This window comes from Antennarius striatus, chromosome 3 (genome assembly GCF_040054535.1).
Source record: "Antennarius striatus isolate MH-2024 chromosome 3, ASM4005453v1, whole genome shotgun sequence".
NCBI lineage: Eukaryota > Metazoa > Chordata > Actinopteri > Lophiiformes > Antennariidae > Antennarius > Antennarius striatus.
The window spans coordinates 15,327,822-15,459,447 of NC_090778.1; the positions used below are offsets into that span (position 1 = coordinate 15,327,822).

The 131,626-nt window shown below is 40.2% G+C and overlaps 2 protein-coding genes across 4 annotated transcripts; one reads left to right on the plus strand and one right to left on the minus strand.

Annotated features, from left to right (window-relative positions):
• Positions 1–3,613: 3,613 nt before the first annotated feature.
• snx18a (sorting nexin 18a) lies at positions 3,614–19,446 on the minus strand. Its single transcript, XM_068310069.1, has 2 exons — positions 17,444–19,446; positions 3,614–10,656 (listed from the first exon to the last, which is right to left on the minus strand). The coding sequence occupies exons 1-2, from the start codon at positions 18,942–18,944 to the stop codon at positions 10,403–10,405; spliced, it is 1,755 nt and encodes a 584-aa protein (XP_068166170.1). The 5' UTR covers positions 18,945–19,446; the 3' UTR covers positions 3,614–10,402.
• A 4,615-nt stretch (positions 19,447–24,061) lies between these two features.
• LOC137592145 (ADP-ribosylation factor-like protein 15) lies at positions 24,062–119,521 on the plus strand. Of its 3 annotated transcripts, none has more exons than XM_068310071.1 (5): positions 24,062–24,389; positions 59,427–59,571; positions 60,634–60,693; positions 71,425–71,633; positions 117,764–119,521. In XM_068310071.1, exons 1-5 carry the CDS (start codon positions 24,378–24,380, stop codon positions 117,914–117,916), a joined length of 579 nt encoding a protein of 192 aa, XP_068166172.1. In that variant the 5' UTR covers positions 24,062–24,377; the 3' UTR covers positions 117,917–119,521. The 3 variants fall into 3 exon arrangements, with proteins under 3 accessions (XP_068166172.1, XP_068166171.1, XP_068166173.1); XM_068310070.1 differs by lacking the exon at positions 24,062–24,389 and adding an exon at positions 30,114–30,197; XM_068310072.1 differs by lacking the exon at positions 24,062–24,389 and adding an exon at positions 30,395–30,507.
• Positions 119,522–131,626: the final 12,105 nt, after the last annotated feature.

Consider the following 131,626-nt stretch of genomic DNA (forward strand, 5'->3'; position numbering starts at 1 on the left):
TTGTTTTTCCCAGATCTCTTGAATTTCATTGAGATATTTATTAGTTTGCAGCTATAACAATACCTTTCTCAGTATGTACCTAGACAGGGGGGTATTATGAAGTAGCACTCCCTGTTTGGTGATCATCATTTTCAGTTATATTAATAAGCCTGACTTCACAAAAGCAAAAGCAGAGCTGTGGCCGATGAGCATCAGACTCATGGAATGCATTGAGTCAGTCTATGGGAACCAGAAATATCTGCATGACATTGAATGCCAATGCATCTCATAAATACTTATCATTTTATTATGTCAGTAGTAATAAATAATGGGTAAATTACTTTAAAGTTACTGTAAAGAAATCTTTGTGTTTCACTTTTAAAAATTGGAGGACACTAAATTGTGTTCATTAAAAGCAGCACATAACTGACTTAGAAGCATGAGTATTTATAACTTCCCATAAATAAAATAGAATTATAGTCACTAAAACGCTGACGTCATGGTCCTTAATGTTACAACATGTGGACGACTAGCAGGAAATGGTCACATGTGGGACACTCAGCATAGTTGGACATGAAACTATCAATAGAATGGCTGTCTGGAGCATTACACAATGTTAGTTCATCATATGAATTGTGACACAGAGACTTTTGACTGAGGTCATAGAGGTTACACTTCAACTCATACTGAATTTTCACAATGTGTTTGAGAAACACAGACTCAGAGAGAGATAATTAGACGAAATTAGCTCTTGCCCTCAGATATTAGATATCAGAGTGATCATCGTAATTAGGCTGGTAATTGTGGAGCAGAGAGAACGGTACTACACTGCGAGTCAAGTCTGTGAGAGACAAAGCATCCTTGGCTTATTGGGTTTGAGAATGTTCGATGCAGACAAACCCCGATGGTTAGTACGACTGCTGTGACTGCTGACCAGGTTTTACAAAGGTTTCATTACTAAAAGACTCCCTTTCTTTTTCCCTCACCTTGTAGATTCTGAAAGGAGAAGTCATTTCTATGCATCTGAAGTACCGCTATTGTATCCACAAGGTGTCATTTAGTTTATTCATAAAAGCTAATCAAGGTGCGTAAAATTCGGCAAAGGGTTTCAGAATGTAGCGCACTGGTGGTGAAAGTCATGGCGGTTACTCTTTATGAGAAAGCAGTGTGGCACAAATGATGAAGAAACAAAGAGCTCCTCTGTGGTCTTGCTTAGTTTTCTTCTATCTTTCCATGCAGCATCAGTATCAGGTTCTTTGTCGGGTACTAAACCAGATCCTCAGGGGGGTTTCTCCTCTGCTGGGGTAGAGGATTAGCTGCTTCACTCACTCACAGACTCCTCTCTGCTTTCATGTTACTGGTGAAATCTGAAATGTACCAGAAAAACCAAGAAAACATTCTGAAGTTGAATCCATTTTTAGTGTCTGTTGGGATTACTCTGGACCGATCCAACACTTCTTTGTAATTTATGGAATCAGTTTATTAATGGCATAAATGGGCAATTAGACTTTCATAGCTTTGACTGCATTCTTTCCTTAATACATTGCAAACCCATTTTTCTGGCCTCCTATTAAATTAAGATAAACAATTGACATGTTATTTACTGTATATTGCTTTGTCATATTTTTCTACATCCACTTGTGCGTTTTCCACCCCGAAATGAAGGCAGCATTTAAACCATGGAATGGATTGCCTGAATTGGAAGCATGTGACTGTTTTTACATAGAAATAATTCAATGAAATAAAGGCTCCTAACTCAGTATAATCTAAAAGTAATAATAAAAATGCACAGGCTCAACGTTCATGTTCCCATTGATTTGGGCTGGGGTTAGGGTTGTGGTTAGGGTTAGGGTTAGGGTTAGGGTTAAGGTTAGGTTTAGGGTTGAGGTTAAGGTTAGGGTTAAGGTTAGATGAACCTAACCCTAACCCCTGACCCCAACCCTAACCCTAAACCCAACCCCAACCCTAACGATAACCCTAACTCTAACCCATAACCCTAACCCTAACCCTAAACACAACCCCAACCCTAACGATAACCCTAACTCTAACCCCTAACCCTAACCCCTAATCCTAACCCCTAACCCCAACTGTAACCCTAACCCCTAATCCTAACCCCAACCCAAACCCTAATCCTAAACCCTAACCCCAACCCTAACGCCTAACACTAACTCCTTACACCTAACCCAGGGTTAGGGTTAAGGTTAGATAAACCTAACCCTAACCCCTAACCCTAAAGACTAACCTTTAAGCCTAACCCCTGCCCTAACCATAACCCTAACCCTAACCCTAACCCCTAACCCTAACCCTAACCCTAACTCTAACCCCTAACCCTAACCCTAACCCTAACCCTAACCCTAACCCTAACCCCTAACCCTAACTCTAACCCCTAACCCTAACCCTAACCCTAACCCTAAACCCTAACCCCAACCCTAACCTTAACACTAACCCTTACCTAACACTAACCCTTAACCCTAACCCTTGAATTTAACTTCAAGAGACTTCTTCAGTTGAAGAAGTCTCTCAGATGAGAGACGAAACGTCTTCACGAACTTTCTTAACGTCCCTAACCCCTAACCCCAACCCCAACCTTCACCATAACCCTAACCCTAAGTCTAACCCCAACCCTAGCACTAACCCCTAACCTTAACCCCAGGGTTAGGATTAGGAAGGTCAAGCTGTGTGTGTGTGTGTGTGTGTGTGTGTGTGTGTGTGTGTGTGTGTGTGTGTGTGTGTGTGTGTGTGTGTGTGTGTGTGTGTGTGTGTGTGTGTGTGTGTGTGTGTGTTTGTGTGTGTGTGTGTGTGTGTGTGTGTGTGTGTGTGTGTTTGTGTGCGTGTGTGTGAGTGTGTGGCAGTGAACAAAGATGTTAGCTGGTTAGCACTAAGGTTAATGGTTAGATTAAACTAACCCTAACCACTAATCCTAACCCCTATCCCCAACTCTAACCCTAACTCCTAACCCTAACACTAACCCCTTACCCTAACCCCTAACCCCTAACACTAACCCTAACCCAAGGTTAGGGTTAAGGTTAGATGAACGTAACCCTAGCCCCTAACCCTAACTCAACCCCTAACTCTAAAGCCTAACCCTAAAGCCTAACCCTAACCCCAACCCTAAACCTAACCCTAATGCTAACCCCAAACCTAACCCCTAAACGTAACCCCTAACCTTAAATCCTAACCCCTAACCCCAACCCTAACCCCAGCCCTAACCCTAACCCCTAACCCCAAACCTAATCCTAACCCTAACCCCAGCCCTAACCCTAATCCCTAACCCCAACCCTTACCCTAAACCTTAAAGTAACTTCTAATCCTAACCCAAACCCCAATCCTAACCCCTAAGCAATGAAATTGTGTGTGTGTGTGTGTGTGTGTGTGTGTGTGTGTGTGTGTGTGTGTGTGTGTGTGTGTGTGTGTGTGTGTGTGTGTGTGTGTGTGTGTGTGTGTGTGAGTGTGTGTGTGTGTGTGTGTGTGTGTGTGTGTGTGTGTGTGTGTGTGTGTGGCAGTGAACAAAGAGGGTTAGCTGGTCAGCACTGTTTATTTGTGTGTTCAAATGATTTTTATCTTTGCCAGAGGTCTTGTTTTCACCTGTGAGCTTCTGTTGGTGGTTTATCAGCAGCATCACACACACAAAACCTGGAAGTATGGGTCTTAGGGCAGAAAAGGACCTGTTATGTTTTCATGTAGACGAGGATTAAAGGGCAGTTTTCACTTTCTTTATAATAGACACGGGGCCTTTCTTCAATATTTCAATTTTATTAGCGCACACACACTTCAGATTGTCAGTATGGATTACAATAAGACGTGCAAACTCTGACACAGACTTTCTGTCCTATGTCCAAAGGTGTAATGACATCAACACATGAAAAACATTGTGACATTTTGTTGACTTTAGGACAGTTAGCTTGCAGGGAACAAATTATGTAGTTAAAGTAGATGGAGGTTGTGGCCAATATTTGCTAACGTAGTTTCGGAACATTACTAGTAATATTTTTAGGTCTTGTGTGACCGTGTGCACGTCTCTCCAGTCAACCCAATTAATCATTCTGGTTTCAGGTCATCATTAAATACCTCATTAAAAATATAACTGTATGTTATTCACTTTGGATTTATTTTGATGCTTTCAGGACTGATGGACTTGAAATAACTTTTTGTGAAAAAATTAGGTATCATCACAAAATTTCTGTTGAAAACAAGAAAACGTTGTATTTCAGTACACTCAAATGGATCTAGCGAAAAGGAGAATTGACCTCTTCTCCTGCTGGTCTTGCATGTTTATTGGAATTAGGGCTATAAATGAGACTGCTCAGGAACGGGGAGGGTAGAATGCACAGTGGCAAAAAACTGTGTGTGTGTGTGTGTGTGTGTGTGTGTGTGTGTGTGTGTGTGTGTGTGTGTGTGTGTGTGTGTGTGTGTGTGTGTGTGTGTGTGTGTGTGTGTTTATCTTGGAGCACAGCCAAGATTGAGGTGGGGTTGGTGGGGCAGTCAGCATTTTTTGGACGACATGAAGGAGGCCCCACATCAGTGAGCTTCCTGTGTGAGGGCTATAAAAACACAACCAGGCCTAAAGAATGCCAAGTGCTCACACATTCCTGAACAGCCTGTAGGTACAGGACAGCAATCATGTGCCCCTCTTTAACACGAATTAAAAGACAATACGGTCACCAGTCCTTCCTTCCAGTCCCTTCCCAAGTTGTTTGAATGAAGTCTTCAGAATCTGTCAAAGGGACCTGCTGTTAACCCTTCACCCCTGAGAGACCAAGAAAATTACAATCATGTAGCCCAGCAGATTTCTAACCATAAGCAAATTATTCTCCCTAGACGGTGACCTGGGACTGACACTCGATAGAAAGTTAATCCTCTGGGAGACGCGGACATTAATATGTTCACTTAATGTGACACAACATTTACATTTATTCTTTTCCTGATTTTGGCAATAGATGAAAACGACCAAAAGCAAGAATTATGTGGGCTCTGAATATCAGTTAATTCATCTTCTTGAACATGTAGTCATTTCCGTCTTGTCTTCAGCCGCTCAATCCAAAGCTAAGGCTCATGGGTCATGCTGAAGCCTATCCCAGCCAACTATGACTAAGAAGCGGGGTACACCCTGGACATGTCGCCAGCATATCACAGAGCCCAGTTAATGAATTAATAAACATAGTCATTAGGAACTTGTCTTATCTGTTCAGAAAATTAAATATTAACATGAGCAGCAATCAACTCAGTTTGTGTGAAAGCATCATGACAAAAACCCTTTACTGCTCCACTCCATTCATTAATCTGAGATTATAATTCCAGTGATTGTGGACCATATACTGTATAAAACAGTTGATAAAAAGCCGACAGACACCCATGCCTATTGACAAATCTGTGAGATGGCAGAAAAGAGTCAGAACATTTTGACACAAGCAGTGATTCTTTGTTGTGTCTGCACACATTTGTTACGTCTTCCTAGAAACACTCAATTTCTTTCATATCAGTAAGAAAACATATACAAAAATGGATGAAGCATTTGCTGCTGCTAGGTAATAAATGCTACTAGCTTTGTTTCTCCACTGTGATGTGGATAAAGTTAAAAGGTCACATACAGATTTCGCTGAGGCACTTTTTCTTTTTCCACTGCAAATAAAATAATGGAAAAAGTAATTCAAACAAGTTGGATTATTCTGGAGTCTTAAATGAAAACTCATTTGGTGGGTGATAGTTTTGGCGGGATGCTGACGTCGCCATGCCAGCGACGTTTAAAATCTATTCCAACCATCGCCACCTGCACTAACTGCCTGGTGCTCTGCTAATCCTGAAGATCAGTGCATTTATTTTAGACAGCGTGAATGTAATTTTAGCATAAAAACATTTTTAAACGTCTGAGCCTTTTTTAGTTCCGGGCTCGTGTCCGTGGGAGTGGTGCTGTGCTGAGGTCAATGGATGATCTCGTAGGAAACGCTGACCTGGCTCACATGTTGTGTTAATCACACTTCCTGCAAAAACCCAACAGGTCTTGAAATGTTGACCATTCAGCATTTAATGTGGGCAAGTTTTCTGTTCCTACACAGAGAAAAAGAAAACAAATGTACTAATAAAATAATGCAGCGTTGCAGGAATCAAAAACAACAAATGATCCTGACTAAACCCAGACTGATTTCCACCGAGTGGAGACTGTTGAGCAGTAAACTGGGGATTGATGTGTAGATTTAATTAAACCAGCTGCACAAAGCTGTTCCGGTGGTTCTTTAAAATAACACATGACAGAGTTGAATCATTTTAGGTATGCTGCTTGTGAAGCAAACAACAGAAGGAGAAAGAAAACTGGTGTAATTGTTGTTTTTAAAAACAAAAATATTTTTGACATCATATTTCCAAGCAGACGGTTACACAACCGCAAGACAATCGTGACAGGAAAATGTGACCATACAGTTTTTCACAGCGATGACGATGACAGTATGTAAATCAAAATGTCACATGATTGCTCTCTCTCTCTTTCTTTCTCTCTCACGCACACACACCAACACACACACACTAGTTTTCAGGAAGGAATAGTACCACTGGGAGTGTAATGTGAGGTCAGCGTTACAAGGAGCCAAATTTCCCCTGAGAATCAAGGAGTGGGAGGTAACTGCAGAAAATCCCAGAATGCTTTGCAAACAGGCCCAGTGCAATTGAAAGACGGCTACTGTTCTGTTAAACTAAGTGCAGAAATGTTACACATCTTCCCAACTAGCAACGCAAAAATGTTGAAGATTTGTAGGAATATCTGTTTATTGTCAAATGCAAGTATTTTACCCGCCCTCATCTCAGGTAATTTAAGACACTGAATGTATTTCATGTATCTTTGGCATGCAGATTGTGTAACTTTCACCCATTCTTTAGTTCTATCCTGTAACCAAGGTCAGAGTTGTCACAAGCTGATGACGCCAGCAGAGACAGACTTGCCTCAGCAAAGCAGACATCTAATCTGATTTTCAGCAGAATGCAGCCAAACTGCTCTGGGACTGAGTGACCTGACTGCTGCATACATTTGCCAATGTGTAAATGTCTCTGATAATTATGTTAAATATAACTTATCTACTGATGACATGACCCATTTCCTAGAGAAAAGATTTCAACTGCTACCGCTTGTTACTCTTTTGAGGGGCAAATACAAAAGTGAGAGGCGCTCCAAAACCAGGGATAAGATTGGGCCTTGCTTCTGTAGGAGGAAATTTAGTGGTGGAAAGTCCCCCAAACAATTGATCTCATTTTGTGTCAACCTGGTTATGGTCTGTATTAATGGCTATGCTAATTGGCTTCTGACCCGTGCTTCAAAATTAACCTCCAAATGGGAGCGACTGTCTGGTGTTAGTGTTGTCAGAAAGGAAATAAGAACATTTTTCAAAATGTTGCACCGTTACTTCAAACTGTCTTGTTCATATGGAAGCAACATGGGGGATGGAGGGCACAGCTGTTTCAACACATCATGCAAGAATAATATGTTGGGGTTTTTTTCACAATTACACCGTGACTGGAGAGTTCTGCAACACAACCATTTCCTTTTTACTGAAATCAGGTTTTGCACTTTGTATTTCAATGTAGTAATATCATGAAACGAAATATGACAGTTTAAATGTCAAAGCTGAAGCCATGGGAGGAAGTCTGGGTCAATGTCAAAATGGCATCTTTTGAAATTATGTTATGACATTGGTAGTGTACTAAAGTGAATGGTGAGGAGTTGAGGTTACATAAATTAAAGACAACTTGGTCGTACTTGATAAACATTCATTTTCACAAACAGAAAAGGGGCCTGAATTTCCAGTTTGGGAGGTTTTTGACTCCTGAATAGAGCCAGAGTCTCACGACGATTCATTATAAACGTGGTGCGGTCGAACTAGCGTGTCAGTGCCAGATTATTGAGTCATTACCTTTTGTTTGTCAGTAACTATAGAAACTGGTGGAAGACAAATTTCTATGATGCAGAAGTAAGAATAACTCACAGATAACTGATATTCATTGTCTGTGGTAATAGGTTTCATGCACCAGAAGTTTGAGAATGTGGAATGTGGTCCGCTGCTGACAGATAATATCTAAAACTCAATCAGAGGTTGACAAACTAAATTAAGACTGTAGTGAAAGAGAATCCATTTTCTTGTAACTGTGCTGCAGTGAACATGCTGTCAAAGCATTTGCCTGTTTTTGCACGAGATCACATGAGTACACAGTGTTGCTGAATTAAGAGCAGTTATGTGAAAACCTCCCCTAACAATCCCTGGAGTTTTATGAGCCTAGCATTTATCAGGCTAACTCTTTCAGCACGGTTTCTTATGGCTGATGAGAAGTGGAATGAAAAACAAGAGCACCCATTTCCACAGGCGCTGGCAGTTCTGACAGCCCAAGGCTGAGGCACAGCAATACAAGAGACTGCGTGCATTATGTAGAAAATGAAAAATAGAGATCACAGGAGAAAAACAGATGACAGGAAAGAGAAGGGAGTGGACTGATCTTACTCATAACTGAATGTTATCCATGCTAGAACAGTAGCAGGATGAAATTAGGACTGAGAGGTGTATGGAGACTTCATTACAGCATTTCATTTACATTTAACTGCATCAGAACGGTGACATTGAGGTGTTATTAATATAAAATAAATTAAAACAAAAAAGTCATATGTTAATCTCTTTGGAAATGGATTAATTAAAACACAATAAATAAATTATCTTGTCAGATGCTCCACTGCCTCATCAGAGTACACTAAGGGTCAGCACTGAATAAAAACAAACGACACTATGTAAGACAAAAACATTTTGAATAAAAATCCAATGAATAATATTAATAAGCACTGTCAGCTATTTGTATTTAGACTATAAGATGAGGTGATGGTGAATAATAGGAAGCCCTCCTGGCAGGTTCGGGACTGTTTCCTGTTCACTAACGCTCTGTGTTGTGTTGTGTTCAGTCCAGCACTCCTAACAGTGTGCAGATGTCCCAGATGGGCTGAGCTCTGCGCCGTCAGCAGATCTGTGAGCTACGTGTGAACCGAGCCTCAAACATCGACACGACGCATCAGTCCTCTAGAGCCACAGCCTGAAACCTGCAGAGCTGCAGTGTTTTCTTTTACATGGCTGATAGGACGTCAATGCTGTGACTATCTGAGGCGCTTTGAAGGATCGACTGACAAACAGCACATACGGAACGTTATTAGGTCCCCCTCAGATTTACTCAGGCTCATGCTGTGGATAGATATCAGATGTACCATCATACAAACAATTCCCTACTTAGATACTGGACAAGAACACAGGGTTGAGCTTCCTGCAAAGGAAGAGTTTATTTTGCTTCTCCGTTACAATGCAAGTCCCCTCATGATGCAAAGAACATCAAAAAGATGACAAACACAACTGTCTATAAGTGTGTTATTAAAACGAATGCATTATTAAAACAATGAAGAACCCTTTCCCCCTACAACAGCCTATCTATGAACACCGCCCTCGAATTGAAGCAAGAAAACCAAAGCTCTGTTGACATAAATTCAGATATCCAGCGTAGCGACAGTCCACCGTCCTCCCTTACTTCCTGCCAGCTTAAAACAGCACCATGTGGTCTGTGCACTGCTTAAGGCATGGGTTCCTGTTATCAAAGTAGGTAATCTCTCCTTGATCCTCATTCTGTCACTCAGCAACAGAGGAAAATCCTTTCACCATAAAGGAAAAAAATGCCACAAACTAAAATTATTATCTCCCAGACAAAAATAGTGCACACATTTAAATGCACAGTGATCTCTCAAAGACTGCAACATGTTTAGCAATGTAAAAACACGTAGAATATATTTGTACATATACAGTGTATAAAGCACTTTTGTAACTACTACCAAAAATGACCAGAGTGATGTACTCAGAAGGCACAGAGAAAGACAGTGGTGACACTGGCTGCTTAGTGATAAGAGGGTAAACACGAATCCTGTTGGCCAAAGAGGGAGATGTGGAGTGTTTCCGGTGGGAAGGCTGTTCTCCAGCTGCTCCTGGAGAGGCAGTCAATTAAAAACAGTCAATTAAAAATGATGTTGCAATGCTACAGCGTGATGTTTGACATCTTGCTCCAGGCATGTAGGTGTCAGAGGATGCAATGTCCTCTCTCTGCAGGTTATTACGTTGATTAGATTAAAGTCACACGCACAGCGGTCGGGTTGTGCATCATCATTTTCTCTGATTCATCAAATCTAAAAGCCAAAAGACTGGCTTGACTTTATCTTTAACAAGGACATCCAGTCCCTAATAAACATGGCAAACACGCACAGAGAACTTGATCTTGTCGTTATTACTGCAGCATAATCTCCATGAATGTCCCACCGTGCTGAACGAACAGCGTTCAGCAGTGTCTGGCTGTCGGCTGCGCTCCACCAGCTCGGCAAAGGGAGTTCCATGGTCATGGATTACCAAAGTCTAAACCAAAGGGCTTCTTAAGCGTTGTCGTATTTCTGCAGCGCCTCTTCTAATTTGCCCGTGATTTTTTGGTAGAAGGCGATCTGCTGCTGTAGGTAGTGCTGCATCTGCGTCTTGAAGTCGCGCACTCGGATCTGGTGGAAGTGCTGAATCTCAGCCAGCGTAGCGAAGGAGATGATGTTGCAGCGCTCGTTGATGCCCTCCGACTGAGCCCGGTCCATTTTGCCCTCCTCCACGTGCTTCTGGCTCTCTTTCACCTTCGTCAGGGCTCCTGTGTGGAGAAATAAAGTTCAAATTATAATCAAGATGGACTTTTTTTTTTGTTCCATTTTTATTGCGACGTGTGAGAGTAACTACTGCAAAGAAAGAAAAAAAAACCCACACCAGCAACACTCAATAAGAAGACAAAACAATCCAGAAAGTATCCCACAAGGAGGCTACATTTAACTTGAATACCTCAAACAGACATTTGATGTTCAGATCTGTTCAACGGGGTCAATAATCTCAATAACTTTTAATTTAACTTCAAAAGGTAGGCTAAAAATAGAAACTTCCAGAACAACATCAGTCTCTAGTTTGGGAATGTGAGTGGGTTTAAGTAGATTCAGTCGCTTCAACGCTCAATGCTAAAAACAACCATTTAAGGGGATTTTGCTGCAGCATGATACCATCGACCAGCACCCACCAAATATGAACATGTCTGTTTTGTGGGATATTTTGTGCTGCTGATGTCACGGGTGAGTAATTTACTGCCCGCTAAAGTTTGATGAACACAGGGTCTGAACAACAGGAAAGTAAATGACGTACTGACATGAACATGAGCTACACATGTTCCCACATCCTTCAAGCTAAACCCCCAGACTCATCAGTCACAGTGACGCGACGTTCACTGACACGTCGGACAGAACTCACGCTGAATGCTATGACTCCTCCAATGAGACGTCATGGGAATACATTTAATAAAGTATTGATTCTGAAGGACTTAAGGTTCTAACCACACGGTGTTTGAATGAAATACATCTGATCTTAATTTTTCAAATTTACACTGTCACGCAAGATCAATGTGATCTCTACCTTCCATTCCGAGACTTGTATTCGTTGTGGTTAGCTAAACACTTCAAGTCGAAAGAAGCCCATATCCAGCTGACATTAGCTTCGCTTTATCTGACAAGCCATTGCTGTGAGAGGTATGAAATCATTTTAGCGTTGTGAAGTCAATCATAGTGGTTTAGCCACAGACGCTGAAGAATGAACAGTTATTACTGATGAGCTTCAAGAGATCTGAATGGGAAACCCCTACAGATGACTGAAAATAATACACAGCAGCCTCTGAGACAGACTGCAGTGTGTGACGGTCTTGAGGTTTCACTCTGTCAGGAAGAGGTACTTGTGGCTTTTATGGGTATATATTGTTAAAAGATTGAGACATGATGATTACAAACCTCAAATTCTGACACTCAGTGAATGGTCACTGCTGTTGCTTCCTTTAGTCTCTGCAAATAAACTGCTGTATAGATTTATTTTACAGAATAAGTCTTCACCAAGACTGGGTTCAAAGCAAGAAATTCAGCCGTCAACTTTCCCGAAAAATGGTTCACCAGGGGCAAAAATGGCAACAAGAAAAGGAGCTCATGAAAGCAGGAAGCAATGTTATGAGAAATAAGTGCCAAGAATCAAACGAATGAGACACTGACAGGAAATTAGCTTCTGTCTGATCCAACCATTGAAAATGTTCATACGTTGCAGAAGGAGTCAAAGGATGCGCAAGGGTTGTGATCAGAATGTTATCTTGTGTGTGTGTGTGCAGAAAGCATTTGTGTTTTTCGTGCCATTCCCTGATTTCTATCTTGATTGGTGGATTTTCCTGTTTTAGTAACATTACGGTCTTCCTTCTGGACTAATGTAAAGACATCACATGGTTCTAAAAAGCAATTACCATCAAAAATGCTGCAGATTAACTGATCATGAAAGATTTTAATCTGAGACGTTTTAAACGTATTTTGCACTACATCCATTGGATCTCTTCTCGATCCTTGTCTGATGTTGTAGAAACATTCGTCAGCTCAGTATTTTGAAACTCTCCAACAGTTGTGTAGGTCTGACCTGACAGACGTGTAATTGCTAGAAACGCCTCAGATGGCATGTAGTAAGATGGCCTTCCTGCACGACTTATCAGCTGGTGATTGAGTATTACAGAATGGAGTTAGGGCTGAGTGCATAGATCAGATTTGGGCCCTTGAGGAACGCAGCAAATCTTCACACATCGACCCTGCACAACATTTGCAAGTGCATTATGTGAGAAGCATCACCTGAACTCGTTTCCTGAAACAGAAGACTTAACTTCCCTTTTATTGCACTCTTCACTTCTGTCGAACCTTGAGGTACCCTTTCTCTTTACAACTCAAAATTCTCACCATGTTAGGGTATATTACAGAACCCAGGCTAATAAATAGAATGAAATCCCTCCTGTGAGACATCTCTTACAGAGATGCCAGCCTGCCTCCTGGCTGGAGACCTCTTGGCTGCAGTTTAACCCAGATCTTTGAAATTCCTTCAGTGCAAAACAGACTGAATGTATCAGATAGAGGCGAACATTACGGAACAGAAACCAGGTGAAACAGAGAGTCTTCAGTCTCGGACAGCTGTCTGAAGACTTAAATACAAATCCCCAAAGTGTTTACTGTATCTGTGAGGTCTCTAGCTTCCTGTTCTTTCAAAGCCAAGTTGTGGACTAAGGAGGAATAATTGTTACCATAGAGGATTTCTGAGAAAGCAAGATAGTCAGCAAGATAGAAAATACAGAGCCGCAGCAATTTTACAGCTGCTGCCGGGAAGCTTTGTCGGCCTACTGCCAGCACACAACCACCTACAAGAGTTCTACAATAGAGCTTCAAATGAAGATTATTTTCACTGTCAATAAATTAATCATTTCTGGATCAAAGAGATGTGCAGTCAAAGACATCTTATAAAAGAATTTTAAAATGTCCATTGCAATATCCCAGAGAACGATAGGAAATCTTTATATCGCTTGTTTTGCTGGTGGAGCAGCAAACCAGATGATGTGTGTGACAGATGCTGTGAGTTCCTATAGAGGGGATGATCCACAGTGACTTCCTGGAGTGCAACAGCTTTAGTGTGACCTCCATATACGATATGTAATGTTACACAGAATTAATTGTGCAAATAAGGAAAAAAAACAAAACACTTTTCTGAAACAACGGCAGTTTGAAAAAAACCAACCATTTGAAATGTTGCTTCTTCTGTCAAACAGATTAAAAATCATCTCAATAACCTTTTTGTCTTTTAAGCACATTGTCCTGACTTTTCCAGTCTAGCTCTTTTGAAATGCATATTTCATCATAATAACTGCTCTTTCAGATGATTTTATCATCTGATAATAACAGGTGATGATAACAGTTTGTATTTGATAATGACAGAAATTGAGGTGAGTGATATAAATATATTAAAACTATGGCAATTGACGATGCGCCGCCTCGAACTACTGGCCGACCCCAGCTTCACCTGGAGCGATTAATGAGGCTTGCAGCATCCTGCACGGTTTTGCACTGAGAAGCTATCCTGAGGAAGGTCCCTGAAGGAATCCTCCCGGGGTGTGTGAAGGTGGCACCGAGCCATGCTGAACTAACTGCAGGCTGCAGCTCCAGCTCTTACGTAATCCCTGGTTACACAACCCTGAGCTCCTGCCAGCCTGTGACCTGAACAACCAGCGGCAATCCCCATCTCATCACTCCACCAGCCGCCACCCATTGGTGCTTTAGCAGGCATTTATCCAACAACACATCAGACATGCACACAGGGAGTGTCGACTGAAAGGGCGACACAACTAGAAAACTTCATGTCTCTTAAAATTTGCCCTTATTATGTGACCTACTATGTGGATAAAGTGTCGTTCTTCATGATGTGTTGATATTTAGAATAAAAGACGTACAGAGATCATCTGTACAGTCCAGATGGACACTATGAAAACCAAGTGAAGCAAGCAAGTCACCGATTTAGTAACTGATGAACTGACCTTATTTCACCAGAGGTACGACTGATCTTACCTTCCTGTGTCTGAACGTGTTCTGAATGCAGCCTATGCTTTCAAGCAGATTAAACCAGAGAAACAGACAAGTGCAGATTAGAGTGTGTAAATGTGATTGAGGGCGTACATCTATGTGTGTTCTTTACTGAAAGTAGTCTCTTATATTCACCTGATAAACGACTCTGGGCTATATTTGCTAACATGCTCTGAGAGCAGGTGGTGCTGTTGGTTTAGCCACAGTGATAACACACCTAGGACTAAAGTTAACAAGTATTTCTTCTTAAAACTGCTGCCAGTGAGATCAAACGGATTACGTGTTGGTTGTATTTGACCAGACAAATAGTCTGTGAGCTGAGAATATAATGACGTGTTTTTGTGTATTTTTGCCATGACATAAGCTGCTTTTTCAAGTTTTAACTTATTAGCTTAAATAAAGATGAATAAGATCATTTAAATGTTCTTCAGGACATCTCAGAATCAACAGTAGAACCTGTATTTGGATTGTAACCAGCAGGCATTTACAGTGAGTGCAGCAGCTTGAAATAATAGGAACATTAATGCCATCAGAGGCCATACGAGCAGAACAGGACAAAAATACATGATAAACAGTTCAATATGTTTGTGAAAGAAGAGCCAGTTATAATTATCCCCGTCCAGCTCCCGGCTACTGATGTCCCTGAGGAGGTGGGGATCGATGGTGTTTACAGTCCCTCTGTGGTAAGGTTTTGACTCCTCTCTCCTTAGCGATGATATAAAATAAACACCTAATGTCTGACGTCCCATTAGCTCAGATGCAGGAGCTAAAAATGTAATTCAGCCATTGACAAGAATGACAAGCAATACTTTGACAGAGTTCTCCTAAAGAGAGCAAAAGTGACAACGACTAGAGGACTTCACAAAACAATCTCCTGCATGTGGCTGATGACCGAATGTAGTCACCTTGATCTGAACGTGTTTTGTTCCTGACTTTTAACCCTGATCACAGCTCCAGCCATGGATCGATAAAGCCCTTCTGCGTCCCTGCTGGCCTACCCGGCCCAGTTTGTTTCTACGCGACCACCTCTGCTGTGGAGATGTGCACTCTGGTTAGTGATAACAAAGAACGTGGTCTTTCAGGAGAGGAAAGCAATAAGCCTCAATATGCAACTCAGGAAAACTAGTTGTCATTTCCGACATAATTTTATCAGGAAAGGCATTTTAAAACTTGAGCAGCAGATGGGAAAGGGAGAAAAAGGAGTGTTTAATTAAATATTTGAGACTGAGAAAAAGCAAGGGCAGACAAAAGCCCAGGCAACAGGCCAAACACACACATTCACAGGGCGGGTGAATGTTTAAACCACAGCTGAAAACCATCATCTACACACAGCAGTGAGATTTACCATCATTTAAAAACCATCCAACTTGTCACAAACCTCTCTCCCTATCAGTCATTCCACCGCAATTATCAGTGCTGCTTAGGGGCAGTTCAGTCCACTGGGTATTGGGCTGGGTACTAGAGGATGGCCGATTCAAGGCCCATTAGGACCAAAAAGTTTGCCAGTTTGCCTCCTGAACACTGCTGAGGTGCCCTTGAGCAAGGCACCGACCCCTTACAAGTTGCTCATGGGGGCGCACCAAAACAAAAAAACACTTGGACATAAAGGTAATTTTTAATTCAACGCACTAAACACGGCTTTCCTGTCATCTGCTGTATCACCTGGCTTCACCATCAACTCTGCTTCTACCCTGCTTCACTTCACCTTTTCTCAACATTGTGTCTGCAGCAAGGTCCTCCATGTGTGCTATTAAATCACGAGTTTATCTCATACCAGGCAACAGGCCAAGGCTTATCACACCAAACTGTGAGCCTACGTGGCAAACCTGATTGGAGCCCAAAGTCTGTGCTGTTCCTACAGTGTTGTCCATTGTTGACAGAATGGACGCAGAAAAGGAGGTTAAAACAAGCCAACAGGAAAAAGCCTGTCACTTTGAAAAGCTATGGTATGACAGTCAGTATTAGGATTGATACAAGCGACAGATTTAACAGTTAAGTACTGGACACCACTGGAGAATCCGACTGATCCTGAGAATCATGTTGTTTTATATTTCAGTGGGAAAGAACATTATATATGAGATGAAAATAATTACTTCATATCCTATTTTATTGTTAGCAAACCTACACAAACCTATGTCCCACATTCTACGTTTCAGCAAAAAGCAGATCTTTTACCACAAAAGTTAAACAATACTGTGCCTCTTGTGTAACGGGAACATTTTGTTGCACAGTGTGAACAATAATTGGGCTGGGGTCATGCAGAGGAGCAGCCTAGATTGCTCTAACACCCACTTTATGTGCAAAGACCACAAACCCCCATGGACAATCATCTACATATCTTGTTCTACATGACTGTGGTGATGGACGAGTCAGCCCAGACTGACTCCAGGGCTCTGATGTGTTAGACTTCATCAGTAATGGAAAGTCAAACAGAGCCGAACAGGCACTGACCATCGCAGCAGGTGCCACAAGCGGCAGCATGCACACCAATATCCAAATGCAAATAGGAGATATTTGTTTTACAAAGTGACCTCAGCTTTAAGGTGTTTTAGACAAGTCGAACTGAAAGGAAGTGAAAACACCAGCGTTTCTGTGTTTCTCTCTGAAACATGGTGATTGTACCTCAGCCTACCTTCATAAAGGAAATAATGTTTGGATACAGGATTTATGATCCTATTAATAGTAAACACTATTGTAACTGAAACACTGAGTTTATGATAAATTCCAGGAGAGATATATTTAGCTAAATTTCATGACTTGTGTTGTTCCGACTTGAATAATGTCCATCTTCCACATTACCTTTGTTTTTGTTTGTTGGCCATGTATGTTAATGAGCAAGTTATGTTGTCTTTGGAGTTATTTGTCCAAAAATAATCAAAGTCGATACTGGTCACAGAGAATCTCCTTTGAAGGGAATATTAATCAAATGAATCCATGGGTGAAAATGGATTAAAACGGAATGAGTTGTGAGTTATTTACCTTTTTGGACATGGATGATGTCTGGGTAGTTTTCCAGGTGTCCTTGGTAAAGACCTAACAAATCCATAATGACGTCCAAATCCTTGCTAGGCTGCTCAGCAAAGTATTCTCCAATTGCTTCGTAGGCGTCCCCGGTGTAGGATATTGCCTGGTTGAGTCCAGTGGAGTATGTCTGCTGGTCCATCTCAAAGGCTTGGCTGAGGACCTTGAACGACAGGCCCATCTTCTGATACTCCTTCTTAAAGCCGCTGATCTGCTTGCGGGCAAACTCACTGACAGTTGCATTGAGCTGCAAGGTGCTGTCATCCATCCTTTTGGTGAAGGTCTTGAATCCATCGATTTTGCTCTCGACCTCCTGGAAGTCGAGCGGAGCTGACGGGGTGCTGATGGTAAGGAAAAAGTTGGCTCCGACCATCTCGTCCTTCTCCGCCTTCCTTTTCCCCTGTTTCCAGGCCTTTTCATCATTGCAGCTGAGGAAGTGCTGGAAAACATCACATCTGGCCAGGACAGGGTGGCTGGTCATGTGGTTCATCCACCATATGAGACCTTTCCTCCGCTTGGAGATGAAGTCCTCCTCAAAGCGTCCTGTGGCCTGCTTCTCTGGGATGTGTGGCACCGAGATGACAGGAAACTTCTCCACCAGGCGAGCGTACAGCCAGTCAAAGTGTTTATACCTCCTGTTGACCTGGGTCTGCGTGTGGGTGGGCGTCAGCTTATAAGAGATGTAGCTTTTCATGCCCTTGAATTTGGTCTGTTTAGTCGGATCATCAATCGTGCACGAAAATGGATAAGGGTTCTCCTGCCACTCAGGACCATACTGACCCATTATAACACAGATCTTATCCCCATCCTTCACAAAGCCTGAAGCCTCCCCAAGAACAAACGCCTCTCCTCCTGACTTCACAAAAGTGGAGAACCTGTTGAGGTTCCTGCTGACCGTGGCGGTGCTCTTCGAGTGCTGCGCGTTGCCTCTCGACATGGAGGACGTTGACAGACTGTAAGTGGATGGGCCATTGCCTTCAAAGTCGCGGTACCTCCCTGCTGCAGTCCCTGGCTCATCCGCCACCGTGGAATTATCATCCCAGTCATCATCCCAGTCGTCATCGCTGCCCTGGTTTGGCAGCTGGTAGGTGTGCTGCTGCTGTGGTGGAGGATGCTGTTGGGTGTGCGCCGTGAAACCAGACGATGGAGATCTAGAAAAGTTATCAACTACATTCTGAGAGCCGTCAAAGCCTCCCGATGGGATGTTGGTGTATCGGGAGTCCGTGAAGGTGTCCCCAGATGTGCTGGAGCTGCTGTTGGCGCTGAAGGCGGCTGCGTCTCTCAGGATCTCCACGTAGGACGCGGGGAACAAGCCCCGCTCGCCTTTGCTGTTCGCCCCCTCGAACCAGCCGTCAATGTCCTGCTCGCTGTACAGAGTCAGGATCTCGTTCTCCCTCACCGACACCTCTCCTGGGTTTTCAGAGTTGAAGTCGTACAGCGCTTTGGCTCGGAGCGCCATGATTCACCACAGCTGGGGGAAGAGCAGGACAGCGGGGGAAGTTCAAGCTGTCCGATCCGGGCAGGAGGAGGAGCGGCCAGGCTAGCTCATCCGAAGCTACCCTCCAAAGTCGGCGTATAAACTTCTTCTGTTAGCAAAAAGTCCCGTTTGTGTCCCTCTTCGGAGCAGTACTCGTCTCGATCAGCCCCCCGTGGAGTCGGTAGAGGTTTTCATCCAGTGGTTGCAGTGTGTGTGTGGACTGGACGGGTATTTCCACTGTTGCACCACCAAGCAGAGCTCTGCAGTCCCCCCCCCCAAGGTCTGAAGCTTCTGCCCGACGAGCTCATGCTGGAGCCACAGGGAAGTCAGGCTGGCTAATCGAGGGCAGAGCTTCAAAGCGCTGCGATCTCGACAGGCAATACAAATCAACTATCTACAATAAAAGTGTCCAAGAAAAGTGCCGGCCTTAGGGGCTACATTCTAGCCCATAGCCCATCGTTACAGAAAGATTAACCAAAAATAAACCTGCAAGAAAGTTGTCCAATATAACGTTTCAACGTTTCAGCATCGATTCCGTAATGCCCACGTAGGAACGAACGAACGAATGAATGAACGAATGAATGAATGAACAAACGAACGAATACTTTAATAATCCCAAGGGAAATTATTGACTCTGCTTACACACATACAGTCATAAACATAAATTACACAAAAGAAATGCACATGAAAGTTATAACAGTTAAGAAGTTAAAAACACAGCAATTCGCCGCCCTGGTTTTCGTTTTATCTTTTAAGATAATTCAAAAGAAAAGTTTTTTTTCTCAATTTGTCTTTACAGACGTGACCCTGATTTAATTTTTTAATTTCAAAATGTTAAATTCACAACCTAAAATTTTATGTTCACAGTACAACTGACATCCTTGAGGAGAGAAAATGCTGCGTGCATTTTATGTGTCCAATTTCACATAAAATCTCAGAACATCTGAAACAAGTACAGTGTGAATGTACATATGCATGAATCTCAAAGAAAAAAGAAACCAATGGAGTCAGAGACTGCAACACCCCTGAATTCAAAATGTTACCATGACCTCCTTGCATAGGTCAAAGATCAAAGCTAGTGCTCTGACCTAATTTCATAGATCAAAGCACTAGCTTTGATCTATGGTCTTGCTCACACCGGCCTTCTCCCTCGTCTTTTATATTAAATGTCCCTTACCTATGAAAGTAGGTCAGTGTAAAATTTTTATTTTACGGATGTTGCGGAATGGTGTCTGTGAAGGTTCTTATTCTCCCAGGTCATGGTTAGCCAAACATGTTTGAATCAATCCACTGGACTTAAAAGAAAGTTTCTTCAAGACATCTTTAAAGAACTTTTGACAATCCACTGGATTGATTCAAACAAATTGGGATTATCTAATTGCGTAAGTAGAATAATATGAAACCATAAGTGGACACATTAACTAGAAGACGAAGTATACTATATTAATCCCCGCAGGGAAATTTCATAGTCACTCAGGTGTACATGTTTTTGTGTTAGTTTTAGTGTATACACAGGCCCCCTGAAACAAAGCACACAAGGGCGCCTGCAACCATGCAGTTAGTACACATTTCTAACACACATCTACACAACTAAGACAACAATACCCTAACTGAGTGTTCCTACAGTCTCTGTTTAACAGATGAAGAAGGGAATTGATGCGTGGAAATAACACTAAAGTTTGGAGGTAACCTTCATGTTTACAAATTAGATTTGTTAGTCAAGGCCATGAAACCAAACACAAAACCTGTACCGAATATTTTCCATCAACAAAGTTTTGAAAAAACAAAAGTTACAGGTACATTTGATCCTGTCGAATAACTAAAATAAACCACTTATAAATCATTTATTTATTAATGATATGTCTCTTTAGCCTCTATCAAACTGCGGTCTCTACTGTCCTCTTGTGGTTATTTTGGGATTGGGAGATGTGTGAATTTTCATCGCAGTAATAAAGGTCTATTCGTGACTTCAGTACTGATGTGACCAATAACGTTAATCTAATCCTCAAAAACACAAAGAAACAACTTTTCAAGTATGAAATACTAGTTGAAGCACTCAAAGATTAGAAGTACGACATTGTAATTTTTCCAATGGTACCTAAGGCTTTTGTTGGTTGACAAAAAGTGACAAATTTGCCATAATTGAGACCAAGATAAAATATAAGCATTTCGAAGTATTTTGACTTGAATATATTAAAACTCAATTACAATTGCTGGGTTTTTCTGTAATTGGTTTCTGGTCAGCCGTGTATGCTCAACAATTGGTCTGAATAATATTTAAAAAAACAATAACAGTATTTTGTCATTTACCCAGTGGTGCAGCTCACTTGAGAAGGAGAATGAGGATAAGCAGCAGGTTTCCTAGATGGATACAGGTGATGAAACTCGAGGATTAATTTCTGCAAGCTTACCAGGAGTGAGATGAGCTCGCAGAGGTGCAGAGGATGGAGGACGCAGCCTAGGTAATGAAACCTATAACGGTGGAGTATTGTCCACAGTATAGGTTATAGTGTCAATATATTCATTACCCTTCTCATTGTAAAAATAAAGACATACATCAACACTGTCAGTTTATTATGTTCACCTTCCACTTCAAGTTAAAGTATTTAATTAGCAATGTAAATGTGTTGATGTAATTTTTTTAAAACCTTTTTTTAATATGACGAGGTTTTGATAAAGAGTGATGATCTCGTCTCTTTTGTAACACCCATCAATGAGTTTTCATTCACTTTCTGCAGCTTTCCATCGCTAAGTGTAGCTGTTTCATAACCTTACTCTAGATAAGAGGAAAGTAGGTAAAGAGACATGATGTCAGGCTCCCTCCGTGCTATCTTGTCCTCTGCCTCTGACAGACAGCTCCTTCTTGAGGTTATTTTCTTTCAGCAGCTGCTGTCTGTCATCTCACCAGTACTCCTTCTTGGTGGGGACACACTGTCTCCTCACATCATCACTCGCCCTGTTAAACACTTGTCCAGAACAGACAAGGAAATTCATATTTTAATAACAGGAAAGTCTGTTAGCCTATTTTGCCTTATGGGAGAACAGCAAGCAATATGTAATGTATGAAAATATGCTACATTAAAAACAAGTAGTAGGTAGAAGCTGTCTCATTAATTGCTGATAAATAAGCTTAGTTAAAAAAAAAGTGGTTGAATGATGAATCAGAGCAAATAACGTGTAAGTGATAATAAACAAAACGGTGAACTGTTCCTTTTAAAATATGATTCACACTTGAACTTCTTTTTCTAAGGATATGCAGATTTAGAGCAATTTGGAAATATGTTTTGTGCTGGATTATATTTGTTAAATTTATGACAAGAATGAGACGTAAAGACAGAATTTTAAAAACCTTTTATAATAGAATTAGGCAGACATTTTCAGCTCTACCTCCTTTCCTGCCTCCATTGTTTTCTGTGTTTTTATACTGTATTAAGACACACCTTATTTAATTACTGAAACAGATATTATACACAACTAGAGACCAATATGATCATGTCAACTCTTTATGAAAACATTTCAGGCAATAATAAATAAGTGCTTATGGTGCAGAACAATAAAGCTGTGTCAAACAGCTCTTGTAATGCAGTACATTACATGTTAATGGCCTCTCGATAGAAGCAAATAAAACATGGATGGACTTGTTGTTCCGGTGGTAGAACAAATAAGGCAATAATATTAGCTTAACCTAATATTAGAGAAAAAACAAATAACAGCGGCATAAACCAACGCTTTTTTCATCCATTCCACCAGTTTACTATTGTCCACCAGAGGTCTCTCATCTCTTATTGAACCAAAGAGGACAAAACCGTTTACGATTTACACCTGTTTAAATAATCTGTATAATAAGGGAGCTACAATCAGTCTTCCTGTGTCTCCTCAGTATCCTTCATGCCTGTCAGAACTGTGCAGAGCACATCTAGTTCACCTTTCACTTAACTGTGTTCAGGGAGATTTCCTTTATAGCACAACACATAAATTATTGAAGAGGAGTGTGGTACTTGGAAACAGCAATTACTTCAGTGCACAGCTTGCATCACATTAACAGACTTGTGATTTATATTCTTCCTATGGAAGATATCAAGCAATTACTTTTTTTGCGTGCTCAGTCTTCATTTTGACAAGCCTTGCAAATTTTTCTCTAGTTAATTTAGCCTTGTTTAGTCTGACGGCAAATCCAAAGAGGCTTTACTGTGATCTTGGCTGGAGAAATACATGTAAATTAGATTAGCAGTGTTTTGATTGGTGCCATAACACCATTGTCATATATTTTAAAATATAACTCATATATCTATTACAGTATGTGGATGTTTTAAAAAAAGAAAAACATGACGACTCAACTATTAATATACAGTAACCCATTCTAGGTAGACACAAGTGGTTCTGACTTTATACACATTAGCACACTACGAGGTTGTGTTTTCTTATAATAAATGTGTATTATTTTATCTATCTTCTATCTTCATCTAAGATCAAGCCTTTGTGTCCCAGAGGAAACATTCATTGACTGAATTGTGTTTGCACTTACAGTGCTATCCTCTTAAATATATAATGTATTGTGTAATGTATTATCCAAGAGGTTGCTGCTACTTCAAGCGAGATAATTCTGTGGAAAATCTGTAACTACATGACTGTGCAGGTAGAAGATCATGTTCTTTAGGATGGTGCTGCTTTACTTGATTGATAATGAATAAGGGTGTAAAATATTTTGGCACAATTTGATATCGTAAATAGCCCTCTGGCAACACAATTCCATTTTTTGTCACGATATTAGTTTTTTCATACAGACATATTCCAGTTAAACATAAGTTAAAACATGAATTGAAAACTACTTTTCAGTATTACTGCTTTTCTTCAGAAGTGCTAAAATAAATATTTATGTATTTATATGTATTTATTTATATGTATTTATGTATTATGTATTAGACTAGCTATATATTAACGTTTTATTTGATCGTGGTGTTTAATTTACTTGAATTCAGGTCATAACGCTCAGCTGAATGAAAATAGCTTCCATGTGTTTGATCACGTGACCCCGCTACGTCTGCGCAGCGACGCGCGTGACGTAGAGCCGTCGCTTCGCTCGTTTCCTCAACCAAACACAACTGATAAAAATCTGAAGGCAGCCGGTGGTCTGGGGAGCGTTATTGAGGAGAAACCGTTCCATTCCAGCGGCTCCCGTCGTCCTAAACAAACTCAGTCGTGTCTGCGTTGAAGCTGGCACCAGTGACGACAACGGCTGAAAGATTTGTGCCGTTAAATCACACCAAAGGTCGGGTTTTATTTTGCTGTGGCTGTCGAAAGGCGGGGAATACAAAGCGACGTGTGGGCAAGTCCATTACATTTTGGACTCACTGAAGCAAAAAACAGGATTACTGCAAAGCCAGACGTGCGTCGGTGACTGGTCAGTGATAGTACATGGATTATTTGGTAAGTAAATACATGGAATTTTGTGTGTAATACTGGTCGTGACGTTGTAGTACTTGACAGTTCTGCTTCTACTCCAACAAACGCCTGTTAGGCTAACATGGTTGTCACTTCATGATTACCAGCCGTTCGCCTGCAGCTTTCTCCTGTCAGTGTTTTGTGAACAAGGTCTGACCCAGCCTGTTTACATGTGAAACACGACAGCTAGTCCTGTTAGCTCTCTCTGTAATGAACCAGGAGGACGAAGTCAGTTTGTGAAAACTCACAGTTGCTCCACTAAAGCTGCACCCTTTGGAAGGATCGCGCTGCTTGGGAGAAAATTTCCCTTCTGTGAATTTGAGATCTTTGTCATTCACAATTCACTGGACATGTTCGATTTGGGTCAGAGGAAGACAAAGCTGCGTAAATTTTCAGATCTTTCCGTGAGACTCTATGTAATGCATTGGTTGGATTAGCTCCTTATAGCACATTAGTTATATCTGTGTCCAAACATGACTTACTTTCAGGCCAATGTTTGAGGTTTAACCCCAGAAAGTAAGCATTTGGGGCCTTTCCACTATTTTTCGGGGATGGAATGGGTGGTGTTGTGCTACAATGGAGGGAAAGCTGTAACTGAACGTTTTCTGACAAGGAAAGCGGTTCAGACAATGTAATTTTTCAAGTGGTTAGAGTAAAATGCAGAGGAACTTGCCCACCCACCGTTATCAGCTTGTTTATACCAGACTTCCTAGACAGCTTAGATGTTATTTGAGCTTTCACTTAGAGCTCTGAGACTGATATCCATGTCAAGATTCTGTACCTAAAAAGAACTTTGAACTTCACCTTCACTGAGGATTTTCTTAAGACGAAAAAGTCCTGTCTTGTAACTGGAATGAGAAATGGTGGACTTTAAGTCTAGCCTGTCTGTGGCCTGTGTCTTCTCTTGGAATAACAAACATTGTCAGGACTAAAGAAACACAAAGTTGGCACATTCATAGCTTACATTAGTTGTTCTATAATTTCTGTGTCTTTGCTATCAAAGGAAACAAAAGAGGTATTGTTGTCAAGGCACTTGAATGATCAAATAATATAATTTGAATTTACCTTCAGTACTCATATTTTTCTCTCAGCAAAGGGCAATAATGTTGGAGGATTTAAGATTGAGTGTGACAAACAATCTTGTGTGGAGAGCACAGCTGTAATTGTTGGACCCAAACACTTAGTTGTCCTTTCAGGTCAAACATAGGGCCTCTATTCCTGCTGTGAAACACTGGAGACCTGGCACATAACCCAAAATCCAGTATCCTTTTCCTATAATTCAGTAAGACCTTCCACTAAATATTGCACATACTTTTAGATAATGTCTTAATATGTTTGACCTCACAGGGAATTCGAAATGAAGGTGAATGGCATTACTTTACTTTGTTCCCTGATAATAACTGTAGTTTGAGTTATTACTGTAGCACAATCTATCCATCTTGTTTCTCTTTTAAAAATGTACATGATTATGATAGTGTTAAAAAAGAACACACAAAACTGTAGCTATAACAAGAGGACTTTTGCTAGCTGTGAACAATTCTTGGGCCCTGGCAGATTTTGCAAGAAATGTGTTGAGTGTCATAGAGAGAGCTTCAGATGCAGTGGATGGAACGTGGGGCAGCATGCCAAGAATGTGCTCTGAACTCCATCCTTTACGTAGGCCTTATAGGCCAGGGGTATAAGTTATTACGTTTATCTTGTATATCCATAAGGTATTGAAGGGATGACACCACTAAACATCAGTCACTTAACCTGGATGTTCATGTTATTTTTGTAAGTCAACCCAAAATTTACCACAAAACATATGATGATGATGTCCTTGACGTCTATCGAAATGGAGCTTCCTCCTGCATTTATTGGGTTATTGTTTGAATTAGGTTTCTATTGCAAAAACCATGGACCATATCTCCAGCCAACTGCAGACGCCCATGAGTTAAAGTGTGCATATTGATTGCATGTTCAGGCAGCATAGTTAAGTCTCCCTAAAGGAGAGAAAAAAACAGTTAAACCCATCAGGGCACTGGGATCAATAAATACTTTGGTTTGATTGACATGGGTCGATCTGTTTTGTTTTTCTGTTTAGCTAAATGCTTGATATGATTCACCAAGAAAAAACTCTTGAGTTTCTGTGTAAGCTTAGGTATCTCCTCCCCATTCTCTGGCTTGAAGAAGTGCAAGTGAATGAATAACATGGTTTAATATTTTTCCCTGGTGACGAGGGGAAGTGCTGGTTAAAAGCTTAATCATTTCGATTTCTTGATGACATATAACTCAGCAACATTATGCTGAGACTACACCTCCCAATTTGGAGACCTATCTTGCACATGAGGGAATTTCTGGAAAAATTGAGTGTGAAGACAAGAAAAAGCAAATTTCATTTGAGAAGTAGTAGTCCTGGTCAGCTAGGGTTAGTCTTGAGCCCTGAGAGATGCCCTGAGAGCATTTGCCACTTTTCTGTCACACTGCTTGCGGCATCTTCATAGGGCTGCTATGGCTGGCATTGCCATAGTAGTAGAAGTGCTGTTGAGAGATTATTGTGGTGTTGATGACCCCTATTTTTTTTTTTTTTGAGAAGACAACAAAAAGGTTTAGACAATCCACTTTAACACAAGCATCAGCTGGGAAGAATTTTTTCAATATATACAGTAGTTATTACTATAATGTAGCCGCAAGAGGGCACAAGCCAGTGTCTTATTGTGCCGGTCCCAAGCCCGGATAAATACAGAGGGTTGCGTCAGGAAGGGCATCCGGCGTAAAACTTTTGCCAAATAAAGATGCGAATCAAACTTATGACTTCCATACCGGATCGGTCGAGGCCCGGGTTAACAACGACCGCCATCGGGGGTCGGCGACAGTAGTTATTACTATGAATAGTTTCTGCAGGATAAAGTGAATGGCCAATACCTCTTTCCAGACAAACATCTGTTTCTAACTTATCACCCATGCTACCTGCACCCTGCTCATGATTTCTACTTTTTGTGTAAGTTGAAACATTTAAAAAGAGGCCTGGGTGCATGTACATGTCAAGTTTCCTATCAGATCAACTTATCATTGTTTCACAGGAACGGAAAAAGAAAAGATTGGAAGTTCATGCTTACATATGTGTCCAGCTTATTATCTAATGGGAGCCAAGGCTGGTGTTGCTTGTCCTCCATCTGGTGCTGGCAGCGGCCCCTGCTAAGAAATGCATGTAGGCAAACAAAACTTTTCCACTGTATGCAGCGGGCTCTTTATATTAACGTCGGGTCAGCCAATTTACTACACCCATCAGCCACATCTGCTTGTACATAGATATTTAAAGTAGAGTATGGTCAAATGGACTATAGCTTTGTGGCTGGAGTGCATAGCCTCCAGCTATTATTTGTAATACCTTTTTAGAGCATGAGCATTCCTGAACCTATGTCCAAGATCTCAACCTCCCAGCAGCACGTCAGCCTGGTTCTGTGTCTGCTGGCTGCACATATTTTTTGCACTGATTCTTCTGTGTCTGTGAAGAGCGTACGTCATGCTGGAGCAACCACTGTTGTTGCTGAATTGGAACGATCTATAATTGAAATATACTGGGATTGGGAACAAGTACTGCCACTTTGAGTTTATTTTATGTTTGCATCAACATAATTAGATAAACCCATGAACTAAACATAATTAGATAAACCCATGAACTAAAGAGTAATTAGCGGACTGTTATTAATATTTTCTTTATTTTTATGTTTTGTATGCTTTGACAAGCGTGGTGGTGCAATGGGTAGCGCTGTTGGCTCACAGCAAGAAGGTCCTTGGTTCAATTCCACGTGAGGCCATTCTGTGCAGAGTTTGTATGTTCTCCCTGTGTTTGTGTGGATTCTCTCAGGGTTCTCCGACTTTGTCTCAAAAACATGTAGCTTGGGTGAGTTGGTCACTTAAATTGACAGCAGGTGTGACCGTGAGCGTGAATAGCCGGTTGTCTTTCTATGTGGCCCTGCAATAAAATGGTGACTTGTTTATTCTGTACCCATCCTCCGCTAGTAGTCAGCTGGGAGTAGTACCATCATAAACCCATAACCCGTATCCTGAAAAGTGGCTGTAGACGAGATCATTACTGATTCTTGCATTCAAGAAAATAATCTTTTTTTCACACTTATTTTCCTTCACTTGTCATCATAATTACTTTTCTTTACTTTTCATCATAATTACTTTTCTTTTTAAGGTTTTAACCACTATCTTTACTTATCCTCGTTATTAAAGCATGATGATATGAAGGATATGAAAACATAAAGACATAAAGAAGTGTTGTTCATGGCTTTGGCTGCATGTTTTGATTTAAAAGCTGTACAATAGTTCAATAAAGCCTTGATAACAAACCTTTATCAGTGATTCAAGGTTATTATAGGGAAGCCTATCTTATCGACCTACAGTTCAACTCAGTTTCTACTCTAACTCAAGTATTACTTGCTGCCTTGAACATAAAAAATGTCATTACTAAAAATGACCTGAATATATTTGACTTTATTTGCAAATTGTAAGTGTTACGTGGAAAGGCTTTGTGTTCTTTTATTTGGGACACGTAACAGTAATGACCCATGTTCTGGTCTGTGTTGTACATGGAAAGGCTTTGTGTTCTTTTATTTGAGAGACGTAACAGTATTGACCCATGTTCTGGTCTGGGTTTTACGTGGAAAGGCTTTGTGTTGTTTTACTTGGGAGACGTAACAGTAATGACCCATGTTCTTGTCCAGGTTTTGATTCTGGAAGTTTGATTATGGAACACTGGTCCAGTGATGCTACATTTAAACCAAATGGTAAACGAGACCCTATTTTGATTGATTGATTGCATGTGAACTAGGTCAACAGCTGTTTGTACTGTATTTTAGGTGGTAGTAAGAACAAACCAAATAGCTAATGGTGTCTAACTGACTGGTGTCACCCCCTCCTCTCCTTGACCTTATCAGAAATTGGATAAGTGCAATTCAGTCATGGATTGATTTTGCTTTAGTAGGTACACTAGAAATGTATCTCTATACTGTCATGTAATACAGTAGTTTGATAACCTTCCTGACTACTTGTAGCTGGTGCAAATAGTTATACGGAACATTACTGAATTCCATCTAAGCACTCTATTTCGTCACTGCATTGTGTTAGTTGTTGATGACAGCAGCCATTACTAAACACCTGAGCTGAGCCAAACAAGTGATTTCAATGACTCACAGTTCCCCTTGAGCGGAGCAACTTCCAACAATGAATCCCACAACAGTTTATCATGATCTCTGTAAACTCAAGTGGCAGGTCTCCTCATCCTCCTCCATGTATAGAAAGCAATGTCTTTTATGTTTCATGAAGCTGTGCATGCAGAATGAACATAGTGTGTGGGTGTGTAATGGTGACTAATCCAATTTGTACTCTTATTCTGGAACCCTGGTTGACGTTGAGTCCTTAATCTCTGTGAAGAGACACTCCTACAACCTAATCCTGAACTTGTGTCTGTCACCTTACCCTGTGTCAAAAACTGTTTTTTTGTGTTATGAATTGTCATGGAAGAAAACACATGATACCCCTGAATAATGCTCGTGTACACCCTAATCCTAACAAAACCCCACAATAATGCTCCAATTTAAAGAGATGTGGATGTGCTACGCAGACAGTGAATGGGTGAACTCGTGTTTTTGACCTTACAGTGATCCGTTCAGCTCCTCCTCTGTCCATTCACTTATTCCAAAGGCTTGGCTTGTTTGTTGCCGGGAGTTACGCTTGTTGCTGAACACAATGTCGGAGCACATGCAGCTCTCCCTTGCCTTGTGCAGGATTGGGCTTTACACGGTAAGAAAAGGCTGTTTGTTAGGGAACAACAGGAATGTCGTGTAGAGTGTGTGCTGGATTGAGTACTGTTATTTTCACCGTTTTAATCTTTACATGATGTACTTAAATAGATACTGACCAAGCAACAGCTGCTACAGTTTCCATGTTCCTTGCTCTCTGAATGTGTAATACAGTCTGATTCTTTTTGAGTAGGTGTTACCGTTCACTTAATGTTGAGATGGAACAGGTGGATGATTGTAATGTGAATTGTGAGTTAAACCTACAGAGAAGACTCTGAGCACTGGCAGCTACTTGGGGAATGGAAACAAAGGTATATGTTCCTTTTTTTCTGATGCTCCTAGCAACCATCTTGGCCAGTGGTTGTAGTTCAGCTGTGTTTATGTTTTGTGATGTCATTAAATGTGTACTCATTAATTTGTTGTTCAGTGTTCACATTACAGTATTTACCTCCATTATCTTGAGCTACACAAAATGATCTTGAAGGCATTTGTTGCAGTTCTTTTCTCTTGCATTTTTAGATAGTTGTTATGTACTCTTAACTATAGCGGATGACTCATGTTGCGTATTGCCAGGTCCCCTGTTATTCCCTGACCAACTAGTGAAGCTTTCTCACTGAACAATAACAGAGAGGCTTATTTTGAAGTCTTGCTCAACAGACAGCATGTGCACAGTTACAGTACAGAACGGGCCTGGACTATTACGATTCTGCTCATGACTTTTGCGGAGTGTTAAAAAAATCTTTATAGTTAGGCAATTTTCAAGATGAGCAATGATAATAAACACTGTTAATGATTATTTCTGGACAGTTAAACAAAGAATTGTGCGACTGTTAGATTAATAGGATAATTAGCCCGAATGTCAAGCTGACATGGACGTTACATCCACCTGTAGACTGTTTCACTCAGGACAATGACATGTGGACGGAAGGCGTAAACGCAACAAAAGTTGCGTTTTTAAAAAACCATCATCGTGTGGACGGGGCCTCAGACTCAATACAGATATTGCAGTGATGGTGCTATTTGCGGTGAAAATCGTTTCCACTGAGTATAGCTACAGACTGTATTTTTGTCTTCATTTAGGATTCCTTGACCTTAACTTTATTATAATTTTTTGAAGTGAGCTTTTACTCAGATATCAAATGAATTGCAATTAACATGGACAACATACGGGTTGTAATCACCAAATCTCAAAACCTTTCTCCCACATGAAAAGCACAAGTTTATTTGAGATTTGAGTATTTCAATATTTTTATTGACTATAGAGTTTTATTTTTAAATTTTTTATTTTTTTCATGGCAATACTTGACAAGACCTAGTTTTGTGCCAGACGGCCAAGTCCACAGCTGTCATCATTATCAATTTAGTAAAACTCTATTGTTATACTTCATCACAATTTCTCTGCACGTCTCTTTCCATCTCTCCACTTCATCCCATGTGGAGTTCAGTGTAAGTATGTGTCCCTTGTAAAATTCAAAGGAGGGTTGGGAACATTATTATTTGTTTGCAGGCTTTTCAATCCAAGCCCATTGCTGAACACCATAATATCCCATGATGTGCAAAATCAGTGCCTATTGTGAATGGAATGCTGCTGAATGTCTGCAAAACAGATATATGACATTCCTAATTTATGAGGCATAGCTGTTAAATTTGCAGAAAAATCATTTATAGCCAATACTTTTGTACCTTTTTATCCGAATGACAATTTGTTCCAACACCATGAGTTGTGGCTAGCATAGCCACAGCTCTTTTGACCCTGATTTACTACAGCCATTCAGGGTTTAAGTGTTCGAATGAGGCACTTCATGGTCACCTCATTATGTCATTAATGGAGTGGAAAATGGCTTCTTTACTGATTTTCTGACTCCGACCCCCAAGGTCCGAGTCACTGTTCTCATCTGAAATTGTAATGTTGCTTCATGTTTAATTTGAAAATAAGCCATCTTGAAGTAGATTAACTGGTTCTTTTCATTTGACAACAGACTTTAAGATTTTAATATCAAGTTTAATCATAGTAGCTTGGTCATAGACATTTTTGTGTTGATAAAAAAATTTAGGCTATGCTATTGATTGATTGTAATTGGTGACATCATCATCATGATCTAGTAAATTTCTAATTTTCTATGTGAACATTATTTCATTATAGAAAAGGTGTTTGGCTTATAGGTAATGTGAACACTTTATCTTTTTTTGTTATTGTTTTGCTAGAGCTGTACATCACTAAACACTTGATCATGCCTAGGATCTCTTTCATTTATACTAAATGTTATGGTCTCTCTTCTTGTCTTGCTTGAGGCTGTATTTGACACCTGAGCAGGCAGAGCATTGTTAGGATGTTTTCTTTGTTCTTGCCTCCAGGGTATCTGTGCTGTGTCACTGCATAGGGCTCAACCTTTTCCTGTTACCATGGGCCTGATGAATATTTGTCTCTCCTCATCTGCCGAGAGCAGCTGCCTCCAAATGCATTTTTGCACTAGTTGTATAAGGACGTTATTATTTCTGTAGTGAATATTATTTTAATCATTTCTGAGCATGCTCTATGTGTGACTACATTTTGTTATTTTTTCATTGATTAATTTAGTATTTGCAGTTACTGTACTTTGTAACATATTTGTACTTTGTACAGGATGGGCAGTACATATGCTGTACTTTGCTGTATATGTGAAGCACACCATAAAACAGAAAGGTGTCGTAAAACAAACATGCACTGTCGGGTGGTCGTAAAAAAGCCAGTCTAGTGCTGATGCTGCTCAACCACATAACTTGATGAATACAGAGGTGTGAAGTCAGACTTCTCAGTAAAAGTTTCCATCAGCATTATTTGGGTTTCATAACGACTAATCTTGCATTCCCAATTTTTATCAAAATGCAGTGTATTGATTTACATAGCCTATCGCCTAGAGTGGCCAATTCACCTAAGTTGCAGGTTTTTGTGTGGTGTGAGGTAACTGGAGAACCTGGATAAAACCCATCACACCCAGCATCTTCTTGCTGTGGGGCAATAACTCTGTGCCACTGTGCCATCCTATTTTACATATTGATTAGGTAAATACTGCTCCAAAATTTCAATGACCAAGACATTATTCTTAATTTCCCTTCAGGGATCAAAAACAGTATATTAAATTAAAAATTAAATTAAATTAAAAATTAATTCTGCCTCAGAAGCATGGGCTGTCTGGGCTTGCACTACGAGGTAGTATGACTAAGCCACTGTGGCTCAGTGTAAAAGAATTGAGCAAGCCACAAAAAGCCACATTCTGTGTCCAAGACAGTGGCGCAGTGCGTGCACGACCGACACTCATTGCGGGGGTTGTGGAGGGGGACTCCCCCCCCCCCCGGGAGGCCTGGGGCCTCCCCCGGGAAATGTTTTAGAAAATAGGGTTGTTATCTTTATTTCTGTCATACTTTAAGCAGGTATGATTCAACAATTGAAAACTTCACTATGTGAAGATACAGTCATACAAAATATTACTGAATGTTTACTTGTAAGTTTTACTTTGACTAGAAGACATTTTAACTTTGACCTCCAACAACACCATTGGTATGCCATAGTTTTGTTTTTGTTTTTTTTAATTCAACAACATAATTTTCATTTCAATTTAAAAAGGCATGAAAAATAGCAAGCGAGGTGAATACATATTTACATGCATTGCTGGTTATTCCTGCCGGTCATAGGTATCAAAAGTCTAAGACTACAAACAAGTATTGATAATATCTTTCATTTACCTTCTGATCGGTCTGTCACCACTCCTCCCCCCTCTCAGCAATGAGGATTTTAACACAAACTCTACTAGAAAACACTGGATTCTTTTGATCGATCGTCCTCGCCTTGTTGTACATAAATTTGCGGGTTCAGCTTGTAAAAAAACTATTTTGTTTTTCATTGGACGAGAGGTCATGACCCGAGTGCATATTTAATGATCGGGAGCGTTCAGGTCAGTTCGGCTATTTCCGTCGGCATGCGTAATTAGCGGCGCTAGCGGAAATAACGGAGATAGCGCCGCTCGCTAGCGGAAATAGCGGCGATAGCGCCGCTCGCTAGCGGAAATAGCGAGCGCCGCGAGCGAGCAACTAAGTTTTAAGTTTTAGCCTTTTTTCCGTAAAAATAAGAACGCCACTGTGGCTTCACAGTCTAAAAACCTTGTAGCCAATCTGGAATTTACTTCGCCTATGGCGAAGTGGCGAATGGTTAGTGTTGTAAAATGTTGCTTTAAATAATGCAAATTAGAAATAATTTGTAGTGGCGTGTTGCATTTGGATTTTTGAAGTTGATAACATGTTCCGTTTGTAGAGTTAAAAAAAAGTTTAAAATTTTGTTTATGTTCATGCATTACAGTACAGTATTTTCTGCACTATAAGGTGCACTGGATTATAAGACACATATAATAAAAATAAATTGAAATAGTTTAAAAAAACTAGTGGCTGTAGTTGCGCTATCTGTCCACTAGCTAAAGCATTCATGACTGAGTACCTTTTATCAACTGTGAAATACCCCTATTGTTATTTCAATGAAGCCATTTCGAGCCTCATCAAGGAAACCTGATCACTTGATCACTTAGGCCCCATCCACACGATGCCGGAACTTTTTGAAAACGCAATTTTTGTTGAGTTTACGCCTTCCGTCCACACGACAACGCAGATATCCAGAACGAAGACGCAACTTTTTGAAAACGCTGGTCAAGGTGGAATTTTTTGAAAACGCTGGGTCTGCATTGTTGTGTAGACACTGTATCAGCAACTTTTTCTATCCATGGGGTGTGTCCCTGGGACCAAAAGCGCTGTGACGTCATGCGTGTGACCCGTATCTACCTGTACAAACGGAGCTAAAACTGGCTATTTTCTGACGTATAACAGCTCCACGTCGAAGATGCGTTGATAAACATGCTTTGCACTTCAATATTTGTTCGTCTGTTTCTTTATTTATGTGTCATAAAGTTTATATATGTATTTATTCATTCATTCATTCACGTTCCTCACCAAAGACGCCGAAGCTAGTTCTGGGTCAGACCGGGACGCGCTGCCTGCTGGTGGGAGAACTCAAGAAGTCAACACGCTTGGGTTTTTTCCTTAGCTGCTGAGATTTACTGATAAAAGTACTACAAAATACTGGAGTACAAAATTATCTAAAAAACATGGTCAGTTTTGATTTTATTTCTATAGCTCTCAGTGATGTGCGGTGAGGTTCACGGAGGTAAGAGCCAGACAACATGGCGTATTTGCAACTCTGTCCGGCAAAGTACGGCATATTAAAAAACTTGACATTAAAAACTGGCTAAATTCATTATGAGTGGATCACTCAGTGCAAACAGGGTGGATTATTTCCTGATCTGAAGTTCGAAGCAGATATTTAAGCTCCGACGTTAGTCTTAGTTTATTAATTAAATATTGTTTCAATCGATCGGTAGTCCAGTCGGAGGTGAGGTGAAGCTATTTGCTGCTGCACTGTGTGTCCTAAACAATTTTTTAAACAGTTTCTCATGTCAGGCTGCTAATTTACTGTCAAATTCGTCCCTGTTTTACTCATAGAAATGACTTGAAGTGGGTGTCTCACCGCCGTGAATCTCACAGCACGTCGCTGCCAGACAGAATACTTAAGCCTAAATGCCCCCCCCCCCCCAACGTGTTGTTTCAGGTATCAACTACATTTGCAAATCATTTGCAGCACACCAGACACCTTTGTCTAGCAGTTACTCGGCTCTTGAAATTTCAGAAAAGGGTGGAAGTTCAGCTTTGAGGGTCTTTCATTCACTTTTATGCCAGTTTGTCCGTGTGTTTCCGCAAACTAATTGAATGGACCGTCACTACATTCCAGAACTGACACTCGACATTAGCATTTTTTAGACCAATTAAGTTTAAAGTAGGTTATTTCCGGTGCCACAGTAGTTGAGAAATACTGAGATCAGTCAGTCAGTCAAACTTTATTAATAGAATTGTTGAAAATTCCCTATGTTTTGCTACGGAATCGTAACCAGACAGCGGTGGTCTCTGCAGACTCCCGTCTGCCGTCAGACATTATGTCAGTGAGAACGCACTTCGGTGACACCCCTTGACTACCGTTGTTAGGAGGTGTAGGCCCTAGTACCTTGTGAGGGTGCCCCTGGTGGCGTAGTGTGGCATGACTGCCGGCTTTCAAGCGATCATGTTTTTGACCAATATGTATATTAATCCATATATGAGGTGCATCGGACTATAAGGCGCACCGCGAGTTTATGAGAAAAGTATAGGCTTTTAGGTGCGCCTTATAGTTTGGAAAATACTGTACTTATCTGAAAAAGTTATGATAGGAATGCAGTGAGAAAAAAAACATATAAGCACAGAAGAAGTAGTAGGAATTAGAGATGGATATTATATTTTGAAAATTATTAATATTATTAAGCAATTATAAAGCAGTAACAGAATATATAACAGTATATGTTGTTTTGTTGTTAAAAAAAACTGCTGCCTTCTCTCTGAATGTGTCCATCCCAGTACGAAAGTACTATATCATCGATAAAACAAGAATAAATATTTGAAAACTGATGCAGAATTCAATATGAAGGAGGCACATTTGCTGCCAAGATTGGTTGCTGTAGAGACTGTGTGGTAAAGAACTCATGCACATATTGGAGTAAGATTAACAGGCATTGAACAATCTGCTCTTTAAACATTTCAGAAACTGACAGAGTGAGTACGTGTGGGAGAATGGTGATAAATCTCTGCAAATATAGATACAATGGTCCAAGTAGCAACCAGACCAAAAACATCGACTAACATTGCTACCAATAACCTCACCTGAAACTTCTCTGCCCCAGTAGGCAATATCGGAAACAGATCTTGATTCCCTTAAATTGGAGATTCTGCTCTCACTGAAAACCCAACTGCATGTCTGAAATTCTGTTTTGAAATGAAGTAATTTTTATAGTCATCATTTTACAATAATGACTCTGAATCATGGTTGTTTCTGTTCCTTTTGGAGCTCAGATTGAAGATTGCATACATCAGACCTACTAATTTTATCCTATGAAGATTGTCCCATGATTCTTCAAAAAGCGAACATCAAGCTCTAACATACTCACCAGCCTCTGCCTTCAATGATGCTTTACGTTGATATTTTTTTGTACAGTTGTCTGTTCCCAAAAGGTAAATTAAGAGAGCACACTCTAGTTAGTAGTTCTTCAATCGAACACATGCATACATATTAGTGTGTACAGGCCCACGTAGCACACGCACACAGACAAAGGGGCCTGTAGGCATGCAATGGGAGGTAGAGTGGCAGGCAATTCCTTCCTGATGCGACCCAAATAATAAACTTGTAAATGGGGGACGGCGCCTTGCTCAAGGGAGCCTCGGCAGTCCTTGGAGGTGAGCTGACGCCTCCCACTGTCAGCTTACACTCCGGGTAGCTGGGGGGCAGCGGGAATTGAACCGCCGATCTTGGATCATTGGACAACCTGCTCTACCGCCAGTGGCTCAGCAGCTAAACACATTGCCTGAATGTCAGCCCACATTTTAGATTTATTATCCATGATTTACGCAATGACCCGAAAGGTCATTGGTTATTTCAATGAAATTAGGAAATTCAGAAGTTCAGCTGGAGCTCAAACAAAACACAACTTACTTCATTGTTGGCTCAGCAATGCCCCAGCAGTAAATACCTGTATTTCAAAAAGCCTAATTTAAGTCATTCTTATTTCAGGAAGAAGTTTTTTTACCTTGCTTCTTGAGAGACATCAAGCTTGGAATGTGATCCGCTCTAATTACGCAGATGCGTAATTACACTTATCGGTCATGAGCGATGGGTCGTGACCGAAAGAACGAGATCGCGGATACAAGCGGCTGAAACGGGCTTTCTCAGGCGGATAGCTGGTGTCTCCCTTGGAGATAAGGTGAGAAACACTGCTGTTCGCGAGGGGCTCGGAGTAGAGCCGCTGCTCCTTCGCGTGGAAAGGAGTCAGTTGAGGGGGTTTGGGCATCTGGTGCGGATGCCTCCGGGGCGCCTCCCTAGGGAGGTGTTTCTGGCACGTCCAGCTGGGAGGCGACCTCGGGGCAGACCCACGACCAGGTGGAGGGATTATATCTCACCACTGGCCTGGGAATGCCTTGGGATCCCCCAGTCAGAGCTTGTGGATGTGGCCAGGGAAAGTGAAGTTTGGGGCTCCCTGTTGAAGCTGCTGCCCCCGCAACCTGAATCCGGATAAGCTGTGGAAGATGGATGGATGGATGGTAACACAAAAGAAAGCACACCACATTTACACTTCTGCAAAGAATATTGAAACCGAATATTTATAAAATTGTTATGTCAGAATGTATGTCTGAGCTCAGAGAGGCTTTGTGACAAAATTTAGAGTCCAATATAATATTGGGTTTGAATTACTTTTAATAACACTACGGACATTTTCTATGTCCGTAGTGTTATTACCGTACTTCCGTACCTTGGAACTAGGAAAGCTCGAAGAGTTATTGTTTTTGTGATGCCTATTGTACCACAGAATAGTTGCGCACAGAAATAAACCATTCTTCTCACGGTGTCATAGATTTCCAACCTTTTCCCGTTCTTTTGAAAGGCAGGATGGGAGCAGCCATTGCCTCATCCTGGACCATGAATATCTTACACTTCAAAATAACCACAGGACCTGGTGGGTTGATGATTTACTGGACATCACTAAGGGTCACACACCCTCTCGGGAGCATTTTCTACTAAACTCTGGCTGCCAGTTATAACTGATTTGTATTGTTGCATCAAGGGCTTTTTAGGAGGAAATTTGGCTCTGGCTGTTTGGAGAAAAAAGAATAACTTCCTGTTAGAGAGGTATTGGCTCCTAGGCCTTTGTGTATCATCTATTCCAGGAACTTGGAGTGAATTTTTGTTGGACCACATCCTTTCTTGTGGCTGCTATTATTCAGTAGTCATGTCCATCAACTTATCCCCTACTTACAGCCCTAGTGCCCGCAATATGTCTTCTATGTCCATAGTGTTATTACCGTACTTTTGTACCGTAATTTTCACCGATGAGAAAAATTCCAATATTGTTAGAAAGCTGGCAATTCCGGGTATGTGTACATATAGTTTTATTTTATTGTATTTTATTGATTTTATTTATTTATTTAGGGACATGTTATTACAACAGACTTCACTTGCATCACATTTGCAACATCAACAACAACATCAGACACAGACAGAGTTTTAAACATATCCCAGCTGTCAAGCATGTAACCTGCCATAAAAGTTCTGTCCGAGCACTGGCGCTCACCAGATCCAGCTCGTCTGGTTCATATATGGTTCAGTATGGTAGTCCCAACCGTGTGAAAGAGGCTTCATGATGATACACCCAAAGTATCGCGAGATTGCTTCTCAATACCATAGGTCTTTGAAAGTTTGCTCAAACTGAAAAATTCCAACACTGACAGAGATCTGACAATCTGAAAGCTGCACATGTGCTTTCTCTCAATATATAATGTCTGGTATATATGTTAAAGTAATTTGAAATGGGCGACATGGTGGCGCAGTGGTTAGCGCTGCTGCCTCACAACACGGCGGACCCGGGTTCGAGTCCTGCTCTGTGCGGAGTTCGCATGCTCTCCCCGTGTCTGCGTGGGTTCTCTCCAGGTTCTCCGGCTTCCTCCCACCTCCAAAAGCATGCGCTTCAGGTTGATTGGCCGGTCCCAAATTGACCATAGGAGTGAGTGTGTGTGTGAATGATTGTTTGTTTCTATGTGGCTCCGCGGTACACTGGCGTCGTGCCCGGAGTGTCCCCCGCCTCACGCCCTGAGACTGCCAGGATAGGCACTGGCTACCCCGCGACCTGCGTTAGCGGATTAAGCGGGTTGGAAGATGAATGAATGAATAATTTGAAATGGTCCAGGCAAAACTTCAGCTTTGACGGAGTGCAAAAAAGAGAGGAAAGCAAGAGAACAGAAATAATGAGCAAAAGGTTTCTAAAATCTGTTTGTCTGTTTTGTATTGATCTCGGGAAGACCATCATGAACAATCAAAAGGCCGTTCCACTTTGTACAGGAGGAAAGCAATTTGGAGGATGCTTGTTTTTTCTTTTTTGCCTATGCATATAGTTACATTTTTCACTGCTTTTTGCATATCCAGAGTCCTAGACTCAACTTACTGCTGATTATTCTAAACATGTATTATTTCCCATTTCAAATGTCAAAACTTTATGAGCAATGACAAAATATATTCTCATAAAAGCCGTGAAAAAATAAATCCATTTTTGTATTTTTCTTCTTTTACACTGCTGACAATTCTATATAATGTGCTATTATCATTAAGCAGATGTTGGAGAGTAAACTTCAGGTACTCCTCGGAAAAGGGACCAAAGCTCTCAGACTTAGGGTAGTTCAGTACCATTTTACAGCCATAATAACAAAATGTGGACAAATAGCCATTTTAGTTTCAGTAGGTAAAGGGTTATTATATATTTAGACTTTCTCAGTAATTCTCTCAGAAGTGTGGCTCCATGTAGTGAAGTTTCAACCATGCTATATCAATCTGCAGATAGACTCAGAACTGGGTCAGATTCCTCATAGACACAACCAAAGCAGTGAAAGGAGAACTGACAGAGAAGGTTCAGGCAAGCCACTGATTTAAGGTTAAACAGATCAATTTTGAACAAAAGACAATTTTACAGAGAAAATTGGTAATATTTTAGATTAAAGCTACAATGGACGAAGCCAGGAAAAATTGCAGTTAGAGGTTGATTTGTGACCCACGTTGTTTTAACAGTGCTGATAGTTGTTAGAGTAGGACACAAGTATGAAGGTCAGAATTAGTCTGAATTCTGAACAAGCTTGCACACAATCTGCATGCTTACTGGCCTGTAAGCATGCAGATAATGGGAGGCATCGTGGTGGGCAGCACTCAAATGCAGCACACCATATGAGCTACTTGTAAGGGGACGGGGCACCCTTCAGTCCCCAGCCCAAGACCTAGTGGACTTAGCTACTTCTGCCCCTAGCAGATGTATGTATGTGTGATGGTAGAAAGTTCTAATCTTATAATTGGACCCTCACCCTTTTTTTTGCTATGGCCAAGTGGCCAAAAAACATTGAGACATTGCTTTGGTCACTTAGTTGGTTGGTTTGTTGATTGTTTTTTTCATTAAAAAACCAGAAAATCCTGCCAACCTGCTAACTCTTCCAAGAGATCATGCAAATCTGCTGCTATTTTTAGTTCATGAACCGGTAAGGCATGAGATCACATATGTGTATGTTGTAGATAATTGTGCTTACAAGTCTGTCAATCAGTGGTGTGGCATAGCTTACGACTCTGCATAACATTGCAGTGTCCTGACTGGCTTACATTCCTGTCAAAATCAACTTTTTTTGAAAGGTTAAACTGTTTTGAATGTGTGAGTTTGTACGTAAGGGTATTTATGAAACCTGACCAAAGTGCCCGCTATTTTCAGAAGCAGTTGTTGAAACTGATGATTTTAACCTAATTTGACAACTCCACTATTAATTATTGTAAACTGCAAGTTTTCAGTTTAATGTGTAAGACAGTTATTTTATGTCAGTTATTTTCTTACACGTTTTGGAAAACAAATTAATTATGATGCAGGTGCAAAAGACTTTGTAATTTTTATAATGATAATAATTTGGTTTATATGTAATACTAACAAATTAATTTGAAACATTGCTGATATATGATGAGTTTTAGATGAGATGAGCTTCACATGAGTGTTGTCACAAGTTGAGGGAAGGGTTGTGTTTGGACATGCGGAGCATTTTTGAACGAGCTGCTGATTTAAAGGCCTGTGGCGCCATCTATTGCCACTGAACTGCTGCTACTAGTGAAGTGCAAATATTAATGTGAACATCAATGGCATGCTTCTTGTTCAGACTGCAAATGAAACCAGCTGCATGTTGTCAAGAATATTGGAACTCGAGCTGCTTGTTAATTTATCCATGGAAGTCCTGAACCATAAAAAAATAATAATTCAAAAACAAATAACAAAACGAAAAACTAATATTTTGAAGCTTGTGACAGATTAAAAAAAATTCACAGCACTTTGCATATATGAGCTCTAATTGTATCATTTCTGTGTCGTGGCATTTTTGTGTGTGCAAAATGCAAATGCATGTGTCTGATTGTATACAACTGATTTTTCTTGAAAAAAATATGTATCAAATATTACACACTACAGAATAATGTGGTTAACAGGAGCATCTTTTTTTATCATGTCAGGCCACTCTTGGCATGTTGCTTTCAAAATACTGTATATTTTTTCCTTGATATTGTTATATCCTGACACAAAGTTAATCTGAATCCAATGATTTTATCCTGAAATCTTGCATCAAAACAAAGATTTATCGTTTTAGAATAATATCAGTGGTAAATGCTCAAACACTGGTTTTTCAGCAGTGATACAAAGAGTGATATAAAGCTATCTGTGAATAAATTCATTTTAATTCATTTTTGTCTCAAGTCAGTCCTGAAAATTTCCTCATTTGTCCTCTGGATGGAGCCATGTAGTTATTGATCAGCTCAGATGTGAAGTTTGTATTGACATTTTCCCGGGGATGCAAACTTTAGTTTATATCTTTTTGTTATTAGATAAAGCATATTCTGTTGGAGATTTGTTAAGTACCAGCCAATGCAAATCATATGCTGTGATATTGAAGGTCATTGAGGTTATTTGACTCAGTGTAGGACATGTTCTGACAGTATGTATGTGTGCTCTAGCTGTGGTTTGTTTCCAGAGGCATTTACAAAAATTATCATAAGGAGATGTTAGAACCTCCCTGAGATGTTCAGGGCAAACTGAAAGTGATTAATTTATTGTGGTAATATGTAATGCGATATAAAACCCACTTCAAAGACTGCAGAATTTAATGGGATCTGACTGAAGAAAGATCCCCATTTATTTATTCCTCCAAACTTATTTTTTGAGGTTTATTGTTGATACTTAAATTTCACGCTTTTTAAATTTTTTTTAATCTAAACCCTCTCGATTGTAAATTATTAAGCAATATGAAAATGTTTTTTTTTCTTTTCTTGATACTATACTACATAAATTATGGGGATTTTCACAAAGCACAGCAGATATACATTAGTACATCATTTAGTCTTCTGAGAGAAATTCTCTATCAGGCAGACATCAATGCTTTCTCTCTACTGTATTTCTGTAGCACTTTGCAACATTCAGTCTCTGCCCCTGTCCTATCAACTTACACACCACTGATAATGCAGATAGTTGTCGTCTGAGGAGACAGGCCTCAAGAAGAGCTTCGACTGCATAATGCAATGTCACATACAGTGTATGTAGGCCTGTGATTTCTCATGTTATAGTCGACCTCTGTTCTTTCCTGTCTTTGACTAAGTAAGTGTTTCCCTCGTTTTTCTAGGTGTGTTCATCTGTGTCTAAGAAATTTGATTTTGATATCAATGTAGAATTTCTTTATAACACAGTTTCTTGAACTAATCTTTTTTTTATTATTCTGACTAACTAGGGGGCTATTTCACAATAATTGCTGTTGTGTTATGTTGAGAAAAGTTTGCATTCATCGTTAACAACAAAGTTTGACCTTTCACAGTTGCATTTTGATTTGTCTAAAAATCAGCAAATTCCATGAGAGTATTTGTTCATCCAGTAGATGTCAGGATAATGCAGAGCATACACAGAGATGGGCTCTGTATGGATGTGATTGCATGAAGTGGTCCCTGACTGAAAGGGGTTTCACATTTGGTCACTTCTCAAGCTTTTGATGTATGTTAGGTTTTAATCTTAGTATAATTATGCATGTTTTTGTGGTGGAAAAATAGGACTGTCCCCTGTTTTAAGGTATATGAAAAGTTTATATTGGAATAATGTATTTATTTTTAATGCAATTTTTTAATTTAAATTATTTAATAATAAAAATAATCTAATGCTGATAATGATAAAATTATTATTTACCATAATTTTTTTACCCCCTGGCAGAATGAGAGCCAACATAAAGCCCTTGTATTTTGACAGAACATAGCAGTGTGTAATTTGACATTCCCTAGGTACCTACCATAATGCTATTTTACTAGAAGGTTGACTGCATCATACCCTGTATCACAAGTCCTGCTACTTTCATCTATTTCAGACAAACTACCCGGAACGCAGCACTGAAGTAGCTTTCTGTCACAACCTATAACAATGTAGCTTTACAACATGTGATTCTGTGAGGCAGAAAGCCCCACAATTGTTTCAAAAGAGAAAGCGGCAGCGAGCAAGACGTGGAGAATGTGTGTTAAAAGAGATGATCTGTATGCTAAGCAAAAAAATATAAATATATTTTTTGTGCAGCTCTACTCCCCACTATCATTTGCTGTCTGCATCATCAAGTAAAAGAAAAACTTGCCATGACTCATGACGGATCAGTTAAAATACTGAAACCAATGCCTCACCCAGAGAATTATCCACTAATCACAGAGCAAGGAAGCTGTCACCTGTGGGTAATTCCAAATGTTTACATACAGAAAATTCTGGGAAGGCTTTGTGCAATGTTTTGGAGCATATCTGTGGAATTTTTTGACCATTCAGCCAGGATACTTTTTGTGAGGTCAGGCTGATGTTTGGCAAAGGGGGCCTGACTCTCAGTCTCAGTTCGAGTTCATCCCAAAGGTCTTTAGAGGGGTTGAGCTCAGGGCTCTGTGCAAGCCAATGTCTTTAAGAACCTTGTGTACTGGGGTGCAGTTGTCTTGGAACTAAATATGGCCTGAAAGCAGTCCCAGAAAGTAGATAGTATGGTATATTATGTTCCCAAATGTTGGTGTTTTAAGAACTCCATTGGAACTAAAAGGCCTACGCCAACTCCTGAATAACAACCCAATACATTTATCTCTTTTCCATCAAACTTCATATTTAAAAAAATGCAGTCAGGCAGGTACCCTTCTCCTCGAATAGACAAACCCAGCTTTATGCATTGGATAGCCAGACAGAAAACCAGAACCATGATTCATCACTCCACAGAACACTTTTCTCATATGGTGTGATACTGTATGTCTTTTGTCCCCTTTGAAGTAGAAAAGACATGTGGAGTCCATTGGCTTTAGTGAAAACCGCCTTGTGTGGGATTTTGTTGTGCAGTTTGAAGAGTGGTAGCCTACACAGCTCATACCCTTCTCCGTCTTCACCATCTTTAGCACACATGCACACTACAGACATATTACAACAGTGACATGTTCTGTGTGCTCCAGTTTTTGGAATTTGAAATGAAACAATTGAGAGTGATATTTTCTTTGATTACAGTGTCTTTAGTGGAGTATTAAACTTTGACTTTTTCATGTATACTCTTGCTATCCTTTGGGACAATACAAAAGTGATCAAAGACATAAAATCCTAATGGCATCTTCCCTGGTTCTCCTTTTGTCAGGTGTCTAAGATCAGTGTCTAAAGGCATTGTAAATAACACTACTACGATACTACACACTGTTTGAGAGAGTTTTCATTGGGGCTGCCACAAACAATTATTAAATAAACGACTAATCACCATTTTTTTTTTCAATTAGTCAACTAATTGGATCATACGTAAATGAAATGTAAAACACCTTACTGAACCATCATGAAACTGCTCTTATATAGTCATCTTTAGTTTCCAGCTTTATAAATCGTTTAATGAACTATGCTTGTTAAACTATGCAATTGTTGAACTGTGTAGCATAAAGTGCAAACAGCTAAGTAAAATATTGAAATGGCAGTGGAAGGTACAGCAGCGATTTCAAGAGAAAAACAGAGATAAAAAAATAAACCAACGCATCGACTGCTAAATTAGCTGTCAATGATTGTAATAGTCGACATAATTGTGACTAGTAAACTTATTGTGGCTTTAACATTCGTCATTGCTTTTTTATTTCAAGTCCATGGTGTACTGAGTTATACAACCAAAACAGTGTGTCATCATCCTAATTGAATGATTGCGTGCATTGCATTATGTCTTACATATCATATCTATCACAGCTGAGCTCTACCAGCCCTCTCTACCTTCTTGCCAAAGTCAAGTTCTTACCTGTACATTAAGCAAACAGATGATAAGCATACATTCTGGATTCTGCTGTGTACGCATCTTGCCAGATGATCTAAATGATCAGAAATGATCTCTCACTTTGGAATTAGAACATCTGTTATACCACAGTTCAGAAATAGATAGATGGCTGGCTGCCTGCGCTGAGCTTTGCCTTTATCAAAAGAAGTTTACACCTGTAACAGATGGAGAAGGAAGGGCTATCAAAAGTTCACTTTGGTGGGTTAGGACCAGGGGAAGGCATGGTCTGGTTGTGATTTACAGTTACATAATTACTTTGAGACTCTTATTTTTGAGAAGTTTGCTTTGCAGGAGAAAACCAAAGGTTGGTTGGTTCCAAAAGCAAAAGTGTTGTGTAAACCATTCTTGGGTTGGTGTTTTGATTGTTTTTTACTCAAAATGGAGGCCATTTTATCAGGCCACCCTTCAAAGCCCACACCAACCCCATCTCTCGACAATTAGTTGGGGTGAATGGGTTTACACGAAGAGTTGAGGGGTAGTTTGTTAAACTTGCTGTCCATAATAGTCAACCTACACAGGACAGTACTCCTTCAAATGGTGGATACACAATATACCTGAACCGAGCAATATGCAATGATTGAGGTATTATCCAGGGGGTTGGGCACATTCCACCGACAATGATGCGAGGTAAGTGAAAGTGGATTCGAGGTTTTTGATGCTGGCTCTACAAAGAATCCGCCAGTCACAACTGAGGGGCCTAAAGCGTGTGATTATTAATTACTGATGGCTTCCCAGCCTTTGAAAATCAGGGGGCCGCTGACATCAGATGTGTGGAAGAGGCAGAGTAGCTAAAGGCCTGTCATTACCATCACAGAAACAATGTTCGAATTTGGCTGTCATGCATTTTTGCCTAATTGACCTTTTTGATGCAGTTTTTTTTTCCATTTGGTTTTTAAGGGGGCACTGATGCCCCCCGCTCCCCAGTCTTGATGAGGAGAACTTGGTGGGCTTTCAGCTCCGCCCAGCAAGAACCTTCCGGAGGTTCTTTTGATGGCAAGAAAAGCCACTGGAGACAGGGGCCTCTTTCGCCTCCATCTATGTATCGGCACCATAACACTCCATTTCTAATTCCTGACAAGACATGAGAGAGGAGGTAAATCAATGTATGAAAGGCATACAGTGTGTGTTAAGTGAATATATTTGCTAAATGGTGTGTATATATGCTGAGAGTGCTGCATTTTAGTGTGTTAGGCTGCAGTGAAAGGGGAAGCCAGGGATCCACAAGCCACATGAGGGGGCTCCTAATTTACATAATTAACTGTTGACAATAACTGTGCTTAATGAAGGCCTATTGAAGTCATTGACCCTTTAACACAGCCAGCCCCTGGGAATGAGACAGGGACTCCACCAGCAAAGGTTAAAACAATGTGTCTGGTTAACTTCCGACAAACGTGCCGAAACGCCCCAAAGTCTCAAAGATCCACACTCAATGGGAGAGGTTATGGCACGATACGACCCGTGATTTCCCAGACCTGAAACACCACCCGATGCTGCACTTGGCATTTAATCCCACATAATTATTTTTTGATTGACAGAATTTGCTCATTTACTGAATTTTCTCTGAATTAGGTTAATTTAATAACAGATTTGGATAACGTTATTGGATGGCTTATTTTTGATACCTGGGATCTCTTCCCTCGAATATTGCTTACATTATTTCAGTTGTATGGACATGGTTATGGAAACAATAATAAAAGTAATGTAGGATTTTATTTTGTTAACAGGCTCTGATTCATTTTTGGAAAAAAAAAAAAAGACAGATGGTTTCACTTCAAATGTGTCCCACTTCTGTACTTTTAATTGCCTCTTTACTTTCTTTGTGTTGGTCGTGTTTTGTTTAAGTCTGAAATCACACAAAAAGGATAATATGATGTTGAATTAATTTTTTCAGCAACATCAATGTCACACTCCATACTATTGTCTTTACGTGCCCTAACAATAATGGTTAAAATTATATGGATTTTGTTACAATATATAGTATTCAAATAAGAACAGGCACTGTGGTATTATGCTTAACTTAAAGTTAATTGTAGTTCGTGTAAATTATAGGAGCACGTTGTATTAGAGTAGTGTGAATACGTCTATTTTGAGAGAAGGGTGGCACCAGACACATTTGGTCATTAAAAGTCCAGAAATCAAGTGAACAGTGTGTACACAAGAGTTCAGAGAGCTGTGGCCTGCGTGTCTGTTGTGGAACTGGACAGACCACTTAGTACATTGCTGCGATCCGTTTATAGACTTGTAAATAGACTCATTCACCACTAATTATTGTGTAAAAGCTAGTGAAATTTTATGGCATTTACACTCTATTTTATGAAGTTTAAGGATTATTAATTGAATAATTATTTCAATGCTGCATTCCAGTGACCGAACTTTAATTCATCTGAATGGACAGTCTGTCTGCACTCAAGACACTGAAAATGTCTTGACTTCAGAGGAGATACTGTAACACTTACACAATACAACTGTCTCACACAACGGATTAAAATAGTGTGTTTTGGAATAAGAGTAGCATTCAGCTTGCCATGGTTACCTGAAGGATTTCTTTCACCAGCATAAATGTGTGGTAATAAGTAGACAAAAAGACACCTGTGAGAACAAATTGTCAAATATAACAACATAGTCTAGAATCCACTTGTTGATGTGTTATGACTAATTTCTGCTTATGCTGCTGAAACTACTCGGCGCACCCTTGATGTCTAACACTACCCTTTTTGCAATCCACACACTTTGACGTGTTCAATGGGGTCACTGGGGACGTTAAAAATAATCAGTTTTGTCCGATTTTGTTTGTTCGATGTGAGGAACTGTTAACTCCATTAATGAATTTATATTTCACTTTTGCTTTGAGAATCTATTTACCTTGAAAAAGTTTTTCCAGTTTGCCCTCCAAAGTCATCGACCTAATTCTTTGCTATTGCATAATGTATAAACAGATTTATTGTTCATTCTGTTTTTGTCTCAAAGGGGCTTAGAAATGGCCGATGAGGAGGGGTCTTTCAGTTTTAATGGCAGTGTTCTTAAGCTTGAAACTTTCCCACACTTGTTTTAGGAAGAATGGGGGCCCTAAGATTTGTTCTTATCTAAAATTATATGTCATCAATGGATAGATGCTGTATAAAAATGTTCCATAACTGATGTAAATGTAACAAGTATCATTCCCATCCACCCATCCTTTTTATGTCTGTTAGATGGGGCGCCCCCCACCCCCCTTGGTTCTTGCACATTGGTTTCAGGGCGTTCAAAAGGGGGCCCTTGAAGCTTTGATCCTAACATGGATGCGGAAAAACATCTTTTTGCCCTGCACTGTGCTCAGGAAACCAAAGATTTGCCACCGTATGCTAATTTAGCCATGCTAATCACCCTTTCCAGTTACAAGATTTATATACCGTAATGGCTCCCAGCAGCCCCCCTGAATTCAGTGGCCCCCATATCTGCCATTTGGATGTCCAGTGGAGAAAACTTATCTTCTCTCTGTGAATGCAGCTGCTTTGCCACAATTATAACCTCTTGCTTTCTTCTGCAAAACTACTATAACAACAAAACATTGCTGTGGGTGGGCCCCTTATTGGAGTCACTCCCATTTTCTACTTAAATATACTTTTCCATTAAATGTCATGAAACACACAGCTCCAAGGTAGGCTCCAGACAGACAAATGTGTCAAGGGGGAGTTTGGCCACTCAAGTCCTCTTAGCATGTCTAGTGGGCCCGCTGGTTGAAATTATATTTCTCCTGTCAAAAACTTCCTCATCAAACCCATTTCATTTTCTACAAATTATAAGTGAATACCCTCAGAATGACTGATTTTTATTCTTGAAAAACATATAATTAATTCTCCAATCTTTTATTTCCTTTGCAATAAAATAGCAAAATTTTTAATGTTAATGATATTTCAAGACATGGAACCTGTGAACATTATTAATCAATAAGATAGTATACATTTATTTGAGACCAAGACCATCTGAGTCTGTGCTGTGGTCATTTTGCCAAGATTTTTTTCCTGATTCCAATTCCTATTCCTATCTTTTGATTTAAGAGGAATTTCACCACCATATTTTTGGTTCTAATTATTGATGCTCCTCAGTTCTGGAAAAAAATAGGTGTAGTGTCAAATTAGACCGCTTGCTTAATTGCTTAACTTGGACACAGTTGAAGATAATTTAGGGACTAATAAATGTAATAAAAAATGTTTTATTCTATTCTGATTTCTGATGGAATGAGACTTTTGAATCTGGTTCCAAATTGGAATCAGTGCAAAACCCAAGCTTTGGTCCACACCTGGTCCCTCTGAGTTGGACAAATGTGAAGCTTGTGCAGTGCTGGCTGAACACACCAGAACTCTTGGATCTGTCTCAGGTTCCCCTCTAATGAACTTGAGTCCTGCATGTTGAGAGTAAAAAGAAAAAAGCCTCAATTCATCATACTTTGTGAACTTACTGACTCTATTCAATAAAACAAATGATGTAACAATTAAATTTTTAGGTTTGAAGTGTTTGTCTTCTTTGGAGGGGACACCAAGAGTTCCATCTTGTTATTTTCTGCTATTCACCAGTCATGTCTGGATGCTCTGTTCATCAGGTGTTTTTACCCTCATGACGACTCATTGTTTCATTTTAGACCTAAATTTACACACAGCTTTCAGACAGTTTTCCCAAACAGTTTTTTCAATAAATTTAGCCCACACTAAATTGTACCTTTCGTGGAATTTATACATATTTATTCATGGTCAATTGCATTTGTCAAAATAACAGTTCTGATAATCCCGATGACACCAGGGTTTTGAGAAACCCTGTGATTTACATTGATAAAACCAAAGAATAAGTTTACTATTCTTCTGGCTGATTTGTCTTTTTTTTGTCTTTCTTCTGGTCTGCCCATATATCCACAACATGATTATCTCTAATTTAAATAAACTTTTCTTCGACATTGGAAGTCTGTTTGAAATCCATCATCGTAGTATGTTTACACTCATATTGTCTAGAGGAAATAATTTCCTTGTGTTCACACCAAACATGAGGTGGATCAGAATAGCAATGGTGCTCACAGCCACTAACACCTGGTGATGCAGAAGAGAACTTGAACTTCTGGAAGAATAAACGATCTGATTCCTCTGATCCAGAGCTGTTCAGGAGCAGGACTTCAGTTTCATAATGTACACAGCTTGGTGTGCATGATGATTTTGTAATGTACAGTAAATATTAGGTTATTGTTTCCAAAAGAAAGAAATTTATACAAAATTATTGATTTAATATGATACTAAATACCTTGGGGGGAGTCTTGAACCATATTTTTTAAAAATTCACATAAAATGAACATAAAGAACACTTAGTAACAAAAAGTCAACCAGATAAACTGAAACAAAAGATTGACAAGGTTTAACATGTGCATTGGATTACTTGGGCAGCTTCAGTAAACATGTGTATTGGCATGATACTGTATCAGTCTTTTTTATAACATGGAAACCACAACATGCTGAGTTTGCTCAAAGTATTTCAGAAATTATTTTTATCTGCATTTTTTTGCATTCATTGCAATCACTTTTAATCAAATGTATAGTAATAGAGATATCCTTTGCATTGTTATTTTTTTAGAACAGTTTAATTTGTCCAAAACACATGTTTTCCTGTATGTGTGGTAATGTTGATGAGAGCACTGCTCTCTTACAGCATGTCCAAATGGTGCTGCAGAACAAACATTCTATGCTGCAGATTAGGACCGTTATAGACTTTTCTCTGACCAGACAGTTACAGCCTCCTATCATATTAGCGTTGTCCAGATTTATGGTAATAGTCCACAACAATTTTCCTGTCAGTGACATCAAGATTTACAGCACTCATTCCCCCTCATACCACACAAAAATAAACATTCACATATTTGCCATCCTCAATCCCCTTTTATCCTATTGGATTTTACAAATGAACCCCACCCTTCATCTCTCTCCATCTTTTATTTGTTAGACTCTACACATTGCTACTGAAAAACTCTCGCCTACCACCACCCTCATTCATTCAGTTGGGAGATAAGTTGATGGTGTAGCTGTGTGTATGTCAGAGAAGTTAATGAGAAGTCTGAAGCCATTAGGTTCTGTAGTCTCCTTCTGTAAAGCATCAAGACCCCAGCAAAAAAAAAAAAAAAAGATCCACTTAGGGTGGCAAAACCACCCAAACCCCCTCTACTTGCCCAACAATAGGGTTGTGTCAGGGTTTCCTGTTAATCCTTTGTGATGAAACTTGAGCGTTTCCAGCGTGAAGGTTTGTGGAGAAGGCTGGGGTAGTGGTACACAGAACTTTTGGAGGTGGGGTGGATTAAGGGGGAATGAGGGGGCATAGATACTGAGTGGTTGAGAGTTTGGATGGCGAAGATTTGACATAATTGGTGGCGGGGGTGCAGTACAAGTTTAGGGTGGACAGAGTCCCTGTATGGATTATTATCACCTTATTTTTCATGACGTTTTCAGCGTTCTAAGCCCTGTGGAGAAGGCTTCCTAGCAGATATCCTGTCCATTTTAACCCAAAACTTTTTTTTCCAAGACAAGCCGTCTGCATTTGATTAGATCTCCTCGTCAACCGCGAGCCATGTCAGACTAGATAGTAGAGAATTACTTCAAAAAAAAGCTGGAAGAATAGGAAATTCTGATTCAAATGCCTGCCCTGTCTAGACCATGCTAGTTCTGTCAGATGAAACTCCACTGTCCGCCTCTGTAGCAGCCAATACTTGTCTGTTTCCCTGTCTTCACTGTGATCCATGCTCTGTGGGAATGTACTCGTATTTTTTTGCGAATGCAAAATGTTTATAGCAACATATTTTGTACTAGAATGTGCATGTTTAATTCAAATCCCTCAGTTTTTGTTGCTGCTAGCAAGTTATCAAAATGTTTTTCTTCTACTTTTGCACTGCACTGGATGCAGTGTGTACCTTCAGAAAGCTGGGGGGCGCTCTGACCTCATTCTGTGCTTTTCTCTGTGTGTGTCTGTGTGCAATCAAGATTGTCTCCTTGTCCAGACACCTTAGTCTCAGGGCAATAGTGTTCGAGCTCCGAAACGAGGGTCAGAAAAACACACAAGTAAGATGAATGAATAAAGAGCCGGGGGGTGGTGGTGTGTGTGTGTGTGTGTGGGGGGGGGGGGGGGGGCAGTGAGTGCAGATAGAATAATAGAATTGTGTTGCTCTCCAGTAAAAGGATAATGTTTCTGCAAAACTGTGACAAGCAAAGCATGTCGGGCTTCCCCACACTCAAGCAGGAGGACAGCTGTAAAAGGTTGGGGGTTGCTTTGCTAACGTAAGTACGACATGGCCTACTTCAAAATACGAGATGCTGAGCATGTCCAAGGTCATCTTATTTTTGCTTTGTGTCTGTCATTGAAGCTCAGTATGTCTCGGTGATATCCTATTTAATATGTTGTGGTCACCAGTTAACATATTCACGATTAGAAATATTAGTACCAAAATGGATCTGAATTGTCCAGCCATGGAATGGGAGTGATGCAAATCCTCTGAATGTTCCAGTGTACAGTACCCTTTGATATATATGTGTGTGTGTGTGTGTGTGTGTGTGTGTGTGTGTGTGTGTGTGTGTGTGTGTGTGTATGTGTGTGTGTGTGTGTGTTTGCACATGGATCTATTTCTGATGCAAGGGTAATGAATGGCACCTGTTTAGTGTCCTTAGTTGGCCATCATTTTTAAAGTGCAGTAAATCTTGTATTTCATCGCCCGTAGCTACAGATGAAAGCGTGCCACAATGCTTGCTGCCAAATCCACTTTTTGCTGTTATCTTGCAATTAAGTCTCAAGAAACCAAGCAATCATGCATGTAGTGACAAGCGTCATGCCTACGGTATCATCATGCCTGCAGCCTCAGGGAGGAAAATGTGCTCCCAAAGAGTCAAGAGATGGTAGTGGTTCTGGTTAAAATCCTTGTGCAGGAGGGACTATAAGTCATCAGGTGGAATGGAACAGTCAAATATCTTTGAATTAAATTTGTTTTATGATATAAAAAAGAATAAAAAGATGGAGGTGATGTGAAATGCTAGCAATCCAGACCTGTAGCAGTCTGTAGTTGGTGCAGTTACAACTAAGCATGGGAAGGGTGTAGTGGGTCTCCTTGTGTCTAGCATGTCACTCTCACCCCTTAACGAGAATGGCATGCAGTGCACCCAGCGCAACCCCTTCCCTCACTGTACTAAACCACAGTGTCCCACCGTGCACCCCCCATCCAGCTTCAAAGCGGAAAATAACAACAACAAGGGGGAGAAGATGAATGAGGATGAATGAATGTGCCCCTTCCATTCCCCTTTCCCCGCACACCCTCTGCAGCTCCCCTACATCCCTCTGCTCTTCCTTCTATCCCTGACAGACTGCCTTCATGCATGCCCTTCTCAACTCCCACCCTCCACTTGCCCCTGGTTTTGAAGGTCTGTGTTATGACTGCGGCTGGTGTGTATTACACACATATCTGTCAGCACCACTCCTCTGTCAGGGCGACCATATAAAGGACTGTCATTTCCAAAGGTCAGAAGTGAGCCCTGCACACAAGTGTTGTCCCGACACTTGGTATGGAAAAATAAAAATGGCCTGCTTACCCGTCCTTGTTCCATGTCTGTGGTGGGTAGGACTCCCAGAGGCAAGTGTCTCAGATGTCCTTTCCCTTTTCTCTTGCACCCCCCCCCCATTTGCTAGTTCCACTGCCGTTGAGAAATCAAGACACAGCATGTGTAAACTGGCGGTCATGGTTTGCACCATGGTATGCCTATCTGTTGGATATACTGGATGTTAATGTGATGCTGCAGGTTTTAGCAGGCATTATTGCACACATTAGCACCATTGCTGCACCTAGAAAAATAGTTGAAACATATCAGTTGATGTGGAGTAAAATGTGGAAATGGCCTGGTCTTGGATAGCCAATGCATCTTCATCACAGTAACACATTTCCAGCAATGTTTTTCCAGATTATCACACATGTGTGAGTCTTGTGTCCACTTTAGGGAACTCACTATGGATGTAGTTGCTTCCTAAAAGCAAGCTCTGTTTTTCAGTGTTTTGGAATGAAATCCACTCCCAGGGCGGATAGTTTTCAGCAAAACTGAGGTATAATTTCCAACAACTGAACACCCCCAAATGATTCTGATTGAGATCCAGCTCTCAAAGTGGCAGCCTACTGTATTTAAATGGACTAAACCAATGTCATCCACTTCATGTGCATAACTAAATGGCCTTGTTTCTGTATTAAAGTATCTTTTAATTGCATCTAGCAATGTTTTTCCAGATTATCACACATGTGTGAGTCTTGTGTCCACTTTAGGGAACTCACTATGGATGTAGTTGCTTCCTAAAAGCAAGCTCTGTTTTTCAGTGTTTTGGAATGAAATCCACTCCCAGGGCGGATAGTTTTCAGCAAAACTGAGGTATAATTTCCAACAACTGAACACCCCCAAATGATTCTGATTGAGATCCAGCTCTCAAAGTGGCAGCCTACTGTATTTAAATGGACTAAACCAATGTCATCCACTTCATGTGCATAACTAAATGGCCTTGTTTCTGTATTAAAGTATCTTTTAATTGCATCTTAACATATTTCAAATCAGTTGTGTGAATAAGTATGGAATTTGCAACATTTTGATAAGCATTATGGTGTAAATGCATTCCTTGTTACTATTAGCATATGTGAAAACAGTTTGTTGGGGTACCTCTGACATGTGTCTGACAAGTCGTTGCCCATTCTCCTGTCATGACATGTCCAGAGACTGAACATGAAGTACTAATTTATTTAGTGCAGTGGTAGTGACTTCTCTCTAATGGGGATTTTTATTACTTCCAAAAATAGAACAAAAAATAAAACATGTACAAATGCATAGTAAACTCAATGGTGATGTTAGTTAGGCTGCATGCTGTAGCAGGCAGTGTAACTTGGAGTGCTGTTTAAAAGAAAAGAGAAATGGGAAACTGTTGTGATTATTTTCATTTTATACCTGCCACTGGTTTACCAGTGGCTGCGTGCATGGGGGGCAAATATTCGGAGCTAAAAAGATATCCCTGGTAAACCAGTGGCAGTGTCTTCTGTTCTAATGTGCCTGAGCTCTGGTCCATGGCCAGGACGCCCACTTATGTCATCCATTAAATGTCTTTACATCTTTTTCAAATTCAAGACTGGAGGCTGTTTTCTTTCACTTTTTCTGTCATGCGTCATTCACGAAGATATTTGTCTGAATAAGTGCAGCCTCGCTGTGTCTTCAGTGATACTTCTGTTCAGCAGTGTTTACTCATTTACATAAAGGCCTTGCTAATCAGCTTTCACAGCAACAGTGAGGTAATGTCTCGGCAGGTTTTTCAGGGAAGCACAATTTAAACATGTCCAATCCTATAAGAGGCAGACAATCGATAAAGTCTAGCAATTGCTTTTTATGTCGAGTGTTTTGGCGAGGAGTTGTAAGGTTTTATTTGTTTTTCCTGCAGACTGTCCTCTTTCAATTTCACAAGTAGTCTCATCGCAGTTTGATAACAGACAAGGAAGTAAAGCTAATAAAGCTTCCGGCACATGTTCTCTCTATGACGAGAGTATTTTTATAATTCTGTTCATGTATATAAACTCATTGTGTATCACTCAAACTTCATTCAGGGAACTGCTGATTTTGCATTCAGTTTTCTGTTTTAATCTCAGCTGTCTTTCTGGATGCCTAAGTAGATTTTTGGAAGTCGTCATCATTAGACCTTCTCATATGCGCTCACAGTCTCAGTAACTCCTATTCCATTGAGTGTGTGTTTAACAGGGGAGTTCCATGTCTTGAGGTAAGCTAAGGCCTTTGGACGTATTTATTTTGCTTCTGTGAGCCTTTTCAGTAAGCTGTTCTCTTCAATCTTGTGCTGTCAAAGGGCCACAGGTGGAAGCTTAAGCGTCTGTCTCACAGGCCCCGGATGTTCATTGGTATATCTTCTTCTTCAACACTACATGGGAAGGTAGTGACAGTGTGGTTTGTTTTGTCATTCAGCTCTAATGTAATCAGTGTCACGTCCCTGTAAACTTCCCTGTTGTTATCCTTATCACATAAACTGTGTTCAGTAATAATCACATAAAGGTGATGATTAAAAGTCATTCAACTTCAGATTGCTTTATATTTGGACCTCATAGCAACTCCATCTCTCCATATTTCAGTCTCTTGCTTCCTTACCTGTCAATCCCTTTCAGCTGTGGGATTGACAGCTGAGCTGAAAGGGAGATTAAACCTTGTACAAGAGTTACATGTGGATTCAGGGAGGGTGGGTGGGAGGTAAAGGTGACAGGGGTAGAAGAGAGCAAGAAAAAGAATAGTATGACCTCATCAAACCAAGTTTTTACATGTGTTCCCCCTTGTGACACACGTGTGTTTCTGATCTTACCATTTTTCTGCATGCAGAGAATGTTTCCTGTTTGAGCAGACTGACGGGTTCACCAAGGAGTCGGGGGGGTCAGGTTGCTAAGCCAACGTCTGGTTCTGTTGAAGCAGATTCCCCACATCTCCATCAAACAGCAGCTCTGTTTTGGCATGGCTCTGAAAACTGACCCTGGTGGTCATTGATGTCTAGGGGTATGAGGAAGAATTGAGGCAGCAACAGTCAGCCCTTTCTCACTTCCCTCCGGATTGTAAGGAGTAAAGCCTGTCTCTAAGTAATTGTTGCTTGTGCGAATAGTGTTCTTGTTCATTTGGCATCATTAGTCCCAAGACAGGAAGCAGGGTGCTGTTAAAACAAACATGTCAATAGGAATTTTTGTAGATAATATTAAGCCAAAATCCTGAATATTTGCCAGAAATACTTAAAGTTGACACATTTGTTTATATCTGCTTCTCCCCACTGAGTTATACATTTGTAATGGCATGCCCAAGCACACCTGGAGAATGTGCGCACAGATGTGGAGCAGTTCATGTACACTTTGAATGTTTTCCTTCCTGTCAGTCTTTGATTGAACAGAGTAGCAGTGTGTTGAACAGGATCATCCCTTGACAAGAGCATTAAGCAATCTCGTGTTGATGTTCTTCCAAGTGAAATGTGATATTGTGGATGGGAGTGTGTGTATATGTTTGCATGCGTTCGCCTGCCTTGTCCAGACTGGTTCTTGTCTTGCTAATAAAATAGATCTCATTTTAGTTGTGGATACTGATCTCTCTACAGAAGTTTAAAGACCTCATTCACGGTTCATACTGCATTTGCCCCTTAATGTCTCACAGCAGGCCCTCAGTGATTCATGGACTGACAGGTCTGCCTCCGACCGCCATAAGGGCCCAGTCAGACAAGGTTTACACACACACCACAAAATTATGTTGCGCCAGTATTCACATTCATGTAACTGTGTTCAATGAGTTCATTAATGCTTATACCTTTTTTAAGTACATTCTGGTAGACTATACTGTAGTAACATGTGTTGGCTTTTGTTATGGATGGGTGTATCTTTTCAATAATTCTTTGATTGTTGGTTTGTTGGACTGCAAACGTGTCAAAAATGTATCATGTTTCATTTAGAGATGGGCTTCTCTTTCAAAGATGTTATTTGTAATGATCATGGTTGGAGTAATTTCTTCACTAAGAAATTAGTTTGCGGCTCAGGTGCATTATGGCGATATGTGATTTTTCCAGTCTTGTAGTAAGAGATGATGGAAAAAATGTATGTTACCAAATTACTACAACTCTTATGTAAAAAAACAAGGGGAACACTTTTTAATATCAAAACCATAAATCTGTAAGCTTGCTCATTTCTAAAAATAATTTAATGACTATTTCAATATCTAGAAATCAATGGTCATCCCTAGTGTATGTCATATCTTCTATGTAAATGCTGAAATAGAGGTAGCTTCATTTATGTAATGTTTATAACTTAACTCTATACCATTACCTCTGTTTTCTTCATGAGACCCAGGAAAGGATCATTGAAATTTTATTTATGTAGTAAATATGTGACTTTTCTCAACATGAACAAATGATCAATGCCAATCTTTTAACATTGCTAGTTTTCCAGCCAAGCTGTGGCAAGCATTTCTTGCACTGTGATTGCCTAATCTGAGTGAATCTTGGAAGACAAAATGTCAAGTCATTTGGACCTGGCATTACATCAACTGATATTATTGATGTTCTTCATAGACCAGACCTGTTTCTACATGAGCTAGAGTTTCCTTTTCAATGTTATGAAGATAATGCTCATAAGAGTCTTGTGTACAGCTTGCCGTCCATCCTCAGTTTCTTCTTTGTTTCATTTGCTTTGTTTTAGTGTTTCCGGGCACTTTGCTGTAAAGGACCACCGCCACCAAGACCAGAGTATGATGTGGTGTGCATTGGCCTAACAGGTGCTGGAAAGACAAGCCTACTCTCACGACTCTGTAATGAGGGGGGCGACAACATTTTACCGACAACAGGTACATACACTGCACACTTGGAGGATTATTTCAATTGAAAATGTGTGTATTGTCATAGAAGCCCCTATATACATTATATCGGTCTCTTTTCTCTTGTGCACACTTTATTTTTTTAAGATCATATTGTCATCCATATGTATAATACTATCCAGGTATTACAGTCCTCCAACAAAGAGGATAATGTCTTCAGTATGGCTTCGAACTCCCGGCACTACTGGCAGAAATGCTCTGCTCTATCTCACCAGTCAATACTCTCCATCTTTCTTCCAGTCAAATGGAGGCTGGTGTTAAGTATGTCCAGAAGAAGAGGCTTTGGGGTTAGCACATCATTCTACTGGTAGTCAGCATTCTGCTTTCCATATATACAGACACTGACATTCCTTTTTCTTCGCCTGGCTTTGTCAGCAGTCAGCTTTGACATGTTGCAGGAGTACCATTTCAGAATAAGTCATTGTGCACTTTCACCAGGAGGAGTTACATAAAATTCCTAAATGTGCATCCTGTATTATTGTGGGGTTTTTTTATGGCAGGGGTTGTTTAAGTCAGGTGTTCACTCAAGAGAGTGTCTCCTGTGGTTTCCCCTATTTATTACTTTATGATTTGTTGCAGTGTCTACAGAAAACGCTTTTTATTATTAGTTAATGTAGCAGTTAAGTCAGATATTCCAAAAAACACAATTTGTTGTCCCTGTCAGGTCTCCTCCTGTGTGTGTGAACAACGTGTAAATTGAACAACCATGGATTGACAGATTAATGGTTGTTCAATTTATACGTTGTTCACACACACAGGAGAAGACCTAAGTGGGACAACAAAATGTGATTTTCCAAATATCTGACTTTTCATTATGCCTAAGATGTCAGTTATTACTGCATTCACCTGTTGGTTTAGAAAAGGTACACTAAATAGCGCACGCGCACGCGCACGCGCACGCGCACGCGCACACACACACACACACACACAGACACAGACACAGACACACACACACACACACACACACACACACACACACACACACACACACACTGACATTACAACAATGGACTTTTTTTCCCTTCTTCTCAGGTTTCAGCATCAAAGCCGTACCATTTCCAAATGCCATCTTGAATGTGAAAGAACTTGGAGGTAAGAAAGTTATTTCTTAACTAAACATTTTTTTGTAATCCTGGTCAGCAGGTTCACTGCATCCGTAAATTGGGAGTCACATGACAGATAGTCCTCAACCTACAAACATATCTGCTGTAAATATTGAATGAAGTACTATTCCCTACAGGACATTAAAATAAACAAAATAAAATACTGTAGTACTGCAAGGTAACTTTTACATCTCTACCTCTGCTGAATGAATTTCTATCCTTGGAGGGTGTGAAAGCTAAGCCAAGCTTTAATCCACTGACTTATTCCACTACACTTAAGAGAATGACACGCCGATGTGATTCCTGGTAATCAAAAGTGTGACACTCCCTTTTATGCTTGATTACTCTGTTTTATTTCCATTAAGTTCCTCAGTTAACTCGGCCAGTAGTTAACATAAAATGTCAAAACATTCAGAAGAAGTAATACGTAGAACATTCGTGTTGTGAGGCAACAGCAAGACCCTCTGTACCACTGTGCACCCCATAGCAAAGTTACAATATATTTTCTTAATGGTTGGGGAAGCGCTGAATTACATATTTAGTTTTATAATTTTACACTTATTACATAAATGTGCTCATTTGCTGTTTGTTTTAAATGTTTTTTTTACTTTGAGATAAAGGTTGATTTGATATCATTCATCTCTCCACATGAACCATTTTTTTGTTTCAAATAACTATGAATGAATGACGCATCACACCTTTCGGGTCACAGCTGACAATTGACGTCAGACCTGTTAATGTGTTTTGAAGTGGCTGTGCTATCTTCGCCCTCTTATTCCTGGAAATACACAGCACTCGAGGAAGCCATTTAATAAGCACACACGAGGGATCTTGAGGTAGAGGTTTGTAAACAGACCAACGGCAATGGGAAGCTCCCAGCCCTTAAAGGGAATCTAAAGAGAGGTAAAATGTCGGCACTATCCCTTCACCTAAAAGCAACACAGTGACAAATTGAAATCAGTTGGTTTGTGAGGCATTGAAATAATTTATGTTGTCTGTGCACTGTATGCTTATGACAGGTGCAGTTCATGTTTTGAAGGCTCATCCACCCCAGCCTCCTGAAAAGATGAAAAAATACAGGGCACAGATTTCGACACTAACACACACAAAGAGGCACTGGGGGACCACCAAAGTGGGTGCTACCAAATTTGGACAGACTGCTTTAGAAGGTTTTCAAAAGAGCTTTTTCTGGATTGGTTCAAAGCCAGTCTGGTGGGACATTATTGTGGTTGGAAAAACACTGGTCCCACGCATGACATGTTTGATTTAGATACATTAGTATAGGCAACAAACACAGCAAAGATGATGAAATCTGGTCTTTTTTCTGTCTGCCCCCCTCAATGTCCATTTACTCCCTCTTCCTTTCTACATAAAACAAAAATACTGGAACAGTCTATGGTGCCATCTGTAATGCATGGGACACGATAAAAACAAGCACTTGATGCTTTGAGACCTCAACACTGTGCTCCAATTTTTATTTAGAGTGAAGTGTCATATTTAAGGTTCATTCTGACATGAAATCTGTTGATGCAACCCATTTGTTTGGCGTCTTTTTCCATAATGTGTGATTAAAAGGTGGTGTCGGAAGGATTGATGCTCTTTGTATGTTACTTTTGTAGTAAGTTGTCACAATCAGCCTTTGAACCTATGATTCTGATTAGAACATCCTTGCAATGCACTGGCGGTTACATAGAGTACATTCCTGGGCTTGCGCTAGCTGATCGCCACTACGCCATAGGTGAAGTAATTTCCAGAGTGGCTACAAGGTTTTTAGCCTGTGTAGCCACAGTGGCGTTCTTATTTTTAGGAAAAAAAGGCTAAAACTTACAACTTTTTTGGCCTCGCGAAAATCCCTGAGCGATAACATAAGAAAAAAAACTTTTTCTCTCGCTAGGCGTTGCGCATGCTGATGGAAATAGCCGAAGTGACCCGAACACTCCCGATCATTAAATATGCACTTGGGTCATGACCTCCTCTCGTCCAATGAAAAAAAAAAAAGATTCTGTTTTCACAAGCTAAACCCACTAATTGGTGTACGACAAGGCGAGGACGATCGATCGAAAGAAAATGAGTGTTTTATAGTAGATTTTGTGTTAAAATTCTAATGGAACAACAAATAGTGAATGCTGAGAGGGGGTAGGAGTGGGGACAGACCAATCAGTAGGTAAATGAAAGATATTATGAATACTTTTTTTGTAGTCTTAGACTTTTGATCCCTATGACCGGCAGGAATAACCAGTGATGGATGTAAATGTGTATTCACCTCGCTTGCTATTTTTCATGCCTTTTTAAATTGAAATGAAAAATCATATTATCGAATTTAAAAAAACTAAACTAAACTATGGCTTACCAATAGGGTTGGGGGGGTGTTCCACGGCAGAATACCCCCCCACACACACACACACACACAAAATCATACGATCGAATATTGAGAAAAAAAATATTGGGCTTTCAATGTGGCTTTTTGTGGCTTGCTCACTTCTTTTACACTGAGCCACAGTGGCTTAGTCATACTACCTCCTAGTGCAAGCCCAGCATTCCATGTTGTCAGTGTTCTTTCTCTCTCCTTATGGCTTTAAAACAGGTAATTAAGCATGGGTTAACTTTATTTTACACAACAGCAGCAATGAAGAAAAATAACATAAGATGTGATGCATAGACTCAAAAAGTTATTCTATATGCGCAAAACTATCAGACTACCTCACGGGTCGAGTGCCGAATGCCGAGACACTCCATAAGCACCGTTCTACCTCCATACAGAGGTGGAGTGGCATCCTTCTTAGCCAATGGGATGCCAGGAAGATTAGTAATAGGTAATAGCCAATGGCAGAGCAGCTATGAGAATGTCGCGTACAGGAACCTGTGGGAGATTCAAGTATCAACCGATACTGTGTTTTTACATTACGTAAGTCGAAATTTCTTTCGTAAGTAGAGGTAATATTTTCCTGCTGAGAAATTTCGTAAGTAGAAAATTTCGTAAGTAGAGACATTCGTAAGTAGAGGTATCACTGTACAAATGTGAAGGAAGTTTTCCTTACGTAACAACCTCGATTGCAAGAAACCAGAAGGAACATTGTGGGCCTGTCAGATGTGAATACATATTCCTTTTCATAGAGTAAGTAGAGCAGTTCAAGCACTCTCCTCTTGAAACCTCAAGTCTTGATTTTTATTATTATTTTTTTACTTTTATGTTCTCATGTTTGTTAGCAGTGCAATTATTACTTAGGTCAGTTCATACTTGAGATAAAAAAGGTTTGGGTTGAACTGGAGAAGGGCACATGAGAAGCAAACGTTACGGTCAGCACCTTTGGCAAGCAAACACATCCTAAATACAACAAAGAGTGGAGAGTTACCCAAACATGTAACTTTGAGTCGACTTTGGGATCCAGTTGTCCTAATAATAATAATAATAATAATAATAATAATGGATTAGATTTTTATATCAATTTTCTGGACACACTCAAAGTCGCTTACATTGGATACATAATTCATTCACTCCTCATTCATACTTGGTGATGGTAAACTACGTATGTAGCCATAGCTAACCTTGTGCAGACTGACGGAGGTGTCCAGTTGTCCTCTCTGTTGCCTGGTATGAACTCTATTAAAGCTCATTTATACACCATTTAAATATGAAAATAGACATACCAGTTTCAAAAAGTGTGTCCATCAGTGTACAGATACTTCCAGGTATTTCTTATGTTGGCAGCTATTTGTTAAAGTCAGATAAATTGTGTGCAGTTTCACAGCATTCATGCAAGTAACATGTACCAGTGCTGGTTTTCCATTTATGAAATTTCCCAACAGGCACAATAAGGTGATATCACCTATATTGCAACTTATACTACTTAATTAGAAGAAATCTGAACATAAAAGCCGAAATCAAATTGATGCTCAAAGACTATCGTGCATTTTGTTCTAAAACGGCTGGCCTGCCAGATCGACATAGAAGCACTGAAAATGTGCATTCACATCATCAAATCAAATTTTTTCTCACTAATTTTAATACATTACACTATTTTATATTCAGTTGGTTAACATTGACAATTTTGCATTATTTGGCCTGCCACCCTTTTTATCTAGCTTTTTCCACTCATTGGGACTAGGTGGTTGAGGCACCTTCACAGACAAAGATGGGAATCAATGTATTGAGTGTGTGTGTATGAGCTTGAGAATGTGTGTCAATGTGCCAGGGCCATGACGTAAAGTCTAGACAGGTCATTTCACAGTGTTCATTTATGCCATGCAATGTCAGATAATGAAGGAGTGGTCATATAATCAACAGTCCTTCCCTTTGAGGCTTTTGATTTGTATTGGTGGATAGTTGCTCTTGAATCATTCTGTCTTGAACAATATTTATTGCAAGGCTTTCCAATTCCTTATGTTCCAACACACTAATCATACAATTAATTTGAAGACATGTACTTCACTGTGTCAAATTAAAGGTTTTTGTGCTTTCATTTCAAGATGGTTGTGAGATGGTTGCACGTGAGCTTGATTATGAATGTACCTGTGAGAGAAACGCTGTTTAAATACACTCAACAAAAATATAAACGCAACACTTTTGTTTTTGCTCCCATTCTCCATTTTTGGGAAACCGGGCTGCACATGAACACAAAAGGAGATGGGTAGAATGCAGAAATGTTACAAAACATCCACTTGTTGTTTATGAGCAACAACGGACAAAGTATGTGAGCACATCTGTAGGGGAAAATATTCACTGTGTTGTAGTTATGGTAAACCCAATGTGGTTCTTATTACTATCAAACAAGACCACAGTGCGTGTTTCTTTGCCCAGCAGAGCTTTTATTTGCATAGGAAAATAGATTACCTAAAGTGAGATAATTTGCAAATTGTCATTTAGGTCTAAAGCAGATGCTGGAAGCTGCAGATTTGGGGGGTCCTGAACATAACAAGACATGAGATTTAAGGATAGGATCTATTTGATGTTGGGTTGGTTCTACTGAAACGGCATGAAGGATGCATTATGTATACTTAGAAGGATAGGATTTACCCTGCAATGTAAGAGTAATTTATATTATTTTCTAGCATTGCACATTGAAAGTCCCTTGTCAAGTACATGACAATGTGGACGCATTCATGTTTACATGATATCATGAGATATATGAGGGTTAGTTATAGTGGAATACAAAGTACAGTAGTGATTAAATGACCAGTCACAATAACTATAAGCAGCTGTGTTTCTCACAGTTGCACATGATAAAAATGAATTACCAACTAAAATGGAGGGGTCCTAAGCAACAAAAAGACACAGCCAAATTATTCAATTACAATTTATTCACCTTAAATATGAAGGGACCATGTTCCTCTCCACCACATTTGTCAGTTTCGTGCATAAATGAGAGGGACTGATGGGTGTTTTAGCCTTGGCCTCATGCACGATCTGTTTACTTTAAAAACAGACACTGCTGTGACGGCAGGTTGATGGGTGTATCAACAGCTGAAGTGTTTTCCATCTCACTCCAGCTCCAGTCCCAGCTCTTTCCTCAATGACGTAAGCAAACTTTATAACGAGAGGCCTCCCTCGCCTGTCCCACCGCTCCCTGCTATCGCTGTATTGTAGCTGTTTTGTTCAGTGCAGTGAAAAAAAAAATGCTGTCTGTTTTTTATTAGGGAGACTTCAAAGACTGTTGCATTCAGTGTTCCAATTTTCAAGAGTGAATGAAGACCTGATCAGCAAGATGTGCTGTCCACAATAAAAGCTGGAAAAAAGTATGAGGGTGGCAATTTTTGAAAAAGTCTTTTATATTTTAATATAAAATAGAGCAAACCTCAACAGAAGCCTAATTTAGATCAAATGTCATTATAATATACTGTAAATGTTTCTGACAATGGTGACTTTTGAAACACATAAGCACATTTCAAGCATTGTGTTTTCACTTTTTAACTTGGGGAATATTGAACCTTAACTGCAATTTCTTAATTTCCCTTCGGGGATTACCATACCACTCTTACCATACTGTCAACATTCTGACTTCTGCAGTGTCTCAAACCAAGAACCATTCATTATATTTTTATAACCTGTTACACAGATTCAATTTAAGTCCTTAAACTTATCTTTGATTAAAATTTACATTAAAATTAATGTTCCTTAAATTCAAGATGTTGAGAAAACTTGGTCACGCAATACTTGACTAAGCTATTCAGCAACAAATAAGTCGGTCTGTAGTTCAGGGTACACTGGAGACATTACCCATATACTGTATGCTTATTCATCGCCGAGGAAAGATGGGTTTACTTGAGCTGAAACAGGGGGGCAACCACAGGGACAGAATAGGTTCCAACAACAAATGTGGATAAAAATTTCCTTCAAGACTGAGTCAATTAACACAGAAGTTGCTGTTTGTGTTTGTGAATAAGTAAGTTAATTGTTTCCTGTAAAATTTGTAGCTAGCTTAACATAATATGCATTCAAACACAAACCCAAAATAAGTTTTCTGTCAGCAATTTGCTCTTCTGACACCACAATACAGGACTCATAAATACATTTTGCATTCTGATTATCATTTCCCTTAATAGTGGGCCTTAGCAGTTGGCCATTTATGTACAATAAGTTATGTAGTGCATAAAACAATCTGTCTTTCAGACCTAAAACCATGCCAAAATGTTCCTTATTTATATGTGGTGTGCTTTACATTAAATAAGCGATTCCACTTCTTTTTACATCCCGCTTCAAAGCGGTGAAATAATTGTCAGTGTTTGTGTGTTCGTCCATTCGTCCTTCTGTTCGTCAGTCCATTAGTCCACCAAATATCTTTGTAACCGTTACAGATAGAAAGATGAAACAAAAAGCACATTACTTGGGCGGCAAAGGGGATGAAGATGAGATGATGACCTTGACCTTGAGAAAAGTAGGTCAAGGTCAAATTTCAACTTTTGTACACTCTGTCAAAGATGAGGGAGAAGGCCAATGTGAGTAAGTCCATAGATGAAAGCTAGTGATTTGATCTATGAAAGTAAGTCAGGGTAAAATTTGAATTCAGGGGTGTTGCGGGATGTTGCAGTCTCTGACTGCCTTGTTGTTACTTGTTTCTGTTTGCTGCAGAGGATTTTAAAGGTCTTTCCTGGTTCAGGAGAAATGGGTGAAGAGGGTGAAGCATTTTCTTCAGATCAAATTTCTATTTGATCTCTGACATTACAGGCATAACAGCACATTTTCTGTAATGTACATAGAACAGTTAATCATTGACGGCTCAATGTGCTCTCATGTTGAAGTTGTAAAAACAACTACAGGAAATAATGTATACACTTTTACTTTTTTGTTTGCTGGTATAGTGCTTGTTTGGATAGATGTGAACATGTAGGAAACTTCTTGAGGCATTTTCCGAGAGAGCTGAGAACTAATAGGATAACAAGTTAATCCTGCACAAATATATATGACTTAACAGTTTTAGTTCTGATCCTGTCAGTTAGGACCATATATATACCCGAGGTAGATCTGTTCATCAGTATTTAAAGTCTTATGCAATTTCTGCAATACTTTGTCTGTCTGTCTACTGTAGACCTTTCATGAAATAAGCATTCCAGAAGTGTACTGTCTGATACACCAGTGAATTTATTGCAAGGATAACTAACAATTCTCTAATAATTTGATGTAATTTAGAAAACTTGGATCATGATTCAGCCAGAAAATTGATTTAGCCAAAGCTTTTAACTATTTCATTCATGAATGAATGAATGACGTTTCCAATTTAGAAATCAATACTTTAGGAGGTCTGCAAGACACATGGCATGCATAAATGCAATTTCCCTTTTAAATTGTTGCCCTGTGAGTAGTAAAATAGAATATTTCTTTTTTGAATCATGAACTATATACAGAGGATGAAATAAAGTGTTAAGACGGAGAACTTCAGAGGAAGTAAGGGACGCCAGTAAAAGTAATAAGTTCTTACTAATGTAGCCCTTCCGTGGTTGGTGACATGTAGCAGGGCTCCCAGTACACCCAAAGCAATCATGACATCATGCTTAAAAGTCCTCCTATCAGACCAATAGGTGGCAGAAGTTGCCAGCAAGAACCAATGAGGCATGACGGACATTCCACCATTTCCAGGCGAATAGAGAAACTTCCCTAGTCAATCTCTCAAGTGCCACTTTGTCTGATGGGTTTCCACTCCAGTTAGAGGTGCGAGCAGAAAGAGTAGGTGAGGAAAGGAAAAAAGGAGGGAGAGCATGGAGGAGGGAAGGTAAATGTCACTGAGAGTACTGAGTGATGTTTAATCATTTGCCAGTGTCACACTTGGTCACTTCTTGGCAATTACCTTTTTATGAGCAACAGTAGTATATAAAAGTTAAAAGGAAGTAACTCATCAGTGTAAAGTGTTCATCTAGGTTAGTACAGTAGTGTCCTGCGTTTGATATGGCAAAGGGATGTATTTTATATGAAAAAAATCACAAGTAGGATTCATCAGTGTTTTTTTAATAATGAACTCAACATTTAAAGGTTTATTAAGATTATGATTTTTCTTAGGTTAAGGATATTTGGATACCTTCTCTTGACCTTCAGTACATCTTATCCGGAAGTGATTTGGACCCTGAATGTTTTTGCTTTAGAGGAGATAGAGAAAGGTGGTGTCAGAGATTGTGCTCGGTGGACTTAGATTTAGGAAGATATTATTATTCTCCTCATTAGAATATATCTCCTAATGAGGAGGATATTAACAACACCGAGGAAGTAACCACACATGAAGATGAAGGACAGGATATTTACATGAACAAAAGAATAGAATAGAAAAAGATGCTTGTAAACATTTCTCATTAAAGTGTATTTTCTCTTGAAAAGCTTTGCCTGTTGGTGAGGACAAAATGCCTATGAATGACTCATTTTGTGAGCATGTAGTTTTCTTTCACAATTATTATCATTTCAGAGATCCAAAGCTGGGTTACCAGAGTACACTTCTTAAGAACAAAAAAGGTGAACTAAACCCTCTGAGGGGATGTTATTACCAAAAATTAGGGCAGCAACAAAAATAGTGCACCATATGTTTTTGCTGTGGTATTGGTATTCAAATGGCCTTAAATATAAACAGGCTATCTCTGAATAATGTAGTTTACAATCAGGTCTTTTGAAGTCATGCCTTGTGGTATTACTGAGAAATTTAGTATGAGACACTTATTAGAAATTCATACTGCAAAATATGCTTATTTCTATTTGAACCAGAAAGGCTATGGCATGCTCACAAAAAGGGTGGCAGTGGTTCAGTGGTAAAGCGGTCGGTAGAGTGGGTCGTCGTATGATTCAAGATCGGCGGTTCGATTCACGCTCCCGGCCAAAAAAATGCCCTTGAGCAAGGTGCCATCCCCTTTAAGAAATTGCTCATTTAAGGCACACCAAGAAGGAGCTGCCTGCCACTCTACCTCCCTTGCATGCTTACAGGGCCCCTTTTGTGTGGTTGTGTGAATTACAGGGGCCTGTACACACGAATATGCATGCGTGTAATTTGATTGACTAACGAAAACTAGAGTGTGAGTTCTTAATTTCCATTCGGGGATTATAACAGTGTATTAAATTAAATTAAATTAAAAATTAAATATACATAGAAACACAATTGGTTCAGAGAGATGGTTTGTAAGTTGATTTGTTTTTAAGTTGTTATTTATTAAATTTCAATGTATAATTGCCATTTGAGGCATTTAAGTGCCGTTAATACTAAGTACTATTCAGTAAGATGTACCAGAAACAATAACAGGACATAAAAACAACACATAATAAAAATACAAGTACAGGTGGTTCCAAGTAAGTCGTTATCGATTATACATCGGTTTTCAAAATAATACATAAAAAATAAAAACCAGATTTGCGTCATTTCACTTGACTTTACGACTGCCTGCCACAAATATTGGACTTAAAATCATCAGAAAACCATTAAGCACATGTCATGTTACTGTACAATAAATAAGCATAAAAACATATAATCATATTAAAATATGTAGTTATGTTCCAATATCTACCGTTAAGTATCACTTTGAATTCACACGATTGCTTTGAATTCTGATTAGTTTATGGTAGGATTTTGTTCTTTTTTATTTAATCCTTTAGAAGAAGAAATGCCTCAAGGAATACTTTGCCAGTTTTTTTAAGTTCATCCAACAAAAACAGAGTCAGCTGTTGGTGATAACTATCCACTGTACGGTACTGTAGCATCTAGCTTACCTTTAGAGCAACGGGGGAGTTAATGTCGGTGAGAGGCAGAGAAAGAGCGTCACCACTACCAATTGTTGTATCATCCATAATAAACAGTAAAATAGTTACAAAGGCTGACTCGTTGACATGCTCACATAGACAACAAACAACAAGAGGGGAAGATGAGTGTTGGAAATGTGCGATCACAGCGGTGCTGCGTGGCGTGGGTTATGGTAGAAAGGAGAACTGCAATAGATTAGTCAGGTAAGGCACTGCACATTTGTTTGTATCTCCGAAGGTTCGTAAGTCGAATGTTTGTAAATTGAGAACTACTTGTACTCTAAAGTCTGGCTTTGTAAATTTCAGCTGTAGTACTGTGGTCATTTGTACATAAAATGGTTCAACTCCATTTCAAGTATTACCTTAGTGTTTGTTTTGCCAGGGAATTTTTTGATTTTGAACATGTTCTTTGTCTTGGAATATCTCTTGTCTTCTGCAGGATACTGTTGTTCACACATTTAAATACTCATATGGACTCTCCCAAATTTGACTTATTAATGACAACACATCTGTCTACAGGAGCAGACAACATCAAGAAATACTGGAGTCGTTACTACCAAGGATCTCAGGGAGTAGTCTTTGTATTGGACAGTGCTTCATCAGATGAGGACTTTGAAGCAGCACGCAATGAGCTCCACTCGGCCCTGCAACACCCACAACTCTGCACACTGCCTTACCTCATCCTCGCTAACCACCAGGACAAGCCAGCTGCACGAACGCCAAACCAGGTGAACTAGTACACATACCGCTCTGCTCTTGACATATGCCATCAACATAATAAGAATAATGCAGTTTATTAATTGATTATTAATAATTTATTGAGTACATTGAGATGCTCTTGAAGCCAAACCTAATCTCAGGGCCTCTTCTTGCAGTCAGTTCTTCAATAGCAGCTTGCAAGCAGTTTCCTCATAACTGGCTTCTGTTTTTTTTGGGCCAGATTAAGCACAGACCCAGCAAATAACATGGAAATAAAGCCATGTAGGTCAATTCCCACAAAGGTTAAAATACAGTAGTCCCTCGCTTATTTGCGCTTCAAGATGCACGGCTTCACTACATTGTGGATTTTAGTAGGTAGTCACGTGATATTGTACGCGCAAGCTATTGGCTGACATCATCCGGAAGTTCGGTGCGTTCCGAGACTCATGGAATGCAGTGCACTTCTGTGTTTTAAACTGTCTATAAGAGTGTGGGAAACGGTAATACAAATATAAGGTGGTTTAATATAAGTATGGGTAGGGTTCATAAACGTTTAAATTTCCATGAATAATAAAATAAATAAGTTTGTTGCTGTCGCAGAATTTTGTTTTTCAAGGGTGGTCCTGGAACGCATTAACTGCGAGTAACGAGGGATTACCGTACAAGTCTGGTTCATTGCCAGTGGTTGACGACCCTACTCAGAGGCCATGGCTAAGAATGTGGCCCTTGAATTGTTAAATATCACCCCTCTGTTGGGGTAGGAGTATGAACTAGTATGGGATATAAAGCAGTAACCAAGTACATGTTATTGCTTTAACCTCTGTGCATACGGTTGCCATGGTTAAGAGGCAAGATTTCTCTTGAAGCCAGAAGCTGAAACAACTTGACCTCCTGTCCATTTGAAGAAGCTACACCCTTCATCCAACAGGGTTTTTCAGTTGTAACTAGGTTAAAGATATTTAAACTCTTCCTAGGTCACCAACACCTTTAATGTCAGTGAGAACAAACATTAAAGTCGATTCAAGAGCACTTTAATGGATTTGCATGATACCTAATTGGGAGTTATCACCATGTGCAATGTGGTTATACTGACTATTGTAAGAGGGAGAAACTATTTTCTTCTTCCCACAAAATTTGTGGTAGCAAACCACTCTGAAGTACAGTAATCCCTCGTTAGTCGCAGTTAATACCTTCCAGGACCACCTGCAAATAACGAAATTCCGCGATATTGCGACAAATGATTATTTACGGTAATTCAAACGTTCATGAACCCTCCCATACTGATAGTAAACCACCCTACATCTGTATTATCTTTTCCCACACTTTTAAAGATTTTTTAAAGCGCTTTTAAGTGGTTCTTTAATACACAGAAGTGCGCTGCGTTCCGTGAGTCTTGGAACACAGCGCACTTCCGGATGCTGTCAGCCAATAGAAAACTCGTACAGCATCACTTGACTACCTTCTAACAATCCGCGATGAGGTTGAAGCCGTGCATCTTGAAGAGTGAATGCACGATTGATTACTATATACAAAGTCTCGATAATTTTTTTGAAAATCAGGCTGTGGGGATAGCTTCATATCCATTTTATAGTTTCATCATAAATGAAGGTTTTCCCCTTGTCTTGACTACGTAGATGTTAATCAAGTATTTAGATTCCAACTCTGGGCTTTACATTGACTGCTTGGAAAAATTCTGGGACATGGACAAATGTAGTTGCTGACCCCTGGAGTTGAAGGTCATGTCACCACCTCACTTCAGGACAGAATTAATCACAGCTAGCAGAGGCAGGGATAAAATACAACATAATTATGCTTGTTCGCTCCACCTTACTCTGCCCTCTTTTTTTGCTCTATTCATGTTATGCTACTCTTCTTCTGTCATTGTTTTGCCTTTCATGCATATTGACAAGAATCTACGCACACACATACACAGAATACATTAAAGTTACTGTTAGATAATGAATGTAATAATGGCTATAATGGCTTTTCTTTCGCCTGTGTTTCACTGGTGTTATTTGGCATGGTTCATTGCTTTTGAAACTACATTGTCATTATGACTGTTATCATGCCTGTATGTGCATAGTATCATCTGACTCTTGGTTGAGTCACTAAATGAGCTTAGTGTTCAGTACTTGTGAGTAAGCTTTGCTAAAATGAAACAAAATTTGGGAACATTGTGAAAGAACTTGATGATTCCACCATGTCTCTGTGTCTTGATGCCTGTAAGGTCAGAATCATGAATGAAGTATTGCCCTTGCTGTTTTTCATTAGTAACAGTAACATTATTAAACACTACTGAATTTCCCTTGGGATTAATAAAGTTTCCATCTATCTATTAAAATAAAGCAGGGAAAAGGGTGGAAATAAGCAATAATCAACCAAACTGTTTGAATTTCTAATAAGGCAAACTGTATATGGTAAGAAAAGAAAACTTTTGACACTGATTCCAGATGATGCACTACAGATAATTCTTCTTGACATTTTGATTTTCTAAGCCGATTCATAACATATTACATCATTGAAACAAATTAGAGCTCTTACCCATTGTTTGCCACCATCAAATGTCACATATGTCATTTCTAAAAATCAACATTTTCCACAAATTGTATTATAAGATTCATTCTTTTATAATTAACCGTTGAATTCACAGGATCTTGATAGCAGCACTAGCCACTGTGGCACATTACTGTATGTTTCTTCCCCTAACTTGTGTATGGTTTGTCTTCAGGAAGTTTGGGAATATTTATGTGTTCTCATTACTTATTGATAAATCTTGTAAGAATGCTCTACTATGGAGGCGAGTTCCTTAATATTAAATGAAAGTTACGCTAAAAGTACCAATATACATGTTAGGAACAGGTGGTGAACCACTCTTAGTGCTGGCCTTGCTTGTTCAGTGTAAGTGCAATGTGTCTACTCAACCAAGGTTTGAACATCCTTAGTGGCAGAATTGTTTGGAGCAACTCAGTGAGGCTTTAGGGTGAACTTTGGAATGTGTTGGTTTATGGCATGTTCAGCTGCATTTCTGATACCTCTCTTGTCAGTAATATAACTCGTTGACTTATCAATAAACCTGTATGGAAATCTTTGGAAAGTAGGTTCAAAGAGTAATAAAGTCAGCTGTTGAAATCAACATTTTTTAACTTGATAAATTTCTTGTTGAATTTTATTTCAGTACCAAAAAGTGTCTACATCAGTCATACAGCCTGGTATGTTTCCACCAGATCGAAATAACCTTACATGTACTTTTTACATTCTGCTATAAGACACCATTTATACCTGGAATGTTATCTTTTAATTATTTATTAGAAATTTTTCTTGGCTTTTTCTGAGGTAAACAAAGGGTCACTGCACAGTACTGTACTTTGAGATGTTTTTGGAAAGTGGAGCTACTTCAGACTTTAGCATCATAGAAGCTTTGTACTGTTCAATTGTTGATCAGTGGGTCATTTCCAGGTCAGGAGAAGAATATATTTTATAGGAGCTTAATGCTTTGAAAGCCTATATAAGTCTGATGTACGATATTGTGGTGAATCGAAGTTGTAGTAAAATGTTGAAGGACCATTATATTGTGGACATTGTTCTTTCTATATTCTTGTTAATATTCTAGTAGATAAAGTCTTCTGACTGTATTATAACCTGTATTATGTTAATTGCTGTTTATCTGAATAAAGGATATAATGTTTATGATTAATATAATCCTTAGCACTTTCATAATAAGCTTTTCAATTGGAGGTACAACCTTTGATCCACCAAAACAATTTCCTCTAGGAAACTCAGTCTGGTTACATCCTTAGTAACCTCTTTGAAATGTATAAGTGATTTACGTTTGTCTAAACGTTTATTGGACATGTCACTTTAAATTAAAACAAGAAGTCGTGCATGAGGCTTTGTATATACTGTACGTGATGCATGGATAAATCTGCAGGTCTAGCTACTGCATTGACTTAGAATCCCATGACTCAAAAAACCTTTCACGTAGGAGTTTTGTTTCATGTGAGCTTTCACAGGCAAAATGGACAAAATTATATATTGAAATTGTGTTGGTCTCCTGAGAAACTAATCAACTAATTAATCAAAGCTCGAAAGGAATTGACCCAAAACAAATTTTAGGCAGCTTGCAAATGCAATTTTATGTCAGTTTTCTTACTTGTTTCTGGTGTTATGCAGGACACAAACTGTGATGAAATTTAAAGTGATGTTTACTTTTAAAGAAAAATCCTTTTTGTGAACAAATGACTGATGCGACAACTAGAAAATAAAAAGTCAGAATGCAACATGCATTACATAGTATATGTCACGAAAAGTCAAGTCAAAATTTTAAGAACAGTTTGATAATTGCAAAAAGGTACTAAAAAGTGTTTTTTTAAAAATGGGAGTGAGACAAGAAATAAAACGAGAAAACAATTAATTGCAACCCTAGAACCCCCACAATAGAAATAAAATTTCAAAAAAAGGACTCAGTAATGAGTAGCTGTGCCATTTTTGTTAATCACCTCAAAAATTTGTTCGGCATGCTTGATGCTAGTGTTTCCAGGAAGCTAGTAATTGAGATGGCTTCACGGAGGGCATCCATTGTCTGGAGCTGGTGTCCATTTTTGTAAACTTCCCTTGCCATCCATTTCTCTGGAAGAAGTCCTTTGTCAGGCAGGCATTGTGTACTACCACACAAACAATGGCCCAACCTGAACACTCTGTTGTTCCACTGAAGGAAAAAGCCCCCCAGATCATGATGACGCCTCGTCCAATGTGCCATGTAGAAAACATCTCAGGGGGATCTTCTTGTCATACCAGTAATGTTAGCAACGATCAGGATCGTCGAGGTCAATTTTTTTTCACCAGAGAATAAAATATTTCTTCCACCTTTCATGTATCTCGTGTTTGTTCTTCTTGCATCAATCACCCTGTTGATGGAGCAAAGTGGTTCATTTCCTCAATACACACACAAACTTGGATTTTTTTGCTGTGGTTTTTTTCTGGGGCACTCCCTATTAATGGTGTCAAGTTTGTGACTTAGGGTGTTTCTGGCACTGCTGGAGCGAGGGGTGAGAGGTGGTGGCATTGGCAGTGGACTAATGCAGCTTAGTGAGCCTGTTAAGGCCTCACTGGGGCCCTCTGTCCTGGTGCAAGTGTTTTTCAGGAGCAGGGTGGGTCTGGAGGAGGTTGAAGGAAATGTGGGACAAAATTCCTTGTTGACATCAATCTCCTGCCGTTGGGGGGCCCAAGGAAGCTTGGAAGGAGTGGAGGGGAGGGTCACCCTGTTGATATAACACCTCAACAAAGCAGGTCTGTTTGGATGGATGGGCCTAATGGACTGTGTCCATGAGAGACTCTTGGTTTAGAAAAAAACTGTCAGTGTTAGTGCCGAGAAGTCTTTTTGGTTGTATTGGCACTTGTCTTATCAGAAGAAGATAGAATGCACAATGATAACCAAGAGTGAGTTAAGAAAAGGGACAGAGATAAAATAGGGTGGTTTCAGGTGACAGAAAACATGAAGGACAAATATAAGTAAAAATGCTGCAAACATAAGTAAATGATGAGAAACTACTTAAAAAGATGACAACATCTCCTGTCCAAACTTTCAGTGTTTTGATCCAAGTCACCCAATGATTCCTCTGTTTCTGATGAAAGCCCCTCCTCGTACTTTCATTTTGTCAGTCCATCACTCATTTACACACTCACTCTCTCTCTCTGTTTCTCTGTCTTTCTCTCGGAAACACACACACACACACACACACACACACACACACACACACACACACACACACACACACACACACACACACACACACACACACACACACACACACACACACACACACACACACACACACACACACTTATTTATGTCAGTACAGTTTTAGGTCCACTAGGGAAAATAGTGTCTGCTAGGAATTTTAAAACATCTGTTGTCAGTGTACCAAACCAAAATCTGACCATGACAAGAAGCCACCAGAATACCGCACACACACACATGCCAGCAATAAACAGCAAAGTGAGTTATTGTGGATTAAGGGTGAATTATAGTTTAGTTTTTAAACTCTGTCATTCTTCTGGCCTCTTTTCTTCATACAATATAAAATCAAGACAAAAGTACAGTGCTTGAAACAGAATGGAGACAGTATCCCTCTTTCTGCGCAAAGAGCACATATTAATTTTTTTTAAATTTAATTTTATATACTGGTTTGATCCCCGAAGGGAAATTAAGAAAGCACACTCTAGCTACTGATTACAAACGCATGCATACATATTTGTGAGTACAGGCCCCTGTATCACACACACACACAAAGGGGCCTGTAGGCATGCAAGGGATGTAGAGTGGCAGGCAGCTCCTTCTTGGTGTGCCTCAAATGAGCAATTTTTAAAGGGGACGGCACCTTGCTCAAGGGTGCCTCGGCAGTGCTCCGGAGATGAGCTGACACCTCCCACTGTTAGCTCACCTCCGGGTATTTTTGGGGGGGCGGGAGCGGGAATCGAACCGCCGATCTTAAATCATAGGACGACCCGCTCTACCGCCCGCTTTACCACTGAGCCACTGCCTCCCCAAACATTTAACATTTATGAACATTAAACAAACCAACAGCGGCTCAATGCCACTACATTGTTATATGTATGCATGAAACATTGCTGTGTAAATCAAGTCAAAATAATATAATGTTAAGATAGCATCCCTGCTAAATGATTGTAGCTCCTGTCCTCTGCTTTAAGGCGTAAGGAGTTCCCTGTGCCCACACTGACTCATTAAGTTGAGGAAAATTACTGACTACATTTTTGCTCTTCAAGTTAGCTGCTGAATGCATCCAGCTGAGTATTTAATGTTTAGGTTGGGATCACACCCATAGTACATTGTCAAAATAATACACTTCTCTCCTGTATTGCCGTTTCCTTTCATACAGTCAAGGGGATGCTCTTATTTGCTCTGCTGTTGACTCATTTGTGGAACACTGACCTTACATTACACCCTGATGACATTTATTCAAAATTATGAGGTGTAATGAAGCCACAGCAGCACTGTTTTACACAGACTGTATAAAAGGATCTAGTGGCAAATCTTGACCAACCAAATGCAAATCGAATTTCAGTTATCAGATTTCCTTGTATATATTCAGACATACTGCGTGTTCTTTGTTGCAACTGTGCTATATGGGACCTTTTTATACCCTCAGCAGACCTCAGAAGGAATAATGTTCCCGACATAAGGAAAATTTAGTCTTGAGTTTTTTTTTAGTGCTGCCGATACCACCACAGCCAAATTGTGACAAGCTACTTACTACCTGTTTTACAGTAAGCTAAGAGGAAAGCCTCCCAAACTAAATTCTTTATTACTGTGCTTGTCGACAATCTCTTCTCATCCCAGGTTTTCAATGTCCCTGAAGTTACTTCCTGGATTTCTTTAATTTGGTTAGTCATTTAAATATTCAACATTTAAATCCTGTAATATTTACAGTTTCAGACTGATAGTGGGGCATCAATGAAAATGTTAATAGCCCCATGCTCACTCAGTCAGTGAGTGTGGGGCAAGGCTAAGCATTGGATGAATTCATAGTTACATACTGTCGATAGTCATCGCAGATTGACCTTTCCTTTACATGTTATATTTTGATGGTATGCTTAGATGTTATAGTAAATGTACATTAGCTTAAGCCAATTTTTTCTTTTTGTTAGTCAACATTTTTTCCTTTTTGACATGTCCAGTTATTGAAAGAAATCTAAATATGTTAGTATTGAGATCCTGGGGTGTTTTTACTTGTTTGTTTTTTTCCTCAACCAAAGTTGAGATGGAGTATGAAATGAGTTGAATTTCCTGATGAATGTTCACGTTCTATCGTCTTTTCCTAAAGCAGCTGTGTTTGAATACTATCAGTTCCACTTTTAAAACATTAGAGACAGGAAGTTTCAAATCCCTGACCTTGCCCACTCCCGTTTCTTGCTTTATTTAACATTCAATCATCTGCGTGACCGTGTCCTTACCCAAGACTGAAATACAACTCCTTTCATAACATTGTGGTGATATAGGGTAAGAGTTGCTTGACTCTGAGAACTTTGTCAAAAATTTTAGTCATGATGAATGGTAGGATTCTACATCTTGTTTTGCAGAGTATGTAGCTTCATAGATTTATGCACAGAGTGATAACTATTCTTAGTTTTTTCCCTTTCTCTCAACTTTCTATTTTGTAAAATAAAGTAATATAGTGTGTAATGACTTACAGTATAATGTACCGAAAGATGCATATTCTGGAGGTGAAAACTTTCCCAACCCCTGAGCTCAGTTTTGTGATCTTTCAATCCACATGAGTTTGGCATACACACTGATGTAAAATCAACTTTTCTGCTAACTTTTTTATGCCCATTTAAGAGAAGCATATGACCATTAAATGTCTGCCCTTCTGGATTCATACTATGCAAATGTGAGACCACAGCATGGAATAAAATCAATCACCATTTGACAGATATATTGCATTTTCTAAGCCCACTGTATGGAAGCTACATTTTCATCTCACTATTCTTGCTTTAGTGTCTACACCAGAGTATGAATAGACAGAAACTGTGTTAATGTATTTTAGATAATGTTGTGAAAAAATTTATTTGAATCAATATGATTTAATTGTAAAGTGTGCAAAAGTTGAATTTTATACTTTTAAAAGTGCAGAAATCAAATTTGCTTTAAATAATAATGGCTATTTTGAATGTGGCGTTTTTGCAGAGTGGCCATTTTTAGTGAATATGCTGGTGTGCTCCACTGGAGATTTGGACATTCGTACGACTTTCAAGTTCAAATCTTACTCTTCCATAATGGTGTTACTGAATGTTGTCTTTTTATGTTCACTTCAGAGCTTCTGTGTCTACAGTACAGTATATGTGCTGCTGTAATACTTAAACATTGTGTTTTAATAAGTGTCTCAGAGGCACAGATCTCCTGAAATGCCATTTTATGAGTGTTGGGTTAGGCTTAGTTTCTGCGCTGCACGGATGAATTCAGAGTTACATACTGTAGTGAATTTTGTTTTTGGTCTCATCTCACTTTCTTTCATTAGCTCAATTTGAATATTTATCTGTAACTGATTGCTATGATAAGGTAAGATAACCTTTATTGATCCCACAACGGAAAAATTCAATTGTTAAAGTGGCAAAAAGGGTACAATAGTGCAGTAAACTGAAAGAACCTATATTCACATAAATGTACTGTTTAATCGACCAAAGTTGATATTGATATATACTGTATATATGTGATAGATTTTTTGAATTTGTGTGATCAATATTTTTTTGTGATCCTATAAAAGATTTCTATAGTTGACGATATTTATTAAAATTTTTAAAGTCTGATGTTATGGCAACCGTTGCTGATTGTATTTTATTAGATTTTTTAACCTTCCACAATTCTGTGAATCCACACTGACCTCAGTGACCTTATATTTCCTCTCACATCACTTGAATACATGCTCTATCGATGGAGATGTTGGGAACAGTGACTGCTGGAGCGTTCATTGACAGCATTAGACTAGGCCACCGTCAGAGATTAAGAGGGTGGTTGAGTCATGGTGTAGGGAAGTAGTTAGCCATCCTTTTGTCTCTATTATCAGCCATCTTTAAATAAAGTGGGTGTAGAGGTTGCATGGGGGCTGGGCCAGGCTCTGTTTGATCATTGATCTTCATGACCCCATTTGAAGGATTTTAATCTCTCAATTGACCTCAAGGATATTTTTTTTTGAACAAGGGTAATGGCGTGGATATTGACTGGGACCTAGCCATAGATTGAGGATGTCGTGGGGAAAGTGATGAGGGTGTTTTTCGAGTTCAGCAGACATACGTGAACATATGTACAGAGATTGTAGCGAATTTCAATACAGGTTGCTTTTTTGTTTCTTATGGCTTTATCAGTATTATTCATACTTCTGTACATTTTGCCTTAAGCCTTGCTCACTCGTGCTTTAAGAGATCTAAGCTTGTTATGTAATCCAAACATTAATTTCCTGACTGTGGTAATGTTGAGTTAGCAAATTACATTGGTTTGTGTAACAAATCTTGTTCTATGTGCACAGTTTTGTCATATGTCTTACTGTAAACACAGGAGTGATGTAAATCCAGTCTAAGCTATTGATAATTGTACATGATGAAATGTCTACTTTAATGAACGGACTTGAATTTTTCCAAATATTTCAAATTCATTAAGCAAATGCATGCCCAAAGTGAAGAGACTGTTTCTAATTGGTTTGGAAATGTATGCAGATTTATACTGGTTTTCTAACTCACTTGATCCTCAAAGAAGATTTAGGGCTAACTTTCCATCAGCCTTGTGCTTCATGTCTCCTAGGCACTGCTCTCCATGACAATAAGCGGATAAATGCTGTCTCTGTAGCCAGGGCTCAAACTGAATGTTTTGACAAGACAACCAGATTGCACCCTTTTGAGTACATGCGCAGCAATTGAGCTACTCTGTGCACTAAGCGTTAACGTTAGCCATACACTATTGGTGGTAATTGACTGTCATTTGTGAAGAGTATTGTTGACTTAACAGTCTTTATTATTATTGAAATGTGACATCTTTACTTTTTACACAGAAAAATGAAATGTAGTTTTTGACCCCTGTATGCAACTGTAGTTGTTACATTTAAAAATATTCCTGTGAGATTTATATGATTACTTCTAGTTTTCAGCAAAATTATTTATTATTTTACATCGTGGATGTATGAAGTATGATGTAATGTATGATGATGAAAATCAGTTAGTGAGTGGCTCTTTCCTCAGTCTTGCCTCCTAATGTAATTATAATAAGAAAATGTTACCTATCCGTGAGGCTGTCCGGTATAAAATATATTACCATAAGTTTTTTTCCTGACTTAACATCTATTAATCATTTTAATTTACATGTTTTTGGTTCAGACCAGAAGAAAATGTTTGAATTCAAACAATTCATTGTAGTTAACTACTTCTTTTATTTATTAGCTTTTAAGGACTTCCTAATGTGTTTCTCTTCATTTCTAAATGAGTTATGAAAATATTAAATACATATTAATGTTAGTGAGCAAAGTGTGACAAAAACATTGCAGCCAGATCCAGTTTGTGTCTGAATCATCTTTTAATTGAGGCTTCATCCATTAGATCTCAGTCTTGAATGTTAAATGCTTATTGGATGCACTTCTATATTTGTGTTAATAGTTACATGACACTACAAATTTCCAGCATGCAAAGAAAAACAATGCATACTACAACCGATACTTTTGATATAACTCCAAGGTAGCTTAATGGGAAAAAAATTCCAAAAATTTACATTATCCTTATGTTATTGTGATATGCTATGTATTATTATGAAGGGGATACCTCTTCAAAAGCCAGTCACAGACATGGGAAACGATGTGTAACGCTTAGCATAAACTGTGATACTTACCCAAATTACTATTTAACATAGAAATAACTTTATGAAACAATTTGTTCTTAGTTATGCTTAATTTTTGTTGGAAGGTAGCATAACACAAAAACACTGATACAGCAAGTGAAGTTTTTTTTAGCTGTAGCTGAATAAATCCGCATCAATTAGGTCTTTGATTTCTAATTCCGAAGAGTGTTCACCTTGTGTCTTATTTTTGAAACAATCTCCCCACTTAAATTTCAACAGATTAAGATCTAGGAAAACTTAAGGCTTGGAACAATGGATAGATTCTGGGAATAATCACACAGTAGTAGTTTTGAATGTACATTGCGTCTTCGTGCATTATCATTATCTTCTGTATTCAGGTCAAATAGTTGTGATTCATTTGACTTGCCTTCTTTTCAACATCTGTACAGTCACCCAAATTTTCCTTGACAAGGTGTGTCACTCAAACATGTCCCTCCATGAGCAACTGTTTGGATGTGCTCACTTTTGGCCACACGCGTTTAAATCAAACTGTTATGTTATACATCAACAAACCTTCCCTCCACAGTCTCCTTTCCTCATTGTCACGCACCCGCTCAATCCATGGTGTTATGTGGTGCATTCACAAGTCACCCGCAGGAATGTGCCTGCACTCCGACTACACCACACTTAGATACACAAACGCTGTGGTTTACCTCTCCTTAACTGTCCTCAGCTGGAAAGGTTTAAAAAGACTATCTTACACATGATCCCAGGGAAGGAAATCATAAAGACAGGATTTGATGTAAAGAGGAAACCACAGTGCTGGGTGAATAGTGATATTGAGAGACGGAACAATTCCTGGCTTCTTATTTTGAGGGAGAGATATGGATCTCAAGTAGTGTAGAAACTGTGTAGCCAGACACCGATTACACTGATGAGGCTGAGGAAAAGGGAATGGGCCAAGGAAACATAAAGCTGCAAATGAGAAAGTCAGTGTCCCAGACACACCCCTCCCCCCTTCTTCTTATCTCTATACCCATCGTCTGGGGCTATTTTATCAGCGTACCAATTGTATCCAGGCCACAGGTTTTTGCCATGTCTGCTTGATAGCTTCAGTGAAACAGTCTTATCAACTTGCTACATCAGCAATAGGATTCGGATTGACAGCAATCCTTTTATTTCATATACCTTATCTTTAGTGGTGATCAGTGGTCAATCAGCATTGCTGAATCATGCAGGATGTGACGTTATGGTACATGTGTTAGCCTCGTTGAGGGTACTGCATTTATTCTATTGCTTTTCAAGATGCTATCGCATGGATGATGCACAGAGACATGTAAGACACACTTAAACTGATCTGTACCAACAGTGTGCTCTCTGCCCAAACACTCTGTTTTAGCAGCTCTGTTCCATCAGGCCACAACCACCTCCAGATGTTCTCTTGTAAATAGATGCAGTGTACAGCTATTTTTCTCTGTTAAGACAGGGAACCCATGCATGGTTTGGATTTTCCTTCGTAAAACAACTTCATTGGCAATGCTTTTCATCTCTTTAAAAGACTTTGACATGGGAGCCCTTCGCCAGTGCATTCTGGGGGATATCTGTGACCTAGGAGATAAAAGCAGGATTCCACTTATCTTCAAGTTGGGGGCCTACAGTCTTGATTTTCAAGTATCTTTGAGCAATTTATTAAACCCTATTTTTCTCCCTGTCTCAACGCTCCTTAGGGACAGGTCTAATACTGAGAACAAATTTTGTAATATAGCACTGTATATGTCTGTGGATTCTCAGTCATCTAGGTCATGGTATATCTTTGTGATGAATTAAGTCAAGTACACTTGGAGTAAAGCTTGATGCCTCTCAAATAAAGATTCTTCTGTACAAAGTAGTACAAGGACCAGACCTCACTAAAGACCTGATCGTTTGCTTGTGTACATTCTCATACATTCACACAAATTCCACATTGACATTTTCTCAATGTGCTAACAATTTCAAAAGATTTCAAATACCTGACTTTCCTCATCAAGCACTTAGAACTGAGGAAGCCTCCTGGATGAGAGAGGAAAAGTCTTCAAATCTTTTAAAGGAAGTCCTGATGCTTCTGGTTCTGCCTTTGGGGGAACTTCCTTGTTATCATAAAGTGCAAAACATAACAGTGTAGTATTTTTAATCACATAATTGTTCCTCAGTTTTGCAGTATTCTATCTTACTTGGGTAGATATTACCCATTGTTATATTGTCAAGTTATTTTTTTCGTTTTTTGAATCTGTGATGTCTTGTGACAGTGACCTAAACTCACCCATGTAAGTTTTACAAGACCTGCACCTGTGTTTTCTTGTCCTTACTGCAACCAACTTTACCCCCTGTGATGGCAGACATGACCGATCTGCAGGCTTGTCAGGTACCATCAGTGCAAAGCTTGTGCCATGTGACACCCCCAGTGGCTTGCCAAAAGCTAATTGTGCTAATTGGTGACCGCCAATCCTGTAACAAGGCTTTGAGGGTTGACCCACCGACACAGATGAAAGCATTCAGATTTGTCTAGTGTCAAGGACTTGCGAGTAATCAGCACGTCCACTGACCTGCAGGCCAGGAGGGCAGGACCACAGTACCGTGGCTAGTCTATGTGTAAAGAGAGAAGAGGATGAGAGGCAGGACATGGAGGATCCATCCACTCAGTCTTCCTGAACTTCTTAGAGTCTGGAGCTCAATACATTGACATTATTTCAGTCTTACGTACAAAATATTACGCAAAAATATATAACAGTTTCCATGATATGTCTTTGCAGTTGTGGCATTCCTTCTATTTATTTATTCATTTTTATTTAGATTTATTCAGCAGTATATTCACATAAACATACGTGGCAAAAAACAACTCCCTTAAAATCAAAATGTTAATTCAATTTCAATTCTTTGGTCTGGGAAAAACTATATAGTATACATAATCCAATCTCAAAGAATGATGGATGAGCCCAGAATCCAGACGGAAACTCTCCCAAGGGCTTTAGCAGTCACCAGGTCATTGTACTTTTGCAGCTTTAGTTGTCTGATAGCCTTAGCTTTGGGTTCATGGTGGGGGCTGTTTGGCGTTTGGCTGTCTACATTAGAGAATCGGTTTAAAAACTGATAAACTCATGCCTGTCTTTATTCCTTCAGCTGTTTAAGTTGTCTCAAGCTAATTGTAACAGAAAAATCCTCAAGTCAGCTTTCTTTCCCTCTGGAGACCTGTTAAGAGAAGAAGTGAGCTGGATTGTCCTATGCATAACACAAAGTTTATTATAACATTGGTGCTAAAGATCCAATGAGTTGAGATGTACTGACATCCGTAATTCAGGTATTTTGGTCCAGGCTAAGTTAAACAAATCCTGCATTGCCACATTTTGTTAAATTTCCTGATGACATTGCCTTTTTATAAACGAACCAGTAAGAAGTACTCACATGGGGAAATTAAAATAAAAGAACACTTTTTTACTTCTTACATTTGTATTTATCTATTTCGGTGCGATGAAGGGTTCGCATTGAAAAAAACTGACTTTAGAATCTGCCTGATATTATAGTTATATATAATAACTATTCTCCCACATGCTATTAATGATAATTAACAGGTAGAAATAGGGGGGAAAAACAACACATCTTAAACAGTGATGATTTAAGGCCCATTACAGCATGGTAACAAACTTTAAATTAATAATAGAAAAGCTGTTTTTGAGGTTTCACAGTTTTTGGTATATTAATATTAATCCATGCTGGTACATGTGATTGCTTGTATGCATACATTATTCACACAAATGACACAAATCCTTCCTGATCAGCAGGACGTGACCCGGTGTGTTCAAACATTTGAGCTCATCTTGTTTTGTCACACGAGTGTTGTGATTTCCATTATTATGTCTTTAAAAACTCAACTTTTAAGGGAAAAATTTCCAGTTGGGAATACGATGTAGCCGCAAGAGGGCAAAAGCCAGTGTCTTATTGTGCCAGTCCCAAGCCTGGATATTGGGTTGTACAGAGGGTTGTGTCAGGAAAGGCATCCAACGTAATACTTTTTCCAAACCAAACATGTGAATCAAATCTATGACTTCCATACCGGATCGGGCAAGGCCCAGGTTAACAACGGCCGCCATTGGCGCTGTTCACCGACTGGGTGCCGGTGGAAATTGGACTGCTGTTGGTCAGAAAAGGAGAGGAGGAAAATGTGTTCGTAGTAAGAGAGAGCAGAGGAACACCAAGAGTACAGGACTGAGAGGAGGAACATTGAATGTTGGAAATATGACAAGAAAAGGTAGAGAGTTATTTGACATGATGCAGAGAGGGAAGGTAGGTATACTGTGTGTCCAGGAGACCAGGTGGAAAGGTAGCAAAGGTTAGCAGCAGGGTTCAAGTTGTTCTATCATGGTGTAGATAGGAAGAGAAATGGAGTAGGAGTTATCTTGAAGGAGGAGTTTGTTAGGAATGTCCTGGAGGTAAAAAGAGTGTCAGATAGAGTGAGTCTGAAGCTAGCAATCGAAGGTGTGATGTTCAATGTTGTTAGTGGGTATGCTAAACAGGTAGGATGTGAGCTGCAGGAGAAGGAGAAATTCTGGGTGGACTTTGATAAAGTGATGCAGAGCATACCTAGAAGTGAGAGAGTTGTCATTAGTGCAGACTTTAATGGACATGTTGGTGCAGGAAACAGAGGTGATGAGGAGGTGATGGGCAGGTTTGGTATCAAGAAGAGGAATTCAAAAGGACAGATGGTGGTTGACTTTACAAAAAGGATGGAAATATTGAATACTTTCTTCCAGAAGAGGCAGGAACATAGGGTGACCTATAAGAGTCGTGGTAGGAGCACACAGGTAGACAACATTTTGTGTAGACGGTGTAATCTCAAGGAGAACAGTGACTGCAAAGTAGCGGTAGGCGAGAGTGTAGCCAAACAGCATAAGATAGTGGTGTGTAGGATGACTCTGGTGGTGAGGAAGATGAAGAGGGCAAAGGCAGAGCAGAGGATGAAATGGTGGAAGCTGAAAAAGGAAGAGTGTTGCAGGGCTTTTAGGAAGGAGTTTAGACAGGCTCTGGGTGGTCAGGATTTGCTTCCAGATGACTGAACAACTACAGCTAATGCGATCAGGGAGACAGGTGGGAGAGTACTTGGTGTGTCATCTGGAAGGACAGTAGATGAGGAGACTTGGTTGTAGAATGAGAAGGTACAGGAGTGTATACAAAGAAAGAGGTTAGCTAAGAAGAAGTGGGTAAGAAGTAAATTTTGAGTACAATCAAAAGTAATTTAACACTGTAATTTTTACCAAAATTATATTTTGATATTTTATTAGTTATGTGGAACTCATTTATTTGAATGGCATTTTACCCCTGTTATTCTTTGTATTAATGTACAGCACCATGAGTACCTTTTTGTTGTTGGAAAGCACTATACAAATAATAGTTGATTGACACAGCTTTCCCTGATTACAAATGATTTTTTCCTATATACCGGGGTTTAATGATAATGAAAACTTGATGTATTCTTAGCACGTCATACCCATTTATCCACAGATCACTGTCATGACACTGCTGCTCACCACTAAATTAGGTATTTTCATTTTACACAGTGCACTGATTACATATATTGTCATGTAATAAAGCAGAAGACCCAATAGTCAGTTAAGCACTTCATTTTGGTTGCCATAAGCTATCCTGAAAGATTCAACACTATTCCCTCATTGTCTTTGTTACACCTGTGGAAGGGGCACATGTTGGAAGGGGTTAAAGTATGCGAGCCAGAAATCGAATGGATGCACAGAATACTTGGCAGATCATTCTTCCCTGGTGCAGTGTAGCTACATGAACGTGTAAACTGTCTGAGTTTTGCAGACATTGCTGGAGGGCAGAGGGAATTACACTGTCACACAGAGGATATGGAGCTGCCGTGATATCCTCTTGGCACATAGTTGACGACCATCCAGGTGGAAATTGGTATGCTCTGCCAAGGGGGAGGTTAGGAGAGAAGTAGTTGTGTGGGAGGTGCTCATCTGCATTGGCAAGTATTTCATGTAAGCAGTATATGGCTTTACCCATTGTAGGTGTCATATGGATAAGGGGTGGTTTTATATGTTTGATGCTGAAGCAAGCAGATGTTAAGGCTTGTTTCCACGTGTGGCAGATTGTGCACACCTGTACATTTTTGGAATTCATAAAGTGTGTTCATATCTGTCAGTACTGCAGCCGTGCCACATAACAGGGACACGTGTCAGTAAGATTTAGTTAGTATTTTCTTGACTGTGGGGAAAAAAACCTGCTTCTTGCCACTTTGATTCCAAAACTTTATTCATAGGTTAGCTAAGAAGAAGTGGGATACTGAGAGGACTGAGGAGAGTAGACAGGAGTACAGGGAAATGCAGCGTAAGGTGAAAGTAGAGGTAGTAAAGGCCAAACAAGGGGCTTATGATGACCTGTATGCTAGGTTGGACAGTAAGGAGGGAGAGACTGATCTATACAAGTTGGCAAGACAGAGAGACAAAGATGGGAAGGACGTGCAGCAGGGTAGGGTGATTAAGGATAGGGATGGAAGTCTATTGACAGGTGCCAGTAGTGAGATAGGAAGATGGAAAGAATACTTTGAAGAGTTGATGAATGAGGAAAATGAGAGAGAACAAAGACTAGAAAAGGGGACTGTTTTGGACCAGGAAGTAGCAAAGATTAGTCAGGATGAAGTGAGGAGGGCATTGAAGAGGATGAAGAGGGGAAAAGCAATCGGTCCTAATGATATACCTGTGGAGGTTTAGAAGTGTCTAGGAGAGATGGCAATAGAGTTCCTGACTGGATTGTTTTACAGGATCTTAGATGGTGAGAAGATGCCTGAGAAATGGAGAAGTGTGCTGGTGCCCATTTTTAGGAACAAGGGAGATGTGCAGAGTTGTTGCAACTCAGTGGAATAAAGCTGATGAGCCATACAATGAAGTTATGGGAAAGAGTAGTTGAAGCTAGACTAAGGGCAGAAGTGAGCATTTGTGAGCAGCACTATGGTTTCATGCCAAAAAAGAGTACTAAAGATGCAGTATTTGCTTTGAGGTTGTTGATAGAGACATACAGAGAAGCCCACAGGGAGTTGCATTGTGTTTTTGTAGATCTGGAGAAAGCTTGTATGAGGAAGTCTGGAGTGGCAAAGAAGTATGTTAGAATGGTGTAGGGCATGTATGAGGACTGTAAGACATTTGTGAGGTGTGCTGTAGGTATAACAGAGGAGTTCAAGGTGGAGGTGGGACTGCATCAGGGATCAGTTTTGAGCCCCTTTTTGTATGCTATGGTGATGGACAGGCTGACAGATGATTAGACAGGAATCTCCATGGACTATGATGTTTGCAGATGACATTGTGATCTGTAGTGAGAGCCGGGAACTGGTGGAGGAGAAGCTAGAGGGGTGGAGGTTCGTCCTGGAAAGGAGAGGAATGTAGGTTAGCCGCAGTAAAACAGAGTACATGTGTGTGAATGAGAGGGACCCAAGTGGAAGAGTGAGGTCACAGGGAGAAGAATTCAAGAAGGTGGAGGATTTTAAGTACTTAGTGTCAACAGTCCAGAGCAATGGAGACTGTGGAAAAGAGGTGAAGAAGCCTGTACAGGCAGGATGGAATGGGTGGAGAAAAGTGTCAGGTGTGATAGAAGAGTTTCAGCTAAAATGAAAGGAAAGGTGTACAAAACTGTGGTGAGACCAGTGATGTTGTTTGGTCTAGAGATAGTGTCACTGAGGAAAAGACAGGAGACAGAGTTGGAGGTAGCAGAGATGAAGATGCTGAGGTTCTCTTTGGGAGTGACCAGGATAGATAGGATCAGGAATGAATACATCAGAGGGACAGCACATGTTAGAGGTTTTAGAGATAAAGTCAGAGAGGCCAGACTGAGATGGTGTGGAGATGTCCAGAGGAGAGATAGTGAATATATTGGTAGAAGGATGCTGAGTTTTGAACTGCCAGGCAGGAGGCCTAGAGGAAGACCAAAGAGGAGGTTTATGGACGTAGTGAAAGGACATGAAGGTAGTTGGTGTGAGAGAAGAGGATGCAGAAGACAAGGATAGATGGAGGCAAGTGATTCGCTGTGGCAACCCCTGACTGGAAAAGCCGAAAAGGAAGAAGAAGATTCATACTGAAGACATTTTTCAGGCCCACAGACTTACTGATTGTGGTTTCCGTCTTTACCTATTAAGACAACACAATCTCTTTCAGTCATCGGAGCCAGTTCAGCAGCTTTAGTCAATGGTGTTTTAGTCTGTCTTTCTAAGCAAGTGTGAACAACCTTATGTGTACACTGATCAGCCCAAACATTAAGACCAGTATCACCCACAGTACTATTTTGATGTTGATTCAGGTCTCGTGGATTGTGAGGTTAAGCCTTCATGGATCATACTTGTTCCAGCATATCTCACAAATGTTGAGTCAAACTGACATCCAGGGAGATCTCAGGGAACAGTATTTGTCATGTTCCTCAAGTAATTTTGGATTTTTCTGGACTACCAGCAGGGAATACTATTGGTATGAGTGTATGTGGTCAACATTAGTATTTAGATAGGTGATTGCGGTATGTACACTCCAGTACATTTAGTCCTCAACATATGGACATAATTGGTTCCAAGAAGTTTTTTGTAAATTGAATTATTTGCCACTATGTGTATGTGCCCAAATGTCACTGTAAAAAAAAAGTTTCAACAGGAATCCATAGCAACTACAGTTCCTAATTTTTAAGAGATTTCTGTCATAATTTTTAAAGAAATTGCTGCTTTAATTTCTTGTTGTCTGTAGCATTTGTGACAATGCACACGTACACAGAAAAATAATAATATTAGTCTCCATGGCAAAGAAGTGATTTTTTTAAAGAAAAGAAAACATCAGGTTATAAGTGTAATTGGTAAATTGGTAGAGTTCAACGTTCTTCATGATATAATGTGAGTTGTGCTACATGATGTAACCTAAACATGAAGACTGCATCTCAAAAAATTCCGCTGCTTAATATTCCAGAATTTTGTTGGCTATGGAGTTTAAAACAAACTTGCCAGGTGGTTTGGTAAGTAATATTAAGTACATTGTATAAAGAATATGTTTCACAGCAAACATGATACAGCATGTCGGTAGAGATTTTTTTTAATTTTCAGTATAGGAAATGGGATGCTTAGTGAGTCAGAGCAGTACAAAAGACTTAATCACATATGTAGAGCATAAAATCCACAGGAAAAATGTAAGGGAAACATGAGATTTGGTTCAAAGTTATCATTAATCCATCAGAAGACAAACCAGCGTAAAAGCAAAACCAAGAACAAAAGATTATTACCTCAGATACTTTGCGATTTCCAGTGCTACTCTAGGCTTTACAGGGTTTAAGATTGTAAAGCTCTCTGTTCTTGGATTTTTTTTCTGTTTTAAATTTTTTGAATTTACCATTTTGTAATAAAGAGGATCTGAGCAGTGGACAAGGGAACTTTGATAGTCCTCATTCCTCTTAAACTATCAACCATCAGTCTCCTCTTCTCAGTTTGTGGCACATGCTACATTTGGCAGTTTGACTGCCTCAGGTCAGTTGTTGGTGTTAATCATGTCAAATGACAGACAGGTCACTTGGGTTGTCTGAGCCAGTCCTCCTCAGCTTCCTGATCGGTTACCCTTTCAAAGTGCTTTAGAGCAAAGTTGAAAGGAGATGGAGAAACACCCAGCCATTAGTAAAATTCCAGTTAATTTAATGTCCCAGATCTTTGATGTGCTAAATGAATCACCACAGTCACTTTCCTTCAGAAAATATTAACAGATATGCTATTTAAAATGCTATATGTCATTGTATTTTTCTCACCATATGTCATCCTTTGGTGAATTTGAAAATACCCGCCACATATTCATAATAATATCTAATGTTTTTTGTACATATGTTCTGACATCCACTAAGTTTGACCCTTTCTTTTTTGTCTCTATAAACTTTTCTCTCTGGGAACAGTTAATGTGGTTTGTTGGAGCAGAAGTGGGTGGTGTGAGCCATGCAACCTTGCCACCCTTCTCTTGTGTCCTTGTATGTCCTCGTCTGGCCTACACACCCCTCCACCTCCCTCCGGGGGTGTCCTTTCTAAGGGCCAGCTACTCTGAACCCAAACAACAGTTCCATTTGTTTTGTCAAGGCTGGGAATGCACTCAGCCATCTTTAGCTGTGGTTCTGCCAGCCTCATTGGATGCCAAACCTGTGGACCTTACTCATATACCAGCTCTTCCCAATTGTATTCTTTCTTTCACTGTCTGCCTGTATTTGTAACAGTGCCAAAGTCAAAGTCAGTGTTGAAGACTGCTGAAAGCGGGAAATCTGTGTGGCTGTGTGATAGTGAACATATCGCTCTGTGTATGTCACAGTTAAAGACGTTACTGAAAGACAACGCAATCCACTGAATGAATGAGTAGTGAAAGAATTTCCTGCTCAGATTAGCCAACAGAACAATGCTGTACGCTAGTGATACATAACTTTGTTTGTATTGTGTTTTCATTATACCTGTATGGTTACATGACTTGACACATCATGTGATGTTGGAGGGGTGGAAATGTTCAGTGCCAAAATTCATTCAATCAGTTTTGATCTCTGACAAGACTTGTCATCGTGTGTGGTGAGTTGAGCTCCAATATGAGCTTCTCTTCTGTGTTTCTTTATTGTTTTAATCAGCGTATCAGTGGAGGCGCATTTTAGATCTGTTGCGCAGTGTTTCTTTGTTTTTTGTTTTTTTTTCATTTCAAAAAAGTCTGTAGTGTTGAAGCTTAGAACTTACATTGCTTATGACATGCATTTTGTTCTTTGTACAGTAATGTTATCTTCTATTCTGTTACATTTGTGTTATTGAACGACTTTTAAGATTTAAATTTGCTGCCTGTTGGAGAAATGCGACTGAATTTTTTGTATATTCAGTCAGTAATATCATAATTTTTATTAATTAATTTTCATACATCAATACTTCTCTGCTTTTTTGCATCTGAGTAGCCATATTTTTGTAAATGTAAATACACACACACACACACACATATATTTCTAATTGCACCACTCCATACAACCAACCAAAAAATGTTACGCATGCAACCTTCCAATTACTAGTTATTTTAAGTCACATGCCATTACTTTAACCTCATAGGAGCCCAAGAATTTAGTTTTGAATCATTTCACAATTTATCATGAGCAAGATGTGTGTGTGTATATATATATATATGTATATATATATATATATGTATATATATATATATATATATATATATATATATATATATATATATATATATATATATATGTATATATATGTATATATATATATATATATATATATATATATGTATATATATACAGTATATGAATTTTTTTTTTTTATTGTATGTTTTGTTTTTTGTTTTTTTAAGAAATTCAAAACACCACACCAAATGATGAACATATATTTTGGATATTTGCATTTGAGCAGCCACCTCTCATTGGACACAAATAGGCCATGGATTAAAAGGGAATGCCTCATTGCCCAGCACTCCTCCATCACCTTTGTGTGTGAGATGGATGAGTGAGTGAAGGTAAACACTGCATAGTGTTCCAGCATTTCTCACAGTGCAGAACCAAAGTGGAAATCTTCATATGGTTCTTGTAAGGACAAGAGGAAGCACACATAGCTGATAGCAATTGCTGACATTCGGTTGTAACTGTTACTTCAAAGAAGCCTTGTTGCAAAATTATTGACGCAGAGGAAAAGCATACGGAAGGTATTGACCAAGAACAAATTAAATTCTACTTGTATGTTCTTTGAACACATGACATAAGTACTAACTTTTATGACCAAAACCCACAGTGAAGCGAGGTTTGATCCCAGGTTAAGAGGAGCAGACTCTAAAATTTGCGACATTCTATGGCTGAAACACAACCATGTTACTTGAAATATTTCTAGATTTTCTCTCAGATTTGATGTTTTCAGAGTCAGGCATGCTGATGGGATGTCTGTCAATTTGGCAAACAGTACTACAGAGAAAGTGGATGAAAAGTTGTGCCTGGAGAGGGCTTCCTCGGTTGAGTGGACAAAATGAAGAAAGAGGAGTAATCTGCTTGGTCTGGTACATTAACCATGAATGAGGTCTGAGCACATCAGGCGACTCAGAGGATGCACTCTGGCCTTTGGACACAAAGACAAGACATGGCCAGTTGCTTTGGGGCACTTACGTTCTCCAGTTTTGCTTCCACACTCATTCAGTCGCTTCATTTCTCATTCACTTATGTCATTTCTGTGCTGTTTGACATTTTGTCCTTTGGATCAACAACACGTCCTCACTGAGTATGTGACTGTTAGGTATTTTAATCATGGTATTGGTACTGTTGTGCTTTGATAAAAGTTGCCTGTGATATCAGCAAAATTTCTTTACTTTAAGAAAATTGCTTATTTATAAAAAAGACTAAGTAGGGAAATTATAATTCGAATTAATTCAAATACAAACTTGCCTTATTTTATTGTTAAGCTAATTTTGATTTCAAATCAAGACTATGATTCATCCAGTTTCTTGAGTTCTTTTCTATACACCTCACAAACAACTGGACTTTTGATCGTTAGAACAAAGTGGGGATGCCCCAGCTTGCATGAATGTACAGCCTATCCACATGGATATTATCATCTTTCAAGTAAATTGAGTAGTGTTAAACTCTTGGTCTTATTCATGACAACAGTTGCTGTGTAGTAGAACTGTGTACAGATCTGATTCTAGACCTGTATCAGGTGATAATTATTCATCTGTGTTGATGATTGAGAAATGTCAATATGTTCTGAATAAGTTCTTTGTATGCCTGGTTTTATTTATGGTGCAAGCAGTGAGTGTGCTCTACTTTCCTCTATATGCACAATCAGATTTTATGACACATATAAACATAACAACATGCACAGCGTGAAGAGCACCTGTGTATTTTGACATCAAAGTTCATAGGTATGTTTTGTCACTCTATATTATAAGAAAAAGCTGATAGCACATATGAGTTCAGTTGTGGAAGTGCAATTCTGAAGTGTAAAAGGCAGAGGCAACAGTGGTTGCTAAATATCAACGTAAAAAAGTTTTCCATTCTGGTGAACTGTTGACAAATGAGTAATGAGTTATATCACAAAATTCATAGCAACACACATTCTTTTACCTTGTTACCCTTGCTTAGTTTGGTTTGCTGATCCCACAAGGAGCTTGGTGTTTTCATGTCCTGTAAAAAATGCCAATAGGTTGGGATAGTTGAGAGAATTTAAAATGGGCATTGTGGCATAGGTTAGATTAATGCATGCCTGATATCTTGAAATAGTTGACATTGCCTTGGATTTTATTCAAAATTGATTTCAACATGTATCTTGCAACATCTGGAAATGTTGAATTTAGATTGACTAATTGAATTTTTAAATAATTTTACTTTTTGCATTATGAAGCAATGCTTCATATATTTCCAGGTCTCAGAGGAATACTTTTGCAGATGTCATGCTAAGTTGAGCATGAGTTGGTGATGCCTCTTTAATTTAGCTGAGCAGCTTTACACTTTTTCAGGGGATTTGGTCTGCCTAAAGAACATACACAATGTACGATACTGTTTTGCAATGCAGAACAACTGCAACACAGACATTTGCTGCAGACAGTATTGTGTGGAACTTGGCAGACACCCCCTGAAGCGTCTTTTGAAAAAGGTTACCTTGTTTGCCCCTTGAGCTATTTTCACTCTGCCTCTCTGTCTGGACTCGTCAGTCTGTGAAAATACTCCTCACTAACCTTACCTCCTCGTCTCGCCCTTCCTCTTTTATGTCTGTCATGACATCACCAACTTCAGGTATCCAAAGCAGACGGCAGTAAATGGCATTTCTTTAATAAGCATTATTAACACACCTGCTTTGCCGCACATTCCTGATTACATGGTCTAATGGAACGAGGACTTCAAGAAGGATTAGTCTAGCCTGGGGGCCTACACCTGAGTCTTAGTCCTACTCTTAAACGCAAATGTCTCCCAACTCGTACAGCAGAAGACAATCTGCTGCAACCTATGCTGCAATCATTTGATTTACGCATATGAAGCAAGGCAGTTATCCACACTGTTATTTGAGAATTATACGTTGAAAAAAAATAATTCTTCCATAAAACAAAATATTATCTTTGTGTTATAACGCTAGTTTATATTCGTGCAACTAATGAAGAGTTGTTTTCTCTGTTTATTTTTGAAAGAGCTGACATTAAGTGTGCTGATAGTGGAAAAAAATTACATGTTTACTATTTAAAGTATTTGAAGTAAATGGACATTTAAAGTAATTCTGTGTAACATGGAGATACACAACATGGTTGTGTGATGTACTGTACAATCCAGTGTTACATCTCCACTGGTGCATTTGAGGTGAATTTTGATTGCATTTGGGCCACTGCAATATCTTTCAGAGCATAAATCCATTTCTGTGTTCATTTTTCATAGCATGTTTTCTCATGCCCAAATTTGTCCTGCTGTTGAATGTAAAAAATAAATAAATAAATATAAATTTTTAAAAAATATTTTTTTTTTTTCTTTTCTTTTAAATCTGTCTCATTTCCCACACAGAATGTTGTTCTTTACAGGCTTCAGGTAGGCGGTGATAATTGATGCCAATTTTGTCTCTTTTGGGACTAGTACAAAATTGTGCCACCAACATGGACTAGATTTGAAAAACCACCTATTTTTTGTCTTTCTTTAATGTTTGTGGATATGTGAGCACTGACTGAAGGCATTTCCCTTGGTGTGCCATGTTACATTATACCATGAAGGAATTGTGGGCTGGTAGTATGGCTGTTTTTTTGTGGCTGTCAGAGTGAAAGCTATTTCAGAAGCAGGCACCTATAAGTGTATTTTATTACATTGCTGTGATATTTTTATGTTTTAGTAAGGAACTGGAATATTGCTCATTATACTTGACATAAAATTACAAAATCAGGTGAAGTTAGATTCATGAATCTCCCTACATGGATTCTCCTGATATGAGGTATGTTATGTCAGTGTTACTAAATTTAGCCAGTACTCCCAGTTTAAGGTGAAAGTAAATTAACAAAATGTTCAAAGATGTCAATATATAGCCATACTGACAATACTATACATGGATTAACTTAACCTGGACTGTGCTTACTGTTTGTAGCCTAGAGCATTTTTAGTTTTAAGCTTCTGCATCCTATTAGAGTGGACTCGGGCACTTATTTGAAATGAATCAAACTATTTTTGAACTGTAACATAGCATCCAGATGAATGTTGCAGTAATTTTGCAATCTAAGGATGTACAACCAGACTTCACTTTTATTTTATTCTCTGGAACCTCTAGATGTGTGAGGAAACTGTTGAAAGCAGTCTTTCATCTTCTCTGCAACTGAAATAACTCCGTCAATATCGAAGAGGCTAAATGCTTACAGCCATAAAAATGTTTCCAACTCTCATGTTGTTTGACAATGTACCTATATATATTTCCTTTAACCTCTTTCCTTTATATTTCCTGTATATTTCCTTTAACCTTATATATTTCCTTTAACCTTTAATCTTCATGAATGCTTGATTACCCTGGTAACTGATATACATTTAGTGAGTTGTGAATTCCGTATGCAAAGAACAATTAATGTTTTCTCCTCCATATGTGGTTCCCTTTTTTATAAAGCCCTGCAACTGTAGAAACTGGTGGAACACACAAAACAAGGAACATTCTTAGCTCAATATAGGTATATACACAGACTTCCTTTTCTTTCACACTCATTCAGGGCATTTTTTAATGGTCTCCAGAACGCTTGGGATTAGTGATATTGATTTTGAGCTCCTCCACAGGCCTCTGAAATGGAAATCAAAATGAAGTGATACCATAATCATCTCTTGGTTTAGACATTTGTTTGACTTAGTTATTCATCAGTAGAGAATAATAAAACTCTACAAACAGGTAATTTTTGTTGCTATCGTGTTGGGGTTCACTTCAGCGTTTCACCCAAACTGCACTGAGTAATTCAATGGGATTTTATCATTGTTCTCTGCTTTAACACTGGTTTTTAATTGATTTAATGTAAGAGATCCCAACCATCCATCCATCTTCAACCACTTATCCGGAGCCGGGTCACAGAAGCAACAATCTAAGCAGGGATGCTCATTCTTTCTTCCTCTCAGAAACCTCATGCAGCACTTCCAGGGGAGATCCCAAGACATTCCCAGGGCAGCTGAGAGACATAGTCTCTCCAGCATGTCTTAAGTTTTCCCTGAGGCCTCCTCACGATAAGACATGCCTGGAACACCTCCCCAGGGAGGCGTCCGGGAGGCATCCGCAAAAGATGCCCAAGCCACCTCAGCTGGCTCTGCTCAATATAGAGGAGCAATGACTCGACACAGAGTTTCTCCTTGGTGACTATGGCCCCGTTCAGGCTGCAGGCATATCAGATTTCCTTCCGTATCCAATTTTTAGGGATAACTGTTCGCACTGTTTTTGGGAAGTGTCCAAATGTGTTTTGACTTTGTTCAGACTGGGCCACATTATCAGCCGTAGGAACGACATCAGGGTGGAGTTGTCGTTCAGTGCGCATAGTGTGTGAGGTCATATGATTGTGACGGCGGCAACAACGACAACGAACATGAAGTTTTGTTAGCTTAGCTTATTTGCGGTATCATTGTCTGGTAGAGGTGGGAGAAAAACACACACAAGACATCATCAATGTCTTCTTCTGTATTTTACTGCTCTGTAGTGCGTGCCTCTTTTCTTTCTGGTGCCTCCGTCTCGTGTCACAAATATGACACCGCGATCCGCCATATCTGATCGGAGTGTTGGGAGCTTTTCAGGCTACAGACGCCTCTGTCCCTATCCAACACGAAACTACCTCCCAAATGTGGTTTCAATCCGTCTCGCAAAAATCCAGTTGCGTCTGTTCAGACTATACATGAGATATGCGATATCAATCTGGATGGGCAAAAATAGGTAATAGGAGACTAGTCTGAACAAGACCTAAGCTCATCACCTTATCTCTATGAGTGCACCCAGCCACTCTACAGAAGAAACTCATTTGAACTGCTTGTGTCTGGGATCTTGTCCTTTAGGTCCTGACCCAAAGGTCATAACCAAAGGAGAGAGTAGGAACATGGATTGACCGGTAAATCGAGAGCTTTGTCTTTCAAGTCAGCTCCATATTCACCTCGACAGACCTACAGTATATAACGACTGCATCACTGCACCCGCTGCACCGATCCGTCTGTCAATCTCATGCTGCGTCCTTCCCTCACTTGTGAACATAACCCTAAGATACTTGAACTCCTACACTTGGGGCAAAAACTCCCCATCAATCTGGAGAGGGCAGACCACTTTTTCCGATCAGACCACTTTTTTCCGATCAAGTACCATGGCCTTGGATTTGAAAATGCTAATCCCTATCCCACTAGCTTAGCACTCAGCTTCAAACCGCCTCAGTGCACGCTGAAGGTCTAGGTTTGGTGAGGCCAACAGGACAACATCATCAGCAAAAAGCACATAGAAAAAAAGCCCCAGAAATTCTGTCTATAAAGATTATGAACAGAACAGGTGAATAAAGGGCAGCTGAGTGGAAGTCCAACATGCTGGCAGTAAGTCAGACCTGTTCCAGGTGCCATACAAACCAAGCTCCGGCTTCGGTCATACAATGATTGGACAGCCCTTGGCAAAGGGACTTGAACCCCATACTCCCGGAGCATTCCCCACAAGATACCATGGGAGGCTTTCTCCAGATCCACAAAGCACATATGGACTGGTTGGGCAAACGCCCACAAGCCCTTGAGCACTCAAAGGAGAGTGTAGAGCTGGTCCAGTATTTCGTGACTGGGACGAAAACAGCTTTGTTCCTCCTGAATCCGAGGTGCGGCTATCAGTCTACTCCTCTCTATTATCCTGTAATAGATTTTCTCTGGGAGGCTGAGGAGTGTGATCCCCCTGTAGTTGGAGCACACCCTCCAGTCTGCCACCCTGGTTTGCCAATCCAGAGGTACTGTCACCTACTGCCATGCGATTTTAGATGCGTCAACCAATACAATCCCTGCACATCCAGAGAGTTGAGGTACTCGGAGTGAATCTCATCCACCCCTGGTGCCTTGGCAGATCCCAGTCAATAGAATTTTAAGTACTTTTTTTTAGTTTACTGTAAGATTTTGAATTAAATCATGATGCTTTTTTGTTCATTTAATGTTTTTGATTCAGTGTTTACTTCAATTCTGAGAAACTTACAATTACCTGCAATTTCCTGGCAGTTTAAGGGGTGAGCATTAGCTGTGTCCTGCTAGGGGTGTCCTGATTGGTGGATCTGAAGTAGAATCTGAGAACACTTGATCAGGTTTGTTTTATTGGGCCCAGATTTATGAAACACAAATGTAACCATATAATAACTTTGTTTTCATTCATTCTGATTCTATTTCATTCATAATAATCTGTGTGCTCTGCTTCTCTCTCTCTGTCTCTCCCTCTCTTTCTGTCTGAGTATGACAACAAGTACAGACAGCTCAAAGATTGTGCAGGCTGAGATCAGTGGACATGCTGTGTGTGTGCCAGCCAAAAGATTAATTGATGAGTGGTTTCGCTGTAAAGCTGTGCAACTAGGTAGCAGTCACCACAGTGTCCCAGGTGGATTTATTTTAACCTACACATTGTACTGCTGAACATTTTTTCCTTTAAAATTTTTTTATTTCAGTTATTTTAAACATAGGTATACATTTTTTAAAAAGACGTCCTACATAGATTCACTACAGCAATACATTTCCAATTTGGCACCTTATAAATTTTCTCAACATATCCACTTGAACCATATAACGTGGATTTTAAATAGCAGAATGTTGCAAAGTCTGTCAAAATAGACAGTTGAATTTTATTTTGTAAATTTGCCTGTAATGTAGGGAGTGCAATCATAAATTAAGATAATAACTACTTGTTTTGACATATATAGTTCATAGATATCACCCGCCGAGGAAACCGTAGGGGAAGGGTGCAGTGTGGATGGGGTGGCAGTCGTCAGCATGGGGCCCGATGACCCAATCCCCAGACAAAGAGTCTAGCTCTAGGGACATGGAATGTCACCTCGCTGGGGGTAAAGGAGCCAGAGCTTGTGAGGGAGGTTGAGAGGTACCAACTAGATATAGTTGGGCTCACCTCCCCAACAGCTTGGGCTCTGGAACCCAAACCCTTGAGAGGAGCTGGACTCTCCACTTTTCTGGTGTTGTCCAAGGTGAGAGACGGTGTGCTGGTGTGGGCTTGCTTGTGGCCCCATAGCTCAGCCGTCATATGTTGGAGTTCACCCCGGTGAATGAGAGGGTCCAGTCCCTGCGCCTTTGGGTTGGGGACAGGTGTCTCACTGTCATTTCGGCCTACGGGCCAAATGGCAGTGCAGAATACCCAGCCTTCTTGCAGTCCCTGGGAGGAGTACTGAATAGTGCTCCGACTGGGGACTCCATTGTTCTCCTTGGGGACTTCAACGCTCACGTGGGCAAAGACAGTGAGACCTGGAAAGGGGTGATTGGGATGAACGGCCTCCCCGATCTGAACACGAGTGGTGTTCTGTTATTGGACTTCTGTGCTATTCACAGTTTGTCCATAACGAACACCTTGTTCAGCCACAGGGATGTCCATAAGTGCACATGGCACCAGGACACCCTAGGCTGGAGGTCGATGATTGACTTCGTTGTTGTATCATCAGACCTCCGACCGCGTGTGTTGGACACGAGAGGGGCAGAGCTGTCAAGCGATCACCACCTGGTGGTGAGTTGGATCCGCTGGCCGAGCAGGAGGCCGGACAGACTCAGCAGGCCCAAATGTGTTTTGAGAGTCTGCTGGGAACGTCTGGCAGAACCCTCTGTCAGTGAGGTCTTCAAATCCCACCTCTGGGAGAGCTTCTCCCAGATCCCGCAAGAGGCTGGGGACATTGAGTCAGAGTGGACTATGTTCTCCGCCTCCATTGTCGAAGCAGCTGCTCGGAGCTGTGGTCGCAAGGTCTCTGGTGCCTGTCGCGGCAGTAACCCCCGAACCCGGTGGTGGACACTGGAAGTAAGGGCTTCCGTCAAGCTGAAGAAGGAGTCCTATCAAGTCTTGTTGAATTGCAGGACTCCGGAGGCAGCTGACGGGTACAGGCAGGCCAGGCGTACTGCGGCTCGAGTAGTCGCGGAGGCAAAAACTCGGGTCTGGGAGGAGTTCGGAGAGGCCATGGGGAAGACTATCGGTCAGCCTCGAAGAAATTCTGACAAACCATTTGGCGCCTCAGGAGGGGAAAGCGGTGCACAGCCAACACTGTTTATAGTAGAAGCGGAGAGCTGCTGACCTCGGCTGAGGGTATTGTCGGGCGGTGGAAAGAATACTTCGAGGATCTCCTCAATCCCGCTGCCATGTCTTACACAGAGGAAGCAGAGGCTGAGGTCTTAGAGGTGAACTTGTCCATAACCCAAGCTTAAGTCATCGAGGTGAATGAGATTCGCGCTGAGTACCTCAAGTCTCTGGATGTGCAGGGACTGTCATGGTTGACACGTCTCTGTAACATCGCATGGCAGTCAGGGACAGTACCTCTGGATTGGCAGACCGGGCTGGTGGTCCGTCTTTTCAAAAAGGGGGAGCGTAGGGTGTGTTCCAACTATAGGGGGATCACACTCCTCAGCCTCCCGGGGAAAGTCTATTCCAGGGTACTGGAGAGGAGGATTAGACCGATAGTCGAACCGTGGATTCAGGAGGAACAATGTGGTTTTCGTTCCCGTCGTGGAACACTGGACCAGCTCTACACTCTCCATCGCGGGTTCATGGGAGTTTGCCCAACCAAGTCCATATGTGTTTTGTGGACCTGAAGAAGGCATTCGATCGTGTCCCTCGTGGTATCTTGTGGGGAGTGCTTCGGGAGTATGGGGTCCGGAGCCCTTTACTGAGGGCTGTCCGGTCCCTGTATGACGGAAGCCAGAGCTTGGTTCGCATGCCGGCAGTAAGTCAGACCTGTTCCAGGTGCATGTTGGACTCCGGTAGGGCTGCCTTCTATCACCGGTTCTGTTCATAATCTTTATGGACAGAATTTCTAGGCGCAGCCAGGGCCCGGAGGGAGTCTGGTTTGGGCACCAAGGGATTTTATCTCTGCTTTTTGCAGACGATGTTGTCCTGTTGGCCTCATCAAACCTGGACCTTCAGCATGCACTGGAATGGTTTGCAGCCGAGCGTGACACGATTGGGGTGAAGATCAGCACCTCTAAATCCGAGGCCATGGTTCTCGACCGTAAAAGGGTGGGGTGCCCTCTTCAGGTTGGTGGAGAGTCTTTGCACCACTTTGCAGTGGAGGAGTTTAAGTATCTTGGGGTCTTGTTCATGAGTGAGGGAAGTTTGGAACGTGAGATTGACAGACGAATCAGTGCAGCTTCTGCAGTCGCTGTATAGTTCCGTTGTGGTGAAGAAGGAGCTGAGTCGTAAGACGAAGCTCTCAATTTACCGGTCAATCTATGTTCCTACTCTCACCTATGGTCATGAGCTTTGGGTCATGACTGAAAGGACAAGATCCCAGATACAAGCGGCTGAAATTAGTTTCCTCCGTAGAGTGGCTGGGCACACCCTTAGAGCTAGGATGAGGAGCTCAGTCACCAGGGAGGAGCTCAGAGTAGAGTCGCTGCTCCTTCGCCTCAAGCGGAGCCAGCTGAGGTGGCTCGGGCATCTGTTCCGGATGCCTCCTGGACGCCTCCCTTGGGAGGTGTTCCGGGCATGTCCTACCGGGAGGAGACCTCGAGGACGACCTAGGATATGCTGAAGGGACTATGTCTCTCGGCTGTCCTGGGAACGTCTTGGGCTCCCCCGGAGGAGCTGGAGGAGGTGTCTGGGGAGAGGAAAGTATGGGCATCCCTGCTGAGGCTGTTGCCCCCGCGACCCGGCCCCGGATAAGCGGTTGATGATGGATGGATGGATGGATGGATGGATAGTTAATAGATGTGTGAAAAGATTCATCAATTAATGAGAGATAAATTGGTTGCTGGATTGATTGGCTTGTGGATTGGAAATGCTCCTGGCTTCTGTAATTGTCAAAGTTAGTAAACTGTGACTCGTTTGAAATATGACACATATTGTTCCTCGTCACATAATACTCTTACTCACTCCCAACAGGTGGTAGATATCCAGATGGCGACTTGAATGTTACATCTGAAGGACAATTTCCTTTTGGCTATTCATTAGTTCATAAATGCGCTCAGCATGTAGCATATACAGCAAGTAATTACACTTCTATCATTGTAGTCACTTCTGCATGAAATACCCTGCATAATTCTTGGAGCTCAGCACATGCTGCGTCTTGCCTGCCCAAGTTCCACCTTCAATATGATGTATGATACATCAATATGATCCAAATATGAGTTAGTTCCTAATAATTATTGGCACACCATCTGGCAGTTATGATCAAGCAACTTGTCTAAATTGATGCTTCCAAGATGTTTTTAGATTCAGTGCCACACAATAGCAGCATTAAGTACATGTCCTGTTTTAATAACAATGGAATTGTAGGAATTTATAACTGCTGTTTAGACTCATGACACTCAAAATTAATTAAAACTGTACAGTACAACTGATATTAATTAGTGCACATGCATTTCAGAATTGTGCATTAATTTATCTACAAACACACAGCCATAGATTCTGGAAATGTTATTTTGTTACTTTGAAAACTCGTCTAAAAAATTAAAAGGTTGTTGAAATAGTTGTTTCTGATGCTCAGAGGATCATTGATCCAATGTTGGAGTGTTCAGATGTTTAATAGTTCTGCTAATTAATCTAAAGAAGTCCCATAGCAGTAGTTCTGCCTCAATGCCCATTGCCGTCACTTGACATTGTGTCATTCATCACTTTAATCAAAGTGATTGGGAATAGACGGAAGTGGCCAGTTAACCACTGTCCTCTGTAACATTTTGTACTCAACTTGCAGGTCTTGGCACACATATGGGTGGTGGCTGTGCTCAGTGACTCATGTGACGCTGGGTGTCTGAAAGCTTCGTCAAACGTCTGGCACATGGCATGTGTGTCATTGTGGCCTGTGATGTTGGTGACTCTAAATTACCCTCTAGCTGCTGATTGGTTATGGAGAAGATGAGGCACAGGTAGGGTCCAATCATTGGGCCTCAATACAGAAGCAGCACATTGTGAGCAACACTGTTGCCAATGTCTCAAACTAGGTTGTTAAGCTCACCCTTAAAATACCTTGCGTCATCACTGAATGGAGATGTGTAATTATAGTTAGAATACTCAACAGCATAAAAGTTAACCTTCATTCACAAAATAGACATATTATGCTTATGTTCCTCTTTGCTTTGTCACATACCTCATTGCTTAAATGAACTCTTATCAGCGCTTAATCCTTCTAAGAGCAGTTTGTGAGCTACAGACTCTCATCTAGATTTAATTATCGATGGTAAGTGCTAAGCACTCAGAACTAGTAGACAGCCAGCAATAGTTTGTGATTGATTCAGCAGATGTCAGTATCTTTCACCGGGTTTCTTTTGCCTCAAGAGAGTTAAGTAATGTTGCAAATGTAGAGCCAATATAATCTGTCTTCCTCCCTCTGCAGAGTAATAATTACGATAACTTCCAAAGGGGACACATTGCCAGTCTTTTAAAGATGAGATCATTGTGCAATGTCAAATGATTTTGTCCGTTACACTGCCAAAGATTGCGACTAAAGAAAACTCCCAAATGACTGCAGTGTTCCTTCCAGACATTGTTAAGAAATTTGCACAGGCAAAAAAAAAAAACTTCTTAAAAGTGTATGTGTGTGTGTGTGTGTGTCTGTGTCTGTGTCTGTGTCTGTGTGTGTCTGTGTCTGTGTCTGTGTGTGTACCCGCCTGCCCCCCCATGTGTGCGTGCGTGCCCACCTGCCCCAGTCAGACACTGAGAGACCTAAAAGATGAAGGAATTCTATGCCCCTCAGATGTTGCTCTTTTGTATCAGGAACAAAGGCCCCTCAAAGATGCCAAATCTTAAATTTTGCAAATGTAATATTACAGTATTTCAGTGTTTCATATATTTTTAATAGAACAGGCTTCATGTTTATAACATAGAAATCTTGAGCAGGAAATTTTGGTATTTTGATAAGTGATATTAACACTGAAGAAAGCCTGTTTAAGTCGGTGGACCGAAACTTTGCACATTATATTTTATTGTGTATATGTGTTTTAATTTTACTCATCATATTTAAGAACCAGGTAATGAATGGAGTTCAGCCTCCCCAAAACTGATTTTTCACTCTTAAGCTACAACTAGTGCCACAGTTGGCTCTCTCTTGTTCTCTGCCTTTCTGTCTGTCTGTTAATTAGTATTTCTCTCTTCCTCTCTCTCTCTCCCTCTTCCTCATTGTCTCCTTCACTCTGTCTCTTGCTCTCATACCCTCTCTTTCATCTTGGTTGTAGACAGTCTGTCTTGCTATGGCAGTCAAAATGCACCACTACATCTCTGCTGCAGCTTGCCCTCTCTTACCTCACGTCTTTTTTTTCCAGACAAGCAGGTTTAAAAAGTCAACTGCATATTGAGCCGTCTAGACTGAAACCAGGCAGCACCCAGCCACCCCCTCCCCCTCCTCTACTTGGGAGTTTGTAGCTACAGTCGAAAAAAGGATGAGGGCCAGGTGACCTTGCCGAGCTCTGTCCCTCATTTCTAGCACAAAGCACTAAGTACATGGACTACGTCCACATTATATGGACTTATATTGACTACATAACATTGTACTGACAGCCAAGCCAAGTTATGTGTTGACATGTCAGCTGCATTAAAGTGTTCTTGTAATGTAATCAAGGAAGTATTTAATGATATAATGTGTAGCACTTAATGGTTAATGATTAAAACAAATTTTTTTTTTGGTTTAACTCTTCTGATTACATGAAATTATCATTTTCAAAACTTCAAATAGTTTGACAGTGTTTGCCAGTTTCACCTATTTGTAAACAGAGAACTTATCTGGTGCATCTTCCACTTCACGTTTTAGTCCTTTCAAATGGGTTTTTACTTTCGTATTTGTGAGCAAAAGAAACACCATGCTGTTCTTGCCAGTGTATTATGTTTCTCCTCTCTGTTGATGAGGTGTACTGTATAGCACCCCAAAGTGTGACATTCCTTTTAAAGCACCACATGATAGTTTTTTAAGAGGTGTCTCCAGCTAGCCAGTGGCCACACCATGTGCAGTAAGATGACTCTATCCTCCGTGGTAAAGAGCACTGACAGCTTGATTTTCCAAGAGAACATTAAACTGGTACAATTAAGCTGACTTTAAATCCTAGACGCTGCCTTTCAATCTCGCGTTACCTTGCTCATGTTTGATTGAATTATTCAATAATGTAACTTAATGTGGAGGTCTTTGAATAGTGCTTCAGCCCAACAAATCTCAAGGTTGTTTTTGATCATTTCATCCTTTGTTAATACAAGTGATACTAATACTATGACGAGTATTAGTTATCAGCATGCAGATAAAAACTGGGATTGTTGAAGCGCACACAGTGGCCCATTCCATAACCTGTGATATCTCTGAAGCAGACAGAACAATAGGATAGCTTCACAGGTACTGTAGCTGGAGAGTGAATAACATCTTTGCAGATTGCATGCAGTACAGACTGCCTCTGTCTGATTATCAAATCCTCTCCAACTTTGTGGACAAAAACAAAATAGGAAGCTTGTCATTTCGCAACCATGGAGATAATGATTTTCCCATGTCAGTTGTACGATGAAGCAAGATACTACTGGATAGATTTACATGAAACTTAGCGGATAGATGGGACCAGGAAAAAACTTTTTACATTTTGGTGTATATCCAGATAAAAGAGCAGATTGGGGAATTTTTCATAACTTTTCCCAACCTTGCAAGATAGGACATTCTTCAAGATTTAACTAGTAAACCAAGTCCCTCAAGTCTGTGGCCAAGAAACCTAAACAGACTTGTGGGATCATTCTTTGGCAAATATATCAGTTGTTTTCTGGTTACATACTAAAACTATGACAGAATAGTTGGTCCTGATATTTTTCATTTAAAAATATCATGTAAATGGAGAACTTACATTTTGGTAGTATATTTTTCTACATAGTTAATTTTTTTGCTCTTTCAAATGTTTAGACAAAAAGGGGATGATAGACCTTGTGTCAGGAGAGAGCTTGCAAATGTGGACCTTGTGCTTCAGCCATCCCTTCTTGGGAGGTGAGGGCTGGAAAACCAGTCAAGCAGCAGATATTGATTACCCTCTAGAGAATGTGCACTAGACATTTTGAGCACAATATGTGAAGCTACTTAGAAACTCCTAATTTCTTTGATGGTTTATCTTTCTTATGTAGCCTCAGCCCCCCCCCCCCACCTTCATCTCAACTTTCCTTCCCTTTTCCCACCCATACAGCCTTTCTCTTGCTGTCATCCCAAGGCTGCTGGCCTGTCCCTTTGGGAGGTTAAGGGGCACCATGGGTGAGAGGGTAGTCGGCAGGTTGTGCGGGCACCACGCTCGCCTTTTCCCACAAACCACGTCAAATGCTGCTGAACCCTGACCCCAGTGGGTCCTCTCTCTCAAAATCAGTGTGGAGCACAATTCAGTCAGCCAGACCCTATTGAAGACCATGCTTTCCATTGGAGGAGAAAAGAATCTCCCCCATTCCAGTTGTGGTCAGTGCCCCCCCTTTGTCTGCTGGTCAAGCAGGGTCGGACGACCGGCCGCCACTAGCCAGGACAAGACTTCCGAAAAGCCTATTCAACATGTGATTTGACCCCAACGTGCCATTGCTGACTCACAGGGATCAAAAGCCAGGAGTCTCTGGGAGTTCTCTTTCATGACGTTTTGCATCCATTGAGATTTTTCCTTTGACAAATCTAAAAATGGCTAATGATTTTCTTCTGATTGTTTCAGTGAAGGCATAGCAGTGTTTTACAAATGAGTTTCATCCAGACTCTGCAAAGGTAGCAAGAAAAGACTTCTTCATGCTCCTTTGTTCTTCATTTTTTAAATGCTTCACTTGCCATCATGGAGTTTGTACGCAATTCAAAAGGAAAACAAATGCAAAACAAGCAATACATTCTGTGACACAAAATGTGCTATGCATTGACTGTTTTGATCAAATAAACCATGGTAGAATTATATCCATTGTCATATTTTGTTTTCCGATTAGTCTTTTCTCCCAGTTATCTTCTCACATGTCATCAAATGTTAAACAGGTATCCAACTATAGGAATGTAGGCCAATTTTGATATGTGGTCATTGGCAACATATTTGCAGGATTATGCTCCCCATGTGAGTGACTTGAATTATGGGGTGTGGAGCCATCCTACTTTATCAGGTGCACAGTGGGAAAAAATTCTGATGTTGTAGACATAGATTCAATGCAAATGGCCAAAAAAGGAAACTAACTGCTATAACCACTTATGGGCAATGCATTGTGATCTGTGTATGAGACACAGATCAATGTGCAACATTAAAAAAACAACAATTTGCTTAGAATCAGATATCTTTGAATCGGAGCAATCAGCTCCATCATCCAGTTGTGGGTTAGCCGTGGTGCTAAAAGATGATAGCAGCAAGACAGTACAATAACATCTAGGGATCTCTCGTGCTATTTCTCTATTTGGGATCTATCTGGTATCATAATTTTAGCAGGTCATTATTCAGACCTTTTGGATGCATACAGAAAATGTGATAGCTAGGTACATTTAAATGATGGTCATGGAATACAATCATGTTTTCTTTGAAGGACAACACATTCCTCTTTATGAAACACAGTAACGAGCCAGAACCTTTTTTTCTCTCTCTTCTGTGAGGAACACATTTCTGGTAGCACAGCACAGTGACCTTCTGTAGCATAGTATTATTGATCCGCCACAAAGGCATCACATCACTTGAAGTGAACGAATGTTTGAGTCAAAAATTTTGTATTGCCAGTTTTACAAACAAGACTTTATGAGACTGTGGTCACCTAATCTGAAATGGTTAATCTTAAAGTCCTTCATGGAGGTGTTGTGTAGTCTGAGCACGGCAATAATTTTTGATGAATGTATAGAAAAAAGTCGTACAGATGCACCAACACAGAAAGAAACAAAGTGAAGATGTGGACATGATTACGAACAAGAGATGGTATGCAAGCAGAAAAGGAAAAAAAAATCCAGGGACCTTGAATTACAAAAGTGATTATTTTATGGCATATGAGAGAATATGCTTGAGAGAGTCAATGTGTGCACGGAGTCTAACTTGGCACATGGTCTAAATCTTTTGCAGAAGGGGAGCACTTTGATTGTGATGCCGCGTGCTGTGTGCTAAAGCAGAGGCCTGCTGCAGCTTTCAAGCTGGTCAACTGTCATGACTGGAGCATGAAAAGGGGGCCCCAGAGTGAAAAGGATGGAGGGTACTACTCGGGGGGTCCCTTGGAGGAGGAGGGGTGGATTGTAATAGACCTCCTGGGTTTTGAGGGCCCTCTGTGTGGGCTGCTACAGCAAGGTGGCCCTCTTCACAAGAAGAAGCTCAAGGGAAGGTGCTGGCACATTTGCCCCTTTAGTAGGGAGCATGGGCAGGACGCCAGCTCACCCACAGACCACATGTTGCTTGTTGTGAAGATCTTAGCCTTTAATAAATTGAATTACTGTGAATCTGTAACAAGGCAAGGCAATCATGAACACCTTCTTTCCCCACTGCACACCCCCAAGCTTCACCAACCTCACTTAGGGTCCCACAGGTCGTACCCTGGTGAAGGGGTTATTTCCCAGCTATTGGAACTGTAAATTACTCTCCAGCCTATACAAGAAGAGGAATTTTTTCTTTGCAACTCTCCTTTGCAACTCTCAACTATAGAAAATATAATGCATGCTTCTCAGCTGTAGTAACATCTTGGTTTCTCACTTTCAGTTGTTGATCACTTTTAGAGAGAAGACCCAATGGGAAATGTATTCTTGGGTGTTAAAACAAACGTGATGCCAATGGTTTATGTGCCAAATTTCTATTTAGTAGGTGATCATCTATTTATAGAATGTTCTTACAACATGTAAAGGTGTTGGTTTTTCTTCAATCAATTTATACAATACAGATCACATATTGTCATTACTGAATTATCTCTGCTGAAAATGGTTAAATATTCCTAAAAAATCAAGCAGCCCTATTTCCCAGTGTGTAGGTATGTTTGAATGTGTGTTCTGCAAACAAACAGTACATCTGTTGTTGCCACTACCAGAATGGAGACATGAGTCATTTACCCAGCAGGAGCAGCCAATGTTTGCAGAAGACATCTGATCTACCGCAAGAAAAATAAAAATAATTGCCCCTGTGCTACTGAAAGGGTCAGGATGTGCAGTCCTGCCTAGATTTACAGGACCTCTGAGGATGGTTGTGATCTGGCAGTGGTCAGCTGCCTTTGAAGAGAAGTGCACCTTAAGTGATTCACTTTGAACCTGGACTCAACTGAGTCTGGGGAGACTCACAGTCCCACATGAGTGGAACGGGACAGTAAATCTAAAGGCAGCTCAGTTTTTGCACTGTGACGTGGGGGCTTAATTGTGAATTTGTTGCCTGCCAAGTTCTCTGGTTTAACACTTCCTCCTATGGTTTAAAGACCATGTTCACCCAAGACCGTTCCACCCAAAGTCAGTAAAACTTGAATTTTTGCTGTTTGCTTGTGCAACAACAGTGATGTAGGATCCTGAAAAAGCTACCATTTTGTAATGTTTTGAAAATGACATACCGTCAATGTGTAAATGGGAAAAAATAAAACTTCTCTGAATACAATGATGATATACCTGCTGCATATCCAGTCTTATTCCCATTCGTGGATAGGCAGCAGAAAACAATGTTGGGCTGTTTGGTATTGAAAATTTGTTTGAAAGCCCTCAGCCTTATTAACACCAATTTATACTGCTGTTGAGAGCTGACGTGGTCAACCACTGGCATGCATACAACAGTATTTTTAAAAACACTACACATGAATGAATGCAAAGCATTTTGTAAAAAACAAAAAGAACTCAGCTTTCAGCAAAAATACTGCAGCAATGCCCCCTAAGAATGCATCTCCCTCCAGGAAGCCTAATGCATGAGCTTCGGTCATCAAAGAAAACGTTTTGTTTTCCGCTGAGGCCGTTCAATGGCCAGATACAGACAAGAGACAAATGTGGCAACAGTTCTTTGGGATTCAACTGTGAAAAATCGACTCCTGACCCTGAAAACTGGTTCCACATTTGTAGGTCTTTGCTTGTTAACCATCCCTACAAAAAGTCAAACTGGGTGTTATAAAGTTGTCACGTGATGTAATCTGAAAATACGAGTGGTAGAGTCATATGCCTCACCTACAGCTAATACTTTCACTCAGGAGGTGATCAAGTCATTAACTACCGAAACTGAGGCTTGCAAACAGAAATTCCCTCAGATGTAAGATGTCAGGTTCACTGGCAAAGGTGTTACAGCCATGGTTAAGAAGGTATTTGACACCTCCTGCAGTTTATGGTGCAATGTTTGTTTTTTCAGTGTTTCTCTTTTGGGCACCTCCACGCTTTCTAATGTCTTTAAGGCTCTTAAAGTAAACCGGAAAAGCAAACAAAGGCTTATCTATTATATATTAAGGATGTCACATTACCCTCCTATTTCAATGCAGTCACCATTGTGGACCAGTGTCCATGTGACGAATATTTTCACAGGGGCCAACATGTCAAGGGATGGTGTAATTGATTGTCTTGGATGTGTCAGTATGCCTTGTTCCAAGACCCTCTAATGCTTCCTTCTCCAGTTATATGGCTTACTCATGTGGTGAGATTTTGCCACATGACACTGGAGCAGGATAAACATGCAGTCATGTTGCATATTAAGACAAAAGGCCTTTGCAATAGATTACTTTATTCACATATGCTCTAAAGTACTTTCTGATGAAAGGATGTTAATTTTTTTGCGAAAAGATCCTCGCTGAAGTTTGTCAAAGTGAAATTCTCAAGGCCAAAATCAGTGTTTCTCCAATGAGTTTATTGACTGAAACCCTTCCTATGCCACAGAGGAGTTTTTAGTTACCTGCAACCTGCATCTGAATGCTTTTCTTTTTAATAGCCTCTTTTTAGTTTTTAGCTTTTGTTTTTGACAAAGCTAAAAGGAACACTATTATTGAGAGAACATTTCCTCTTCTTTCTTTTATGATTGTATTACTTTAAAAGGAAGACATGATTATTGTTATTATTATTATTATTATTATTAAATTATATTATTGAATTGAATTTTGATCGTTTTCATAGGCTTTTGGAGCATGAAGCAACTGCAAGAGCCAGACTTTTAAAAAAAAAAGAACAAATTCACCCTGAATGTGAAATTGAGAGTTGACAGCGCTGCTCATGTAACTCTCTTGTATGATACTGATCTGCCATTGGAGTAGAGCCAACAATGCTGCAACTGTTCCATCTGGCTTTGCTGTTAGCCTTTGCAAGACTCTTAAGGCTGATTCTAGATTTCCCAAATTTGTACGTGTACATAGTGCTAGACCATTGAACCACAGCAAGCCTTTCTGTCTGAGAGATTCCTGGACATGTTAACTTGGTGATCTCCGTTGTCTTGGACTTCTGCCACGCTAGTTTTGAGTTGACCTCTAAATCTGAACTGAATTACAGTTTTACTGGAAACAAAGGATACACGTAAAATAATGACAATGTCCAACAAGTACAATTATTGTCATTTTAATTTAACATAGATTTAACAGGAATAAAGGTTTTTACAGTTCTTGGTTGTTTCTATAATGTTCATGATTCAACAATCAACAAGCTAATATAATTGACGTTTAAGGGAGAGGTCTTTGACTCTAACTCTACCTGGTTTGTGGAGTAAATTGTCAAGGCTGTTTAAAATAAACACTATTAAAGAACAGGATATACTTTTTTGAAAGATAAACGTTTGTCGTGAGATTTTCTCAGCATCCATGACTGACATGCAAGATTTTTTCCCCCCCTTAAGATCACCTAAATACTGATTTCTGGAAGGGAGAAATTAAATTCCAAGAAATGATCTTAGGTACAGTTTCACTCTCTTCCCACTCGTCAGTCATCTCACCTTAACCAGATTATTAAATCATTTACTTGAATATTTAATATTCCTCCATCATCAGTTCATCATTAGTTTGTTTGTATTTCAAAGTGCAAGTAATTATTTAGACAATAAACCATGGTTTAAAAATCTGTTTACTACTAAAGCATTTATCCTCATGTAAGTACATGTCAGACATCAATGCTGGGAACCAGTTGTTGTTGTTTTTTTTAATGCAAACGGGTAGTTCCATCCACCCACCTCAAAGTGATGAAACGGGAAATATAACTCTATATTCCCAATGCATCACATCACACAGGTTAACCTCCAAAATGGATTGAGATGCATTTATCTGACAATCAAAACATGATGATTATAATTTTGACCACGGTAAATAAAAGTGTGTTATTTAATCTGGAGACTGCTGTACAACGGTAAGAAGGCTAATGACAGCCGATATTATGGAAATATCATGTATTCAAATCATACATGCATCGACTTCCTTTGATTATTAATTCGTCTTTCTATAATCAAACAAGTACATATGTTGTGAATATTTTAAAATTCAAAAGCTTTTGTTTTAACTGTAGCATTTCATTCTTAGTTTTCAATTTATTTGCTCATAATACTGATGTAAAGGAAGTGAAAACAAGTTAAATATGTCACATTGTGAATTAAATTTAGCTTCATAACTGCTTACCTATTTTTTACTCTCTTAAGGGGGTGTTTCTATAAAGTGAAGTAGCAGGTATTAAGCAGTAATACTCTTTCAACTTAAAAATTTTTTGGCAGTTGTGGAATCATCCAGTTGCTCAGCAAATAAATAGCAAAGTCATGTCATTCGACTGATCTATCATCAAAATATTTGCTTTCCTCAACTATTATACAGGTTGAGCAGCACCTGCAAAAATTCAGACTTGTTCATGGAGAATTCTGCATCCCTGAGTCAAATACACCAGTGGCTAGATTCCAGCAGCAGGAAGACAGTTAACATCGACATACGTGATTAAAGATTTTTTGACACCCTGATGCATGCATAAGCCGCTTTCTCCCATGCACAAGGCGAAGCTCTCCATATGACCTAGACTGGATGACCCAGTGGTCATCCTAGGAGCCATCTGGCAACCACCGTCTTCTGTGGCTTACCCTTCCCACAGCCACACGCAATTCCTTAAGCAAGCATAAGTGTGCTTAGGAAGACTTAATCTCAGAGAAACTGGTTTGGGCCACGCTGTCGACTGCCCGTATAGATGCACTCGGCTGTTCATGGGTCATGGGGTTCCTTTTGTCGTGTAGCATTTTGGCGACATACCCTGTCCACCTGTTGTACGATTAAATCTGTGGCTTGGATGTGCTGTCAGTGACATGTGTCCAACAGGAAGGTGTCTCTGCCAACAGGGTACTAAATAAAGAGATTTCAAGAGTATTTCAGGCAGCTTGTTGATCATAACTACACAAATTCAGACGACTTATCTCACAGATTGAGGAACCTTTTGGGGTGTTCTGCCGTAAGAAGAGAAAAGCTTTGCTCACTGCTAGGCGTTTGCCTGTCTGCCATTGCAGGGGGCAAAGTCTTCCAGAAGAGGGCCTTGGCTACAGGCATGCTGGTGAGCCAGCCAGCCAGACAGGCAGCCAGCCACATCGTCTGCAGTCTAGGTCTGGAGCTAGAGCCCGGACTAGGGCAGCTCGGGTTACCCAGACAGATTTGTTAACACTGTTTGGGTCTGCTCAGCTTTCTCGTCAGGCCTGTGAGCCAAACGTGGCTGAGGTGACTTAATCTGTCATTAAACTCACATTACACCCGGACAGAGCGTCGGCTCATGGGCAGAGACAGAGCTCACTCTCCCACTCATGGGCATGGCTGGCTGGATTTGAGCAGACACAAAGAATACCCACACACACACACACACACAGACACACACACACACCCCTCACCCCACCCCCCTCTCTCCTCCTCCACATCTTCTTCATGCCACACACTATGGCACAGCTAGACAGCCCAGCATGGTCTAGACAGAAGCAATTCCACTTGAAATTGAGAAGTCATTTGAGTGTGACTGACACCTGTGTGGATTTAGGTTGTTTACAGGGTGTACACACTTTGTTTTTGCTTTAGATAAGACTTAGAGGTTATCAGTGTTTGCTATTGAGAATTTGTCTAATCTCCAAAGTCTGGTTATACTAGTACAGAAACTACATCAGTCTGCACTCATGATTGCTTGTCTTCCTTCATAGCACGGGTATGTCTGTGGTGACTGGCACACATCTGCTTTCCAGCTCATGCTTTTTATAAGACATTCAAATTGAAAATGAGATTGTCGTTATTACAAGATACGCTATTGAATTAATTTACAGGTTTGCACCGTCATCTTTTTGTTTGATTAATTAAAGGAAACACATTGTGAGTGTAAATCTAGTTAAAGTACGGAATGAGTTGATATACTGTGTTCTTTGAATGTTCAGTGCCTCAGAGGACGAGTTGTGTGGCCTCTAAAAACTATAATGCAACACTTAAACCGGTGCTTTTCTTACATATTATTTATGATTGAAAACATTCCTCATTTTTTATCAGCTGTTCATTATCTGTCTCCTTAGAGTCGTCATTCCCAGCAGGTAAAAAAAAAGCACATGGCACATTGTCCCAAATGTTTGTCATTAAAATCATTTTGTAATCATTTTTAAATGTTTAACTTGAATCAAATGCTTTATTAGATTTCATTTTAATTTAGCAGCTGGGGTTGGTATTGTGAGACTTGGAATAACCAGGGGTAGCTTCTGATAACTTTTGTTTGTGTGGTGTGTAAACTTTTCCAGTATTTGGATCCGAAATAAAACTGCTATAATCCATTTCTAAACTGAATGTCTCTTCATTGTCGCTGGCAGGTTAAGAAATACTTTGAGCTGGAACCTCTGGCCAGAGGGAAGCGCTGGATCCTGGAGGGCAGCAGCACTGATAACATGGAGGCAGTGAAGGAGATCTTTGCTCAGTTCATTAACCTTTTGGAGGACAAAGACCCCGATCCTGCGAGAATATGATTCTAACGCCAAGAGACATTAGGAGCTAACGAGGAGGAAACACTGCGTCCTGCTGGTGCCCGTATACACACACTCATGCTCAGAAACAAACACGTAACCACAACAAAATAAAGCAGATGTTAATTATATTGTATGTCATCCTCCCTTCAGAGCGAGCACAAGAGAGAGTCACTCCAACCTGACAGAGGAGAGCTGTAGTTAACATCTAGAAACACACGTTGTTGAATTCAGTCTGTGCCAGATGGATTAAACCAATGGTGTTTTGGATGTAGGGCATGTCCTCAGTCATTGCTGGACACTAACACACACACACACATTTACACACACAAACGTCACACAACGGGGAGTCCAGGTTGCCTGTAATTACTTTACAGGATGTTTGGGTGGACGCTGTTGATGTTCTTTCCACAGAGAAGCGATGTGTGAGAGTCAAGCGTTCGTCTCATTTTGACTCCGTAACAACAAATGTGGTTTTGTGATTGAGGTGCGTTAGTCCAAAGCCTTGTGTTACGTACAGTAGTTACATATCGGTGACTCTCACCGTGTCTGAATATCTAATCTGAATAGTGTAGTCTGAGTATCTCCATGGAGTGTTATGTATATGCAGCGAGCATATTGCCCTGTACCCTCCTGTGCAGCCGCACACAAGCGCCGCTATTCATGTACATAAGTGCTGTGTGACCTTGTGGAGATATGAGCTCATTTGGAGAAAGCAGCAGCGAGTGGGGATGTTTTTATAAGTGGGCAACTTAGGATATATTTGATAGCTCTGTATCTTAACCTCATAGAGCTATATTCAGATTTTTATATATCACGCCACATTTATTAATAATCTCAACCAAAATCCACAAATTTCAAGTAATGGCAACGATTGATCAGCCTTGATGTAACTTCAATGTGGAGAAATGTGATTCATTTGGTTTCTGTTCAGTGTTAAACAACTTTCTGTTGTTTTTGTTTTTTTAATAGACTTTCTGTATTTCTTTTTTTTTCCCTTTCAATATAAACCATCTTAACACTTTCAAGTGATTCAAGCCTCCCATCAGGGTGGAATACAAACTCTATCAATCAGCCGCAGCAACAGCTGCATCTGACAGTCCCTGTCCGACACCCTAATGCCTTCCAACTGTCTGTGAAGACCCTCCCTGTCTGCTGTTTATCGTGGACCCCCGCCCCACCTCATCCCAGCCCCATCCCAAACAGAGCTGCCCCTCCACCCCGTGTCGCTCCCTGTCTCCATTACTGCTGGGGTTTTTATCCCACGTCCCCCTTTCCCCATGTGGACTCCACACCTGTAATACAAGCTGTATCGGTTATCACAGGTGTCCTCCAGACAGGCTTTTGTCATGTTCCCGTTGCCTCCTTGTGTATTTTATAGTTTTTGTTGTTTTATTATGGAATTTTTCAGGTTTCAAGAGTTTAAATTTTTTTTCTACCTGTTGTGCGATCTGCTAGTTGTTTTTTTTATATATATATATAATCCAGTTCTACCCATGCATCCACAGGTCTTAGTTCAAAATAAATCTGTCCAATGATTTGCAGTTTACCTGCTCATACTTTGAGTTTAAAGCATTCGCTGCAGCCAGTTTTTGTTCTGGTCTTTGTTGTCTGTTTTTTTTTAATGGACATTAAAGTTTTAAGATTGTGAATATTCTCTCATTTCTTATTTATGGTCTCGATGCTCTTGCCTGTTAAAATATATGATATGTTTTACTAGATGTTCGGATATTTTTTTTTAAACAGGGTTGGCTCTTGTTTTTCGTGTTTTATCTATTTATCCAATGGACAGTTATCTCACACTTCATGTTATCTGTATGAAGTGTCTGATGAGCAGAGTGTCAGTATCCCTTCCTGACTCAAGGTGACCTGTGGAAATCACAGACAGCAGAAGATTATCTTCAAAACATACAAGAGACAGTGGCGGTCTGGCTCTTTATTACAGTTCAATTTAACTTTACTCTGAGTCAAAGTGTAGCCGCTCAGGAACTTTTTGAGTAGAAAGTTAACTGAGACAGACAGTTGAAAATCTACTCTACTCTGTACTACCACTGCCTCCTCTTTTCTTCTCTTCTTGCCCTTCTTCCATCTCTTTCAAATTAACCGTGTGGCTTTAATACAATGTGTGTCATGCAGGTTGCCCTGGCGACTCTTTGATCCTGTTTTCCAGTCTCTGCCTCTGGGCAGACGTGCTTCTCTTCAGTCTGCTGCACACCGGCTCTGGAAGCCGCTACAGCCTTGAGACAAAGCATAGGCTGCTGCGCTCTTCTCACTCCTCCCTATTCTTCCTGTCGCTCTCATTTTGTCCCTGCTTTTTTTTCCTCTTTATCTTCTCTCCTTATCGCTGTTTTTCCCCCCAGTTTCTCTCCATCTCCCTCTTTTCTGTCACTCCGCTTCCCTTTGGTTGTGCCGAAGCAGCCCTCCCTCACCGTGGGCATCCAGGATGCCCAGAGGAAGGGAAGAGGCCAGGACCTCAGTGAAGCAGCCCTCATGGGAGACATCAGGGGGAGGTGGGGGAGCTCTCCTCCACGCCTCCTCACTCACTCCTCCTGTCTATACAGTGGATTCTATTCAAAATGCAGCCAATCTTCTCTTCCCACGCCAAACCTTTACCTGCTCTGCCTACTTAATTACTGGTTGTTGTCACTCCTGTTTTCCTCCTGTCTCACTGGCATCGGCCCCTCAGTGTGGTTTACAGATAAGACTGTTGTTGTTGTGGTGATGCGGTCCAGACCTTTCCAACCTGCCTGAACGCACCCGTGCATCACCCAGCAACAGCAAGGTTCACAATGTTTATTGTAATGGATACAGCATGTCAAAAATATAGACTGCAAATTATTTTTAGAATGAATTTAATTGACGGTTGCCATTAAATAATTTGAGAAACCCACAAAAATAATACCACACAAAAAGCTGAGATCCAACCTACCTGTCAGTAATGCCAATTAAACATTAGTCTCTTTGAGTTTGGATTTTGTCAATGGAAATTCACCCAATTATTTGCTTTGATAATTTTATTAGATATGATATAACAATCATTATTATTATCATCATATTGCTAGTATTTAGTGTGTGTACTGTACACACAGTCAGCGGTAACACATGGAATCTGTCATCAGGTGTGGATTAAGTTCAGTGTTCAGGGTTAAAAAAAATAATTAAGATTATTATTCTCACTTTTGTTATTATAATTTCTATTTTTCAGTAAGTTGACATGAGCATGACGTGTAGTTTCTTTTTGTTTGTTATTTTGAACTGCTCCTTGGATGAATTGAAGAAACAAAAAAGGACAGCGTGAGATGAATGCGTACGACAATAAAAGGAAAGATTTTAGGATGTAATTCTGAAAAAAATACTGATCCAAAGAGACTTAAATTGTAATTGATTTTTAATTGTAAAAGTTTGAATCTAACAGAATTCATAAGAAATTGTACGATGTAAGGTTGTGGGAGTTACATAACTTTTATTAATGTTTTTATTCCATATCTGTCCTTTTGGCTTCTTGTGAAAGCGTTTGACTGTGATGTGGTGCGTAACGCCACATACAGTAAACTACGTACCACAAGTGAAACCAAATGCGATCACACACAGACACACACACACACACACACACAACACAAACCCTGTGAGCTTTGTAAAATGCAAATGCACGACCCAACGGGGAACCTAACTTTTGTTTACAAGACAAACAAAAGCAGGCATGTTTTCTTAAACTTTACGAAGAATGCCCTTCTCTCTGTCTTCTCCCTTCTCCCGTCCATTGTGGCAGCGTCTTTGCTGATAAGACCCAGCCAGGAGGGGGGACCAGATGTTGCCCTGAAATCCATCTGGGCCTTGTACCCCTGCTCTGCCTCCCACGGCCGATGCTCCACGCGGGACACCCCACATTCCCGACCCTTCACAGCAAGTGGTCGCTCCCACAAAAAGACAGCTCCCCTCCTCGGGATCCTTTAGCAGTGACACAGCTTTGGTGCCGCCATCGCTGTCACTCATGATACGTGTGTGTGTGTGTGTGTGAAAGAGATCTGACTCGGTTGTAGGACGGGACGTCGAGGTTCATTCGAGGTGTTTCCTCTTTCCTCAACACTCTCCTGACTTCATGACTCCCCCCTCAGAGACGCCCCTTTGAAAAACAAACACAAATGACGGAAATGCATCAATATGATGTAACTGTGAGTAATCATGATTCTCTGGACCCAATAATCACTCCCAGATATGTTGGACAGTGGTCCCAATGAGTCACAAAATGTGTGGAACTTTAACTGGTGTCACTCTGCAGATTTAATGGACTTAAATTTACCAGCGAGTGAGTCTTGTTTTATTCTAAAGACACGAGAGCCAAGGTTTCCAGCAGCGTCAAACCGGAGTTTTTATTTAAAACAAGTAGATACTAATAAGTTTCTGTTGGTGACGTGAAGCAATTCAGATTGTCTTCACCATGTAGAGCGTCATACAAGGACTTGGAATAATGAAGTTAATATTAATGTACTCTGGAAGAAACATTTATTGGACAATACAGCTTTAACAGAACCCACAAACATCTTAATGCAGAAAACTAGGGAATTTTATGGATACTAATACAGCTGCTGTTTGTCGATATTAATACTCACAGAGATGCCCTCCCCCCTATTTTTATTTGGTCCCAGAAAAATGACAAGGAGCAGTCAGACACTCAGACACATGAGTGCTTTCTCTGCCCCGTTCCAACACTTTTGCATGTGTTGCGTTTGGGTTTGTATTTATTCACCTGATGGTTGGAACCTGACCTGCTTTAGTTACACAAAGCAAAACCTTTTCCTGTTCCCACCGATTCAGTTATCACTCTTTTAGAAAGCATTAACATTAAATAAACACTGATAACAGCACTTTTTGTCCAGGAGCTAATCGACACAAATACTGTCCTGGCTTAGCCAAGAGCTCTTAACAGAACCAGTAAAACACAACGTATTAAAGCCTGGCCCTGTCATCAAGTATGTACTTCCTGTTTTCTTGCATGTGTTGCTTTGTGTTTTCAGATGTGCGACAGATTATTCATCAGAACTAATGTCAAGGAGATTGTTGCACATGCTTCCCTGCAGGTTTGTGGTTGAGCCATAAAACTAATGAACAGGTCAGAACCAATAGACTCTTAATGAGTTCCTCTGCTGCCAGGCAGCGAGTGGGTGAGTACACTTTGCAGCAACATCTCATAACCATCCTCACCATTAATTAATATAGGACTTGATCCTTTAGATTTTCCTTTGTCATACGTTATGAGTCACTCAGGTTTTTATTTCCTCATGAATTCCATTTTAAGTGTCAATTACACTTCAGTTCACCCAAAGGTTGATTTGATGCAGCCTTTGATGCTTCACTCGTCCTGGCATACCAGTTCAGTTTCACTATATCTGACACAAAGATCACGATACATGAGCACGTAGTAAATTAAATTAGTCTGGCAATTTTAAGTAATTTAATCAGAAGTGGAAATTGAGGATATTGGCCACTGAACCAGACATCTGCCTCAGTCATTTCTTTCCAATCAATCCTGTTAGTCTAGACTGGTTGCTCATTATCACTTAACATGCCATCTTTCTTAATGTAAGAATGCAAAAAAACCCTCACCAGTCCTAAAACCTGCAGCTGAGCCACAGCAGGTAAATGTTTATGTTCTAGGAGACTTTTTTTTTCAGCCTTGTGCGCTGAAAAAGTTAAATTGAATTTTTTATAAACTATTATGCAATAATTACTGTTTATGCTACATTCACGGGACTGTGGTGTTCTGATGTTCACCTACAATTAAAGAAGAAATGCCTAAAGGTGACTATACGCTGCTGGATTTATAACGCTTTATGTAGGAATTTATGTGGCACCTTGATGAAATAAAAGTGAAGTTACATTTTCAGTTCATGAGGCGATCTTCTTTTCTGTGTTAAAGTCCTGATCTTTAAATCAGTCATTGTCTGATGCTCTGAACACCTCTATGAACAGTCATACTGAAACGTGTTTCGAGATTGTACTTTAAGTATTAAAGTACAAATATCAAGATGCAATGCTGAGGCTGTTGCTATTAGATCAGATTGAGTCTTAGATGAAATCAATCTGACATTCGTAGGTGAAGTACTTTAACATTGGTCTTTTAAAAATTGAGACCACGCTGTGCAATTCTCCTCCAGCTTTTTGTAGCCACCTAAATGCCTCTTGTTTTTTCTGTGTGTTTGAATGCCTCGTCTGTTGGGTGACTTCCGTGGGATTCCAGCCGGCTTGTCATTCAGATTGTTTGTCCTGGGGACGAGATCTGTGCGACTCCTATTTCTCTTCCTCGGCCCGAGTGCTGATTGAGACCCGCATCCCAGGTGGCCCACACATCAAAACAAGAGGGATGGCTCTTGGTTTTCAGACAAACATCACTCACTTTCTTTGTTGTCTGAGGGACGGGGGGCATGGCGGTTTATCACCAGAGAATCTCCCCCTGCTATCGCCTTCCACCAGGCCGTCGCCTCATCCCACAGGAGCTACTAAAAGCAAATGTCACTCAAAGAGAACGCGTTGCATTCCTTCAAGAGGTCAATTAGTGCTGGCCACAGAAGGATCTGTTGCATTAGAGGACGACGACTTGAAAAAGTTGTCTCATCGCTATCGGCTCATCCATTGATGGTTTGGCCCAAAACAAAAGCCCTGACACCCCCGTCACGCTGCAATTTTGTGAGGAGAGCTGCCCCACATATGTCCCACAAACAGCCAGGTCCTGGTTCTGATTCACTATGTGGAGCATATGAAACACATCGGTGTCCCTCAGCCATAAGACGGGGGTGGGGGGTGGGGGGGACGTCGCAGCTTGCAGCAGCTCTCCACCACTCTGTGCAGGTGGCTCCTGCTCCGGCTCTTCCCCTCCAGGCCTGTAAGGAGCAGCGTTGTCTAGAGGACTTTTATGAGCGTGACCGTAACATGCCCGTCTCAATTGGTCTAGACTCCACGCTCTGTTTACTACAGCCCCGATGATGGCTATCAGACTTGTTACTTTTTTTTTTTTTACTGGTGATTCTCTCTCGTCATAACTCTTTAAATACGGGCCGACGTGACGCTTTGACGTCCTTTTTGTGGATCTCCGTAGAAATTACTGTCCCATTTCTCAAGGAGAAAAACAAAAGGGAGGACTCTGACGTGCACTGCCTCTCCCTGCAGTGGGGGGACATGTGGGGGGGTATGGCTGTGGGTTGGCTGCACTCTGATAAGGTGGTGGGGCTTTTACGCAGTGCAGACACCAGCTTTAAATACTTATCAGTAACACTATTATAAGGACGGGTTCTGGTTGAAAAGTTGTTGGAAAAAACTTTGCTATGATTGAAAATAAGCTGAGAAAAAAATAGAAATTTTCCCCAAGTGATGACATCACTTTTTACAACTTCGGTGACTGTTTTTAATCACAGTTTACACGGGTTTGGCCCCTGACAATGAGCCGGTCCAGCAAATGTTTCTTTAGAAGCTGCAGGTGATCAATCAGCTGTTAATGAAGTAAATATTTAATTGCTGCCTCTAAATTTTGCCCTTTATAAATTATGGTTTGTTTGGTGTACTGCATGGCGCCCAGCCAAACACCTACTCTGTAGGTGGATTAGCTCATTGAATCCAAACAGTTTACGGGGAAAGCAGTTCCAGTGACGACACTATGTGGGCAGCTTGCAGCTCTGAAAATACAAACCTTCTGTGTGAAAGGGAAAAAAAAGGAGAAAAAGTGAGTCGTTTCACAGTAACAATCTAATAAACATGGTCACTGTGCGGAGAGAGAACACCTGTGTTTTACCAAAGTTTTGGCACCGTGAAGTCAATCACTGCCGGAGCCATATTTGGTCGAGTGAAAATTTGATCTTGCCCTCATAGCGATGATGAATCGCAAGTTGTGAGTCAGGCAGGAAAATGCAAAGTCAGACACAAATATGATGCAAGCGGACAACAGAAACAAGAGAAGGTGAACAGCCGGGTGCCAGGATGATTCAGCTCTGTGAGAACAGGCTGCGCTGCACAGACACGGGTTGGATAGGGGGAATAAGCTTAGAGCTGCAGCCAGAAATAGTGTTTAAGGTTTTGAGGATTAGGGTTAAATGTCAGGGAGGTCAAGTCAGAGAGCAGTTTAGATTGGCTTAGGGATGGCAACTTGCAGCTGAAGTTCAGTCTTCTAGTATTTTTACAGTAACTAGTGGGATAGATATTGACCAGATATGAATACAAACCTCATTTTAGTATCTTCCAAATTTACCTTAATGTATAGATTTAAAATTAAAAAAGAATTGTGGAAAAGTACAGGCAATTTGTAAGCCTGAAACATTTCAACTTTCTGAACAGATGAAACTCCTGCCCACAGGTGAATTATGTGTATTCCTGCAAATGTAACATCCTACACTTAAAAGAAGTCATGCAATTACTGTCTGCAGTTGTGGAACATCTCTAGTCCACTGTTTTGAGATCATATCATAGTTGCATCTCGACTCATCATCCACCTGTTATCAATTATTTTGCTTATCTTTTGCATTTGGGTCCTAAAACTGACCCTGGATAACATTTGGGGCTGAATGGGTCATCAGTTCAGACCGACAGGTAGTCCACGGTCATCGGGTCGCCTACAGTAAACTCCACTGGGACAGAAAAGACCTGAAGTCTGGATTCAAACCAGGTGCATGTGATCTTGTTGTCCTATTAACATTAAGAAGTAAATAGTGCTGGTAAGTAGTAAACACACGGCGTGACAAACACTTTGTCTGAGCGGCGTTGTCATTTCTCCTCTCAGGTTGTTTTATTTACTACGCTGACGGTGGCGGCTGATGACGACAGCGCTCCAAACGTGTTCATGTACAAAGCCAAACAAATTCCGATCTGACTGTTCCCGTTCACGTTACATCACCGCCTCGGACATGTATCTGATCCGGGAACACACATGAAAGTGACTCAACTGTAATGTGAAATAATTGGTTTTACGTTCATTTGTGTCACATTAAGGCGAAAAACTGGCATTGAGTCAGTTTATTCCAGTTCTGTGAACAAAGCTGAAGAATCTATTGTGAAATAACAAAAACCAGATGTAGCTTTTTTAGAACCTGTCAGTGTTGTCAGAGCTTCTTCTCTCAGAGAGACGCTGAGGGAGAAAACATGTTCGAGCCCTTTTTTTCCCCCCTTTAAAGTAGATTCAAGGTTGGAGAAGTTGTCTTATTCCAGTCTGACGCTGCCGTGTTTCTTTATTAGGCTTTTCACCAAGGCTTTGATTGAAATACTCGAAGCCAAGACTCCATGTTTTTGTATGTCTGTCATTCCTTTAGATAATATTCTACTGGTGGAGCAGGAAAAACAAAATGAAACATAAATTAATATGAAGGCAATAACTAAATTATATATAATTCTGAGGTATTTTTTTATATCCCTACATCCTAACCTATTGTTTGCAGATGTAGCGATTATACAGACAATTTCAGAGAAAAAAACTGGAAGTATATTACTTTAAAGTAAAATAAAGTAATATAAAAGCTTGAAATAAATTTCAGTTTCATTCAACTCACCAGCAATAATATAATGTACAAAAACTCAGAGGGAGTTTTTTTTTTCACATTGTGAGTACAAGTACATTGGCGTTTTTGAGTACAGCTGCCTTCTTTCACTTGTAATATGTGTGTTTCTATTCAGGGTCTTTATTTGTGTCGTGTTTGAATATTTCCTCTGATGCCTATTATCAATTATGTAGCGTAACATTTTAGTCACTGCAAAACAATGAAATTCCCGTAATTTAATCCCGTGATTTCCTAGCAGTCTATTTATGTAACCCATGAAGTTGGTTTATGCTTCAAACAGTCATTGATAAACGGTTGGAGATGTCAGATATGAATGTGAGCAACAAGCAGCGCTACAAAGGCAGCTTTTTTTCCCCCCATGTGGACAAAATAAAATGATATGAGCTGCTGAAAGATGAAGGAGTGGCATTCTTGCTTTCTCCTCGATCTGTCTCTGGAGCCGCCCGACGGACGGCCCCTCCTCGGCCCATCTGAATCTGCCTGGTTCACATACACAAGATTAAGTAGCAAAAGTGACACCCAAGACCAATCGGGCCACCCAAGAGAACCGCAACCAGCGGAGAGGCTGTCAGAGCCCCCTTTTGCAACATTAATCTTCAAGCCTCTCCAGCACTGCCAACTCACATCTCCTTCAAACACGACAGGGAGGTAGAAAACTGAACTTTTCCCTCCCTGAAGGTTTTATCCACTCCATCAATTGACTCTTTGGGGGACAATTCATCGTCACCTGCCATTTGCCAGATAACTTCAAACACTGACAAAATGAATTACTTTCCCAGACATGTTTAAAACTGGTCTGTAATTTGGCAACAAGGACATGAGTGTGAACCCTCATCTCGTTGGTAGTGCTCCTTCTAACGTCCCCACAAACACAGGTGAAGCTGAAACGACACAGCTCACACCTCCACGGGATTTATGGCTGAGAGAACATCAAACTAATCTCAGAGGTCTGTGGATGCGTTTCTGTGGCCTGCTCCATCCATTAGTAAGACATTAACACTCAGCTATGGGGTCTATGATTGATGTCAGCGGGCCATTACAGCAGACCTGGGATCAGCTAACTGATGCAGCTAACCCCTTTCTTCTCTGATGACCATTAGCATCTTTTATCTCTTTCAAGGGGATAGGTTTATGTGGTGGTGTTGGGGGTGGGGGGCTTACGCTGACCTCCTGAGGGGGTGGTGTCACATCCAACCTGATAGTGGTGTGAATAAGAAAACAGAAAAGACAAATACAGCAATTGCTAACTAGCGGAACATGAGTGTGTGAGGCTGTGGATGCCTTCAGTCCCAGGAGAGGGCCTTCCTAACCTCAACCTTTCTTCTGCTTGAGACTTGAGAAGCGAGGGGGGGCGGGGGTGGGGGTGTCGCACCATCTAACAGTGTTCCTTTGAAGGGAGTAACGCTGAAATCAAGAAGCATACTTCAGATACTTTCTGCTGTTTTACCGTGAGATCCTTTGCACATGGCCTGAAACCTAATCTATTGGAATATTTTAAATGGCATTTTTTAAAATATGTATTTCTTTCTTATTGTTGATGAATTCTGTGGAATGGCCAAGTGCAACAACAGATTGATCCCACTGACAAGTATTGTCTGTGCAACTGAGCCTGATGCACAAGGTGACCTTCATTACAGTCAGCATCGACACTAATTCATTTGGATCGGATCCCACATTATTCATCCCGCCGCCGTAAATACTCACCCAGCATCAAACGTGTCAACAACAGGCCTCAGCCTGTTTATGAAAATATTTTTTAAGATTATATACACAACCAGATTTTTACAGATTTGTCCACACGGATGTCGAGCCAAAAGAAAATATTATTGGTATTTTAATTGTCAATATAATTACAAAAAAACAAAAAAGGTTGTATCATATTGAGTAATATTCTTGGCACACCGGGTTGTTCCTTCTTTTGGGTGAGACAAAGGAACATTGATAAACCAGTTGGTTGAAGCCGCTTCCTTATGACCGGTCACGTGGACTCACGGCACGACTTTATTAAGACTTTAATAAAACTGTTGAATGACCTGCAGCAAAATGTAATATTGAAATATGTCAATTTAATTACAAAACTACACAAGTGATAAAAGCTCACAGAAAACACATAAATGGGTATATTTCAGCAAAAACACAGAAAATATATTTTCTTCTGCAATATTTTTCAAAATATTTCCCTAATTACAATTTTTTTAAAATTTGCCCAATATTGAGATAGATTTAAAATTTTGCACTACCAGTCAAACACGATTGCATTTATAGACATACAAATCATCTTTATAACTCAAAGGGAACTGTTTTCATAACCAGCAACATCTTTTTGAGATAAACCACAGGCCTATATAATAAAAATTATAGGTACCAACTCCACCCATAAAAAAAATCAACTCCTTGTTTTATATTATTGCTCAAAAGCCTCATATACCCCAGATATTTAAATAAGACACTGTTATACATCATGTGTGATGCTGAGTGAATAAATCATCCTGTTGCTCTGCCTTTTCTTTGGGCAAAAGCTTCAGGTTGGGAAGTTCACCATAGTGATCCACCGCAGACAGCAATGATCATTAGGTCACTGTGGGACAGGAGGCGGCTCGCGTGAGTGAAGGTGTGTGTGTTTGTTATTAAGAGAAGCTCCATTAGCAAACGTCCAATCGGCTTTGGCAGGCGTTCAGGCTGAAACCATCACATCAGGTCTTCTGTACAGCTGCTGAGCTAAAGCAGGACGCACAGATCCATAACAGCCTGCAAGCCTCCAGCTCAGTGGCGGGGGCTTCTCCTTAAACAAGGCCGAAGAGAAACTCCAACAGAAATTTCTCTGCTGAGATTCAGACTTTGTTGGGTTTTACTCCTAGATACCTCTTGGCGCTATAAAATCTGAATCATGAGTCGATGCAGAGGAATACTGACTGTGATTAGCATTAGCATCGCCTGGATCTTCCAGCTGGTGAAGCCAATTACTAACCCATAAAATTATTCTGTCACTGTTAGAGACTGGAATGCTATAAAATATAAAAATAATTAGCAGGTGCTGCATTGTATTAGACATCATTAATCTTGAAATGGTCTCATGCATCATGTTTACCATCATGTTTACACACCAATGTGTGTGTAAACATGATGCACACAGTATAACAGAACTCTTTGCATGTGTTGATCAGAGAAGACGCTGCTTTAAGTTACATCAGAAAAAGATCGATGTACAATAAAATCAAGCTATTTAAAAAGCGATCACGTAAAGTTCAAGAACTTCACTAGATGGAGGAAGCCGACAAGAGTTTTGTGTTGAAGTTCCATAGCAGTGGATACAGCATCCAACTGAGCTCTAGTTGCAAAAAATAGATAAAATAAATAAAATAGTTTCAGGGGCGGCAGTGGGTAGTGCTGTCGCTGCACAGCAAGGTGGTTACGGGTTCGAGTCCCGCTCTGTCTGGAGTTTGCATTTTCTCCCCATGTCTGTGTGGGTTCTCTCAGGGTTCTCCGGCTTCCTCCCGCCTCCAAAAACATGCACTTTAGGTTAATTGGCCAGTCCAAATTGCCCGTAGTGTGTAAGTGTGTGTGTGCGTGTTTGTCTGTCTCTGTGTGACTCCGCGGTGCACTTGCGTCGTGCCTGGAGTTTCCCCCGCCTCACACCTTAGGCCAGCTGGGATAGGCTCCAGCTCCCCGTGTCAGCGGATAAAGCAGTTCAGAAGATGGCTGGATGGATGAAAATAGTTTCAATCAGGATGGTCAGTTCTTTGGAAACTGAGTCCCTACCAGAAAGGGAATTTGTCAATGAATTATTTTAATTAAAATTTCGAGGTCCACCGTGACCTAAAGAGGGATTGCTGAAGAAATGTCACATAAAGATATCTGAAAATTTTAATTTAATTGGAGCAGCATTTTACCTACATCTGAGTGAAAATCTCTATGGATCACTTGCCATCATTTTATTTCACAATGGAGTTCCGAGGAAGTTTTTGTAATTGTCGCTGTTGAATGCAATTCTTGATGACCGCATATCTGAGAAAAGTCATGAAACATCAAGACACCCATTCTGTACATTCAATTCCGTTTTTGAGTTATAACCCAGAAACCCTTATTGGAGATAAGGCTCATTCTGTGACTGGGGTTTAACGCAATGTGTAACCATAGAAACAAGAATAAATAAAAAAATACACACAGAAAAATTCCT

Bases quoted from the DNA above. Each gene is read 5' to 3' on its own strand.
- LOC137592145 (XM_068310070.1), top strand. From the start codon at position 30,144: ATGTCGGAGCACATGCAGCTCTCCCTTGCCTTGTGCAGGATTGGGCTT. The intron at 59,572-60,633 runs GTACATACACTG...CCTTCTTCTCAG, and splicing joins CAACATTTTACCGACAACAG to GTTTCAGCATCAAAGCCGTA. The intron at 71,634-117,763 runs GTGAACTAGTAC...TGTCGCTGGCAG, and splicing joins CTGCACGAACGCCAAACCAG to GTTAAGAAATACTTTGAGCT.
- snx18a (XM_068310069.1), bottom strand. From the start codon at position 18,944: ATGGCGCTCCGAGCCAAAGCGCTGTACGACTTCAACTCTGAAAACCCA. The intron at 10,657-17,443 runs GTAAATAACTCA...TTCTCCACACAG, and splicing joins CATCATCCATGTCCAAAAAG to GAGCCCTGACGAAGGTGAAA.